The sequence below is a fragment of the Miscanthus floridulus genome, chromosome 17 (genome assembly GCF_019320115.1).
Source record: "Miscanthus floridulus cultivar M001 chromosome 17, ASM1932011v1, whole genome shotgun sequence".
In the NCBI taxonomy this organism is placed as follows: domain Eukaryota; kingdom Viridiplantae; phylum Streptophyta; class Magnoliopsida; order Poales; family Poaceae; genus Miscanthus; species Miscanthus floridulus.
Window position 1 is genome coordinate 21,563,180 of NC_089596.1, and position 130,484 is coordinate 21,693,663.

General features: G+C 45.9%; 2 protein-coding genes and 5 pseudogenes across 2 annotated transcripts; 2 read left to right on the plus strand and 5 right to left on the minus strand.

Annotated features, from left to right (window-relative positions):
- Positions 1-1,322: 1,322 nt before the first annotated feature.
- On the plus strand, positions 1,323-39,041 carry LOC136515046 (kinesin-like protein KIN-13A). The gene is made up of 12 exons (XM_066508740.1): positions 1,323-1,496; positions 2,573-2,806; positions 6,304-6,477; positions 6,561-6,665; positions 7,427-7,504; positions 7,612-7,693; positions 35,853-36,015; positions 36,576-36,911; positions 37,012-37,230; positions 37,316-37,925; positions 38,004-38,069; positions 38,859-39,041. Exons 1-12 carry the CDS (start codon positions 1,323-1,325, stop codon positions 39,039-39,041), a joined length of 2,424 nt encoding a protein of 807 aa, XP_066364837.1.
- On the minus strand, positions 18,059-21,414 carry LOC136518202 (disease resistance protein Pik-2-like; annotated as a pseudogene).
- Positions 39,042-40,567: 1,526 nt separating the features above from the next.
- On the minus strand, positions 40,568-53,087 carry LOC136515391 (disease resistance protein PIK6-NP-like; annotated as a pseudogene).
- Positions 53,088-54,871: 1,784 nt separating this feature from the next.
- Positions 54,872-61,641, minus strand: LOC136515044 (putative disease resistance RPP13-like protein 3; annotated as a pseudogene).
- A 13,140-nt stretch (positions 61,642-74,781) lies between these two features.
- Positions 74,782-84,592, minus strand: LOC136515045 (disease resistance protein Pik-2-like; annotated as a pseudogene).
- Positions 84,593-99,829: 15,237 nt separating this feature from the next.
- Positions 99,830-111,275, minus strand: LOC136515023 (disease resistance protein Pik-2-like; annotated as a pseudogene).
- A 5,424-nt stretch (positions 111,276-116,699) lies between these two features.
- On the plus strand, positions 116,700-123,087 carry LOC136515024 (kinesin-like protein KIN-13A). The gene is made up of 12 exons (XM_066508720.1): positions 116,700-116,873; positions 117,943-118,176; positions 118,293-118,465; positions 118,549-118,654; positions 119,408-119,485; positions 119,592-119,673; positions 119,893-120,055; positions 120,622-120,957; positions 121,058-121,276; positions 121,362-121,971; positions 122,050-122,115; positions 122,905-123,087. Exons 1-12 carry the CDS (start codon positions 116,700-116,702, stop codon positions 123,085-123,087), a joined length of 2,424 nt encoding a protein of 807 aa, XP_066364817.1.
- The last annotated feature ends 7,397 nt before the right edge of the window (positions 123,088-130,484 follow it).

Consider the following 130,484-nt stretch of genomic DNA (forward strand, 5'->3'; position numbering starts at 1 on the left):
AAAGAGCCCATATTATAGTTAAATGCGAGATGTAGTGCTTATAAAAAATCACCCGGACAAGACGTGAGAGTGATCTAGTTAACTGTGAGATATAGTGCTTATAAAAGAGTCCATATTATAGTTAAATGCGAGATGTATTGCTTATAAAAAGGTCTATAAAAGCATATGTTATATAACCTACATACGCTTGCCCATCCACCTGCATATGGATGAAAACAGATTGGATACGAACGGATATCATATTTGTTTTCATATTTCATATTTATATATGTTTGGATTCGGATTCGGACATGGATAGCTATCGGATACATATACGAATACGGATTGTCAGGTATGGATACGAATAATGAGTAGGTTACGGATATGAATAATGAGTATCGAATACGGTATGAATCGAATTCGGAGAATATCGGATACAGATATCTATTCGGATGACTAAAAGCAATATATATCATAGGTGCGCAAACCATTACACCACTCTATGAGTCCATAATCCATCTAGATTAAGCCCGAGTAAAGCAACAAATAAGAGATAAGATTAAGCGTTATAAAATATTTTTATATTAATTTTCATTATTTATCTTGAATACAAAATTTCTAAAACACGGAAGAGGAAAGAAATGCGGACCATCTTGGAGTACGTTTTTTTTTTTTTTGAGGGAACCATCTAGGCACACGTCAACGTCGACTTCCAGTGCCAGACTCGCGCTCGTCAACGGACTTGGGCCGAGCTAAACCGTTATTGGACCGCATGAAAAAAAAAAACTAGCAGCAAGTTGTTGCCGTAGTCTACACTATGCAAAGCAAGAAGAATTTGTCCCACCTTGCTAGCGGAGCAAAGCTCTGATGTCCAGGTACGCTATAAAATAGCGGAGCAAAGCTCTGATGGCCTTGTTCACGTGACGTGTGGCTTGAGGATGAAAAATGTACATCTACTATATACTATACTGGAAGGTGGCTGGACTGCTGGCTCAGTTCGATATATCCGATTTTTACCTTGAAATTACCGACGATATTACATTTTCGATATCCGTATAAAGTATCTGTTTTAATATCTGTATTCAGAAAAATATCTGGATATCTATCCAATTAAGTGTTCACATTTATTTGGTTAGATAAATGCCCCGGATATCCGAATAACTATTCAATTAAGTGTTCACATTTATTCGGTGAGATAAATATCCGTACCATTTTCATCCCTACACCTGCACTGGCACATTATTGATCATAGTAATAATATAATTGATTGATTGATTGGTAATTGATTATTGATTATTGATGCAGTCCCTGCAATTCGGTATTTGCTGATTTGGAAGGCCGCGATGGGCGGCGACTCGGGCGACGCCGTCATGGCGCGCTGGCTGCAGTCCGCTGGGCTGCAGCACCTCGCCGTGGCCTCCTCCGCCGCCGGCGCTGGCGGCGCCGACTACCGCGGTGGGATGCCTGGGCTTGGCGGCGCTGGCGCCGGGAGCATGCTGTCGAGCCTGCTGATGCAGGTGAGGTTCCTCTCGCTTCTCCCGGGAGATGAATGCGTGCTCTATATGTTGGAATGCGGATCGTGATGGTGGCCGTCTTCGGCGCGTTCCGGTGCCGCGTGTTCCGGATCGGGTTGCTGTTGATATGAGGCGTTGGAATCCCGCGACTCGCTTTAGGGGTTGTTGCTTTGCATGGAATCGATCGGGTTCAGCCTGGCTTCATGAATAACTGGTTTGTTATCAGGCTGTTCGGGCTACGTCAGCATGATTAGAATCTACAATCTTTTTCTAGGCTTTTTCACGCCTTATTAATCTAGGATTGTGATGAGCTGTATGAAATGCCCTGCCCATTAATTCACGGGCAAGCCCACATTGTCTAACTGATAGCCATCTGTAAATATAAACATCTTTATCCATCGTGTAAACTTTTCTGTATTTTTATATGGAGTTTGGAAAGAGAATCGTTAGAATGGAATCGAGGACTTAATTTTTGTTCTTTATGCTTTCCTTTAGGGCTTTAGGTGGTATTTTGATTGTTGATTACCATTTCTTTTGGAATGCCTTTGAATACCATACTCCTATGGGGAAAATAGTCTGACAAAATCAATAACAGACGATTTAATTCATGTGTTTATTGTTTGTTATATTAGAAATAGCATAGTTCAGATAAAAGGCAACTTGTACCGACTGCAGCAAGAAATGATCATGGACATATTGTGACCACCAACCATGCATCGTCACATCGAATATCATTTTGGTTTTCTTGGAAGTTGAGGCATCCACGAAACCCTACTAACTTGAATCTAGTATGATTCTTGTGTAGTTGTGTTGACTGGGAGCACCAAGTTAAAACTAGAAACTAACTTTCAACACATATGCATATATCTGAGGTGCCTTATTTAGACCCTTGTTTGTTTGTGTGATGTAACTAAATAAATTCTTCAGTTTTCTTCTAACACTGTTTCCTTCAAGTATTGCTTACCACTACATAAAAGTATTATGGTTTTCCTAGTGATAGGATGTTTACATATGAATATACTCTCATACCATGTGCAATTGCATAAATGATGATGATCATTACTATTATTGTTTCATAGGGCTATGGGCCAGAGACGACTGAGGAAAAGCAGAGGCTTTATACGCTTCTAAGAGGTCTAAATTTTAACGGAGAGTCTGCACCCACATCAATGTCTGAGCCTTACACGCCAACGGCTCAGAGCTTTGGTGGTGCGAACCCAGTTGAGGGGTTTTATTCACCCGAACTTAGAGGGGAACTTGGTGCTGGACTTCTAGACCTTCATGCTATGGATGATACTGAGCTTCTGTCCGAGGTATGCCTTGTAAACATTCGCGATTGCATGATCTATGTGCGAAAACAGTATTTCATATTGATTCCTGAAGTGGCTTCATTCAGTCTACTTTAAGCTTATTATTTTTCTGCTGTGTAGCACCCGGTTTTAACAACAAAACCAGATGCACACCATATGTGAGTCCAGAAAGTTAAATCTCACATATAGCTACAAATAAGGGTAATATCAATAGACAATGCTTAAATACATAGTGTATTAGTATAAAGATTATAACCTCATAGTATAGACAGCGGAAAGACAACTCCGATCTTCAGGCGAAGACTCCAAATCCACAGGGACAACTAACTGGTTGATCACAAGCCTAATTCCTCAAAACTCTAGTAATCTGGTACCCATCCGGGATTTTTATCCAAATATGTGAAAAATAAAGCAAACGTAAGTACATGTTGGGCTGTAGCTTGGGCCGTGGGGATGGCTTGCTGGGCCGTGGAGGAAGGAGGCGCGAGTGGGCCGGCGGGAGGAGACGGGCCACGGCGCTGGAAAGCAAGGCCACGCGAAAAAAAAACGGAGGAGGAGGAGCAGTGGGCCTGCGCACCAACCTCGGCCCACGCGGGTGAGAGGAAGAGGGAGACAGGGAGAGGGCCGGGTGCTGGGCTCAGGAAAAAGAGCCCAGCACCCGGCCCTCTCCCTGTCTCCCTCTTCCTCTCACCCGCGTGGGCCGAGGTTGGTGCGCAGGCCCACTGCTCCTCTTTTTCCTGAGCCCAGCACCTGGCCCTCTCCCTGTCTCCCTCTTCCTCTCACCCGTGTGGGCCGAGGTTGGCGCGCAGGCCCACTGCTCCTCCTCCGTTTTTTTCTGCATGGCCTTGCTTTCCAGCGCCGTGGCCCGTCTCCTCCCACCGGCCCACTCGCGCTTGCTTCCTCCGCGGCCCAGCAAGCCATCCCCGTGGCCCAAGCTACAGCCCAGCACCGTCGCGCTGCACCGCGCGTCCTCTCCCTCTCTCTTGCGCCGACAGGTGGGTCCCCCTGTCTAAGCCGTCTGCTACCTCTCGTCCTCACCTCGGACTCTTCCATCACCGCCGTGTCCGACTCCGTGACGCCCACGCTGCCCCATTGCCTTGCTGTCCAAGCCGCCTCCGCCCCATATAAACCGGATGCCCGTACCCGTGCCTCCCCAATCCAAGCTCTAGGGTCTCTGCTGCTCTCGCCGAGACGCCGAACAGCCACGGACCTAGCACGCGCCGCCGTCCGCCGTCGCCTCCACTTGCTCCGCGCCGCCGAGATCCGCCGTAGTAAGTTCGCCTAAACCTCCTCTTCCACCCCGTGTTTTTCCTGTCGAAAATCGTGCACCGTAGGTCGTGTTCCGAGCTTCGCTAACGTGTTCCGTCGCCGGCCATGGCGCGCCACCGCGCCGACTTTACTATTCCGGCAGCCAGGTTCTCTCTCTCACCACCCGCTTCCATCTCGGCCGTATAGATCTAATCCGACGGCCCAAAAGCAAAGTTACCCCTTCGCTGTTAGATTTACAAAAAGCCCCTTATAAATACTTCAGACTTAACCCGCGGTCCATTACGTATTGGATAGAATACCTCTTATTCTTTTAAAAGCGTATTTTAATTGGTTGACTTCAAAAATACGTTTTCAGTTAATTACAGTTTTGCCACTATCTTCTTTAGGCCATAACTTCTCTGTTTAACTCCGATTTGATCCGTTCAACTTGCGTTAGGTTTGTAATTCCATAATCTACATGTTCATACTACTATTAGATATGTTTTCAACTTTTAAAATTCGAGGTTAGATTTAATCTATTATTTTAATAAAGAAAATCTTGTTTAATTCATATCTTCTACGTTTTAGCTCCAAATTGACCCGTTCAAGTTGTGCTAGATTCATTACAACGAGATCTACGCGTTAGTAACAATGTTTATCATGCCACTATTTCTAGAATTTCATTGTTTTAACTCTAATTTGAATAATAATTATGCAACTGGATTTTATAAATAAAATATGATTTGTTTTACTTTAGTTTTATAATTCAAATCTAAATTTGACTTAATTCAATTTATATATGCTTTTATATAGTTAAAACACATGAAGCTTATAGTTTTATCTTTTCTCTTATGAGTAAATCTTTTACTTATTTTTCTATGATTGGTATATTGTTCTAATTTAGATCTATTGTTTGCTTCATGTATGACTGTATGGATGCTTGTGTGGTGCTTTATGATTTCGTCCAGTCGGTGAGATATACGTGGTGATCAAGAAGAAGAAGAACGCTGAAGATTAAAGCTTACCGAAGGACCGGTGTTTTAAGGCAAGTATAGCCTGGGATCTTCCTTGTTGTCCTATACACCTTTAATCATTTAATTCATATTGCATGTGTCTACATTGACTGCCTCTAAGGATTTCCTAGTACTTTGTACTTGTACCTTGACACCTTTGGGTTATTGCATTGGGTAGCTTTGCTAGTGCTCAACAACAACCATGATCTTATAACTTGACTAATGGTAAATGCAATAAACATTAAAAGATGCTTTTTAGCAACATGGAACAAGGGGGCTAGAGCATTGGTCTATTTTATGGTGCTCTAGATTCCTCTTCCTAAGGACTTATCTATAAGTGATCATCCGGGACTTATAGTACAGCTGTGAGGGCTATATGACTGTGACTTTAGCTCAGTATGAGGACCTTTTCTAGCTTGTTAGTGGTTACCTTTATGGCGCAAGAGGGGCTCCGGTTTGTATGATCTCGGTCTGCCAGGGTGCACTTTGGTTTCTTTGTATTTTGTTAGTCACTCCTTGGAGTGGGGTTTATGCTTACTGATGGGGAAACCTTAGCGGCCCTAACTTGTTAGACGAACCTTTGAAAGGCTTCGTAGTGAACCCTGTCGACCTTCCTTGGTAGTGGGTTAAGAGGCTCGCGACCTCGGGTGAAAGGGTAAATCACGACTCACAGTGAAAGTGTACAACCTCTGCAGAGTGTAAAACTGGTATATCAGCCGTGCTCACGGTCACGAGCGGCCTTGGAACCCTTACGGAATAGATGATGAACACTAATGATATGGATGATGAAGATGCTCACTAATGGTTAATTGTTTATGCTATTCATTATTCATGTTTACCTGATCATGTGTTTATATGGGCTTGTGATAAACTTGTTGCTACTCCTATGCTAAAAGATTACTCATTAAAATCTAATCGCAGTTAAACCAGTGTCAGCCTTTTGAGCCTTATGAACCTCATGTTATATTTGTTGAGTACGACATGTACTTATGCTTGCTTTATTTTTCACATATTTGGATAAAAATGCCGGATGGGTACTAGATTGCTAGAGTTTGGAGGAATTAGGTTTGTGATCAACCAGTCAGTTGTCCCTGTGGATTTGGAGTCTTCGCCTATGTATTTAAGCATTGTCTATTGATATTACCCTTATTTGTAGCTATATGTGAAATTTGACTTCCTGGGCTCACATATGGTGTGTATCTGGTTTTGTTCTTAAAACCGGGTGCTACATATTGGTAGGATGTAGCATCGGAACCATTTGGGCCATCACCTTTTATGCCAAAGGATATCGATAATGATGATGAGGATGTGATATCAGGGAGTCAACAAGCCCCAGTAGATAATTATGGTGTGGTGACCAGTGAAAAAGAGAGCGCTGCTAGAGAAAATAATGTAGCAAAGATTAAAGTAGTGGTATGTTAATCTTGTTCAAGTCAGTGATATGCTTGAATCTGGTTAATACTTGACATACCTGACTTAGTTCCTCACATTTTCAGGTAAGGAAAAGACCTTTGAACAGAAAGGAGCTATCTCGTAAGGAAGAAGACATCATAACTGTGCAGGATTCATCATGTTTGACAGTCTATGAGCCTAAGCTGAAGGTATCTATGACTCATCTTCAGGAAGTTTTGTTGTGCTTATATAAAGCTACAACCATTTCTTTAGATTCTTTTCATGGTTATGGAAATCAACCATTTTACACTTAAATGTCTATTTGATGCATTAGATGGTCAACATAGGTAGAGATACTCCTTTAACTCTTTTATGGTGGTACTTCATGGCCATGAACAATGTACTCGTGTGCTTACCGTGTTACTTTCTTGCTGCTAGTCATATAACTATGTATCAAAACCTTGAATACTGATACTATTCCATGCCTACCATGCTAGATAGCTACCATATGGGTACTGTAGACAGGTAGCTTTCCAGTGTTGTGTGTATATATTTGTGTTGGGGCGTGCCTGTTCCTTGGAATGGGCAGGAAGAGTTTGCGACCATTTTGGTTTAATATGTTCTAATTTCGTGGTAACTTAATGTCTCCTGTTGACTATCATGTTGGGTTTAACATTGCTGCTATACATTCCTGAGCTTATTAATGAACCTATGCAGTGAACCTGTGGTGCTTAAAAGAATCCTTTAGAACGTTTATCGAGAAAAAAGCATCAAAACTAACTGAAATTCTGCTTGTTTTCCTTCACTTATCAGCTATATATATATATATGTTTTCCAAAATAGCTCTAAAATAATTCTGAAATGCTGTAGGATAAACTTGAATTCATAATCTTAAGATTTCACGAGTACTTCTTTGGACCTGTTTTTCCTACTTTTACGATGTCTACTAACATATTCTTTCCACTAAAAGATGGATCTGACAGCCTATGTGGAGAAGCATGAATTTTGTTTCGATGCTGTCCTCGACGAACATGTTTCCAATGATGAGGTGTTGCTCTTTCTTATCTGTTTTTTCTCTCGAACAAGGAGGAGAGTGTAAGATCAAAATAATTATCATTTAATTTTACAGTTAACCTTATGGAATTTTCTGGACAGGTTTACCGTGAAATAGTTGAGCCCATAATTCCAATTATATTTCAGAGAACAAAAGCAACATGCTTTGCTTATGGCCAAACAGGTTAGATAATACATTATGTTATTACAGGGTTATCAATATACTCCATCCGTTCTAAATTATAAGACGCTTTGACTTTTTTGGTACATCTATTTTGCAGCAAAATGAATGTACCAAAAAAGTCAAAGCGTCTTATAATTTGGAACGGAGGGACTATATTTTTATGCATAATTGCATTGTGGTTTCTTATAGTTTCTGTTGACCTACCATCTGTCGAATTCGTGAACAGGCAGTGGCAAGACATACACAATGCAGCCTCTGCCTCTGAGAGCTGCACAAGACATGGTTCGTCTATTGCACCAACCTGTCTATCGGAATCAGAATTTTGAGTTGTGGCTTAGCTATTTTGAAATATATGGTGGGAAACTCTTTGATCTTCTATCTGACAGAAGGTTAGTTTTTGGATTTTCTTTTTTTGGTTACGTGACCTGCTTAAATATTTAAAAATGGCATACGTTTCTACCTTCATAATTCTGATGTATTGAATACCACACTATCACATTGTCTTTTTTCCTTCTTCCTGGTTGTGTGTGGGTGAACTTGTGCATATGTGTGCTTATTGCTCGTATTCATGATCTCTGGTGCGACCGTGCGAGTGTTGAAGCATGTCTCTACTTCAAAGTATCTATTCTTCATCTATACATAGTCTATTGTTAGCCTTGAACCATTATTTGTTTGGATGAGAAATCCATGTTTTCGGATATTAGGCCGAAATGCCGCTTGATGCTTTGTAAAATAGCATCATTGTAGATTTTTGAAATGCTGTTAAAGTTCCCTTTGACGTAACCTACATTTTTTATCATTTACTGAAAGGAAATATTTATGTCTGAAACAATGGCACTTCCTTTTGGATTTTGAAGATTTAACTTATTGTACCTTGATAGATTCTTTTAGTTATATAATACGCCTTATTATAATGATATTTGTGTGTTCATAGGAAGAAATGTGATTAGCTAGTACACATATATGCACATACATGTCCAGTTATCATAAAGAGGGGACCATATATTTTGTGAATTAACATTAAGCTGTCTATTTGCTTTTGACTTCCTTGTTTGTTCTTTTGTTTTAAGGTCACTGGTTGATAATACCGCTATTTCACAGCGCTGTTCATTTTGTCATGCTGCTTAAACACATGCTTTATTTTTCTCACGAGATGAACCTTTTGGCAGAAGTTGATCAACCAGGTAGCCTGATTGACAACTATGTGACCCAACTGAGCTTTTTGCTGTCACGCAAGGCTGCAGGTTTGGTCAGCCACCAAGCACGCTTGGCATGGTTCCAGCACCGCCTCAAAGAGCAAGAGATCCTTAGCCGCAAGAAACCTTCCAGATAGTATGATCAGCAATGGCTCTGGCCTTTTGCCTGGTAATCTGATTGCTTGGAGCTTAGTTGTGGTCTAAGTTGTTTTTTACCTATGCGCTCCAGTAAATGCTAGTCCCAAGCAAGGCAGTGATAGAAGACACATGGGAGTGGCTTAGGGCGGTCTAGATGTTGAGGCCGTGGTCCTGGTTGATATCACCTCCACACTTTGGGTTTGTCAGGGTTGATAACCAGTTTGATAATAGTCCTTTTTGCAGTGGGGCTGCTTGGGTGTGCTTTTTTTGGCGGATGTATGGCTTGCCCACTTTGCCTTTCTTTTCTTTTCCCCATTTTGTACGAGGAATTGGAACTGTTGTTTGCAGATATCAGTGGGTCTGATTTTCGCCGTGGGGACTTTGTGTAAACTGATACATTGTTGTATATTCATTACTGATATTATTTGCATCGAGGAAGGAAAGGCTGTGTGAATGGTGAAGCCCTTGAAATGGCCTTTTCCCCATTTCTTTTGACCGAAAACAAGGAACACCAACTGTCGTATATAAGTAACTTCCCCATTTGTAACAGTGACAGTCAGCATTCTCTGAGACTGACCTTTTCTTATGATTTTTTTCTGGACAAACTCCAAATGTTTAGAAGGGCACTCATTTGTCTCCAACATGAGGTATAAATCTAGTCGAAACTCATGGGTTTTTTTGTGGTCCTAAGCTTCAATGGGCTTAGGGTCTTTTGGTTAGCGGTGGTCATGGAGGTCCTAAGCATCAATAGGTTTAGGTTGAATCTAATGAATTTGATGTTAGCTTGAAGATATACCATCTAATTATTTAAAGATAAACAAGATCATCGTTACAAATTATGAAAATTGATAACTACTCAGGAATGATGATAGTGCGTTTAGAGGACTAAATAACAAAAAATATTTTGCCATTCTCATTTCCCTCTGTATTTTTTCTTTACCTGAATGCTTTTCTCTTAATTATTTTAGTAAGTCACGATATGCAAACTAACTCACATATATGTGTTCTATATACTATATTATCCAAGGACAATTTTCTCCACTTGAAACGAGTTTTTACAATGCATGTCGAAATCTCACATGATTCACCAAACGAGAGTATTGCAATTGCAATTCAACCTAAGCCAAGTTGACTGGAGAATTGGGTTGGCTGATACTCAGCTTTGTCCCCAAGGTCTTTGTATATAATACAATAAGATAAGAAAATACATTGCTCACTATCCAATTATGTTTTTTGAATAAAGAAGAAGAGAGATGGGGAGGGAAATGTCTCACCCACTAGCAACGTGCATATTTATTACAAATAAGGAAGTCCTCAACGACTTGAAAACACTAGTCTCAGATATATAGATCTCAGGGAGATCTGACGATGGATGGTGTACACATAACTGGATGGGTGCATAAAAAATCAGTTCCATTTGACTGAATATGTGTCTAGAGGCCAAGCAAAATATTTAACTCAATCTATCATCGTAGGCCAAGCAAGCATTGCCATGTCACCTATCGGCTGATCAGACACTCGGGTTTGGCGTCAACCAACCGCTGCTGCTGACATTACTAGGTGGACATTGTCTGCAGAGGTGTCGCTCCCCACTTGTCCGTCGTCTGTATCCACGGCTCTAGCACATAACTGCACCATCGCTCATGCCCACTGCAATCTGGTTAGGCTTCCAAGGATGTGTTGCGAGTACCGGGGATAGACAGTTTCACCACAGCTGGAAACCAGAGAGGCAACGAAAACAAGAGGTTTGTACCAGAATTGAAAGTACCACTCAATAGAAAAAAAACAGAAACTTGCTTGAAACCTCCACATACCTGGATATTGAAGATGGTACGTAGGCAGAGGGGTGCTATCCCGCACTGTAGCATAAGAGATTCTGCTTGATATTCCAATTGCACCATCACGAAAGCCAGCATAGACCTACAAACAACCAAGTGAGTAGACCGCACTGAATTGGAGCAGGGAGTTGCATCTCTTGGGTACCACTGCATTATCAAGTTATGGAAGGTCAAATATCAATGTGTAATGTGCTTATTACAATGCATCGATACGATTAGGAGCATTCGACAAGCATGATGTAAATCATGTAATATGTTAGTACTACTCCAACTCAATAGACAAGACAACATATGATTACTAAGAGATGCAAATATATTGTTATGAAAATGTTGTGAATGACTTACCTGAGCACAAGCATTCCAATTGCCAATCATAGATCGCCAACTGACTCTCATGAACTACTAAAAGATGCGGTCCATCATAGAGAAACTGCACCATTGTATCACCAACTAAAGCACCGGAACCATTAGATGGATTTTTGATGTATCTTGATTTCTTCTTCTCCCAACCATCAATGCTCCAAACACATAGCTGCAAATTTCATTTCATTGCAAAAAAACAAGAAAAGAATGATTCAGAAAGAAACAATACTGTATTTTTTAAATATTATACCTTTTAGAAAGTGGAGTGTATTTATAGATCTTTATATATTTTAGAAAATGGACTAATGGATGGTATGAATGCGACTAACATAATGCCGGGGGAGCATACCCCGGTTACCCCACAACGCGGCTTACGCCGGAGGAAAGCGCACTTCGGGTGGCCCAGTAGGCCACGGCCCATCATCCGCGTAGCGCCTCGACGACTCGCTCCCCCCGACCACGCAGTCGGGTTGGGATACGAGGCACGACCTCGACCACCCCGGGCCTCGGCTGACCGTCAATGGATAAGACCGGGGGAGGTTGGCGCATTCAATGCGCCTGCCACAACGAGACGTGCACGCACCGCACACCCACTCAGACCAAAAGGACGACGACCACCCAATGGACCGCGGGGGCCTTAGGATGCATCGACCACCCTTCGGACCATAGGGTCTTGGAGTGAGGCATCACCCCTCGGACCGCTCCCCCCACCAATTCAAAAGGCCACTCCGTGACCAGGCGATGTCAGGATATGGCACGGGACCGCTCAGACATGACTCGACGGGCAGGTGTACGGCCACGCTCGCCACAGAGCATGGGTCTCACGTCCAGGGACTTGGCTCCTCGGAACCGGCCAAACAAGTTGACCCCCGACCACCTAGTGTGGTCGGGGACGACGCCTCACCGCCCCCTTCATGATCAGGAGGGTGGTCGGTCAGCAGAGGACGACAACCATAGACTCAAACTAGCGCACGACGCCCCCCGGGGGAAGTAGGCACAAGGACGAAGGCCACGACTCGCACTATGCGCCAACATCCCACAGGACTACAAGAGGACAGCCACGACCCGCACTGTGCCGCTATGGCGCACCATACCTCGACGTGGAGAACAGGAACCCGTGACGACATCCGAGCATGCAACATAAGCTGGGACAAGACGTAGAGGGGCCCACGGACTGGGCTCGCCAACCGCCGCCCTCCCCTTGGGCACTCGACCACTCGGGTCGGGGGAACCCTTTTCTTTCAATTGTCACTCGGCACCCAAAAGCATATAAGGGGAACCAGGCCTTCATTCTAGCGGACAGAAAAAAGGAAACACTCTCTCTGGCTCTCTCTCTCTCTCTCTCTCTCTCTCTCTCTCTCTCTCTCTCTCTCTCTCTCTCTCTCTCTCTCTCTCGTCCTCTCCCTTCTAAACCTACACTTACGTGCACCCCCATTGTAAGCCAACTGAGCACTTGAACCGAGAAACACGAACTCGAACCCCCTCTGAGACTAGACGTAGGGCTCCGGCCTAAACCAGTATAATCTCCCCATGTCTTGAGTGCTTCCATCGATTCCTAGAGCTGCGCGGCACTAAATTTACTGGTCGGTTCACAAAACACCGACACATAACATTTGACTGTATTTAATTCAGCATCCCTTAAATTTATAAGCAAAAGAAAACCGCTAGTCCTAATTTTGATATATATTAGAATTCACACCTGAGCATCAGCACCTGAAGATACAAGCACCTCCATTGATTGCGAAAATGCTAGTCCAGTTATCTTTTTTGATGACCCGTGAGCACAGTTGTAACCTATGCAATTCGATTAAGATAAGTTGATATTTTGGCACGTTGATGTTAAATATAAACTAAACGGTAATTAGTACACTAAGCATAATATTTCACATAGGAAGAATCCATTATCATTAAAAATTCTCAAATTTTTAAATGTCGAGCTAACAACATATGTATGGTTTATGAAGGTTTTTTGGGTCATATACCACGAGGTACTTACTACTCTTCATATTGTTGACGGGAGCTACCACAAAGTTGCTATGTAATATGTGTACCTTGTGGTAGTATCTGCTCAAAGTGCGCAAAAGGTACATAATTTGTTATGTCAAAAAGAACATATATAAAACAACATCTATAATCTTATGATATCCTAATACATAAGTAAAATATGAGGGGATATATAGTCTGAAACGAGAGCATATTATTTTACAATGGGTACACTAATGCATTTCCAGTGAGAACTATATATAATAAGTTTTGCCAATCCTATGAGATTCATGCAAACAGGGGATGACATATTCATGTTCAATACTCACTTCGTCTTTACAGACATTGTAGATTTGAACTGAAGAGTCCTCCCTTCCAATAGCTATGATGTCATTGTCTGGCGGGTAGAATGCAAGGAAAGTTGCAGCAGGTGGAGGTGCCATGAAAGTAGCCTTGACCTATATATGAGAGATTGCACAAGATCAGTGAAGCCAAAGAAAGGCCATGGTGCAACTACGAAATAAAAATTATTTTAGGGAAGTTGTCATGCATGATTTGTAAGAGATCAATCATGGAATTAACTACTTATTGTTATAGACAACTGAAGAAGACATACCTTGAATGTCATCATGTTGAACAATGAGACTTTGCCACCAGAAGCAGAAATTAGATATCTGTCATTTGTGGATAGTGCAGTGCAGGCTGTTGCTTCTTTAGGGTCATTGCCATCAATGGTGTCGTTTGTCATTGGAATGCCATTTTCCGGTTGCCATAGTACAGGTGGAACAGATTTGGACGACTAAGGAAAAGTAATGATGGATGGTTTTTAGAAAACAACCAAACAGAACTACAGTGTTGAAATCTTAAGCTAGTGGTCCTATCTAACCTTGCCACGTGGATTCTTGTCCCTGTGCTCCCATTTCCACAGCTTATGAACAGCATTGGAGCTGAGAGCCAAAAGTGCCTACCCCATTATCTGTGTACAACAAGCGCATAACCTACGAAGAAAACAAATAAAACACAATGCTTATCAGAATTATATACTGTTCTGAATATGAACATAACAGTCTTAAATTCTACCGAATTGTTCGGTGTGTGCTATGTCATGAAAATCATAAGCACACGAACAGATACTGATGTGTGATATTCCTTTCATTAATTTAAATGGAAGATGTACATGCAAATGTTGCTTGAACATACTTTGCTTGAAGATGCGGTCGGATCTGGCATACGCAGTATTTGAATATGTCCTGAGCCAACGATGTCGTCCGCCAACTTCCAGGCCTCGGTTACTAACTCAGGGTCATCGCTCATTTCCATACATGCCTACCATTTGTTCGATACGGTTAGCAAATAAATACAAATATATTGAACTGCGAGGAAAAAGAAAAAAAAGCACGTGCACACTCGACTGGCCACTCATGAATTCCCTGTCATCATCATAGAAACATAACATACACATTCCAACCAAAACAAAGATACAAGCTTCTTTAAAAAACACAAAGACAATATTCCCTTTTCGAGGATGAGTTGGCTCCCCTAGGGTTGGCAACCCCTGGCGGCCGCCACCCCCCCCCCCCCCCCGCCGCCGGCGTCGGCGCCAGCGGCCATCCCGGCGCTGACGGCCCCCTCCCCCGCCTGTCCCCCCTCCCCTACTCCCTCCTCGAGCCCCACAAGTCTAGCCAGCGACGCAGGCCCGCACCGCCCCCAACCCGCCGCCACCACCGCCAGTGGTCCCCTCCTCCCCTTCCGGTGAACCTGGCCCCACCAGCCGTATTTGCTGCTAGTCACGGGCATGGATGCCGAGGCTGCGCTGCCGCCGTAGGGGACGGCTTCCCCCACCTCCCTGCATCCGCACCCCTCCTCTCCTCTCCTGTGCGCGGGCGCGTGAGCACGCGGCACGCCCGCCGATGTCGCCCGCGTCGGGCCCCTCCACCGGCATCCCACTGCACGGCCAACCCCAACCTTGCCGCGCCTGCGCCCTGTCATCGCCAACGCGGGCCGCCTCCCCGGTGATGGCGGGCGCCTCCGATGGGAGCCTCCTTGGACCGGCGGACCCCGCCAACGTGGGAGCCGGCGCTGGAGCGCCCTGTCCGCCCCAGCCGCCGCCGACGCAGGCCCCACCACCGTGGCCACCGTGGCCGGCGCTGGGATGCCCCTCCAACGCCAACGACGCCGCGCCCTCCCACCGCAGCCACCTGGCCTCTGCGCCACGGCCACCACCTCCATCTGCAGCTCCATTGAGCCCGACCCATGGGATCTGGCTTTGGAGCACCTCCGCAGATTCCCTCTACGTGCCCGCCGCCGCCAACGCTAGGCTCCATGCTCTCATCGGCCGCGGCTCCGTTCTACCCGTCTTCGGGAGGGCGCACGAAGCGCTGTCGATGGGCTGACGACGATGGCGATGAGTCCGACGACGACCGCCCCACAACCTACCTGGAGGCCGCTCGTCGCCCTACGAAGCTGGCCGCAGCTTCCCCCGCGCGCGCCTAGACTCTTTCAGTCGTGGTTCTAGGGCACGACGGAGCAGACGCTAGATAGGGACCTGTGCGATGGCGGAGGAAGCGCAGCCGGTCGCGTCCCCAGCTAGTGCACGGCTTGCCTGCTCAGCCAGTGGATGGTCGGGTCCTTGCCCGCTAATGCCTCGGCGCCCACAGATGGGTCTCTGCCCCCAACGCCGCGGGTGGCAGGAGATCCTACCCCGATAGGAAGCGGGACCTACGGCTGCCTCAGTTGAGCCTCGCCGTGGCCCAGGTCTGCACGGATTGGCTCTGGAAGATCCCAGCATAGCTACGCGACAGATGTTTCAACTACCTCTCCTACTCGCACCGAGTAGTGACCTGCCGATTGCCACACCGTAGCCTGTGCTGCCATGGATTCCGCCACCTCACGAGGGACTGCAAGCGATCCAAGTCGGTGCCGAAGGGTGGTGGCCTGCCTCGCCGCTCAGCTCATGTCGACAACACACCTGTCTCCCAGCACGCACCCCTCGGCGGTCCACCGACCTTGGATGGGACCGTGTAGGGGATCATGGGGTGTGCCGATGGCAACCGTCGATGCCGAAAATGACGTCGGCGCAGGGGTGTCCCGGTGACGGACATCAGCATGGGCGCGCATGCCGACTATGCCACTGCTTCGACTGCCGCACATGGCTTCCTCGAGCCAGATCCGCTGGCGGAGGCGCTGTGCGAGGGTGCAGGGCCCCCCATTTGGCTCATCTCGGTCGACCCGATGCTGGACGAGCTTGCCGCCTCGCTCATCGAGAACCGACCAGCGATCACACTAGCGCCTGGGTGTCTGCATGCTGCGGCAACTGTCTCTCAGGAGGTTCAAGCTTCGGTGGTGAACACCAGTTCTCCGGCGATGGGTCCCCAGTGCACGACGGACCTGCCTCCGTCATTGTCTATGCAGGGCATGCCTCCACAGATGGAGCAGCCCGTTGTCGTGGGTGCTGTGGCGCCAGGGGACGACAGTGAGGTCTGCACACCTGGGTTAGAGTCGGCCAAGCACATGGCGGGTACTTCTACGTCGACACTGGACGGCCATTCGTACGGCCAAGCCAGACCCGACCCTTCTACGTCGACGAAGGACGGCCAGCCGGATAGCCAAGCCACGCCTGACCCCAGCGATGCGACGCCCACGCCGTGCGAGGCCGCTCGGCATCTCGCACGGTTTATCGAGGAGGTGCAGCTCAAGCGAAGGTCACCCTTAATCTCCACTCCACCAAGGCAGAAGGCGGCAACCAAAAGGCCCCTGCCAATCAGGAGCAGACGGATTGCCGCTCAGTCGCTGGCGCACATACCGACCTCCAAGCGGGGTGAGGTACTCCTCATGCAGATGATGGGCATCCTGCCGTCGGCAGCTACAGTTTCATCTGTGTCCAAGGGAACATACAACGACATATTCGTAGGGAACTTGACGCTGAGCCAAGTGAAGGCTCTGGACGAGCTGTTCCCAGTGACCAACAACAGGACTGGTAGAAGAACGTTCTTCTCGGATGGCGGAGTTGGGTCACACAACCAGCAGCGGAGACATCCAGCTCCGTAGGTCGCTGTGGTGCTCTTAGTTCGGTTGTTTACCATTTATGTAATATCGAGGTTTGTAACAGTCGGGTAGAAAGGTCCAGTCATAGCTGTAAGACCACCTAGCGCGCTCATCAGAAGCATGTCATTTGTACGGTTAAACTCTTCTCATTAATTACAATGATACGCAAATCTTTTGCGTATTCGAAAAAAAACTGAGTACTTTTCCTTGCATTTCTAATTACGCTCCTTCAGTAGTTAGACACCACAATTCATAATGTTATGAATGAATCTGCCTTGAGCCACGCAAACACGGCCAACCAGTTGGCAGACTATGGCATTTGTGAGACAACACGGCCAACTTGGTGACATGCACGCATGGCCACTGCAATCCTGCGTGTTTGGATCAGAATCTGAGCTAGGCAGCAGATTCAGCCGCTGGTGTTCAGAATCTGAGCCAAAAGCAAACAGGCCCTACATGCATGCAAGCGAGAACAAGGCAATCGAGATATTTTTACGTTAACTATCACGGCCCACCCACCCTTACTTAATACGGAGTAACTATTTATTTAGATAATCTATGTTGCCCGGAATACTGTGTAGGAGAACCCGATTGAGCTAGGACTAATAATAATTCAAAGGAGAGGAGCTAGCTAGATTTAGTCCTGTACCACTTGAACCCCGTAGGTACTGTATGTATGAGATAAAGATTTTATTGTGACCATTATAAAGATAGAAAGACAGGATAGATAGGAAGTAATAGTAAATCAGAGCCAGTAGCATTTGAATTTTGAAAGCAAGTTCAAATGTGCATGCATGATCAGTTCATCGTACCTCTTGGTAGCGTGAGAGCATATATTCGCCCCCTACCCAGTTGGTTTGAAGGGAGGGATGTTTTGGATGGACTGCGGCCGCGTGCTCCAACGCAGCCTGCGCTTCCTGCACATCCCAAATGCTGGCATCTCCACAGTTCACTTTGGCTTTGACTCTCTGGAGCGAACTTCTTCCGAGGTTCTGGAAGCCAAGCAGCTTGTCAAAACCAAGATGCAGGTTCTCGTCTTTTAGGGACTGCACATGGACATCAAACTCAAGCGATTCAAGACTTGGCATGATAGTATTATTAGATGGTACCCTGCTGCTGTTGCACTCGCTGCCGCACAGATCAAACCAGATAGATGGACCGAGTATCTTTAAGAATCTCAACTTGCGAAAGTAGACAGGGTTACGAATCTTTATGCTAACTACTGATTCGGTGTAATCGGAATCCAGTTTGAGGCAACTGAGCTCTGGCAGCTTGGCAAGGGTCTCCATGTCCTGGTCTTTCACAACTACCACTTGCACTTCCAGATAGGAGACGTTTGGAGCAAGTGACGAGTTAATCCACGCCGGCAGTGTAAAGAACTCGAAGCAGTCCAAACGCAGCATACGGAGATGCCGACAGGACACCAATCCTGCATCGCTGCTCACCCAGTCCTTACTTTTACAATAACCCGAAATATCAAGTTCCTGGATATTGTGCAGATGGCCCAGGGACTCCAGCAAAGCACCCTCAGTTCCTTCAGTAATCGTAGTCACGAGCACCCTCAGTTCCTTCAGCAGGCCCAGCTCCTCCAAAAACTGCATTATTATAGCATCTTCACCTCACCTCCACACGTTATATGTAGCTCTTGCAGTGACGTGAGCTTACCGATCAAACCTGCTGGCACTATTATTCCCCAAGTACCAGCTCGTAGGCAAACAAGTTGCGTCAGAAGTCCCACCTCCTCCGGCAGCTCCTCTATCTCGGAGCCCCATAAATCCAGTGTTTGCAGAAACCTCAGATATCTTACCTCCCTAGGCAGCTCATCGATATTGCTACTGTCTAGTCTGAGGTACCTCAAGTGAAGTAAACTCCCAAGATGATTCCACGACACATCTTTGATGCAGTAGTCATTGTTGAAAACAGAACATCCTACCATTTCTACTACACGTAAAGATGGGAGGCGTGGGCATAATGCACAAAAATCACACTCACCGGCAAAAATGGATCTCACTTTCTCCACAGCGATGTTAGCCAGCTGGCCAACGTTGTGCTCTTCAACACACTGTAGGGCTAACCTGCGAGAAATGCTCCCCTGAAGTTTCTGTCGCTCACCACCATTCAATACAGTGACAAAATTTTCTTCACTCGATAATTGATGTATCAAATCAAGAACCATATCATGAACTGAGCATGCATCAACGTACCCTACACATAGTTTCTCCTGTGCCTGGATCATGTTTCTATTTATCAATTCATTAAAGTACCTCTCCCCAAGCTCAAATAATCCTACCCCTGCTGCTGCTGCTGCTTGTTCCTCAGAGATGAAACCTTCAGCGATCCACATCCATATCAATCTATTTTTCTCTATGATACAATCTTCCGGAAATACGCTTAGATACAACAAGCAAGCCTTTAGATGTGAAGGCAGATCATAGTAGCTAAAAGACAATATCCTTCTGGTATTATCTACGTCATCATTGCCTTTATGCCCAAAACCAATTGAGTTGTAGACCTTAGACCAGTCCTCTCCTGGTTTACTGGCCAACAAACTGGCTATTGTAATGATAGCAAGTGGCACGCCGCCACATTTCTTCAAAATTCTTTCACATGTCTCAGCCGGAAGACTGTCAAAATACTTCCCTTCACCGTCATCTATTCTTGCGTACAATAATTTTTCAGAGTTATCATGAGAAAGTGGCTGTGTTTTGTAAGCTTCATCAGCATATGCGGCAACTTCAGAAATGCGTGTAGTGATCACAAGTCTACTTCCACAATTACTTTCTTGAAGAGCACATCTGACTAATTTCCAGGTCTTCTTGTCCCATATATCATCAATAACAATCAAACACCTACATATTCACAAGACAGTTCAAGAAATAGTAAATAAATATACGAGACATCATTTATAGTTTTTTTTATTCGTATATCACCATTTCGGTTATGTTCCTTTCATCATTTTCCTTTATTAAAATAAATAAGATATAAAGAACCAATAATTGTGCAGTTACATAATCTAAAAGCGGTTATAATTATTGTCAGCAGTGAGCCAGTGATGAGTAGCAATGATTAATGAATCGGTGATCATATTAGCTCGTACCTCTTTTCCTTGACGAATTCGTTGAGTTTGCCCATGAGCTGATTTTCATCCAAACCCATTAATTTGGGACGAGTGTAAGTTTGCTCATCAAGGGCTATGAGAATGTCTCCAAAGACTTTCTTGATGTCAGGATTCTGACCCACTGGAACAAAAGCCCGGCACTCGAAGCGCGGTTTGAGGTGGTCATAGACAGCTTTGGCAAGAGTGGTCTTGCCTAGCCCTCCAAATCCAACGATAGAGAGGATCTTCATCTTTGTAGTACTAGACAGATCCACGTCGCCATCCCCTCGGGACAGCATATTTATGAGCTCGTTCCTTGGTCCCTCAATGCCAACAAGCTCCGTCGCCCTTTTGTATAGATTCACGATGCGAGGGTCGATGGTGTTTGCAGCTCCAGGGCTGGCAACAATGCTGTCAAGTTTGTACCGGTCACGCCTTGCTGCCAACTCCGCAAGCTTCTTGTAGATTTCTTGGATCTGGCTAGAGATGTTGCGGCGAGCCTTGCTCTTCTTGAACAGGCTGCTCACCTTTTTCCTGAGGCGGCGGAGCTTGTGTGTCTCAGTAGCAGGCTCAGGGGCATCGACGTGCACCAGAAATGCGTCGATGATGTCCTCCATGTCGTAGGACGCCTCCCTGACATCACGCGCCCAGAGCCTGACCAGCGCGTTGAGCTGGTCCGGTGGCATGTCGCTGATCTCGCGGAGGACGGCGTGCGCAGCCTCGAGCTCCCGTGAGAGATTCTGGACCTTCTTCTTCACGCCCTTCTGCAGGCCGTACTCCTCCTTGAGCAGCTCGCACAGCTTGGGGAGCAGGCTCCCCATCGCCCTCACCGCCAGCTCCATGCTTGCAATATCGATTGGTGGCTCCTGCACGCAGCAGCTTGCATTAAAAAGACTAGTAGTAAGCGGGGCTGATTTTTGTGTTGAAATTGAAAGCAAGGTAATGGTGGGCTCACCTAGATTCACCGCCTGTTCTTGGTCTGAGCCCTGTAGCTGTAGCAGGACAAAGCCAGACTGGTCGAGGAAGCCGCGCAGCAGCTGGATCTTCAGTTCACGCCCCTTGCAATGGTGGCTCCAAATGAAAAGAAAAATATATAGACTACTGTTCCATGTTCTTGAGATTGGAGCAAGCTGACAAGCCCGCGGGCCAAGACAATTTAAAATAACCAGAGAGAGAGAGAGCAGGCAGACAACTTTCCCAGTTGACGACAAGAGAAAAGGTGACCTTTTCATTTTTCAATTGCTTGATTAACGTGTGTGTGTCACGCAGAGCTATGAAGTTACACTGAAAAAGAAAAACAACTCTGCTTCCTCTGTGATGTGTCGGTAGTAATTTAGATGCAAACCAGCTCGCATGCTTGGGCCTTGTTTAGATGCATCCCAAATTCCAAGTTTTTTCACTCTCTCTCCATCACATCAATTTTTAGCCGCTTGCATGGAGTATTAAATGTAGGTAAAAAGAATAACTAATTACACAGTTTAGTTGGAAATCACGAGATGAATCTTTTGAGCCTAGTTGGTCCACGATTGGACAATATTTGTCAAATAAGACGAAAGTGGTACTATTTATCGGGTTGAAATTTTTTCGCAATCTAAACGAGGCCTTGATGAATGATGGCCGAAAACGCTGTGGTGGCCAAATGCTTTGGGGCAAACACTATCTCCCGGAATTGGAACAATGTTGGCGATGGTGTGATAACTAGTTGTCTTTTGGCAAGAAGTACCATGTTTGGGGAGTGGCAGCAGTTTGCTGGGCCATATGGAAATCTGGTAACAAAGCTTGCTTTGAAAAAAAAGAGAAATTTTACAATGGTTGAAAAAAAACATGAGTCATCCGTCGGACGAGATCGAACAATGCAAAAATAGAAGGTACCAATGTAAAAGTATCTAGATGTACTAAATAAGTAGGGATAGTTACAAAATTAGGTGGGGCTAGTACCAAAATATGCGGCGCTAGATTTATTTTTTATTTTATTATTTTTTCAGGTTATAGGTAAGTTGGTAATTTTAGCATCTTAGGAGAATCACGGACTGCTCCACCTCCATTGCTGTAGCAGCTCGTCCTTGCGCTCACGCGGCTGTCTCCTTTGCCTTTGCCGCCACAGCATCCTCATGGCGCGCAGTCCACGGTAGTCACCCTGGTGGGAACGGCACATGCTTCGCCGGTGGCGCTGCAACATCTGGTTGCGTCGCCTTTCACCGTAGCCCGAGGATGCTCAGTGTCAGCGGACGGTGCCGGTATGTTGATCACCACTGTTGCGTGCTCCTGCTCAAACAGCTCGCTTGGCTTCTAACAGTAATGGCACTATGGTAGCCTACTTTAGTCCCACCGCCTGGTCCCTGCTGAGCGCTCTCGGCCATGGCGCCATCCGATGCTCCGGCGAGCTGGGACCTCATCGCCAGCGACCTCGTCGTCGTGTGTCACGCCTCGGGCTGCCCGTGTCCGGCTCCCGCAGCAGCAGCATGCTGTGCAGCACGGCGAGGAGGCACGTGCCGACATCGGCCAGCATGGCCGCCCATAGCACGGGCCGCCACGCAATGGCCAGCGCGAGGACGGCGGCCTTGGCGCCCACGGAGACGAGCACGTTGGCGGCTTTCCTGGTTACAGCAGCCGTCTTAGGGGATCAAATCAAAGATGATGAAGACTGGTCTTTCACAACCATTGGGCGAGCTTCGGGGCTTAACGATGACGCAGAGGGGCTAGGGGAGAGGGTTACGTGAAGGGCATAACCTCTGTTACGTAATAAATACCCTCAATAAGATAAATTATTATTTAATAAATAATGTTTCTCAATTAGTTATTATTAGCTAATAAAAATAAACAAAAATGTACTTTGCCAACCATTATAAAAGATCTTTTTATATAGACCATTGGCTCCCTCGCTTGCATATGTCTAAGCAAGGTGGGACTAATAAAATTGAGGAGGAGGCTGGCTTGCTGCATGTGAGTTGGCTTGCAGCTTGTAGAGTGGGCCGTGGCTGGGCCTCTACGCCTATCAGTTCACCCAGACAAGATGTAAGAGTGATCCAGTTAACTGTAAGATATAGTGCTTATAAAAGAGACCATATTATAGTTAAATGTGAGATGTAGTGCTTATAAAAAATCAGCCAGACGAGACGTGAGAATGATCCAGTTAACTGTGAGATACACTGCTTATAAAAGAGTCCATATTATAGTTAAATGCGAGATGTAGTGCATATAAAAAATCTCCCAGACAAGACGTGAGAGATATAGTGCTTATAAAAGAGTCCATATTATAGTTAAATGCGAGACGTAGTGCTTATAAAAAGGTCTATAAAAACAGATGTTATATAACCTACATACGCTTGCCCATCCACCTACATAGGGATGAAAACAGATCGGATACGAACGGATATCGCTGATATCATATTTGTTTTCATATTTCATATTTATATATGTTTGGATTCGGATTCGGACATGGATAGCTACCGGATACATATACAAATATGGATTGTCTCAGTTACGAATACAAATAATGAGTAGGTTACGGATATGAATAATGAGTATCAAATACGGTATGAATCGAATTCGGAGAATATTGGATACAAATATCTATTCGAAAGAGTAAAAGCAATATATATCATAGGTGCGCAAACCATTACACCACTCTATGAGTCCATAATCCATCTAGATTAAGCCTAACAAGTAAAGCAACAAATAAGAGATAAGATTAAGCGTTATAAAATATTTTTATATTAATTTTCATTATTTATCTTGGAATACAAAATTTTTAAAACACGGAAGAGGAAAGAAATGCGAACCATCTAGGCGTACGTTTTTTTTTTTTTTGAGGGAACCATCTAGGCACACGTGTTCTCTAATCAACGTCGACTTCCAGTGCCAGACTCGCGCTCGTCAACGGACTTGGGCCGAGCTAAACGTTATTGGACCGCATAAAAAAAAACTAGCAGCAAGTTGTTGCCGTAGTCTACACTATGCAAAGCTCTGATGTCCAGGTACGCTATAAAATAGGAGGGGTGGGGGAGCGCACAAAGGCACATGGCCTCGTTCACGTGATGCGTGGTTTGAGGATGAAAAATGTACATCTACTATATACTATATATTACTGGAAGGCACAGTTATTAGGACCGGACCGGACATCAAACCGGTGAGGCTGTTGGTTCACTGGTCCAACCGTTAGGAACCAGTTGAACCGCCGGTTCAATTGTTTTGGACCGGATGAATTGGACCGTCCACAAATACTTTGAACCGGTACAACATAATGATATACAACATATAATTAACAACATATAGTTGGTCACATATATACCGATAAGATGATAAAAACACAATTATATAATCAACTTCCAACAAATCTAGTCACAAGTCCACAATTTTTTTGGTATTATAGAGTTTTTTTATAGGATATGCCAAAATATACCCATAGAAACATAGTACATGGAACACTTATTAATTAGTACAAAAAAGATCTAATAGTAATTCAAATATTCATTACTGTAAAACAATCTCAAATGCTAAAATAGAGTTCACCATTGTAAAGAGCTCGTTGAGATAGTCAAAATGGATATATTATTTGTTTAATTTAGAGATCATATAAAAAAGTTATGAAAATTTGAAATTCAAAAGGCAACACACATGAGCTGACGTTAGCAACACAAAAGTCAACAGCACATGCAGAGGCAAGGTATGCGCACTGTACAGGCTCCAAGCGCACACAGCGGCAGCAGCACTCATGCGGGCCCAGTGGCAGCTGCACAGGCGGGCACCTGGAGGCGACGCAAGGGAGCACACACGCCACCAATCCAGAGCCGGACGGTTTGACATGGAACCGGCCGGTTCACCGGTTCCTTAAAAAACCGTCCGGTTCAACCGGTTTTTAGCGGTCTGATTGCATGAACGGTCTTTTAAGTGAACCGAGTCAGTATAGTCTCTGGTTCGGTCTTTTACCGGTCCGACCGCCGGTCCGGTCCGGTCCAAATAACTAGGCTGGAAGGTGGCCGGACCGCTGGCTCAGTTCGATATATCCGATTTTTTACCTTGATTATACGATTTCCGGCGAGTATTCGATATCCGTATAAAGTATCCCTTTTAATATCCGTATTCAGAAAAATATCTGGATATCTGAATAACTGTCGTTCACATTTATTTGGTCGGATAAATGCCACGGATATTCAAATAACTATCCAATTAAGTGTTCACATTTATTCGGTGGGATAAATATTCGTACCATTTTCATCCCTACACTGCACTGGCACATTATTGATCATAGTAATAATATAATTGATTGATTATTGATGCAGTCCCTGCAATTCGGTATTCTCGTTGGGAATTTACCGGAAGAAGAAAAGGCAATGTTCAGGAAAAGCATTTATCTATTTGCTGATTTGGCAGGCCGCGATGGGCGGCGACTTGGGCGACGCCGTCATGGCGCGCTGGCTGCAGTCCGCGGGGCTGCAGCACCTCACCGCGGTGGGATGCCTGGGCTTGGCGGCGCTGGCGCGGGGAGCATGCTGTCGAGCCTGCTGATGCAGGTGAGGTTCCTCTCGCTTCTCCAGGGAGATGAATGCGTGCTCTATATGTTGGAATGCGGATCGTGATCGTGGCCGTCTTCGGCGCGTTCCGGTGCCGCGTGTTCCGGATCGGGTTGCTGTTGATGAGGCGTTGGAATCCCGCGACTCGCTTTAGGGGTTGTTGCTTTGCACGGAATCGATCGGGTTCAGCCTGGTTCATGAATAACTGGTTTGTCGTCTGGCGGTTCGGGCTACGTCAGCATGATTAGAATCTACAATCTTTTTCTAGGCTTTTTCACGCCTTATTAATCTAGGATTGTGATGAGCTGTATGAAATGCCTTGCCCATTAATTCACGGGCAAACCCACATTGTCTAACTGATAGCCATCTGTAAATATAAACATCTTTATCCATTGTGTAAACTTTTCTGTATTTTTATGTGGAGTTTGGAAAGAGAATCGTTAGAATGGAATCGAGGACTTAATTTTTGTTCTTTATGCTTTCCTTTAGGTGGTATTTTGATTGTTGATTACCATTTCTTTTGGAATGCCTTTGAATACCATACTCCTATGGGGAAAATAGTCTGACAAAATCAATAACAGACGATTTAATTCATGTGTTTATTGTTTGTTATATTAGAAATAGCATAGTTCAGATAAAAGGCAACTTGTACCAACTGCAGCAAGAAATGATCATGGACATATTGTGACCACCAACCATGCATGGTCACATCGAATATCATTTTGGTTTTCTTGGAAGTTGAGGCATCCAGGAAACCCTACTAACTTGAATCTAGTATGATTCTTGTGTAGTTGTGTTGACTGGGAGCACCAAGTTAAAACTAGAAACTAACTTTCAACACATATGCATATATCTGAGGTGCCTTATTTAGACCCTTGTTTGTTTGTGTGATGTAACTAAATAAATTCTTCTGTTTTCTTCTAACACTGTTTCCTTCAAGTATTGCTTACCACTACATAAAAGTATTATGGTTTTCCTAGTGATAGGATGTTTACATATGAATATACTCTCATACCATGTGCAATTGCATAAATGATGATCATCATTACTATTATTGTTTCATAGGGCTATGGGCCAGAGTCGACTGAGGAAAAGCAGAGGCTTTATACGCTTCTAAGAGGTCTAAATTTTAACGGAGAGTCTGCACCCACATCAATGTCTGAGCCTTACACGCCAACGGCTCAGAACTTTGGTGGTGCGAACCCTGTTGAGGGGTTTTATTCACCCGAACTTAGAGGGGAACTTGGTGCTGGACTTCTAGACCTTCATGCTATGGATGATACTGAGCTTCTATCTGAGGTATGCCTCGTAAACATTCGCGATTGCATGATCTATGTGCGAAAACAGTATTTCATATTGGTTCCTGAAGTGGCTTCATTCAGTCTACTTTAAGCTTATTATTTTTCTGTTGGCAGGATGTAGCATCGGAACCATTTGGGCCATCACCTTTTATGCCAAAGGATATCGATGATGATGATGAGGATGTGATATCAGGGAGTCAACAAGCCCCAGTAGATAATTATGGTGTGGTGACCAGTGAAAAAGAGAGCACTGCTAGAGAAAATAATGTAGCAAAGATTAAAGTAGTGGTATGTTAATCTTGTTCAAGTCAGTGATATGCTTGAATCTGGTTAATACTTGACATACCTGACTTAGTTCTTCACATTTTCAGGTAAGGAAAAGACCTTTGAACAGAAAGGAGCTATCTCGTAAGGAAGAAGACATCATAACTGTGCAGGATTCATCATGTTTGACAGTCTACGATGATGAGGACACCACGAGTACATCTACACCAGCAGCACCTCAGGCGCCTCCAGTTGATCATCTAGGGCCAATCACTCGGGCCCGTGCGAGAGAATTAAACTTCATCATGCTGTTAAGGAACGAAGGGCCAGCGGAATAAGAAGATGGCCCAACAGGGCAGCCCAGGTGGGGCGCCTAGGGCTGGGAGCCGCCGCCTTTCCCCTGGTGGCGCCCCCCCTCCTGCCGTCGATCTGGACTCCAGGGGCTGCGCCCCCTTTATTTAGTCGGAGTCCCTTTTGTTTACAACTCGAGTTTTGTTTTACATCTAGCTTTAGCTACTCTCGAACACGGCAATTCCGCGCCGTCTTTGTGTGATTCAGAACTCCACCTTCGAGCGATAATTGTGATTGCTCGCGTCTTTTTCTTGTTCGTTTTTCGATTGCGTGCAGGAAACGATCTTCGTGATCAGGCTGATCTCGCACCGGCGAGGTTGGTAACCATCGGGAGTTGGTTCAGCGATTGCATTGGCGCTTCGGGTTCGCTCGTCGTAGTCGGATCGTGAGGGTCTACTTCCACCAGATCGAAATTATCTCCACTCACCGAAAGATCGGGCACTCCCCTACTATCAAGTGGTATCAGATTTCCAGGTTGATCGGTGAGCTTTATCGAGTGTTTTCCCGATTCATATTTGTTCATTACCTAGAGTCCACAAAAGCCAAAAAAAATATTTTACTTTCCGCTGTCCTATCAACCTTTGTGCCTTTGCAATTTCGTTCCAGTTTCGCATTGTTGAGTTTGTTTCCGTGGTCGAGTCTTGTTGCTGGTTTAGGATTGTGTTCGTGGTCGTAGTTCAACCGCACCGTTGCTATTCTTTGTTTCCGTCGCTATCCCACCCACCGTTCCCAAACAACAAGTCGAAGCCACCATATTACTCGACTTGCCCCCGCTAGCCGCCTTGTGTGATCTCTCGCCGCCGCGCTAACCCTAGATAGGTTGCCAGCCGCTGTTATTTCTCCTGCATCGCAGCCCTCCTTACATCATCTGGCGCCTACCTACTGCTGTTAGTCACAGGGACGATTGATCCTGTGATCGGTGTTGGAGTTTAGGGACGCTTTGCCCTAACTGCCGCCGCCGTGTTGTGCCTTCCGAAAAACATAACTTGAGATACCTTCGGTAAAACAGGCATAACTTTTCGCTCGTTTGTCAGAAAAATCTGAAATTTTTTGTGGAGCATCTCGACACCATTTGGAGCCGACCCAAACTACCTTTGGTCTGTTTGGTTTCGTCAAAATCCCCAAAAAAATTCGGGAAAATATAGAAAAAAAATTGTCAAGGGTTTTGCACGTTTTTCAGAGAACGTGTTGTTTTTCTGTAGGCCACATAACACCTCAGTTGTAGGTGCCAATTTTTGTGGTTGCATCTTTTGTGATCCTTGTTCAGAGAAAAATAAAAAAAAATAGTGCAAAAAAAAAAAAGTTGATTCCTACTAGTACCTTTTGGAAAAAAAAAGAAAAATCCGGGCTATTTGCTTGTTCTGTGAGTTCTTTCCATCGTCCTTTGTTTCACCTTGTTGCGCTACGTCTAGGACACGTCTTAGCCAGCACTTGTGACTTGTACTTTGGATACTTATTGAACATTCGCTAATCTGCATTCGTTAATTGCTAATCCTTGACTTGAGTGCGGCCTACCCAGAACTCCACATAGTTCTACGACGAGCTGACTTTGTTTCCAGGCAATCGCTGCTCCAATCTTTCGCGAGTTCCTCCGGTCGGTTGTGGGTCGCCCCTGTGTGCTAGGTAAGAACGGATAAGACATTGATAACAGCACTAGTGTGAGCGCCTTGTGAACCGTTACACCCTATTTTGGCATCGGTTTTGTGTTTGCGCTAACCATGGCAGGCGACGGCGACGACGTGAAGGATGAGCTGCAGGACATGCGGACACAGATTGATGGACTTGCCACCGACATCAAGACGATGCATGAACGGATGGATTCCACGGTCACTACGGCGAACGAGCGGTTCGATCAGCTAGACCTCTCGCAGACAGCCACCAAGACCACGCTCGACACCATCGTGTCACGCCTCGACTCATTGAGCACGCTGGTCGCAGATCTCCAGAACGATTATGTTGGTGACACGGAGCAGGACGGTGGAGACCGTCAAGGCCGCGCTCGCCGTGTGCCACGCCGTCCCGGTAATGATTCTTTTGCTAAGATAAAATTTAAAATTCCATCTTTTAATGGCAAATATGATCCTGCTGCATATCTTGATTGGGAATTAGAAGTCGACCAGAAATTTTCATGCTATGATATTCCTGCTAATTCTCAAGTTAAAGCTGCTATTAGTGAATTTACTGATTTTGCTTTAATCTGGTGGCGTGAATATAAACAAAAACATCCCGCTACAGTTCCAACCACATGGGATCAATTAAAAGCTGCTATGCGATACAGATTTGTACCTTCTTATTATGCTCGCGATTTGCTTAATAAAATGCAATGTTTTCAGCAAGGTTCACAATCTGTAGAGGACTATTACCAGGAATTGCAAAAAGGCATGATTCGGTGTGGGTTAGTTGAGGAAAACGATGCTGCTATGGCACGTTTTCGTGGTGGTTTAAACCGTGAAATTCAGGATATACTTGATTACAAAGAGTATTATGATATGACCACATTATTTGAATTTGCTTGCAAAGCTGAACGTCAAATACAGGGACGCCGCTCGAAGCCATATTCTAACTCTTTTGCAGGACGAAGCTCGACATCCGGTTCAGCACCCGCGCCCCCTGCACCGTCCACACCCACCACTACACCACGTGAGCGGGCAGCCACTTCTGCAGGTACTCCTCCGTCCACAGGTGCAGTTCCTTCCACACGCCGCACACGGGATATTCAGTGCTTTCGTTGCCAAGGATTTGGCCATGTGTCTCGGGAATGTCCGAACAAGCGTGCCTTGCTCATTCGTGATGATGGTGAGTATTCTTCCGCTAGTGATTCTGACGATATTCAACCCGCTATGCTTGCCACTGACCATGCAGCAAAGACGGACGTACATGTCAACCCGGACGACGCCGATAGGTATGAAAGTCTTGTTGTGCAGCGTGTTCTTAGTACACAGGTCGCTACGCCTGAGACGAATCAGCGACACACTCTTTTCCATACCAAGGGCGTTGTGCAAGAGCGATCCATTCGCATCATCATCGACAGCGGCAGCTGCAACAATTTGGCGAGTACCGCGCTGGTTGAGAAGTTGTCTTTACCCACTCGTAAGCATCCACATCCATATCACATTCAATGGCTTAATGATGGTGGGAAAATTAGAATTACTCGTTCGGTCCGTGTTCCTTTCTCCATGGGTGCTTATTCTGATTTTGTCGATTGTGATGTTATTCCCATGGAAGTATGCTCTCTGTTACTTGGGCGACCTTGGCAATATGATACTGATAGCTTGCATCATGGTCGTTCCAATCACTATTCTCTCATGTTTAAGGGTCAAAAAATAATTATACATCCAATGACACCTGAACAAATTCTTAAAGATGATCTTGCTCGAGCTGCTAAAACTGCTAAACAACTTGCACCATCGACCTCTGTTAATTCTGAAATCAAGTTAAATGCTCCTGTTTTGCTTGCTACACGTGCTGATTTTGATAAGTTACACGATGCTACTTTGCCATGCTATGCCCTTATATGCTCTCGTGTGCTCGTTTCCCTTGATGATACACCGTCTTTGGATATTCCCCCTGCTGTTGCTAACATTTTGCAGGAGTACGCTGATGTCTTTCCAAAAGATTTGCCACCAGGCCTTCCACCACTTCGTGGCATTGAGCACCAGATCGACCTCATTCCCGGCGCACAGCTCCCGAACCGCGCCCCGTACCGTACAAATCCGGATGAGACAAAGGAGATCCAGCGACAGGTACAGGCGTTGCTTGACAAGGGTTATATTCGTGAGTCTCTTAGCCCTTGCTCTGTTCCTGTGTTACTTGTTCCAAAGAAAGATGGCTCTTGGCGTATGTGTGTAGACTGTCGTGCTATTAATAACATTACCATTCGCTACCGATATCCTATACCACGCCTTGATGATATGCTAGATGAGCTTAGTGGTGCCATTATTTTTACTAAGATTGATTTGCGTAGTGGCTACCATCAGATTCGCATGAAATTAGGTGATGAATGGAAAACGGCTTTTAAAACGAAATTTGGGTTATATGAATGGTTGGTTATGCCGTTTGGTTTGACGAATGCTCCCAGCACTTTTATGCGTTTGATGAATGAAGTTCTGAGGCCCTTCATAGGATTGTTTGTAGTTGTCTATTTTGATGATATCCTTATTTACAGCAAGTCTATGGAAGAGCATTTAGACAATTTGCGTGCTGTTTTTGATGCGTTGCGTGCGGCCAATTTATTTGCTAACATCGAAAAATGCATGTTTTGCACACAACGTGTCTCGTTTCTTGGCTATGTTGTTACTCCACAGGGCATTGAGGTGGATAGCAGCAAGATCGATGCCATTCGGGCGTGGCCTACACCGACGACGGTCACACAAATTCGAAGCTTTCTTGGCCTTGCAGGTTTCTACCGCAGGTTTGTTCGTGATTTTAGCTCCATTGCAGCGCCTCTACATGAGCTTACAAAGAAGGATGTCCCCTTTGCTTGGAGTGATTCGCAAGAGGTTGCGTTCAGCACCTTGAAAGATAAGTTAACCAATTCTCCTCTCTTGCAGTTGCCTGATTTTACTAAAGTGTTTGAGCTTGAATGTGATGCTAGCGGTATTGGGCTAGGTGCTGTTTTGTTACAAGAAGGAAAACCTGTTGCCTATTTTAGCGAGAAATTAAGTGGTGCTAGCTTGAATTATTCTACTTATGATAAGGAGCTTTATGCTTTAGTGCGCACTTTGCATACTTGGCAGCACTACCTTTGGCATCGCGAGTTTATAATTCATTCTGATCATGAGGCTTTAAAACATATTCGTACCCAAACAAACCTGAACCGTCGTCATGCTAAATGGGTAGAATTCATTGAGTCTTTTCCTTACATTATTAAACACAAGAGCGGGAAAGAAAATGTTATTGCTGATGCTTTGTCTCGTCGCTATACCATGCTATCACAGTTAGATTTTAAAATTTTTGGCCTGCAAACTGTGAAGGATCAATATGTGGATGATGCTGATTTTAAAGATGCTTTTGCCCATTGTATTCATGGCAAACCATGGGGCAAATTTCACATACAGGACGGGTTCCTGTTTCGCGCTAACAAGCTGTGTGTTCCAGCTAGCTCGGTTCGTCGTTTGTTGTTACAGGAAGTGCATGGAGGCGGTCTCATGGGGCACTTTGGCGTCTACAAGACGCATGAGGTGCTGGCTGCTCATTTCTTTTGGCCCCGGATGCGCGCTGATGTTGAGCGCCTTGTTGCACGTTGCAATACTTGCCAGAAAGCTAAGTCACGATTGAACAACCATGGTTTGTACATGCCTTTGCCTGTTCCTACTTCCCCTTGGCTTGATATTTCTATGGACTTTGTTTTGGGATTGCCTCGAACTAAGAAGGGGAGGGACAGTATTTTTGTGGTTGTTGATCGTTTCTCCAAAATGGCTCATTTTATACCTTGTCATAAGACTGATGATGCTAGCAATATTGCTGAATTGTTCTTTAAAGAGATTATTCGTTTGCATGGTATTCCAAATACAATAGTCTCTGATCGTGATGCTAAGTTTCTCAGTCATTTTTGGAGATCACTGTGGAATAAAATGGGAACTAAATTGCTGTTTAGCACTACTTGTCACCCTCAGACTGATGGGCAAACTGAGGTGGTTAATCGAACTTTGTCAACCATGCTTAGGGCTGTTTTAGATAAAAACTTGAAACGTTGGGAGGATTGCTTGCCTCATGTTGAGTTTGCTTATAATCATGCAACGCATTCTTCTACAAAAATGTGTCCCTTTCAGATTGTTTATGGTTATATTCCTCGAGCGCCCATTGATTTGTTTGCTCTTGATGCTGAGGACGCTCCACACATAGATGCCGCTGCACATATTGATCAAATGATTAGCTTGCATGAACAAACTAAACAAAACATTGCTACTGCTAATGCTAAATATCAGGTTGCGGGTAGTAAAGGGAGAAAACATGTTACTTTTGAACCGGGTGATCTGGTTTGGTTGCATTTAAGAAAGGATCGTTTTCCTACTTTACGTCGTTCTAAATTGATGCCACGTGCTGCTGGTCCTTTTAAAGTACTAACCAAGATTAATGATAATGCTTACATCCTTGACCTGCCTGCGGAGTTTGGTGTTTCCACGAGTTTTAATGTTGCAGATTTGAAACCTTATGCGGGCGAAGATGAGGAGTTGCCGTCGAGGACGACTTCAATTCAAGAAGGGGAGGATGATGAGGACACCACGAGTACATCTACACCAGCAGCACCTCAGGCGCCTCCAGTTGATCATCTAGGGCCAATCACTCGGGCCCGTGCGAGAGAATTAAACTTCATCATGCTGTTAAGGAACGAAGGGCCAGCGGAATAAGAAGATGGCCCAACAGGGCAGCCCAGGTGGGGCGCCTAGGGCTGGGAGCCGCCGCCTTTCCCCTGGTGGCGCCCCCCCTCCTGCCGTCGATCTGGACTCCAGGGGCTGCGCCCCCTTTATTTAGTCGGAGTCCCTTTTGTTTACAACTCGAGTTTTGTTTTACATCTAGCTTTAGCTACTCTCGAACACGGCAATTCCGCGCCGTCTTTGTGTGATTCAGAACTCCACCTTCGAGCGATAATTGTGATTGCTCGCGTCTTTTTCTTGTTCGTTTTTCGATTGCGTGCAGGAAACGATCTTCGTGATCAGGCTGATCTCGCACCGGCGAGGTTGGTAACCATCGGGAGTTGGTTCAGCGATTGCATTGGCGCTTCGGGTTCGCTCGTCGTAGTCGGATCGTGAGGGTCTACTTCCACCAGATCGAAATTATCTCCACTCACCGAAAGATCGGGCACTCCCCTACTATCATACGAGCCTAAGCTGATGGTATCTATGACTCATCTTCAGGAAGTTTTGTTGTGCTTATATAAAGCTACAACCATTTCTTTAGATTCTTTTCATGGTTATGGAAATCAACCATTTTACACTTAAATGTCTATTTGATGCATTAGATGGTCAACATAGGTAGAGATACTCTAACTCTTTTATGGTGGTACTTCATGGCCATGAACAATGTACTCGTGTGCTTACCGTGTTACTTTCTTGCTGCTAGTCATATAACTATGTATCAAAACCTGGAATACTGATACTATTCCATGCCTACCATGCTAGATAGCTACCATATGGGTACTGTAGACATGTAGCTTTCCAGTGTTGTGTGCATATATTTGTGTTGGGGCGTGCCTGTTCCTTTGGAATGGGCAGGAAGAGTTTGTGACCATTTTGGTTTAATATGTTCTAATTTGGTGGTAACTTAATGTCTCCTGTTGACTATCATGTTGGGTTTAACATTGCTGCTATACATTCCTGAGCTTATTAATGAACCTATGCAGTGAACCTGTGGTGCTTAAAAGAATCCTTTAGAACATTTATCGAGAAAAAAAGCATCAAACTAACTGAAATTCTGCTTGTTTTCCTTCACAGCTATATATATATGTTTTCCGAAACAGCTCTAAAATAATTCTGAAATGCTGTAGGATAAACTTGAATTCATAATCTTAAGATTTCACGAGTACTTCTTTAGACCTGTTTTTCCTACTTTTATGATGTCTGCTAACATATTCTTTCCACTGAAAGGTGGATCTGACAGCCTATGTGGAGAAGCATGAATTTTGTTTCAATGCTGTCCTCGACGAACATGTTTCCAATGATGAGGTGTTGCTCTTTCTTATCTGTTTTTTCTCTCGAACAAGGAGGAGAGTGTAAGATCAAAATAATTATCATTTAATTTACAGTTAACCTTATGGAATTTTCTGGACAGGTTTACCATGAAACAGTTGAGCCCATAATTCCAATTATATTTCAGAGATCAAAAGCAACATGCTTTGCTTATGGCCAAACAGGTTAGATAATACATTCTGTTATTACAGGGTTATCAATATACTCCCTCCGTTCCAAATTATAAGACGCTTTGACTTTTTTGGTACATCAATTTTGCTGGATGTACCAAAAAAGTCAAAGCGTCTTATAATTTGGAACGGAGGGAGTATATTTTTATGCATAATTGCATTGTGGTTTCTTATAGTTTCTGTTGACCTACCATCTGTCGAATTCGTGAACAGGCAGTGGCAAGACATACACAATGCAGCCTCTGCCTCTGAGAGCTGCACAAGACATGGTTCGTCTATTGCACCAACCTGTCTATCGGAATCAGAATTTTAAGTTGTGGCTTAGCTATTTTGAAATATATGGTGGGAAACTCTTTGATCTTCTATCTGACAGAAGGTTAGTTTTTGGATTTTCTTTTTTTGGTTACGTGACCTGCTTAAATATTTAAAAATGGCATACGTTTCTACCTTCATGATTCTGATGTATTGAATACCACACTATCACATTGTCTTTTTTCCTTCTTCCTGGTTGTGTGTGGGTGAACTTGTGCATGTGTGTGCTTGTTGCTCGTATTCATGATCTCTGGTGCGACCGTGCGAGTGTTGAAGCATGTCTCTACTTCAAAGTATCTATTCTTCATCTATACTGTTAGCCTTGAACCATTATTTGTTTGGATGAGAAATCCATGTTTTCGGATATTAGGTAGAAATGCCGCTTGATGCTTTGTAAAACAGCATCATTGTACATTTTTGAAACGCTGTTAAAGTTCCCTTTGACGTAACCTACATTTTTCATCATTTACTGAAAGGAAATATTTATGTCTGAAACAATGGCACTTCCTTTTGGATTTTGAAGATTTAACTTATTGTTTGAAATATGGGCCTAAAAATTGTTTTTGGGATGTTCTGGTCAGCTTATTTTACCTGAACTGAAATGTTCTATCCTTTGTTTTATAGGCAACTACTGATGAGGGAAGATGGCAAGAAACAAGTTTGCATTGTTGGTCTACAGGAATTTGAGGTTTCTGACATTCAGATCGTCAAGGAATATATTGAAAGAGGAAATGCAGCCAGGAGCACAGGGTCAACAGGGGCCAATGAGGAGTCATCAAGGTCACATGCTATTCTGCAACTTGCTGTGAAGAAGCACATCATTGTAAAAGATACCAGGAGACAGAGAGATCGTGATGCTAATGAAGCTAAAAATACAAAGGCTGTGGGGAAAATATCATTTATTGATCTTGCTGGAAGTGAGCGTGGTGCTGATACTACCGACAATGATAGACAGACAAGGTGTTGGTTATGTCTCTATAGAATTGCACTCCTTTATTGATTTCTCAAGCTCCTTTGCCATCTCACTTATTTTAACCATCAACTTGTTATCATATATCAGGATTGAGGGAGCAGAGATAAATAAAAGTCTGTTAGCTCTCAAGGAATGCATTCGAGCTCTTGATAATGATCAGATACACATTCCTTTCAGAGGAAGCAAGCTTACAGAGGTTCTTCGTGACTCATTTGTTGGTAACTCTAGGACAGTGATGATTTCTTGCATTTCTCCAAACGCAGGTTCATGTGAACACACACTAAATACCTTGAGATACGCTGATAGGTAACAATGCTATATCCAAGTGATATACATGATTTGTTTGTTTCAAAAATGCTTCCTGTCATTAACTTGAATTAAATAATAACAGGGTCAAAAGTCTCTCCAAGGGCGGAAACACAAGAAAAGAGCAGTCCACAGGACCAACTACCACTTCTAGCCGGGAGTCTTCGTCAGCTCCATCATATCCATTGCCTGCTGAAGCTGAAGAAATTCCTAATCAGATTCAAGAGAAGAGACCAGTTGATACTTACCGGAAGGGCACTGAAAATTTGATCTCCAACGTTTCTGTGGAGCCTGACAGAAATTCCTTTAGTATGATTCCAAGTTATTCTAATAGAGGGAGAGAAGAAAACAGCGCAACATCTGGTAATGACAGGGAGAGGTATGATTTGAAGTCCAGCCAAACTGCTTACACTAGTAAGGCACAGTTGGTTCAGAATTCAGCAAACACACAGGAGGAGGAGAAAGTCACAAAAGTCTCACCTCCTCGGACAATGTCTTATAGAGAAGACAAATCTGATAGGCAGAGCAATTACATGAAAAAGGATAATGGTCCTCAGACAGGTCGGGCTGGGTATAAGATGCAGCAGGCAAAGCAGCTGCAACAGCAGCAAAGGCCAGCATCTGCTTCAGCTTCATCAAGGCAATCTGAAAAGGAAAGTTCTTGTGATGATGTAGAAATTGATGCAATTCTTGAGGTAAAGACAATTCATGAAAATGCTGTGTGATTTTATCCTGCATTGAGATGTGTTGCTAAGCTTTCTTTTGTATGTTAGGAAGAGGAGGCCCTCATAGCAGCTCATAGGAAGGAAATCGAGAATACTATGGAGATCGTGCGGGAAGTAAGTTTTAATCTACTGAATAATGTCCATGATAATGTTCTTAGATTGACAGCTGTATACATACAATAAGTCATCTTACTGTATACTACCACCTCGATTTCAGAATGTATGGCGAATTAGAATTTGAAAAAGCCAGACTGTAAGCTTTGATCATCAATTAGTTAAAATCTATCTATGTTTACTTGTTTAGTGGACAAAAAGATATATAATTAGATTTGTACTCCATGCCAAAACCGATGCGAATAGTGCTTAGTCAAATGATTTGAAGTTTGACCAAATTTATATAAAAAGATGCTAATATTATCATACTAATTAAGTATCATTAGAAGCATCATAAAAATAATATTTTTAATATTTTCTATGAACTCCGTCAAACTTAAGATAGTTTGACTTTGACAAGACCTAGAATTGTATCCTTTTTGGGACGGAGGTAGTATTTCACATGCCTTTTAGTAACATAGTTTTGTAGTAATTGATATTATATTGTAAGAGAATCAATGGACAAATCGTACCTTGATAGATTCTTTTAATTATATAATACGCCTTATTATAATGATATTTGTGTGTTCATAGGAAGAAATGTGATTAGCTAGTACACATATATGCACATACATGTCCAGTTATCATAAAGAGGGGACCATATAGTTTGTGAATTAATGTTAAGCTGTCTATTTGCTTTTGACTTCCTTGTTTGTTCTTTTGTTTTAAGGTCACTGGTTGATAATACCGCTATTTCACAGCGCTGTTCATTTTGCCATGCTGCTTAAACACATGCTTTATTTTTCTCAGGAGATGAACCTTTTAGCAGAAGTTGATCAACTAGGTAGCCTGATTGACAACTATGTGGCCCAACTCAGCTTTTTGCTGTCACGCAAGGCTGCAGGTTTGGTCAGCCTCCACGCACGCTTGGCACGGTTCCAGCACCGCCTCAAAGAGCAAGAGATCCTTAGCTGCAAGAAACCTTCTAGATAGTATGATCGGCAATGGCTCTGGCCTTTTGCCTGGTAATCTGATTGCTTGGAGCTCAGTTGTGGTCTCAGTTGTTTTTTACCTGTGCGCTCCAGTAAATGCTAGTCCCAAGCAAGGCAGTGATAGAAGACACATGGGAGTGGCTTAGGGCGGTCTTGATGTTGAGGCCGTGGTCCTGGTTGATATCACCTGCACACTTTGGGTTGTCAGGGTTGATAACCAGTTTGGTAATAGTCCTTTTTGCAGTGGGGCTGCTTGCTGTGCTTTTTTTGGCGGATGTATGGCTTGCCCACTTTGCCTCTTTCTTTTCCCCATTTTGTACGAGGAATTGGAACTGTTGTTTGCAGATATCAGTGGGTCTGATTTTTGCCGTGGGGTCTTTGTGGAAACTGATACATTGTTGTATATTCATTACTGATATTATTTGCATTGAGGAAGGAAAGGATGAGTAAACGGTGAAGCCCTTGAAATGGCCTTTTCCCCATTTCTTTTGAGTGAAAACAAGGAACACCAACTGTAGTATATAAGTAACTTCCCCATTTGTAACAGTGACAGTCTGCATTCTCTGAGACTGACCTTTTCTTATGATTTTTTTTTCTGGACAAACTCCAAATGTTTAGAAGGGCACTCATTTGTCTCCAACCTGAGGTATAAATCAGGTTGAAACTCATGGGTTTTTTCGTGGTCCTAAGCTTCAATAGGTTTAGGGTCTTTTGGTTAGCGGTGGTCATGGAGGTCCTAAGCATCAAAAGGTTTAGATTCAATCTGATAAATTTGATGTTAGCTTCAAGATATACCATCTAATTATTTAAAGATAAACAAGATCATCGTCACAAATTATGAAAATTGAAAACTACTCAGGAATGATATTATTGCGTTTAGAGGACTAAATAACAAAAAATATTTTGCCATTCTCATTTCCCTCTGTATTTTTTCTTTACCTGAATGATTTTCTAATAATTATTTTAGTAAGTCACGATATGCAAACTAACTCACATATATATGTTCTATATACTATATTATCCAAGGACAATTTTCTCCACTTGAAACGAGTTTTTACAATGCATGTCGAAATCTCACATTATTCACCAAACGAGATTATTCACCAAACGAGAGTATTGCAATTGCAATTCAACCTAAGCCAACTTGACTGGAGAATTGGGTAGGCTGAAACTCAGCATTGTCCCCGAGGTCTTTGTATATAATACAATAAGATAAGAAAATACATTGCTCACTATCCAATTATGTTTTTTGAATAAAGAAGAAGAGAGATGGGGAGGGAAATGTCTCACCCACTAGCAACGTGCATATTTATTACAAATAAGGAAGTCCTCAATGACTTGAAAACACTAGTCTCGGATAAATAGATCTCAGGGAGATCTGACAATGGATGGTGTACACATAATTGGATGGGTGCATAAAAAATCAGTTCCATTTGACTGAATATGTGTCTAGAGGCCAAGCAAAATATTTAACTCAATCTATCATGGTAGGCCAAGCAAGCATTGCCATGTCAACTCATCGGCTGATTAGACACTCGGTTGGCTGTCACCACCGCTGCTGCTGACATTACTAGGTGGACGTTGTTCTGAGGTGGTGTCGCTCTCCACTTGTCCGTCGTCTGTATCCAACGGCTCCAGCACATAAACTGCACCATCGCTCATGCCCACTGCCATCTGGTTAGGCTTCCAAGGACGTGTTGCGATGACTGTGGGATAGACAGTTTCACCAACGCTGGAAACCAGAGAGGCAACGAAAACAAGACGTTTGTTACCAGAATTGAAAGTACCACTCAAACAAAAAAACAGAAACTGCTTGAAACTCCACATACCTGGATATTGAAGATGGTACGTAGGCAGAGGGTGCTATCCAGCACTGTAGCATAAGAGATTCTGCCTCGAATATTCCAATTGCACCATCACGAAATCCAGCATAGACCAACAAACAACCAAGTGAGTATACCGCACTTGAAATTGGAGCAGGGAGTGCATCTCTTGGGTACCACTGCATTATCAAGTTATGGAAGGTCAAATATCAATGTGTAATGTGCTTATTACAATGCATCGATACGATTAGGAGCATTCGACGAGCATGATGTAAATCATGTAATATGTTAGTACTCCAACTCAATAGACAAGACAACATATGATTACTAAGAGATGCAAATATATTGTTATGAAAATGTTGTGAATGACTTACCGAGCACAAGCATTCCAATTGCCAATCATAGATCGCCAACTGACTCTCATGAACTACTAAAAGATGTGTTTCATCATAGTGGAACTGCACCAGTGTATCACCAACTAAAGCACCGGAACCATTAGATGGATGTTTGATGTATCTTGATTTCTTCTTCTCCCAACCATCAATGCTCCAAACACATAGCTGCAAATTTCATTTCATTGCAAAAAAATAAGAAAAGAATGATTCAGAAAGAAACAATACTGTATTTTTAGATATTATACCTTTTAGAAAGTGGAGTGTATTTATAGATCTTTATATATTTTAGAAAATGGACTAATGGATGGTATGAAATGCGACTAACATAATGTTGGGGGAGCATACCCCGGTTACCCCACAACGCGGCTTACGCCGGAGGAAAGCGCACTTCGGGTGGCCCAGTAGGCCACGACCCATCATCCGTGTAGCGCCTCAACCACTCGCTCCCCCCGACCACGCAGTCGGGTCAGGATACGAGGACTAGCGCACGACATCCAAGATCAGCAGGGCGTCCGGTCATGATCAGGAGAGCGGCCGGTCAGCAGAGGACGGCAGCCATAGACTCAAACTAGCGCACGACGCCCCCCGGGGGAAGTAGGCCCAAGGACGAAGGCAACGACTCGCACTATGCGCCCACATCCCACAGGACTACAAGAGGACAGCCACGACCCACACCGTGCCGCTATGGCGCACCATACCTCGGCGTGGAGAACAGGAACCCGTGACGACATCCGAGCATGCAACATAAGCTGGGACAAGACGCAGAGGGCCCACGGACCGGGCTCGCCAACCGCCGCCCTCCCCTTGGGCTCTCGACCACTCGGGTCGGGGGAACCATTTTCTTTCAATTGTCACTCGCCCCCGGGAAGCATATAAGGGGAACCGAGCCTTCATTCTAGCGGACGGAAAAAAGGAAACAGTCTCTCTGGCTCTGGAGGGATCGATCTCTCTCACTCTCTCGAGTCCTCTCCCTTCTAAACCCACACTTACGAGCACCCCCATTGTAAGCCAACTGAGCACTTGAACCGAGAAACACAAACTCGAACCCTTTTGAGACTAGACGTAGGGCTCCGGCCTGAACCAGTATAATCTCCCCATGTCTTGAGTGCTTCCATCGATTCCTAGAGCTGCGCGGCACTAAATTTACTGGTCGGTTCACAAAACACCGACACATAACATTTGACTGTATTTAATTCAGCATCCCTTAAATTTATAAGCAAAAACAAAATCGCTAGTCCTAATTTTGATATATATTAGAATTCACACCTGAGCATCAGCACCTGAAGATACAAGCTCCCCTATTGATTGCGAAAATGCTAGTCCAGTTATCTTTTTGTGATGACCCGTGAGCACAGTTGTAACCTGTGCAATTCGATTAAGATAAGTTGATATTTTGGCATGTTGATGTTAAATATAAACTAAACGGTAATTAGTACACTAAGCATAATATTTCACATAGGAAGAATCCATTATCGTTAAAAATTCTCAAATTTTTAAATGTCGAGCTAACAACATATGTATGGTTTATGAAGGTTTTTTGGGTCATATACCACGAGGTACTTACTACTCTTCATATTGTTGACGGGAGCTACCACAAAGTTGCTATGTAATATGTGTACCTTGTGGTATCTGCTCAAAGCCCGCAAAAAGTACATAATTTGTTATGTCAAAAGATCATATGTAAAACAACATTTACAATCTCATGATCCTAATACATAAGTAAAACATGAGGGGATATATAGTCTGAAACGAGAGCACATTATTTTACAATGGGTACATTACTGCATTTCCAGTGAGAACCATATATAATGAGTTTTGCCAATACTCTGAGATTCATGGAAACAGGGGATGATAGATTCATGTTTAATACTCACTTTGTCCATAAAGACATTGTAGATTTGAATTGAAGAGTCCTCCCTTCCAATAGCTATGATGTCATTGTTTAACGGGTAGACTGCAAGGAAAGTTGCAGCAGGTGGAGGTGCCATGAAAGTAATCAAGACCTATATATGAGAGATTGCACAAGATCAGTAAAGCCAAAGAAAGGCCATGGTGCAACTACGAAATAAAAATTATTTTACGGAAGTTGTCATGCATGATTTGTAAGAGATTTATCATGGAATTAACTACTTATTGTTATAGACAACTGAAGAAGACATACCTTGAATGTTATCATGCTGAACAATGAGACTTTGCCACCAGAAGCAGAAATTAGATAGCTGTCGTTTTCGGATAGTGTAGTGCAGGCTGTTGCTTCTTTAGGGTCATTGCCATCAATGGTGTCGTTTGTCATTGGAATGCCATTTTCCGGTTGCCATGGTACAGGTGCAACAGATTTGGATGACTAACGAAAAGTAATGTTGGATGGTCTTTAGAAAACAACCAAACAGAACTACAGTGTTGAAATCTTAAGCTAGTGGTCCTATCTAACCTTGCCAAGTGGATTCTTGTTCTTGTGCTCCCATTACCACAGCTTATGAACAGCATTGGAGCTGAGAGCCAAAAGTGCCACCCCATTATCTGTGTACAACAAGCGCATAACCTACGAAGAAAACAAATAAAACACAATGCATATCAGAATTATATATTGTTCTGAATATGAACATAACAGTCTTAAATTCTACCGAATTGTTCGGTGTGTGCTATGTCATGAAAATCATAAGCACACGAACAGATACTGATGTGTGATATTCCTTTCATTAATTTAAATGGAAGATGTACATGCAAACGTTGCTGAACATACTTTGCTTGAAGATGCGGTCGTATCTGGCATACGTAGTATTTGAATATGTCCTGAGCCAATGATGTCATCCGCCAACTTCCAGGCCTTGGTTACTAACTCAGGGGCTTTGCTCATTTCCATACATGCCTACCATTTGTTCGATACGGTTAGCAAATAAATACAAATATATTGAACTGCGAGGAAAAAGAAAAAAAAGCACGTGCACACTCGACTGGCCACTCATGAATTCCCTATCATCATCATAGAAACACAACATACACAATCCAACCAAAACAAAGATACAAGCTTTCTTTCAAAAAAACAAAGACAGTATTCCCTTTCCGAGGACGAGTCGGCTCCCCTAGGGTTGGCGACCCCTGGCGGCCGCCACCTACCCCTCGCCGCTGCTGCCGCCGGCTGCCATCCCGGCGCCGGCGGACCCCTTCCCCGCCTCTCCCCCCTCCCCTACTCCCACCTCGAGCCCCACAAGTCCAGCCAGTGATGCAGGCCTACGCCGCCCCCAACCCACCGCCCCCGCCAGTGGTCCCCTCCCCCTCCCCTTCCAGCGAACCCAGCCCCCACCAGCCGGATTTGCTGCTGGTCGCGGGCACTAACGCCGAGGCTATGCGGACGCCACCTCCGCCCGCGGGGCCCGCGCTACCACTGCAGGGGACGGCTTCCCCCTACCTCCCTGCATCCGCGCAACCCTCCTCTCCTCTCTTGTGTACAGATGCACGTGAGCACGCGGCATGGCCGCCGACGCCGCTCGCGTCGGGCCCCTCCGCCAGCATCCCACTGCACGGCCAACCCCAACCTCGTTGCGCCTATGCCCCGTCATCGCCACCACGGGCCACCTCCCCGATGATGGCGGGCGCCTCCGATGGGAGCCTCCCTGGACCGGCAGACCCCACCAACGTGAGAGCCGATGCTGGAGCGCCCTGCCCGCCCCAGTCGCCACCGACGCCGAGCCCCAGCACCGTGGCCACCGCGGCCGGCGCTGGGATGCCGCCTCCAACGCCAACGACGCCGCGCCCCGCCACCGCAGCCACCTCTGGCACTGGAGCGCCTCTGTGGTCTCCCTCCTTGTCCACACCGCCGGGCTTCTGTGCCACGACCACCACCTCCAGCTATAGCTCCATTGAGCCCGACCCATGGGATCTGGCTCTGGAGCACCTCTGTAGATTCCCTCTGCGTCCCCGCCACCGCCGACGCCGGGCTCCACGCTCTCACCGGCCGCGGCTCAGTTCTACCCGTCTTCAGGAGGGCGCACGAAGCGCCGTCGATGGGCTGACGACGATGGCGACGAGTCCGACGACGACCACCCCACAACCTACCTAGAGGCCACTCATCGCCCTGCGAAGCTGGCCGCAGCGTCCCCCCACGCGCCCAGACTCGTTCAGTCGTGGTTCTGTGGCGCGGCGGAGCGGACGCTAGACAGGGACCTGTGCGATGGCGGAGGAAGCGCAGCCGGCCGCGCCCCCAGCTAGTTTACAGCTTGCCTGCTCAGCCAGTGGATGGTGGGGTCCCTGCCCGCCAATGCCTCGACGCCCGTAGATGGGTCTCTGCCCCCAACGCCGACGGGTGGCGGGAGATCCCACCCCGACAGGAAGCGAGACCTACGGCTGCCTCAGCTGAGCCTCGCCGAGGCCTAGGCCTACGTGGATAGGCTCAGAAGATCCCAGCATAGCTCCGTGACAGATGTTTCAACTACCTCTCCTACTTGCACCAAGTAGCAACCTACCGATTGCCACGCCGTTGCCTGCGCTGCCACGGATTCTGCCACCTCACGAGGGACTGCAAGCGATCCAAGTTTGCGCCAAAGGGTGGTGGCCTGCCTTGCCGCTCAGCTCATGTCGACAACACACCTGCCTCCCAGCACACACCCCTCGGCAGTCCACCGACCTCGGATGGGACCGCGTAGGGAGTCGTGGGGTGTGCCAATGGCAACCGTCGATGCCGGAAACGACGCCGGCGGCATAGGGGTGTCCTAGTGACGGACATCAGCATGGGCGCGCCTGCCGACTATGCCACTGCTTTGACTACCGCACGCGGCTTCCTCGAGCCAGATCCACTGGCGGAGGCGCTGTGCGAGGGCGCAGGGCCTCTCGTTTGGCTCATCTCGGTCGACCCGATGCTGGATGAGCTTGCCGCCTCGCTCATCGAGAACCGACCAGCGGTCACACCAGCACCTAGGTGCCTGCATGCTGTAGCAACCGTCTCTCAGGAGGTTCAAGCTTCGGTGGTGGACACCAATTCTCCGGCGATGGGTCCCCAGTGCACGACGGACCTGCCTCCGTCGTCGCCTGTGCAGGGCATGCCTCCACAGATGGAGCAACTTGTTGTCGTGGGTGCTGTGGTGCTAGGGGACGACAGTGAGGTCTGGCCACCTGGGTTCGAGCCGTCCAAGCACATGGCAGGTACTTCTACATCGACGCTGGACGACCATTCGTATGGCCAAGCCACACCCGACCCTTCTATGTTGACGAAGGACGGCCAGCGGAATAGCCAAGCCACGACGCCCACGTCGCGCGAGGACGCTCGGCATCGTGCATAGTTTATCGAGGAGGTGCAGCTCAAGCGAAGGTCGCCCTTAATCGCCACTCCACCGAGGCAGAAGGCGGCAACCAAAAGGCCCCCGCCAATCAGGAGCAGATGAATTGCTGCTCAGCCGCTGACACACATACCGACCTCCAAGCAGGGCGGGGTACTCCTCATGCAGAGGATGGGCATCGTGCCATCGGCAGCTATAGTTTCATCTGTGTCCAAGGGAACATATGATGACATATTCGCAGGGAACTTGATGTCAAGCCAAGTGGAGGCTCTGGACGAGCCATTCCCAGCGACCAATAACAGGGCTGGTAGAAGAACGTTCTTCTCGGATGGCAGAGTTGGGTCGCGCAACCAGCAGCGGAGATGTCTAGCTCCGTAGGTCACTGCGGTGCTCTTAGTTCGGTTGTTTACCATTTATGTAATATCGAGGTTTGTAACAGTCGGCTAGGAAGGTCCAGTCATAGCTGTAAGACCACCTAGCGCGCTCATTAGAAGCGTGTCATTTGTACGGTTAAACTCTTCTTATTAATTACAATGATACGTGAAAGCATATAGGCCTCTAGTTGGGTTTCGGTGATTAATGACAATACGTAATTACTATGACTAACGTGTGTTCTGCAGAGGCAATTAAGTTAGGTCATGGTAATGGATATCGATTAGGCAATCATGGTGGTCATGCCCCTACGATGGAAATTATTTCGGTTTTCAAAGGATGGACGACAAGGTTAAGGATGGACTAGTTCTACGTGTCGATTGGAGTTGAAGAGACACTTAGAGTAGTTTAGGACTTTGTTTTTCCTTTGACCGTACTATTATGGGGGGTATGGACGGGTAGCTTGACCTAGGTGAGTCTAGTGAGTTAGGTGTGGTGCACACTTGCTAAATCTAGCACTAGGTAGCTCCTAGAAAGCCCTTAGATCCATTAGAGCAAACTTTATTCACGTATGATTGAGAGTTGGAAGTGAATGGAGGGTCAAATACTGACCGGACGCTGGCGCAGAGTTCGGTCAGTTCATTTGATCAAGGTGAAGTCTGGTGCGACCGAACGCTGAGAGGTGAGCGACCGGATGCTGGGTGCCAGCGTCCGGTCGACTCCAGTAAGGTTCTAGAGAGGGAAAATCTTGACCAAACGTGTCCGGTCACAACTTAAACACTGGAGGCCGGGGTGAACTGACCGGAGCGTCCGGTCACCCCGCAGAGGCACATAACGGTTCGTTTTTCAGCCGGGTGTATAAATACTTCCTCCATTCGTGTGTGGGGGTACTTTTGCTCATTTCAACAGATGAGAAACACCCTTGAGAGTGCTAAGAAGAGCAAGGTCCTAGTGAGGTGATTGAGATTTGAGAATCCCAAAGAGAGTCCTCATTAGTGAAAGCAAGAGTAGCAAAGTGTGCATCTACCCTTCTCATTAGGCTTGTCGTGGTCAAGTGAGAGTTCGTGCTTGTTACTCTTGGTGATCGCCATCACCTAGACGGCTTGGTGGTGATTGGGAGCTTGGTGATCATCCGGTGGAGCTTGTGGATGACCCAACTCAAGTTGTGAGCGGTTGTGGGTGATTCACCGCGACGGGGTGTCGAAGAATCAACCCGTAGAGAGCACTTGATCCTTGCGTGGATCAAGGGGGAGCTACACCCTTGCGCGGGTGCTCCAACGAGGACTAGTGAGGAGTGGCGACTCTCCGATACCTCGGCAAAACATCGCCGCGTTCCTCCTTCTCTTTTTACTTTAAGTATTTACTTTGAGCAATTCAATTCTTGTCATTTACATTCATAGAATTATCATGCTAGAGTAGGATTGGAACATAGGTTGCTAAACTTTTATGCGGTAGATAAATAGAAACACTTTCTAGGCACACGGGGTTAAATGGGTTAACCATATGGTTTAATTATTACAAAGAAATTTAGAATTAGCCCAATTCACCCCCCTCTTGGGCATATTGATCCTTTCAATACGCAAATCTTTTGCGTATTCGAAAAAAAACTGAGTGCTTTTCCTTGCATTTCTAATTACGTTCCTTCAGTAGTTAGACACCACAATTCATAATGTTATGAATGAGTCTGCCTTGAGCCACGCAAACACGGCCAACCAGTTGGCAGACTATGGCATTTGTGAGACAACACGGCCAACTCGGTGACATGCAGGCATGGCCATTGTAATCCTGTGTGTTTTGATCGGAATCTGAGCTAGGCAGCAGATCCAGCCACTGGCGATCGGGATATTTTTACGTTAACTATCACGGCCCACCCACCCTTACTTAATTCGGAGTAACTATTTATTTAGGAGAACCCGATTGAGCTAGGACTAATAATAATTCAAAGGAGAGGAGCTAGCTAGATTTAGTCCTGTACCACTTGAACCCCGTAGGTACTGTATGTATGAGATAAACATTTTATTGTGATCATTATAAAGATAGAAAGACAGGATAGATAGGAAGTAATAGTTAATCAGAGCCAGTAGCATTTGAAAGCAAGTTCAAATGTGCATGCATGATCAGTTCATCATACCTCTTGGTAGCGTGAGATCATATATTCTTCCCCTTCCCTGTTGGTTAGAAGGGTGGGATGTTTTGGATGGACTGCGGCCGCGTGCTCCAACGCAGCCTCCGCTTCCTCCACATCCCAAGTACAGGCACCTTCACAGTTCACTTCGACTTTGACTCTCTGGAGCGAACTTGTTCCGAGGTTCTGGAAGCCAAGCATCTTGTCAAAACCAAGCTGCAGCTTCTCGTCTTTTAGGGACCGCACATGGACAACAAACTCAAGGGACTCAAGACCTGGCATGATTCTATTATTAGATGGTACCCTGCTGCTGTTGCACTCGCTGCCGCGCAGATCAAACCAGATAGATGGACCGAGTATCTTTAAGAATCTCAACTTGCGAAAGTAGACAACACCTTTATCTGTACGAATCTTTATGCTAACTACTGATTCGGTGTCATCGGAATCCAGTCTGAGGCAACTGAGCTCTGGCAGCTTGGCAAGGGTCTCCATGTCCTGGTCTTTCACAACTACCACTTGCACATCCAGATAGGAGAGATTTGGAGCAAGCGACGAGTTAATCCACGCCGGCAGTGCAGAGAACTCGAAGCAGTCCAAACTCAGCAAACGGAGATGCCGACAGTAGGAGAGCGATCCTGCCTCGCTCACCCTGTCCTTACTTAGAGAACAGTTTACAATTTGAAGTTCCTGGATATTGTGCAGATGGCCCAGAGACTCCAGCAAAGCACTCTTGATGCTCTCACTCCAAACAGAAATCCAAGTCCTGAGCACCCTCAGTTCCTTCAGCAGGCCCAGCTCCTTCACAAAATGCATTATTATAGCATCTTCACCTTGACACCATATACGTAGCTCTTGCAGTGACGTGAGCTTACCGATCAAACCTGCTGGCACTCTTATTGACCAACAATCATGAGCTCGTAGGCAAACAAGTTGCGTCAGAAGTCCCACCTCCTCCGGCAGCTCCTCTATCTCGGAGTCCCATAAATCCAGTGTTTGCAGAAACCTCAGATATCTTACCTCCCTAGGAAGCTCAGTGATACTATGTAGTCGAAGGTACCTCAAGTGAAGTAAACTCCCAAGATGACGTAGCACATCTCTGCCGCAGTCTACTACACGTAAAAATGGGACGCGTGGGAATAATGCACAAAAATCATACCGACCAGCAAAGACGGACCTCACTTTCTCCACATCTACATTAGACAGTAGACCAACGTTGTGCTCTTCAACACACTGTAGGGATAACCTGCGAGAAATGCTCCCCTGAAGTTTCTGTCGCTCACCACCATTCAATACAGTGACAAAATTTTCTTCACTCGATAATTGATGTATCAAATCAAGAACCATATCATGAACTGAGCATGCATCAACGTACCCTTCATATTTTGTCTCCTGTGCCTGGATCATGTTTCTATTTATCAATTCATTAAAGTACCTCTCCCCAAGCTCAAATAATCCTACCCCTGCTGCTGCTGCTTGTTCCTTAGAGATGAAACCTTCAGCTATCCACTTCCATATCAAACTAATTTTCTCTATCATATAATCTTCTCGAAATATGCTTAGATACAACAAGCAAGGCTTTAGATATGAAGGCAAATCATAGTAGCTAAAGGACAATATCTTTCTGGTATTATCTACGTCATCATTGCCTTGATGCCCAAAACCAATTGAGTTGTACACCTCAGACCAGTCCTCTCCTGGTTTACTAGTCAACAAACTGGCTATTGTAATGATAGCAAGTGGCACGCCGCCACATTTCTTCAAAATTCTTTCACATGTCTCAGCCGAAAGACTATCGAAATACTTCCCTTCACCGTCATCTATTCTCGCGTACAATAATTTTTCAGAGTTATCATGAGAAAGTGGCTGTATTTTGTAAGCTTGACCAGCATATGTGGCAACTTCATAAATACGAGTAGTGATCACAAGTCTACTTTCACAATTAATTTCTTGCGGAGCACATCTGACTAATTTCCAGGTCTCCTTGTCCCATATATCATCGATGACAATGAAACACCTACACATTTACAGGACAGCGTAATTGCCTTCATGAGTTGGTAATTAAAATGAGAAAGCATATAAAGAACAGAGCAGTGGCATTATCGACCATAAAAAAGAACAGGTGGTTGTAGATTTGTATTTCATACAACTAGTTATGCTTACTGCTGAAAATACAAATTTACTTCTTTATGACTCTTTTAAATCAGTTGTGTATGGATCCAAGATTACTGTAGTAATTTATAGACTTGAAGTGGAACATGCTAGCTCCTTCCAGCCTTAATGTAATATATAAAATAAATAAGATATGAGGAAAGAATTGTACGGCTACGTACTTACTGAAATATAATTAAGTCTCTATATATGCATGTATGCAGTGACCAGCATTGTGTTGAGTGATTAAACTCGTACCTCTTTTCCTGGACGAATTCCTTGAGTTCGTCCATGAGTTGCTTTTCATCCAACATGGTCATATTCAAATTCATGAACTTGTCCTTATCAAGGCCAACAAGAATGTCTCTAAGGACTTTCTTGATGTCAGGGTTTCGACCCACTGGAATAAAAGCCCCCCACTTGAACCGCGGTTTAAGCTGGTCATAGACAGCTTTTGCAAGAGTAGTCTTGCCCAGTCCTCCAAATCCAACAACAGAGACTATCTTCGTCTTCTTAGGACCAGACGCATCACCGCCGTCATCCCCTAGGGACAGCATATCTATGAGCTCATCCTTTGGTCCCTCAATGCCAACGAGCTCTGTTGCACTCTTGTACAGATTCAAGATGCGAGGGTCGATGGTCGTTGCTGGCTTGGTGACAACGCTGTCGGGTGTTTTGTACCGGTCACGTCTTGCTGCCAACTCCGCAAGCTTCTTGTAGATTTCTTGGATCTGGCTAGAGATGTTGCGGCGAGCCTTGCTCTTCTTGAACAGGCTGCTCACCTTTTTCCTGAGGCGGCGGAGCTTGTGTGTCTCAGTAGCAGGCTCAGGGGCATCGACGTGCACCAGAAATGCGTCGATGATGTCCTCCATGTCGTAGGACGCCTCCCTGACATCACGCGCCCAGAGCCTGACCAGCGCGTTGAGCTGGTCCGGTGGCATGTCACTGATCTCGCGGAGGACGGCGTGCGCAGCCTCGAGCTCCCGTGAGAGATTCTGGACCTTCTTCTTCACGCCCTTCTGCAGGCCGTACTCCTCCTTGAGCAGCTCGCACAGCTTGGGGAGCAGGCTCCCCATCGCCCTCACCGCCAGCTCCATGCTTGGTGGCTCCTGCACGCAGCAGCTTGCATTAAAAAGACTAGTAGTAAGCGGGGCTGATTTTTGTGTTGAAATTGAAAGCAAGGTAAAGGTGGGCTCACCTAGATTCACCGCCTGTTCTTGGTCTGAGCCCTGTAGCTGTAGCAGGAGAAAGCCAGACTGGTTGTGGGCTCCCTAGACTGACAGACCCCACCAACGTGGGAGCCAGCGCTGGAGCGCCCTGTCCGCCCCAGCCGCCGCCGACACCGGGACCCACCACCATGGCCACCGCGGCCGGCGTTGGGATGCCGCCTCCAACGCCAACGACGCCACGCCCTCCCACCGCAGCCACTTCCGGCACTGGAGCGCCTCTATGGACTCCCTCCCCGTCCACGCCGCCGACGACGCCGGGCCTCTATGCCACGACCACCACCTCCATCTGCAGCTCCATTGAGCCCGACCCACGGGATCCGGCTCTGGAGCACCTCCGTAGATTCTCTCTGCGTCCCCGCTGCCACTGACGTCGGGCTCCACGCTCTCACCGGCCGTGGCTCCATTCCACCCCTCTTCAGGAGGGCGCACGAAGCGCCGTCGATGGGCTGACAACGTTGGCGACGAGTCCGACGACGATCGCCCCACAACCTACCTAGAGGCTGCTAGTCGCCCTACAAAGCCGGCCGCAGCGTCCTCCGCGCGCGCCCAGACTCGTTCAGTCGTGGTTCTGGGGCACGGCGGAGCGGACGCTAGATAGGGACCTATGCGATGGCAGACGAAGCGCAGCCGACCACGCCCCCAGCTAGTGCACGGCTTGCTTGCTCAGCTAGTGGATGGTCGGGTCCCTGCCCGCCAATGCCTCGACGCCCGCAGACGGGTATTTGCCCCCAACGCCGACGGTTGGCGGGAGATCCTACCCGGACAGGAAGCGGGACCTGTGGCTGCCTTAGCTGAGCCTCGCCGTGGCCTAGGTCTGCGCGGACCGGCTCGAAAGATCCCAGCATAGCTCTGCGACAGATGTTTCAACTACCTCTCCTACTCGTACCGAGTAGCGCCTGTCGATTGCCATGCCGTTGCCTGCGCTGCCAAGGATTCCGCCACCTCGCGAGGGACTGCAAGCGATCCAAGTCGACGCCGAAGGGTGGTGGCCTTCATTGCCGCTCAGCTCATGTCGACAACACACCGGCCTCCCAGCACGCACCCCTCGGTAGTCCACCGACCTCGGATGGGACCACGCAGGGAGTCGTGGGGTGAGCCGATGGCAACCGTCGATGCCGGAAACGACGCCGATGGCGCAGGGGTGTCCCGACAACAGACATCAGCATGGGCACGCCTGCTGACTACGCCACTGCTTCGACTACCGCACGCGGCTTCCTCAAGCCAGATCCGCTGGCGGAGGCACTGTGCAAGGGCGCAGGGCCTCCCGTTTGGCTCATCTCGGTCGACCCGATGCTGGACGAGCTTGCCGCCTCGCTCGTCACGAGCCGACCAGCGGTCACACCAGCGCCTGGGTGCCTGCATGTTGCGGCAACCGTCTCTCAGGAGGTTCAAGCTTCGGTGATGGACACCAGTTCTCCGGTGATGGGTCCCCAGCGCACGACGGACCTGCCTCCATCGTCGCCTGTGCAGGGCATGCCTCCACAGATGGAGCAGCTCGTTGTCGTGGATGCTGTGGCGCTAGGGGACGACAGTGAGGTCTGGCCACCCGGGTTCGAGCCGGCCAAGCACATGGCAGGTACTTCTACGTCGACGCTGGAGGGCCATTTGTATGGCCAAGCCACACCCGACCCTTCTACATCGACGAAGGACGGCCAGCCGGATAGCCAAGCCATGCCCGACCCTAGCGATGCGACGCCCACGCCGCGCGAGGCCGCTCGGTGTCTTGCACGGTTGACCTAGGAGGTGCAGCTCAAGCGAAGGTCGCCCTTAATCGCCACTCCACCAAGGCAGAAGGCAGCAACCAAAAGGCCCCTGCCAATCAGGAGCTGACGGATTGCCACTCACCCGCGGGCGCACATACCGACCTCCAAGCGTGGCGAGGTACTCCTCATGCAGAGGATGAGCATCGTGCCGTCGGCAGCTACAGTTCATCTGCGACCAAGAGAACATACGACGGCATATTCGCAGGGAACTTGATGCCGAGCCAAGCGAAGGCTCTGGATGAGCTGTTCCCAGTGACCAACAACAAGGCTGGTAGAAGAATGTTCTTCTCGGATGGCGGAGTTGGGTCGCGCAACCAGCAGCGGAGACATCCAACTCCATAGGTCGCTGCGGTGCTCTTAGTTCGGTTGTTTACCATTTATGTAATATCGAGGTTTGTAACAGTAGGCTAGGATGGTCCAGTCATAGCGTAAGACCACCTAGCGCACTCATTAGAAGCGTGTCGTTTGTACGGTTAAACTCTTCTTATTAATTACAATGATACGCAAATCTTTTGCGCATTCGAAAAAAATTTGAGTGTTTTTCCTTGCATTTCTAATTACGTTCCTTCAGTAGTTAGACACCACAATTCATAATGTTATGAATGAATCTGCCTTGAGCCACACAAACACGGCCAACCGGTTGGCAGACTATGGCATTTGTGAGACAACATGGCCAACTTGGTGACATGCATGCATGGCCACTGCAATCCTGCGTGTTTGGATCGGAATCTGAGCTAGGCAGCAGATCCAGCCGCTGGTGTTCAGAATCTGAGCCAAAAGCAAACAGGCCCAACATGCATGCAAGCGAGAACAAGGCAATCAGGATATTTTTACGTTAACTATCACGGCCCACCCACCCTTACTTAATACGGAGTAACTATTTATTTAGGAGAACCCGATTGATTCAAAGGAGAGGAGCTAGCTAGATTTAGTCCTGTACCACTTGAACCCCGTAGGTACTGTATGTATGAGATAAACATTTTATTGTGACCATTATAAAGATAGAAAGACAGGATAGATAGGAAGTAATAATTAATCAGAGCCAGTAGCATTTGAAAGCAAGTTCAAATGTGCATGCATGATCAGTCTATCATACCTCTTGGTAGCGTGAGATCATACATTGTGGGTCTACCCTGTTGGTTAGAAGGGTGGGATGTTTTGGATGGACTGCGGCCGCGTGCTCCAACTTAGCCACCGCTTCCTCCACATCCCAAGCACGGGCACCACCACAGAACACCTCGGCTTTGATTCTCTGGAGCGAACATGTTCCGAGGTTCTGGAAGCCAATCAACTTGTCAAAACCAAGATGCAGGTTCTCGTCTTTTAGGGACCGCACATGGACATCAAACTCAAGCGATTCAAGACTTGGCGTGATAGTATTATTAGATGGTACCCTGCTGCTGTTGCACTCGCAGCCGCGCAGATCAAACCAGATAGATGGACCGAGTATGCAGTACGAATCCTTATGCTAACTACTGAATTGGTGTCACCGGAATGCAGTACGAGGCAACTGAGCTCTGGCAACTTGGCAAGGGTCTCCATGTCCTGGTCTTTCACAACTACCACTTGCACATCCAGATAGGAGAGGTTTGGAGCAAGCGACGAGTTAATCCACGCCGGCAGTCCAGAGAACACGAAGCAGTCCAAACGCAGCAAACGGAGATGCCGACAGTAGGAGAGAGATCCTGCCTCGCTCACTCTGCACTTACTTAGAGAATAGTATACAATTTGAAGTTCCTGGATATTGTGCAGATGGCCCAGGGACTCCAGCAAAGCACTCCTGATGCTCTCACTGATAACAGAAAGCGTAGTATCGAGCACCCTCAGTTCCTTCAGCAGGCTCAGCTCCTCCACAAACTGCATTATTATAGCATCTTCACCTCCACACGATATACGTAGCTCTTGCAGTGACGTGAGCTTACCGATCAAACCTGCCGTCACTCTTGTTGCCCAATTATCAGCTCGTAGGCAAACAAGTTGCGTCAGAAGTCCCACCTCCTCCGGCAGCTCCTCTATCCGGTAGTTCTGTAAATCCAGTGTTTGCAGAAACCTCAGATATTTTACCTCCCTAGGCAGCTCAGCGATATTGGTACTCACTAGTCTGAGGTACCTCAAGTGAAGTAAACTCCCAAGATTCTCCGACACATCTTTGATGCAGTCTTTGTTGCAAACAGAACATCCTACCATTTCTACTACACGTAAAGATGGGAGGCGTGGGCATAATGCACAAAAATCACACTCACTGGCAAAAATGGATCTCACTTTCTCCACAGCGATGTTAGCCAGCTGGCCAACGTTGTGCTCTTCAACACACTGTAGGGCTAACCTGCGAGAAATGCTCCCCTGAAGTTTCTGTCGCTCACCACCATTCAATACAGTGACAAAATTTTCTTCACTCGATAGTTGATGTATCAAATCAAGAACCATATCATGAACTGAGCATGCATCAACGTACCCTTCATATAGTGTGTCCTGTGCCTGGATCATGTTTCTATTTATCAATTCATTAAAGTACCTCTCCCCAAGCTCAAATAATCCTACCCCTGCTGCTGCTGCTTGTTCCTTAGAGATGAAACCTTCAGCTATCCACTTCCATATCAAACTATTTTTCTGTATCATATAATCTTCTGGAAATATGCTTAGATACAACAAGCAAGGCTTTAGATATGAAGGCAAATCATAGTAGCTAAAGGACAATATCTTTCTGGTATTATCTACGTCATCATTGCCTTTGTGCCTAAAACCAATTGAGTTGTAGACCTCAGACCAGTGCTCTCCTGGTTTAGTGGCCAACAAACTGGCTATTGTAATGATAGCAAGTGGCACGCCGCCACATTTCTTCAAAATTCTTTCACATGTCTCAGCCGGAAGACTATCGAAATACTTTCCTTCACCGTCATCTATTCTTGCGTACAATAATTTTTCAGAATTATCATGAGAAAGTGGCTTTATTTTGTAAGCTTTATCAGCATATGCGGCAACTTCAGAAATGCGTGTTGTGATCACAAGTCTACTTCCACAATTACTTTCTTGCAGAGCACATCTGACTAATTTCCAGGTCTTCTTGTCCCATATATCATCAATAACAATCAAACACCTACATATTCACAAGACAGTACAAGAAATGGTAAATAAATATACGAGACATCATTTATAGTTTTTTTTATTCGTATATCACCATTTCGGTTATGTTCCTTTAATCATTTTCCTTTATTAAAATAAATAAGATATAAAGAACCAATAATTGTGCAGCTACATAATCTAAAAGCGGCTATAATTATTGTTAGCAGTGAGCCAGTGACGAGTAGCAATGATTAATGAATCGGTTATCATATTAGCTCGTACCTCTTTTCCTTGACGAATTCGTTGAGTTTGCCCATGAGCTGATTTTTATCCAAACCCATTAATTTGGGACGAGTGTAAGTTTGCTCATCAAGGGTTATGAGAATGTCTCCAAAGACTTTCTTGATGTCAGGATTCTGACCCACTGGAACAAAAGCCCGACACTCGAAGCGCGGTTTGAGATGGTCATAGACAGCTTTGGCAAGAGTGGTCTTGCCTAGCCCTCCAAATCCAACGATAGAGAGGATCTTCATCTTTGTAGTACTAGACACATCCACGTCGCCATCCCCTAGGGACAGCATATTTATGAGCTCGTCCCTTGGTCCCTCAATGCCAACAAGCTCCGTCGCCCTTTTGTATAGATTCAGGATGCGAGGGTCGATGGTGTTTGCAGCTACAGGGCTGGCGACAATGCTGTCAAGTGTGTACCTGCCTCGCCTTGTTGCCACCTCCTCAAGCTTCTCTTTGATGTCATCTATTAGGCTAGAGATTTTGTGGCGAGCCTTGCTCTTCTTGAACAGCCTGCCCACCCTTTTCAGGAGGCGCAGGAGCATGTGTGGCTCAGTAGCCTCATTAGGGTCTTCAACGCGCACGAGGAATGTGTCGACGATGTCCTCCATATCGTAGGATGCCTCCCTGACTTCACTCGCCCAGAGCCTGACCAGCTCGTCGAGCTGGTCCGGTGGAACATCGCCGATCTTGCGGAGGACAGCGTGCACCACCGTGAGCTCTCGTGAGAGAGACTCGATCTTCTTCTTCACGCCCTTTTGCAGGCCGTACTCCTCCTTGAGCAACTCGCCCAGTTTGGGGAGCAGCCTCCCCATCGCCCCCGCCACCAGCTCCATGGACTGCAAGCTCTCGGTGTGGGTGCCGCCTGCGGACAGCAGCTTGCATTAGTGGTAGTAGTAACTAGTAAGCGGGGCTGATTTTTGTGTTGGAAAAAACAAGGTGAAGGTGGGCTCACCCAGATTCACCGCCTGTTCTTGGTCTGAGCCCTGTAGCTGGAGCCGCGCAGCAGCTGGATCTTCACGCCCCTCGCAATGGTGGCTTCAAATTAATTAAAAGAGAAATGTATACAATACTGTTCCGTGCTCTTGAGATTGGAGCAAGATAATTAAAAATAGTAACCCGAGACAGAGAGAGAGAGAGCAGGCAGACAGCTTTTCCAGTTCACGACAAGAGAAAAGGTAAGCTTTTCATTTTTCAATTGTTTCACCTGTTCGCTTGTTGGTTTCAGCCAGCCCAGACCAGCCAGCCAACAGTATTTTTCTCTCACAATAAATCAGCACCAGACAGCCCAAATCAGCCCAAAAACCAACTAGCGAACGGGCCGTTTGATTAACGTGTGCGTGTGTGTCACGCAGAGCTAGGAAGTTGCGCAGAAAAACAGCTCTGCTGCTTCGTGTTTGATGTGTCGGTAGTAAACTACTCTGGCCCGGCTCCCGATAGATGTCGTATTTTTTCTCGGCCTGGAGGTGACCACAGTTTTTTTTTCCGCCGGTTTAATTCAGGCTTTCCAAAAAATTTTTTGCAAGGTGTCACATCGGCTATTAAATATAGAAAAAAAAATTAATTGTACAGTTTGGTTGGAAATCACGAGATGAATGTTTTAAGTCTAATTAGATCATGATTAGTCATAAGTGCTACAGTACCAACATGCGATAGTGATGGATTAATTAGGCTTAATAAATTCGTCTCGCAGTTTTCAGACGAGCTATGTAATTAGTTTTTTTTATTAGTATCCGAAAAACCCTTCCAACATCCCCAAAACATCTGATGTGACATCCAAAACTTTTCATTTCGCGAACTAAACACACCCTTAAATTCAAACCAGCTCATCAGTACCGCCGTACAAACCAGATGCGGTTGTGATGGCCGAAAACACTAGGCGCCACCATTAACCAGCTGCGCTGCGAAGGACCCAGCCGAGCGTCCATCAGGTTGCATCAACGGCAGTGATGAAGTGCTACATGGCAGCTCATCTACATCACGCGTGCATAAAATTTTATTTCCTGTGTCATCGAGAAGCGGAAAAAAGTACGGTCCATCGGGACGGTAGGTAGTGGTGCAACAACCATGGGCACCACCACTCGGAATCATGCCACTACCATGTTAGAAGCCCAAGCCCACAAGAGGAGCCGGCCAACGGGCCACGCAGGTCGGTCGTGTTGGGAAGCCCAACACGCATGTGAGCGGTGTGGAGTGGCAGTGAGCTGTGTCTGCGTGCACGTATCCGGCAAGGCCCGTGTAAGAGGGACATATATTAGCTAAGTGTGAGAAGAGAAGAGGGTAGGAAGAGTATTGTAACAAACTCCTCCAACTATCGTAATCCTGTCCTCGCCCGAATCCTCTCTGTTCTACTCTTCCCTTCCGATCCCCAATTCTCCACTCCTATCTCCCCTGCTAACATACTACCAGCGGAACGTGATGGAACACGTGAGGCACCGGAGAGGCGGCAACCACGCAAGCGGCATCGTCAGCCCATCCCAAAGCTCACTGGACCTAACGGGAATACAATTCTCCTGATCTAAAATACAGTGGTGAGTTTAATTAGGACAAAAAGGTCCATTCCCCCTAAAGGCTCCTTTGGATACTGCCGGTATCCCGGCCTCATCCACGGGTGGAGAGAGCCCCGTGTATCTGCTCCCCCTCCGAGCACAGGTGCCCGTTTGGAAGCAATCATGTGGCGGAATAACCCTGGTCGATTCCTCCCCATCCCCGTCCATCTACGGGGAAATAAAAAAACGCCTCCTGTTCCGTGACAATTTCTCCACGTCGCTCGCTTCTGTTTCTTTGTCGTTGCGGCTTCGTCCCCATCTGCTCAGCGGCCGCCCGCCGCCTGATCTACTCCCGCCTGCACCTCCCCATCTGCTTGACAGCCAAATGACAAGAGAGAATACAGCACCCAAGTGCCAGGGATGTCATTTGCACAGAAAATTTCCCCCACGTGATTGTGTTCCACGCGAGTTTCGATCCCTACCTATCATCCAAAGGAGCCCTAATGTAGTCAAATTCTTCATGTACTCCCTCCGTTCCAAATTGCTAAGCATTTTGGCTTTTATAGGTATATTGTTTTTACAATTTATGTAAACATAGTGTATAACTAAATGCACGGTAAAAGCTATCTATCTAAAAAAGTTGTAGCATCTTATAATTCAGAATAATCTCATGAGTATCCATGTGATGTTCTATTTTTATTTCCATGGCCTTACTTTTTTTCCTTGTTCCCTACCTCTTCCCTTTATTGGCCCCGTTCGCTGGTCTGAAACTTGGCTGAAACTGGCTGAAAAACACTGTTCCGGCTGAATTGTTGTGAGAGAAAAATACTGTTTCGGCTGAAAAAAGAAGTCGAACAAGCCGAATATGGAGTAAGCCGAACAAGGCATATATTTGTTTTGTCTTTTATTAATTTTTTCTATTTATTTTTTGGCTATTCATTTGTTTTCAATTTTTGCTATATATGTCATATCATTTATTTTTCTGTGATTTCTTGAACACGAGTATCCATGTGATTTCTTGGATCTGGCTAGAGATGTTGCGGCGAGCCTTGCTCTTCTTGAACAGGCTGCTCACCTTTTTCCTGAGGCGGCGGAGCTTGTGTGTCTCAGTAGGAGGCTCAGGGGCATCGACGTGCACCACAAATGTGTCGATGATGTCCTCCATGTCGTAGGACGCCTCCCTGACATCACGCGCCCAGAGCCTGACCGGCGCGTTGAGCTGGTCCGGTGGCATGTCGCTGATCTCGCGGAGGACGGCGTGCGCAGCCTCGAGCTCCCGTGAGAGAATCTGGACCTTCTTCTTCACGCCCTTCTGCAGGCCGTACTCCTCCTTGAGCAGCTCGCACAGCTTGGGGAGCAGGCTCCCCATCGCCCTCACCGCCAGCTCCATGCTTGCAATATCGATTGGTGGCTCCTGCACGCAGCAGCTTGCATTAAAAAGACTAGTAGTAAGCGGGGCTCATTTTTGTGTTGAAATTGAAAGCAAGGTAAAGGTGGGCTCACCTAGATTCACCGCCTGTTCTTGGTCTGAGCCCTGTAGCTGTAGCAGGAGAAAGCCAGACTGGTCGAGGAAGCCGCGCAGCGGCTGGATCTTCGGTTCACGCCCCTTGCAATGGTGGCTCCAAATGAAAAGAGAAATGTATACCAGAGACAGAGAGAGAGAGCAGAGACAGACAACTTTTCCAGTTGAAAGCAGCTGTGTTGGCTGATTTGTTGTGTACTGTGGCCGTAAAAAATACGGCAGGCAGAGATTGGAGCAAGCTGAAAAGTCCGCGGGCCAAGACAATTAAAAATAGTAACCAGAGAGAGAGAGCAGGCAGACAACTTTTCCAGTCGACGACAAGAGAGCCAAGACAATTAAAAATAGTAACCAGAGACAGAGACAGAGAGAGAGCAGCCGGACAACTTTTCCAGTTGACGACAAGAGAAAAGGTGAGCTTTTCATTTTTCAATTGCTTGATTAACGTGTGTGTGTCACGCAGAGCTAGGAAGTTACACACAACAGAGAAAAAGAAAAACAACTCTGTAGATTCACCGCCTGTTCTTGGTCTGAGCCCTGTAGCTGTAGCAGGAGAAAGCCAGACTGGTCGAGGAAGCGGCGCACTGGATCTGGTTTATTGTGAGAGTAAAACACTGTTGGCTGGCTGGTTTGGGCTGGCTGAAACCAACAAACGAACAGGCTGATGAAAAGAAAAATGTATAGAACTACTGTTCCATGTTCTTGAGCTTGGAGCAAGCTGAAAAGCCCGCGGGCCAAGACAATTTAAAATAACCAGAGAGAGAGAGCAGGCAGACAACTTTTCCAGTTGACGACGAGAGAAAAGGTGAGCTTTTCATTTTTCAATTGCTTGATTAACGTGTGTGTGTCACGCAGAGCTAGGAAGTTACACACGAGAGAGAGAAAGAAAAACAACTCTGCTTCTGTGATGTGTCGGTAGTAATTTAGATGCAAACCAGCTCGCATGCTTGATGAATGATGGCCGAAAACGCTGTGGTGGCCAAATGCTTTGGGGGCAAACACTGTCTCCCGGAATTAGAACAATGTTGGCGATGGTGTGTTAACTAGTTGTCTTTTGGCAAGAAGTACCATGTTTGGGGGAGTGGCTGCAGTTTGCTGGGCCATATGGAAATCTGATAACAAAGCTTGCTTTGGAAAAAAAGAGAGAAATTTTACGATGGTTGGAAAAAAAACATGAGTCGTTCATTGGATGAGATCGAACGATGCAAAAGTAGGAGGTACCAATGTGAAAGTACGTAGATGTCCTGAATAAGTGAGGATAGTTACAAAATTAGGTGGGGCAAGTACCAAAATATGCGTAGCTAGATTTATTTTTTATTTTATTATTTTTTTCAGGTTATAGATAAGTTGGTAATTTTCATATCTTAGGCTGTGTTTAGTTCTAGGAATTTGGAATTTATGGCTACTGTAGCACGTTCGTTTTTATTTGACAAATAATGTTCAAACATGGATTAATTAGGCTCAAAACGTTTGTCTCGTAATTTTCCACCAAACTGTGCAATTAGTTTTTTTTCATCTACATTTAATGCTCCATGCACGGGTCGCAAACATTTGATGTGACAGATACTATATCATTTTTAAAGATATTGGGTGAAACTAAACGAGGGCTTAGGAGAATCACGGACTGCTCCACCTAAATTGCTGCAGCAGCTCTTCCTTGCGCTCACGCGGCTCACGGAGATTGTAGATTGCTTTGGTTCGGTGTACGTAGATTCCAGTGGAGCCGGTCTTCAAGGAAAGCAGTGCACATTTATTATAAAAGGGAGGTACGACCGTACGAGACATAAATGGCTGTGTTCAGTTTCAGAAAGTTGGAATTTAGGGTTACTGTAGCACTTTCGTTTTTATTTGGTAATTAGTGTTTAAACATGGACTAATTAGGCTTAAAAAGTTCGTCTCATAATTTCTCACCAAACTGTGCAATTAGTTTTTTTTTCGTCTACATTTAATGCTCCATACACGATCGTAAATATTCGATGTGATTGTTACTATAGCACTTTTTGAGATTTTGGGTCCAACTAAACACGCGCATTAAATGTCCTACCTGCCGTCATAAACCCATGATCAAGAAAGAAACATGCGTCTGTCTGAAGCTGCAGCCTTTTCCTCTGCATCGCAACTGCTACACGCACGCGCACACAGCCACACACACATCCATCGTTGTCGTATAGATAACCAGATAGCTACAAAATGCTACGGTTGTAGTATAGAACGATAGATGCAGTTTGGATTCCATGACCTAAAGTTTAGTTACTGAAATTTAGCTTTTAGTGCTCGAAATAGATAGTTTAAAGTGTTATCTATAAGTTTAGTTACTAAACATTACAATATTAGTCTATTATAAACCATACAAGTATAACAAAGTGGCTAGTCTAAAAGTTAGTAGCCAACTAAACTTTATGTACCATAGGAACTAGCTTAGTCGTGTACAGTATTTGTATTACAAAAAGTGAGAAAGCGCAACGTACAGAAATAATTATTTTTAATTAGATATGCAACGGCCAGCGCGAGGACAGCGGCCTTGGCGCCCACGGAGATGAGCACGTTGGCGGCTTTCCTGGTTACAGCAGCCGTCTCAGGGGATCAAATCAAAGATGATGAAGACGGGTCTTTCACAACCATTGAGCGAGCTTCGGGGCTTAACGATGTCACAGAGGGGCCAGGGGAGAGGGTTACGTGAAGGGCATAACCTCTGTTACGTAAATACCCTCAATAAGATAAATTATTATTTAATAAATAATGTTTCTCAATGAGTTATTAGCTAAAAAAATAAAAAAAAATACTTTTCCAACCATTGTAAAAGATCTTTTTATATAGACCATTGGCTCCATCGCTTGCATATGTCTAAGCGAGGTGTGACTAATAAAATTGAGAAGGACGCTGGCTTGCAGCGTGGGAGTTGGCTTGCAGCTTGTAGAGTGGGCCGTGGCTGGGCCTCTATACACGTTATGCCTATCAGTTCACCCAGACAAGATGTAAGAGTGATCCAGTTAACTGTGAGATATAGTGCTAGTGCTTATAAAAGAGTTCATATTATAGTTAAATATGAGATGTAGTGCTTATAAAAAATGACCCAGACAAGACGTGAGAGTGATCCAGTTAACTGTGAGATACAGTGCTTATAAAAAGAGTCCATATTATAGTTAAATGCGAGATGTAGTGCTTATAAAAAATCACCCAGACAAGACGTGAGAGTCATCTAGTCAACTGTGAGATATAGTGCTTATAAAAAGAGTCCATATTATAGTTAAATGCGAGATGTAGTGCTTATAAAAAGGTCTATAAAAATAGATGTTATATAACCTACATACGCTTGCCCATCCACCTGCATAGGGATGAAAACAGATCGGATACGAACGGATATCACTGATATCATATTTATTTTCATATTTCATATTTATATATGTTTGGATTCGGATTCAGACATGGATAGCTACCGGATACATATATGAATACGGATTGTCTCAGTTACGGATACGAATAATGAGTAGGTTACGGATATGAATAATGAGTATCGAATACGGTATGAATCGAATTCGAAGAATATCGGATACAAATATCTATTCGGATGAGTACAAGTAATATATATCATAGGTGTGCAAACCATTACACCACTCTACGAGTCCATAATCCATCTAGATTAAGCCTAACGAGTAAAGCAACAAATAAGAGATAAGATTAAGCGTTATAAAATATTTTTATATTAATTTTCATTATTTATCTTGGAATACAAAATTTTTAAAACACGGAAGAGGAAAGAAATGCGAACCATCTAGGAGTACGGTTTTTTTTTTTTTGAGGGAACCATCTAGGCACACGTGTTCTCTAATCAACGTCGACTTCCAGTGCCAGACTCGCGCTCGTCAACGGACTTGGGCCGAGCTAAACGTTATTGGACCGCATGAAAAAAAAAAAAACTAGCAGCAAGCTGTTGCCGTAGTCTACACTATGCGAAGCAAGAAGAATTTGTCCCACCTTGCTATAAAATAGGAGGGGTGGGGGAGCGCACAAAGGCACATGGCCTTGTTCACGTGACGTGTGGTTTGAGGATGAAAAATGTACATCTACTATATACGACTGGAAGGTGCTGGCTCAGTTCGATATATCCTATTTTTACCTTGATTATCCGATTTCCGGCCCGTTTTAATATCTATCTTTGGAAAAATATCCGGATATCCGAATAACTATCCAATTAGGGATAAATATCCGTACCATTTTTATCCCTGCACTGGCACATTGATCATAGTAATAATATAATTGATTGATTGGTTGGTAATTGATTATTGATTATTGATGCAGCCCCTGCAATTCGGTATTCTCGTTGGGAATTTACCGGAAGAAGAAGAAAAGGCAATGTTCAGGAAAAGCATTTATCTATTTGCTGATTTACTGATGGGTGGTGAATTGGTGTGCCATGTGTTTTGGGCATGGGTGACCCGTTGAGTACTTGTGACCTGAGCGGGCATGTACATGAGTTTAGGCATAAAATTAAACCTGCCATCTCTAGCGTACATACCATATCAGAAGAGAAGAAAATAAAGATCCAGAACACAAAGAACATTCAGATAAGCCTACTAACTGAAAACACAAAGAACATGAATTTAGATGTCGGTGCTATACAGACGGGTATCCCGACTACAAGAATGGCCGAACAACCGACACCGGATCAGAGAAGACCCGACGAGATACGACGTCTTATTCCAGGAAGGATATCCCCAATATTGCGGCAAGATTCCAAAGGAGGCGCGATTCTTAGCTTATAGGGCAAGTTGATCCCGGATATAAATAGGTAGATAGGCTCATGTTGTACCCCATCTGATCCAACCTTAGGCTGTTAGATACATTGTAATCGCTACTCGCCGAGTTCATAATATAAGAAGCAGCAACGGGACGTAAGGCTTTTACTCGCCTACGAGGGCCCGAACCAGTATAAACTATGTGTCCATTGTGATTGCTCTTTGCACCAAGCGGGGTTCCTGAAGATCCAAGTATCTGTCGATCAAAAACACCGACAGAGGCATGCCAGGTAGAGGGATCTTTGCGCGAAGATCAATCATGCCGATCGTCAAGGGAGTTTGGTACCAGGGTCCGACGACTTCCAATGTCGCCATCCCACCAAGCTCAGTCAGATCTGAGATCATCAGGGATTTCCACTCGTATTCCCCAATCCGTCAGCTGTCACCCCTCTACGTGCCACCATTTATCCACTTTGGTAGTTTGGTCTTCGAGCACCAGGGAGATTTCAATCTCAAGTTAACCGGGATCAAAGATCCCGATCTAACTCGCTCAGGCCGGGAAGTGTTCACTTCCTGGGCGCAGCTTCCCGAAGGGGATCTTGCCAACCAAGCCTCCAAACTCAACCTAGACTACGAGGGCTTGGACGACAAGATCAACCCTTATGAGAGTCGCCATGTCTATATGGTGACTCGCGATCAATAGCAGGCGGAGGACGCCGGGTCATCGGCAACTCATGAACCGCCACACCTTAGCGGAGCACCGATGCTGAACACGATCCCACAACGCACCGTGACAGCTCCATTAGCCCTGGCCACAAGGAATCTAGATTCTGACTTCCGAGCGTTCCAGGAAGACAACATTCAGATCAGAATGCTCTTGAACACAATGGGAGCCCTAGCTGACGACGGATCGCCCCTCGCGACCGTCATAAAACAGGCCATGGATCTCATAGACCAGGCCAAGCAACGTATTGATGCCAAGGCCGATGCACCATCTAGATCTCAGTCAAGGGGCCAGAACGCGCCCCAGAGGTCTAATCGATTGGTAGCCGGTGGAAGCCGGTATCAACCCCGACCAGGCTGTGATATGAGGCCTCAACTAGAAACCCATCGCAGGAACTACGATGCTCAGGAAACCATCAACTTTAACCGAGCCCAACACCGACGTGATCAATCCCCACCTCACCAGTGGAACGTGTCGGTAACTGGCTACTCAGCATTCGTGCCAGATCTACGCAGGATAGTCTGGCCCGAGAAGTTCAGACTCGGTCCCATCAACAACTACGATGGCACCACCAATCCTAGGGAGTGGATCCAGATCTATTCCATGGTAATCGAAGCAGCATCAGGTGATGACTACGTGAAAGCCAATTACCTGCCGACTATCCTACAAGGATTGGCCCAAACATGGCTAATGAATCTACATGAGGGCACTGTCCGATCTTGGGAGCACTTGCGCTAGATGTTTGAGGGGCAATTTGCATGCTACATACAGCCGCCCCAAACACGAGGATGATCTATTTGCATGCATCCAAAAGCCCGACGAGTCTCTTCGGGACTTTATCCGTAGGTTCAGCGATATCCGCAACACGATCCCTGACATGATTGAAGATTGGGTGATTGTGGCCTTTAAACAGGGCTGCAAGGATGAAAGAACAGCGGAGAAGTTGGCCACCAAGAACCCGAAGTCAGTGGCTGAGCTGTACAAGATCCTCGAAGCAACCGCAAAGGCTGCTGACGCTCGGGGTGTGAGATCAACCCGAGTCCACCCAAGCAGTCGATGACAAAAAGAAGAACAAGGAAAAGAAGCGCAAGACTGAAGGCGCCGACGTCCCTACCGCCGAGAAGGGAAAAGCGCCACCTCGACGACAAGGTAAATCTGAAGACCTCCCCATGTGCTGTCCTATTCATCACTCTACCAATCATAGCCTTCGGACAGTATACAAGAAGTAGAAGCAAGAGGGCGAACAACAGAGAAGAGGCGATGCGCCCGGGAGGCAAGAACAACACAATCATCGAGTTGAACTGGCTCAAGATGATGATGCAATCATCCTGTCAGAGATGGAAATCTTAACGATCTACGGTGGTAGTGCCACCCCCACCTCCAAGACCAAGTTAAAGCAAGTCGAGCGGCAAGCCAATAGCACTCAGCCCTCGGACAAAAGGCTCAAATGGTCAGAGGTGCCTATCAAGTTCGACCTTACAGATTACCCCGTGAATCTGTATGACGGAGCACTGCTCCCATTGGTGATCAAGCCATACATCGGGAATTACAAGGTTGGGAGGACCTTGATCGACAGAGGCAGTGCACTCAACCCGCTCTTCGTGAGCACCTATGATGGACTAGGCATGCCCAGGAAATCTCTAATCCCGGTCAACGAGCCCTTCTATGGGATAATGCCGGGCATGTCTGCATACCTGAAAGCCCTAGTTTGGTTTTAGCTAATTGATGAAACATAGTGTACTAACCTATTGCTCTAAGTGTGATTATGAGATAGGTTGGTACATCCCAAATGATGGAGCTGCAAGGCACTCAAAGTGATGGAGGTGGCCTAGTTGATGTTGATTAGGTGCTTCAAATTGGGAAAAGAAGAAAGAGAAAAACAAAATTGATCAGGCAAAGGTATAAGACCTAAGGATCATTTTGTTTTGGTGATCAAGACACTATAGAGAGTGTGATCACATTTAGGATAGATAGCTGTACTATGAAGAGGGGAAATCATGGTTAAAGCGGTTAGCAAGTGCCACCAGGTGAAGTGATTCATGCATATGCATTAGGACATAGTGTGCTAACTCTTAACCCCTGAAAAATGCTAACACACGTGCACAAGTGGTGGAACACTTTGGTGTTAGCACATGGAAGCAAGGGTGGAAGAAAGGAGTTGAAATGGTGAAGAAACAGAGCTCCGAACCCTAGGGCGTGGGTGGTCCGGACCATCGGTGATGGGTTCGGAACCTAACCCTAGGTGATTAGTGCTGTGGCACTTGATCCGGACTCTGGTGGCGCGGGGGGTCCGGACCAATGCCCCTTGGTCTGGTTGGAGGCCCCCGGCCATGTGGTGAGTAGCGAAAGAGGCGAGGGAGCTCCGGACTCGGTGCTTTGGTTCGGACGGTGGAGCTGGATGGAGTCCGGACGTGTTTTGCCCCTCAGGAACCTTACTGGAAGTGTCCGGACTGGGGTCAGCGAAGGTCCGGACGCTGATTGTTCATCGTTCGGAGCCTGAGTCTAGACGTGCGGGAAGAGCTGACCGAGCGTGGCAACGGCTAGTTGCAAACGCAAGGACACGTGGCGACGTGATGTTATACGTTGAAGCGAACCGGACCCTGGGCCCTTGGTCTGGAGTGGCCACTGTTCCTCAGTCCGGACGGTGAGTCCGGAGGCGCGTAATGGCTATTGGACACATGGCGCACTGTGGCCGGCGACTGTGAGGAACCGGACCCAGGATGATAGGTCCGAACCCCTCGGTCCGGAGCACTGTTGCTCGGTCCGGTTGCCTCTGCGAAAGGGTAACGGCTAGTGGAGGCTTGGGGCCTCCATAAATAGATGTTGGCCGGCTCTAGCTCACTCTCTTGTACATTTTCATCAGTGATACATCCTTGTGAGCTAAGCCAAGCCTCTCCCACTCAATCTCTTGCTTGATTGTGCATCCAAGTGAGTGGGGAGTAATCCAAAGTGCATTTACTTGAGTGATTGCATCTAGTGGCACTTGTGGAGCCTGACAGAAATTCCTTTAGTATGATTCCAAGTTATTCTAATAGAGGGAGAGAAGAAAATGGCGCAGCATGTGGTAATGACAGGGAGAGGTATGATTTGAAGTCTAGCCAAACTGCTTACACTAGTAAGGCACAGTTGGTTCAGAATTCAGCAAACACACAGGAGGAGGAGAAAGTCACCAAAGTCTCACCTCCTCGGAGAAAGGCTTATAGAGAAGACAAATCTGATAGGCAGAGCAATTACATGAAAAAGGATAATTGTCCTGAGACAGGTCGGGCTGGGTATAAGATGCAGCAGGCAAAGCAGCTGCAACCACTACCGGAAACCGGCGATTTGCCGAGTGCCGGAGGCTTTGCCGAGTGTATTTTATCGGGCACTCGGCAAAGACCGTGTTTGCCGAGTGCCAAATAAAATACACTCGGCAAACAAAAACACACAGCAAAATACGTCTTTGCCGAGTGTTTTTTTCTGGCACTCGGCAAAGATGTATTTTGCCGAGTGCCTTTGTTTTGGCACTCGGCAAAGAGGCTTTTTGCCGTGTGCATTTTTTTTGGCCCTCGGCAAATCAGTTTTTCGAAGCAATTTTTGAGGCCCTAAATGAATTCAAATGAAAAACTTTTCAACTACAAAGTTGTATAACTTCTCAAGATCTACAAAGTTTATTTTGGTCATTTCTTCATTTGACAAAGCGACAATAACGTTGTTCATAAAATCTACATCTCTCATATTAGTTTCATGAAAGTAGAAGACAGATATATAAGATTTGTGAACAATGTTACTACCACTATGTCAGATGAACAAATGACCAAAATAAACTTTGTAGATCTTGATAAGTTATGAAATTTTGTAGTTGGCAACATTTTGATTTGAAATCATCTTGTCATGCAAAAACGACGTTTGAATTTGAAAATTTGAAAATTTGAATTTTTCAAACGACCTCGGATGGAAAAACTTCCTAAATGAAAATTGTAGATCTCCAAAAGTTATGAAACTATGTAGTTGACAACTTTTTGATTTGAAATCATCTTATCATGCAAAACTACGTTTGAATCTCTTAAATTTAAAATTCAAAATTTTCAAACGACCTCGGATGGAAAAACTTACTAAATGAAAATTGTAGATCTCAAAAAGTTATGAAACTTTGTAGTTGACCACTTTTTTATTTGAATTCATTTAGGCCCTCAAACAAGCAATTTACTCTCAGTTTGCCGAGTGCCTTTTTTCTGGCACTCGGCAAAGCCGTATTTTGCCGAGTGCCTATGTTTTGGCACTCGGCAAAGAGGCATTTTGCCGTGTGCATTTTTTTGGCCCTCGGCAAATCAGTTTTTCGAATCAATTTTTGAGGCCCTAAATGAATTCAAATGAAAAACTTTTCAACTACAAAGTTGTATAACTTCTCAAGATCTACAAAGTTTATTTTGGTCATTTCTTCATTTGACAAAGCGACAATAACGTTGTTCATAAAATCTACATCTCTCATATTAGTTTCATGAAAGTAGAAGACAGATATATAAGATTTGTGAACAATGTTACTACCACTATGTCGGATGAATAAATGACCAAAATAAACTTGGTAGATCTTGAGAAGTTATGAAATTTTGTAGTTGGCAACATTTTGATTTGAAATCATTTTGTCATGCAAAAATGACGTTTGAATTTGAAAATTTTAAAATTTGAATTTTTCAAAATACCTCGGATGGAAAAACTTCCTAAATAAAAATTGTAGATCTCCAAAAGTTATGAAACATTGTAGTTGGCAACTTTTTGATTTGAAAACATCTTGTCATGCAAAACTGCGTTTGAATTTCCAAATTTTAAAATTAAAATTTTGTAAACGACCTCGAATGGAAAAACTTCCTAAACTAAAAGTGTAGATCTCGAAAAGTTACGAAACTTTGTAGTTCACAACTTTTTTATTTGAATGCGTTTAGGGCCTCAAACAAACAATTTACACTCGATTTAGTATAATATATTGGGAACTAAAACTGAATCCAGACACAAGTGATAGTGTGGTGTAGTGGTAGAGGAGGTTTGTGCGCAGATTTCATTTTTTTTGGGTAAAAATTCCCATTTTTTTCGGGTTTTTTTTCGGTTCCAACTTTGCCGAGTGTCGGGCACTCGGCAAAGACTTTGCCGAGTGCCCGACAAAAGACACTCGGCAAAGACGTCTTTGCCGACTCATTTTTTACCGAGTGGTCTTTGCCGAGTGCAAATTGGGCTTTGCCGAGTGCCCCTGGTACTCGGCAAATTCACTGAGTCCGGTAGTGAACAGCAGCAAAGGCCAGCATCAGCTTCAGCTTCATCAAGGCAATCTGAAAGTGAAAGTTCTTGTGATGATGTAGAAATTGATGCAATTCTTGAGGTAAAGACAATTCATGAAAATGCTGTGTGATTTTATCCTGCATCGAGATGTGTTGCTAAGCTTTCTTTTGTATGTTAGGAAGAGGAGGCCCTCATAGCAGCTCACAGGAAGGAAATTGAGAATACTATGGAGATCGTGCGGGAAGTAAGTTTTAATCTACTGAATAATGTCCATGATAATGTTCTTAGATTGACAGCTGTATACATACAATAAGTCATCTTACTGTATACTATCACCTCCATTTCAGAATGTATGGCGAATTAGAATTTGTAAAAGCCAGACTGTAAGCTTTGATCATCAATTAGTTAAAATATATCTATGTTTACTTGTTTAGTGGACAAAAAGATATATCAATAGATTTGTACTCCATGCCAAAACCGATGCGAATAGTGCTTAGTCAAATGATTTGAAGTTTGACCAAATTTATATAAAAAGATGCTAATATTATCATACTAATTAAGTATCATTAGAAGCGTCATAAAAAATAATATTTTTAATATTTTCTATGAACTCCGTCGAACTTAAGATAGTTTGACTTTGACCATACCTAGAATTGTATTCTTTTTGGGATGGAGGTAGTATTTCACATGCCTTTTAGTAACATAGTTTTGTAGTAATTGATATTATATTGTAAGAGAATCAATGGACAAATCGTACCTTGATAGATTCTTTTAATTATATAATACGCCTTATTATAATGATATTTGTGTGTTCATAGGAAGAAATGTGATTAGCTAGTACACGTATATGCACATACATGTCCAGTTATCATAAAGAGGGGACCATATATTTTGTGAATTAACGTTAAGCTGTCTATTTGCTTTTGACTTCCTTGTTTGTTCTTTTGTTTTAAGGTCACTGGTTGATAATACCACTATTTCACAGCGCTGTTCATTTTGCCACGCTGCTTAAACATATGCTTTATTTTTCTTAGGAGATGAACCTTTTGGTAGAAGTTGATCAACCAGGTAGCCTGATTGACGACTATGTGACCCAACTGAGCTTTTTGCTGTCACGCAAGGCTGCAGGTTTGGTCAGCCTCCAAGCACGCTTGGCATGGTTCCAGCACCGCCTCAAAGAGCAAGAGTTCCTTAGCGGCAAGAAACCTTCCAGATAGTATGATCAGCAATGGCTCTGGCCTTTTGCCTGGTAATCTGATTGCTTGGAGCTCAGTTGTGGTCTCAGTTGTTTTTTACCTGTGCGCTCCAGTAAATGCTAATCCCAAGCAAGGCAGTGATAGAAGACACATGGGAGTGGCTTAGGGCGGTATTGATGTTGAGGCCGTGGTCCTGGTTGATATCACCTGCACACTTTGGGTTTGTCTTGTCAGGGTTGATAACCAGTTTGGTAATAGTCCTTTTTGTAGTGGGGCTGCTTGGGTGTGCTTTTTTTGGCGGATGTATGGCTTGCCCACTTTGCCTTTCTTTCTTTTCCCCATTTTGTACGAGGAATTAGAACTGTTGTTTGCAGATACCAGTGGGTCTGATTTTCACCGTGGGGTCTTTGTGGAAACTAATACATTGTTGTATATTCATTACTGATATTATTTGCATTGAGGAAGGAAAGGATGTGTGAATGGTGAAGCCCTTGAAATGGCCTTTTCCCCATTTCTTTTGAGCGAAAACAAGGAACACCAACTGTCGTATATAAGTAACTTCCCCATTTGTAACAGTGACGGTCAGCATTCTCTGAGACTGACCTTTTCTTATGATTTTTTTTCTGGACAAACTCCAAATGTTTAGAAGGGCACTCATTTGTCTCCAACATGAGGTATAAATCAGGTCAAAACTCATGGGTTTTTTCGTGGTGCTAAGCTTCAATAGGTTTAGGGTCTTTTGGTTAGCGGTGGTCATGGAGGTCCTAAGCATCAATAGGTTTAGGTTGAATCTAATGAATTTGATGTTAGCTTGAAGATATACCATCTAATTATTTAAAGATAAACAAGATCATTGTTACAAATTATGAAAATTGATAACTACTCAGGAATGATGATAGTGCGTTTAGAGGACTAAATAACAAAAAATATTTGGCCATTCTCATTTCCCTCTGTATTTTTTCTTTACCTGAATGCTTTTCTCATAATTATTTTAGTAAGTCACGATATGCAAACTAACTCACATATATATGTTCTATATACTATATTATCCAAGGACAATTTTCTCCACTTGAACGAGTTTTTACAATGCATGTCGAAATCTCACATTATTCACCAAACGAGAGTATTGCAATTGCAATTCAACCTAAGCCAACTTGACTGGAGAATTGGGTAGGCTGATACTCAGCATTGTCCCCAAGGTCTTTGTATATAATACAATAAGATAAGAAAATACATTGCTCACTATCCAATTATGTTTTTTGAATAAAGAAGAGAGATGGAGAGGGAAATGTCTCACCCACTAGCAACGTGCATATTTATTACAAATAAGGAAGTCCTCAATGACTTGAAAACACTAGTCTTAGATATATAGATATCAGGGAGATCTGACGATGGATGGTGTACACATAACTGGATGGGTGCATGAAAAATCAGTTCCATTTGACTGAATATGTGTCTAGAGGCCAAGCAAAATATTTAACTCAATCTATGATCGTAGGCCAAGCAAGCATTTCCATGTCAATTCATCGGCTGATCAGACACTCGGTTGGCTGTCACCACCGCTGCTGCTGACATTACTAGGTGGACGTTGTTCTGAGGAGGTGTCGCTGCCCACTTGTCCGTCGTCTGTATCCAACAGCTCCAGCACATAAACTACACCATCGCTCATGCCCACTGCAATCTGGTTAGGCTTCCAAGGATGCGTTGCGATGACCGTGGGATAGACAGTTTCACCAACGCTGGAAACCAGAGACGCAACAAAAACAAGAAGTTTGTTACCAGAATTGAAAGTACCACTCAAACAAAAAAAACAGAAACTGCTTGAAACTCCACATACCTGGATATTGAAGATGGTACGTAGGCAGAGGGTGCTATCCAGCACTGTAGCATAAGAGATTCTGCCTCGAATATTCCAATTGCACCATCACTAAATCCAGCATAGACCAACAAACAACCAAGTGAGTACACCGCACTTGAAATTGGAGCAGGGAGTGCATCTCTTGGGTACCACTGCATTATCAACTTATGGAAGGTCAAATATCAATGTGTAATGTGCTTATTACAATGCATCGATACGATTAGGAGCATTCGAGAAGCATGATGTAAATCATGTAATATGTTAGTACTCCAACTCAATAGACAAGACAACATATGATTACTAAGAGATGCAAATATATTGTTATGAAAATGTTGTGAATGACTTACCGAGCACAAGCATTCCAATTGCCAATCATAGATCGCCAACTGACTCTCATGAACTTCTAAAAGATGTGTTCCATCATAGTGAAACTACACCATTGTATGACCAACTAAAGCACCAGAACCATTAGATGGATGTTTGATGTACCTTGATTTCTTGTTCTTCCAACCAAAAATGCTCCAAACACATAGCTGCAAATTTCATTTCATTGCAAAAAACAAGAAAAGAATGATTCAGAAAGAAACAATACTGTATTTTTAGATATTTATACCTTTTAGAAAGTGGAGTGTATTTATAGATCTTTATATATTTTAGAAAATAGACTAATGGATGGTATGAAATGCGACTAACATAATGTCGGGGGAGCATACCCCGGTTACCCCACAACGCGGCTTACGCCAGAGGAAAGCGCACTTCGTGGCCTAGTAGGCCACGGCCCATCATCCACGTAGCGCCTAGACCACTCGCTCCACCCGACCACGCAGTCGGATCGGGATACGAGGCACGACCTCGACCACCCCGGGCCTAGGCTGGCCGTCAACGGATAAGACCAGGGGAGGTTGGTGCATTCAATGCGCCTGCCACAACGAGACGTGCACGCACTGCACACCCACTCAGACCAAAAGGACGACGACCACCCAACGGACCGTGGGGCCTTAGGATGCATCGACCACCCTTCGGACCGTAGGATCTTGGGGTGAGGCATCACCCCTCGGACTGCTCCCCCCACCAATTCAAAAGGCCACACCGTGGCCAGGCAATGTCAGGATATGGCACGGGACCGCTCAAACACTGTATGACTCGACGGGCAGGTGTACGGCCACGCTCGCCACAGAGCACGGGTCTCACGTCCAGGGACTTGACTCCTCGGAACCGGCCAAACAAGTTGACCCCCGACCACCCGTGTGTGGGATGAAGCCTCACCGCCCCCTTCATGATCAGGAGGGCGGCCGGTCAGCAGAGGACGATAGCCATAGACTCAAACTAGCGCACGACGCCCCCCGGGGGCAGTAGGCGCAAGGACGAAGGCCACGACTCGCACTATGCGCCCACGTCCCATAGGACTACAAGAGGACAGCCACGACCCACACTATGCCGCTATGGCGCACCATACCAGCCACGACCCGCACTGTGCCGCTATGGCGCACCATACCTCGACGTGGAGAACAGGAACCCATGACGACATCCGAGCATGCAACAGAAGCTGGGACAAGATGCAGAGGGCCCATGGACCGGGCTCGCCTACCGCCGCCCTCCCCTCGAGCTCTCGACCACTCGGGTCGTGGGAACCCTTTCCTTTCAATTGTCACTTGGCCCCCAGAAGCATAAGGGAACCGGGCCTTCATTCTAGCGGACGGAAAAAAGGAAACACTCTCTATGGCTTTGGAGGGATCGATCTATTCTCTCGAGACATCTCACTTCTGAACCCACGCTTACGAGCACCCCCATTGTAAGCCAACTGAGCACTTGAACCAAGAAACTCGAACTCGAACCCCTCTGAGACTGGACATAGGGCTTCGGCCTGAAACACTATAATCTCCCCATGTCTTGAGTGCTTCCATCGATTCCTAGAGCTGCGCGGCACTAAATTTACTGGTCAGTTCACAAAACACCGACACATAACATTTGACTGTATTTAATTCAGCATCCCTTAAATTTATAAGCAAAAACAAAATCGCTAGTCCTAATTTTGATATATATTAGAGTTCACACCTGAGCATCAGCACCTGAAGATACAAGCACCTCCATTGATTGCGAAAATGCTAGTCCAGTTATCTTTTTTTGATGACCCGTGAGCACAGTTGTAACCTATGCAATTCGATTAAGATAAGTTGATATTTTGGCACGTTGATGTTAAATATAAACTAAACGGTAATTAGTACACTATACATAATATTTCACATAGGAAGAATCCATTATCATTAAAAATTCTCAAATTTTTAAATGTCGAGCTAACAACATATGTATTGTTTATGAAGGTTTTTTGGGTCATATACCACGAGGTACTTACTACTCTTCATATTGTTGACGGGAGCTACCACAAAGTTGCTATGTAATATGTGTACCTTGTGGTAGTATCTGCTCAAAGTGCGCAAAAGGTACATAATTTGTTATGTCAAAAAGAACATATATAAAACAACATCTACAATCTTATGATATCCTAATACATAAGTAAAATATGAGGGGATATATAGTCTGAAACGAGAGCATATTATTTTACAATGGGTACACTAATGCATTTCCAGTGAGAACTATATATAATAAGTTTTACCAATCCTATGAGATTCATGCAAACAGGGGATGACATATTCATGTTCAATACTCACTTCGTCTTTACGGACATTGTAGATTTGAACTGAAGAGTCCTCCCTTCCAATAGCTATGATGTTATTGTCTGGCGGGTAGAATGCAAGGAAAGTTGCAGCAGGTGGAGGTGCCATGAAAGTAGTCATGACCTATATATGAGAGATTGCACAAGATCAGTGAAGCCAAAGAAAGGCCATGGTGCAACAACGAAATAAAAATTATTTTACGGAAGTTGTCATGCATGATTTGTAAGAGATCAATCATCGAATTAACTACTTATTGTTATAGACAACTGAAGAAGACATACCTTGAATGTCATCATGTTGAACAATGAGACTTTGCCACTAGAAGCAGAAATTAGATAGCTGTCATTTTTTGATAGTGTAGTGCAGGCTGTTGCTTCTTTAGGGTCATTGCCATCAATGGTGTCGTTTGTCATTGGAATGCCATTTTCCGGTTGCCATAGTACTGGTGGAACAGATTTGGACGACTAACGAAAAGTAATGATGGATGGTTTTTAGAAAACAACCAAACAGAACTACAGTGTTGAAATCTTAAGCTAGTGGTCCTATCTAACCTTGCCACGTGGATTCTTGTCCCTGTGCTCCCATTTCCACAGCTTATGAACAGCATTGGAGCTGAGAGCCAAAAGTGCCACACCATTATCTGTGTACAACAAGCGCATAACCTACGAAGAAAACAAATAAAACACAATGCTTATCAGAATTATATACTGTTCTAAATATGAACATAACAGTCTTAAATTCTACCGAATTGTTCGGTGTGTGCTATGTCATGAAAATCATAAGCACACGAATAGATACTGATGTGTGATATTCCTTTCATTAATTTAAATGGAAGATGTACTTGCAAACGTTGTTGAACATACTTTGCTTGAAGATGCGGTCGGATCTGGCATACGCAGTATTTGAATATGTCCTGAGCCAACGATGTCATCCGCCAACTTCCAGGCCTTGGTTACTAACTCAGGGGCTTTGCTCATTTCCATACATGCCTACCATTTGTTCGATACGGTTAGCAAATAAATACAAATATATTGAACTGCGAGGAAAAAGAAAAAAAACCACGTGCACACTCGACTGGCCACTCATGAATTCCCTGTCATCATCATAGAAACACAACATACACATTCCAACCAAAACAAAGATACAAGCTTTCTTTCAAAAAAAACAAAGACAGTATTCCCTTTTCGAGGATGGGTCGGCTCCCCTAGGGTTGGCGACCCCTGGCGGCCTCCACCCACCCCCCGCTGCCGCTTCCGCCGGCCGCTATCCCGGCGTCGGCGGCCCCCTCCCCCGCCTGTCCCCCCCCCTACTCCCTCCTCGAGCCCCACAAGTCCAGCCAGCGACGCAGGCCCGCGCCGCCCCCAACCCGCCGCCACCGCCGCCAGTGGTCCCCTCCTCCTCCCCTTCCGGCGAACCCGGCCCCATCAGCCGGATTTGCTGCTAGTCGCGGGCGTGGACGCCGAGGCTGTGCTGCCGCTGCCTCCGCCCGCGGGGCCCGCGCCGCCGCCGCAGGGGACGGCTTCCCCCACCTCCCTGCATCCGCGCACCCCTCCTCTCCTCTCCTATGCGCGGGCGCGTGTGAGCACGCAGCACGGCCGCCGACGCCGCCCACGTCGGGCCCCTCCGCCGGCGTCCCACTACACGGCCAACCCCAACCTCGCCACGCCTGCGCCCCGTCATCGCCACCTCGGGCTGCCTCCCCGGTGATGGCGGGCGCCTCCGATGGGAGCCTCCTTGGACCGGTGGACCCCACCAACGTGGGAGCCAGCGCTAGAGCGCCCTGTCCGCCCCAGCCGATGCTGACGCCAGGCCCCACCACCGTGGCCACCGCGGCCGGCGCTGGGATGCCACCTCCAACGCCAACAACACCGTGCCCTCCCACCGCAGCCACCTCCGGCACTGGAGCGCCTCTGTGGACTCCCTCCCCGTCCACGCCGCCGATGGCGTCGGGCCTCTGCGCCACGACCACCATGTCCATCTGCAGCTCCATTGAGCCCGACCCACGGGATCCAGCTTTCGAGCACCTCCGTAGATTCCCTCTACGTCCCCGCCGCCGCCGACGCTAGGCTCCATTCTCTCATCGGCCACGGCTCCGTTCTACCCGTCTTCGGGAGGGCGCACGAAGCGCCGTCGATGGGCTGACGACGATGGCGACAAGTCCGACGACGACCGCCCCACAACCTACCTGGAGGCTGCTCATCGCCCTACGAAGCCGGCCACAGCGTCCCCCGCTCGTGTCCAGACTCTTTCAGTCGTGGTTCTGGGGCACGACAGAGCAGACGCTAGACAGGGACCTGTGCGATGGCGGAGGAAGCGCAGCCAGCCGCATTCCTAGCTAGTGCACAGCTTGCCTGCTCAGCCAGTGGATGGTCGGGTCCCTGCTCGCCAATGCCTCGGCGCCCGTAGACGGGTCTCTGCCCCCAACGCCGGCGGGTGGCGGTAGATCCTACCCTGACAGGAAGCGGGACCTGCAGCTGCCTCAGCTGAGCCTCGGATTGGCTGTGCGGATTAGCTCAGAAGATCCCAGCATAGCTCCATGACAGATGTTTCAACTACCTCCCCTACTCGCACCGAGTAGCGACCTGCCGATTGCCACGCCGTTGCCTGCGCTGCCCCCGGATTCCACCACCTCGCGAGGGACTACAAGCGATCCAAGTCGGCGCCGAGGGGTGGTGGCCTGCCTCGCCGCTCAGCTCGTGTCGACAACACACCGGCCTCCCAGCATGCACCCCTCGGTAGTCCACCGACCACGGATGGGAACGCCCAGGGAGTCGTGGGGTGTGCCGATGGCAACCGTCGATGCCGGAAACGACGCCGACGACGCAGGGGTGTCCCGGCGACGGACATCAGCATGGGCATGCCTGCTGACTACGCCACTGCTTCGACTGCCGCACGCGGCTTCCTCGAGCCAGATTCTTTAGCGGAGGCACTGTGCGAGGGCGCAGGGCCTCCCGTTTGGCTCGTCTCAGTCGACCCGATGCTGGATGAGCTTGCCGCCTCGCTCGTCGCGAGCCGACCAGCGGTCACACCAGCGCCTGGGTGCCTGCATGCTGCGGCAACCGTCTCTCAGGAGGTTCAAGCTTCGGTGGTGGACAACAGTTCTCCGGCGACGGGTCCCCAGTGCACAACGGACCTGCCTCTGTCGTTGTCTGTGCAGGGCATGCCTCCACAGTTGGAGCAACCCGTTGTCGTGGGTGCTGTGGCGCCAGGGGACGACAGTGAGGTCTGCACACCTAGGTTAGAGCCGGCCAAGCACATGGCGGGTACTTCTACGTCGACGCTGGACGGCCATTCGTATGGCCAAGCCACACCCGACCCTTCTACGCCGACGAAGGACGGCCAGCTGGATAGCCAAGCCATGCCCGACCCCAGCGATGCGATGCCCACGCCGTGCGAGGCCGCTCGGCATCTCGCACGGTTTTATCGAGGAGGTGCAGCGCAAGCTTAGGTCGCTTTTAATCTCCACTCCACCAAGGCAGAAGGCGGCAACCAAAAGGCCCCTGCCAATCAGGAGCAGACGGATTGCCGCTCAGTCGGTGGCGCACATACCGACCTCCAAGCGGGGCGAAGTATGCCTCATGCAGATGATGGGCATCGTGCCGTCGGTAGCTACAGTTTCATCGTGTCCAAGGGAACATACGACGACATATTCGCAGGGAACTTGACGCCGAGCCAAGTGGAGGCTCTGGACGAGCTGTTCCCAGCGACCAACAACAGGACTGGTAGAAGAACGTTCTTCTCAGATGGTGGAGTTGGGTCACACAACCAGCAGCGGAGACATCCAGCTCCGTAGGTCGCTGTGGTGCTCTTAGTTCGGTTGTTTACCATTTATGTAATATCGAGGTTTGTAACAGTCGGCTAGGATGGTCCAGTCATAGCTGTAAGACCACCTAGCACGCTCATCAGAAGCGTGTCATTTGTACGGTTAAACTCTTCTTATTAATTACAATGATACACAAATCTTTTGCGTATTCAGAAAAAAAAAACTGAGTGCTTTTCCTTGCATTTCTAATTACATTCCTTCAGTAGTTAGACACCACAATTCATAATGTTATGAATGAATCTGCCTTGAGCCACGCAAACACGGCCAACCGGTTGGCAGACTATGGCATTTGTGAGACAACACGGCTAATCCTGCGTGTTTGGATCGGAATCTGAGCTAGGCAGCAGATCCAGCCGCTGGTGTTTAGAATCTGAGCCAAAAGCAAACAGGCCCTACATGCATGCAAGGGAGAAAAAGGCAATCGAGATATTTTTACGTTAACTATCACGGCCCACCCACCCTTACTTAATACGGAGTAACTATTTATTTAGATAATCTATGTTGCCCGGAATACTGTGTCGGAGAACCCGATTGAGCTAGGACTAATAATAATTCAAAGGAGAGGAGCTAGCTAGATTTAGTCCTGTACCACTTGAACCCCGTAGGTACTGTATGTATGAGATAAACATTTTACTGTGACCATTATAAAGATAGAAAGACAGGATAGATAGGAAGTAATAGTTAATCAGAGCCAGTAGCATTTGAAAGCAAGTTCAAATGTGCATGCATGATCAGTTCATCATACCTCTTGGTAGCGTGAGATCATATATTGTGATTCTACCCTGTTGGTTAGAAGGGTGGGATGTTTTGGATGGACTGCGGCCGCGTGCTCCAACGCAGCCTCCGCTTCCTCCACATCCCAAATACTGGCACCTCCACAGTTCACTTCGGCTTTGACTATCCGGAGCGAACTTCTTCCGAGGTTCTGGAAGCCAAGCAGCTTGTCAAAACCAAGATGCGGGTTCTCGTCTTTTAGGGACCGCACATGGACATGAAACTCTAGCGATTCAAGACTTGGCATGATTCTATTATTAGATGGTACCCTGCTGCTGTTGCACTCGCTGCCGCGCAGATCAAACCAGATAGATGGACCGAGTATCTTTAAGAATCTCAACTTGCGAAAGTAGACAACACCTTTATCTGTACGAATCTTTATGCTAACTACTGATTCGGTGTCATCGGAATCCAGTCTGAGGCAACTGAGCTCTGGCAGCTTGGCAAGGGTCTCCATGTCCTGGTCTTTCACAACTACCACTTGCACATCCAGATAGGAGATGTTTGGAGCAAGTGACGAGTTAATCCACGCCGGCAGTGTAGAGAACTCGAAGCAGTCCAAACGCAGCAAACGGAGATGCCGACAGGACAACCATACTGCATCGCTGCTCACCCAGTCCTTACTTGAAGGATAATCCGAAATATGAAGTTCCTGGATATTGTGCAGATGGCCCAGGGACTCCAGCAAAGCACTCTCGATGCTCTCACTCCAAACAGTAATCCTAGTCTCGAGCACCCGCAGTTCCTTCAGCAGGCCCAGCTCCTCCACAAACTGCATTATTATAGCATCTTCACCAGAACACGATATACGTAGGTCTTGCAGTGACGTGAGCTTACCGATTAAACCTGCTGGCACTATTATTGCCCAAGCACCAGCTCGTAGGCAAACAAGTTGCGTCAGAAGTCCCACCTCCTCCGGCAGCTCCTCTATACAGGAGCCCCATAAATCCAGTGTTTGCAGAAACCTCAGATATCTTACCTCCCTAGGCAGCTCATAGATATTGGTACTCTCTAGTCTGAGGTACCTCAAGTGAAGTAAACTCCCAAGATGATTCCACGACACATCTTTGATGCAGTCTTTGTTGAAAACAGAACATCCTACCATTTGTACTACACGTAAAGATGGGAGGCGTGGGCATAATGCACAAAAATCACACTCACCGGCAAAAATGGATCTCACTTTCTCCACAGCGATGTTAGCCAGCTGGCCAACGTTGTGCTCTTCAACACACTGTAGGGCTAACCTGCGAGAAATGCTCCCCTGAAGTTTCTGTCGCTCATCACCATTCAATACAGTGACAACATTTTCTTCACTCGATAATTGATGTATCAAATCAAGAACCATATCATGAACTGAGCATGCATCAACGTACCCTTCATATAGTGTCTCCTGTGCCTGGATCATGTTTCTATTTATCAATTCATTAAAGTACCTGTCCCCAAGCTCAAATAATCCTACCCCTGCTGCTGCTTGTTCCTCAGAGATGAAACCTTCAGCGATCCACATCCATATCAATCTATTTTTCTCTATGATACGATCTTCCGGAAATACGCTTAGATACAACAAGCAAGCCTTTAGATGTGAAGGCAGATCATAGTAGCTAAAAGACAATATCCTTCTGGTATTATCTACGTCATCATTGCCTTTATGCCCAAAACCAATTGAGTTGTAGACCTCAGACCAGTCCTCTCCTGGTTTACTGGCCAACAAACTGGCTATTGTAATGATAGCAAGTGGCACGCCGCCACATTTCTTCAAAATTCTTTCACATGTCTCAGCCGGAAGACTATCGAAATGCTGCCCTTCATCGTCATCTATTCTTGCGTACAATAATTTTTCAGAGTTATCATGAGAAAGCGGCTTTATTTTGTAAGCTTCATCAGCATATGCAGCAACTTCCGAAATGCGTGTAGTGATCACAAGTCTACTTCCACAATTACTTTCTTGCAGAGCACATCTGACTAATTTCCAGGTCTTCTTGTCCCATATATCATCAATAACAATGAAACACCTACACATTTACATGACAGCGTAATTGCCTTCATGAGTTGGTAATTAAAATGAGAAAGCATATAAAGAACAGAGCAATGGCATTATCGACCATAAAAAAGAACAGGTGGTTGTAGATTTGTATTTCATACAACTAGTTATGCTTACTGCTGAAAATACAAATTTACTTCTTTATGACTCTTTTAAATCAATTGTGTATGGATCCAAGATTACTGTAGTATTTTATAGACTTGAAGTGGAACATGCTAGCTCCTTCCAGCCTGAATGTAATATATAAAATAAATAAGAAATAAGGAAAGAATTGTACGGCTACGTACTTATTGAAATATAATTAAGTCTCTATATATGCATGTATGCAGTGACCAGCCTTGTGTCGAGTGATTAAACTCGTACCTCTTTTCCTGGACGAATTCCTTGAGTTCGTCCATGAGTTGCTTTTCATCCAACATGGTCATATTCAAATTCATGAACTTCTTCTTATCATGGCCAACAAGAATGTCTCTCAGGACTTTCTTGAAGTCAGGGTTTCGACCCACTGGAATAAAAGCCACCCACTTGAACCGCGGTTTAAGCTGGTCATAGACAGCTTTTGCAAGAGTAGTCTTGCCCAGTCCTCCAAATCCAACAACAGAGACTATCTTCATCTTCTTAGGACCAGACGCATCACCGCCGTCATCCCCTAGGGACAGCATATCTATGAGCTCATCCTTTGGTCCCTCAATGCCAACAAGCTCTGTTGCACTCTTGTACAGTGGTGGAGTTTAATTAAGACAAAAAGGTTCATTCCCCCTAAAGGCTCCTTTGGATACCGCCGGTATCCCGGCCTCATCCACGGGTGGAGAGAGCCCTGTGTATCTGCTCCCCCTCTGAGCACAGGTGCCCGTTTGGAAGCAATCATGTGGCGGAATAACCCTGGTCGATTCCTCCCCATCCCCGTCCATCTACGGGGAAATAAAAAAAAACACCTCCTGTCCCGTGACAATTTCTCCACGTCACTCGCTTCTGTTTCTTTGTCGTTGCGGCTTCGTCCCCATCTGCTCGGCGGCCGTCCGCCGCCTGATCTACTCCCGCCTGCACCTCCCCATCTGCTTGACATCCAAATGGCAAGAGAGAATACAACACCGTAGTGCCAGGGATGTCATTTGCATAGAAAATTTCCCCCACGTGATTGTGTTCCCCGCGAATTTCGATTACTACCGGTCATCCAAAGGAGCCCTAATGTAGTCAAATTCTTAATGTACTCCCTCCATTCCAAATTGTTAAGCATTTTGGCTTTTATACCTACAATGTTTTTACAATTTATGTAAACATAGTGTATAACTAAATGCACGGTAAAATTTATTTCCTGTGTCATCGAGAAGCGGAAAAGAGTACGGTCCATCAGGACGGTAGTGGTGCAACAACCATGGGCACCACCACTCGGAACCATGCCACTACCATGTTACAAGCCCATGCCCACAAGAGGAGCCGGCCAACGGGCCACGCGGGTCGGGTCGAGTTGGGAAGCCCAACACGCATGTGAGCGGTGCGGAGTGGCTGTGAGCTGTGTCTACGTGCACGTATCCGGGCAAGGCCCGTGTAAGAGGGATATATATTAGCTAAGTGTGAGGAGAGAAGAGGGTAAGAAGAATATCATAACAAACTCCTCCAACTATTGTAATCATGTCCTCGCTCGAATCCTCTCTGTTCTACTCTGGTTGTACTCTTCCCTTCTGATCCTCAATTCTCCACTCCTATCTCCCCTGCTAACATACTACCAGTGGAACGCGATGGAACACGTGAGGCACCGGAGAGGCGGCAACCACGCAAGTGGCATCGTCGGCCCATCCCAAGAAGCTCACTGGACCTAACAGGAATATGATTCTCCTGATATAAAATACAGTGGTGGAGTTTAATTAGGACAAAAGGGTTCATTCCCCCTAAAGGCTCCTTTGGATACCGCCGGTATCCCGGCCTCATCCACAGGTGGAGAGAGCCCCGTGTATCTGCTCCCCCTCTGAGCACAGGTGCCCGTTTGGAAGCAATCATGGGTGGAATAACCCTGGTCGATTCCTCCCCATCCCCGTCCATCTATGGGGAAATAAAAAAAAATGCCTCCTGTCCTGTGACAATTTCTCCACGTTGCTCGCTTCTATTTCTTTGTCGTTGCGGCTTCGTCCCCATCTGCTCGGCGGCCGCCCGCCGTCTGATCTACTCCCGCCTACACCTCCCCATCTGCTTGTCAGACAACTTTTCTAGTTGACGACAAGAGAAAAGGTGAGCTTTTCATTTTTTCAATTGCTTGATTAACGCGTGTGTGTGTGTCACGCAGAGCTAGGAAGTTACACAAAAGAGAGAAAAAGAAAAACAACTCTGCTTCCTCTGTGATGTGTCGGTAGTAATTTATAGGAGCTCTTTTTATCTCTTCTATCTTCGTCTCTCACAGAGCCAGTGGGAGCAGGTGAAGCCTCTGTGAGAGAAGGAGAGAGGAGAAATAAAAAGAGTTCCTATAAATAGTATATGAACAGTAAATACATCAGAGAAGCTAGAGCTCTGCTACCAAACGAGGCCTTACCTTCCGAGACGATAAAGGATGGTTGCAGCCACGTAGACGGTAGACATCACACACATGGGCGTAGGGGTCAAAGAAAAAAAGGGCATTCGCTGCCGGCCCTTCGTGGCTAAGTCCAACTCCAAAGGTCCCCTTCTCAAATGTCAGATCTCTCATCATCTCCCATGCATTAAGCAGGTGCAATGCATCCAGTCCCCCTGTCGCTGTCACCAAGGATTGCCCTAATCCACCCACTAAAAAAACAATTTATTCCTTAATTATTTATTCCCTACGGCAGCTGCCCTGTTCACTTGGCTGATAAGCCATGGCTGAAAGTACTGTTGGCTGATTTGTTGTGAGAAAAAAATGATGTTCGTTGGCTGAAAAAGTACGGCTTATAAGCCAAGCGAACAGGGCGTTAGATGCAAACCAGCTCGCATGCTTGATGAATGATGGCCGAAAACGCTGTGGTGGCCAAATGCTTTTGGGCAAACACTATCTCCTGGAATTGGAACAATGTTGGCGATGGTGTGATAACTAGTTGTCTTTTGGCAAGAAGTACCATGCTTGGGGAGTGGCTGCAGTTTGCGGGGCCATATGGAAATCTGGTAACAAAGCTTGCTTTGAAAAAAAGAGAAATTTTACAATGCTTGGAAAAAAGCGTGAGTCATCCATTGGACGAGATCGAACGGTGCAAAAATAGGAGGTACCAATATGAAAGTACCTAGATGTACTAAATAAGTGGGGATATTTACCAAATTAGGTGGGGCAAGTATCAAAATATGCCGCGCTAGATTTATTTTTTATTTTATTATTTGTTCAGGTTATGGGTAAGTTGGTAATTTTAGCATCTTAGGAGAATCACGGACTGCTCCACCTCCATTGCTGCAGCAGCTCGTCGTTGCGCTCACGCGGCTGCCTCCTTTGCCTTTGCCGCCACAGCATCCTCATGGCGCGCAGTCCACAGTAGTCACCCTGGTGGGAACAGCACATGCTCCGCCGGTGACGCTGCAACATCTGGTTGCGTCGCCTTTCACCGTCGCCCGAGGATGCTCAGTGTCAGCGGACGGTGCCGGTATGTTGATCACCACTGTTGCGTGCTCCTGCTCAAACGGCTCGCTTGGCTTGTAACAGTAATGGCACTATGGCAGCCTACTTTAGTCTCGCACCGCCTGGTCCCTGCTGAGCGCTCTCGGCCGTGGCGCCGTCTGATGCTCCGGCAAGCGGGGACCTCATCGCCAGCGACCTCGCCGTCGCGCGGCACGCCTCGGGCGCCCCACCCCTTCGCCTGCTCGTGTCCGGCTCCCGCAGCAGCAGCATGCTGTGCAGCACGGCGAGGTGGCACGTGCCGACATCGGCCAGCATGGCCGCCCATAGCACGGGCCGCCACGCAACGGCCAGCGTGAGGACGGCGGCCTTGGCGCCCACGTAGACGAGCACGTTGGCGGCTTTCCTGGTTACAGCAGCCGTCTCAGGAGATCAAATCAAAGATGATGAAGACTGGTCTTTCACAACCATTGGGCGAGCTTCAGGGCTTGACGATGTCACAGAGGGGCCAGGGGAGAGGGTTACGTGAAGGCCATAATCTCTGTTACGTAAATACCCTCAATAAGATAAATTATTATTTAATAAGTAATGTTTCTCAATTAGTTATTATTAGCTAAAAAAATAAAAAAAATGTACATTCCCAACCATTGTAAAAGATCTTTTTATATAGACCATTGGCTCCCTCGCTTGCATATGTCTAAGCGAGGTGGGACTGAAAGGATCTAACAATGCCTAGTGGGGGGTGAATGGATGTATCTAAAATTTAACTGCAAATGCTTAGTTCAAATTTATCAGTCAATATCGGAAGTCCCGACAGTTTGGGTCGGAATTCTCGACGTCGTCAGAAGTTCCGGCACAAACGTCAGAAGTCCCGACACCTACGTGAACTACAAAAGCAGTGCCAAATTTAACTTTGCGGATAAATAATCTTACAACCCCACTTTCTAGTGGTTTGGTGAAGATGTTGGGTCACTCCCTTGACACCGTAATGCCTTCAAACCATAGATCGAGTCCAAACCCTAAAATGAAGTTCGGGAGAGAGAGACAAATAAATACAAGTAATCTCTAGCAATCACAACAACAAGCACATAGGACACAAGGATTTATCCCGAGGGTCAGCAACCCCACAAAGGAGCTCCTACGTCCTCGTTGTTGAGGTGACCACAAAGGTCGGAGTCTCTTTCACCTCCTTGCCTCTCTCAAAGCGACCACAAAGGCCACTTGAGCTTTCCACTAAGAAATGAAGGGTAATACAAACTTCCCAAGGCTCTTCCACAAGATGGAAGCTCTTGGGCAACACCTAGCCGGCTAGGGGCAAAGCCCCAAGAGTAATAGACACAAATCCAACCGGCTTGACGAAGAAATCAAGTGCTCAAGCTTGCCAAAGTGATTCTCTCACTTAATCCACTCTCCTTTCACTCAAAGCAAAGGAGGGAGGAGAGGGGTGCCTTTGTTGCTTGGCAGCTGTTTAGCACGAAGGTTAGTGAGCTGTGAATAAGTCCATAACGGTTAGAAGTCAAGAAAGGGCTATTTATACTTAGTAGAAATCTAACCATTCAGATCTACGTCGGAAGTTCCGACGTAGATCTCGGGACTTCTGACCTTAACAGAAAACACTATTCACGCAGGGTCAGAAGTCCGCACGAGCAAGTCAAACGTCGGGACTTCCGACGTGCGCAGTTAGCCAACCAGCAAAGCCCCAGGTGTCTGGACTCCTGACATGGGTCGGGAATTCTGACTGTCGGGAGTTTCGACGTACGTCGGGACTTCTGACGGGCGTAGATAGCCGGCCAGCGAAACCCAGGGTGCCGGGACTCCCGACTTAGGTCAAGACTTCCGACTATCGGGAGTTCCGACTCACGTCGAGACTTTCGACGTCCATAGTCACCGTACAGGCTAAGTGACCGGGCATCAGGACTTCCGGCATGAGTCGTGACTTTCGACGGTCAGGAGTTCCGGTTTACGTTGGGACTTCCGACACCAACAGTCACGGAAAAATATTCTACATGCTCATGGAGTGTTAGAGTCTCTCTTTTGATTTTATTTTTATGCTTGAGCACTCTATCTTCCTTAGACCAACTAAGTTTGCATCCCTCTTTATAGTGCGGCGGATCATAAACTCAAAAACAAAAATAAAACCTTTGAAGTGCGTTTTGAGTTCATCCGCCTTTACAACTTCAAGAATTGAGGTATACCATTTCATCTTTATCAACTCTTTGAATCTTTCATGGGACTAATAGCTGCGACATATCATTAAGATCACATTAGTCCCTAATTTGGATGTCATCAATACACCAAAACCCACATAGGGGGCAAATACACCTTCAATCTCCCCCTTTTTAGTAATTGATGACAACCAACTTAGGCTTTTATAAGAATGAAAGAATTTAAAGCTTTTGAAACCCCAAATTTATGAAGAGCTCCCCCTTGATGTATGCATGAATTTGAATTTCAATTAGAATCATCTATACATGATTTGCATACATTAAGACAAAAGCTCCCCCTAAATTTTGCAATCCGTGGGGTGCAACAAGTGTGTGTGAACAAATATATATCCGTGAAAAGAAATGCAATATGACATGTTATTTCACACAACATGTAAAAGAGAATATGATGGCCAAGATTTCAAAGTAAAAACTTGAAGCAACACATGGCCATCCAAAATACATCCACCATCACAAGTAGAGACAAGTACAAGCTAATAAGGTAGATAGATAACCATTACTTGTCCTACAATCATGCCTCACAAACATATATATATAGTTGTCCATCACATACTACCCACCACACAACATAGTTCACACAAGTGAAAGGTTTAAGTCTCAAAACTAAATGACCAACTAACTTATTACAAGATAGATCAAAGCCTAACACTCCCCCTTTGTCAACAAGTGCCAAAAGGGGTAGGCCGCTTGAAGAACCGACTACTCGTCGTCGTAGTCATCATCATCATCTTGGTCACCACCATCACCACCATCGCCGTCTTCATCAACATCCTCCTCCATGTAGTCCTCATCTTCTTCGGTAGCCTTGCTCTTGCATGAGGACGAGAAGCCGCATCATCCGCATATGCCGCACAAGCCTCATCATAGAGTGCCAAAGGATCACGGGGAGGCACAAACGGCGGAGGAGGAGAAGACACAATACCTGCCCGCTGTTCCAAATGATAGAGCCTCTCTTGCATATCATGCTCACGTTGAGCACTAGCACAACATTGTCCAAATATGTAGGTCATGAGGAACTTGAACTTGTTGGGCTTCTTACCAGAAGAGGAAGAAGAGAGTGGCTCGGCACTAGAAGAGCGAGCAGCAGCAGCAGGTGGTGAAGCACCACGACGAGAGCGAGAACCCGAGGCACCTTTGCCTTTGGCTTGGACTGCAGTAGCTTTCTTCCTCAGTTCTTTTGCAGCTGTGATAGATGTCTTGTTGGACATCTTGAGGAGATTGTGCTGAGTGTCTATGGGAAACCAGATGCCGAACACTTGCTCAATCACATGCATGATGTAGGGTGCATAGGGAAGATGCTTCACCGGATCCTCAGTAGCATCATGTATCTTGTTCCAAATGTATCGGCTAATGGAAAATAGCTGAAAATCATCACCAAAGCGCTGAAGCACCTTCTGAGAATCATCACGAAGGAAAGTGGAATCACCTCGCTTCGGATATAAGATCTGTCGCAGAATGTTATTGAGAACGTAGTAGCAGGGCTTCAGATACACAGTCTGTCCATCAGCTATATGTCCATCAAGATACATATGCTGGTACTCCTCCAAAGCCACATCCTCATACTCAGTCAGTTCAGGTGCAGTGCAGTCGGCTTGACTTAAACCAAGAAGGCAAGAGAAAGTAATGAAATCCACCTTATAGTGCTTGCCTTCAGTGGTCCAATGAATAATATCAATAGCACCGGTAGGGTCTCTCTCATGATGATAGGAAGCATAAAACTGACAGATAAGCTCATTGTTCCAATGCTTCCTAAATTCCAGCAAGTAGGACAACCCCATTGAGCGTATATCAAGAACCATCTGCTCCAGCTCGGGCTCCTTGAACGAACCAAGAGAATAGGCATCAATGCATTTCATTTGAAGAACCAGTGGCTCCCTCTTCTTCAAAAACTTCCGATAGATGATGGAATCATAAAAGTCAAAGTGAAACGGATGCCAGAAGCGATACTCAACCGGATCCAGTTAACTGTGAGATATAATGCTTATCAGTTCACCCAGATAAGATGTAAGAGTGATCCATTTAACTGTGAGATATAGTGCTTATAAAAGAGTCCATATTATAGTTAAATATGAGATGTAGTGCTTATAAAAAATCAGACAGACGAGATGTGAGAGTGATCCAGTTAATTGTGAGATACAGTGCTTATAAAAGAGTCCATATTATAGTTAAATGCGAGATGTAGTGCTTATACAAAATCTCCCAGACAAGACGTGAGAGTGATCTAGTTAACTGTGAGATATAGTTCTTATAAAAGAGTCCATATTATAGTTAAATGCGAGATGTAGTGCTTATAAAAAGGTCTATTAAAAACAAATGTTATATAACCTACATAAGCTTGCCCATCCACCTGCATAGGGATTAAACACAGATCGGATACGAACTGATATCGCTGATATCATATTTGTTTTCATATTTTATATTTATATATGTTTGGATTCGGATTCGGACATGGATAGCTACCGGATACATATACGAATACGGATTGTCAGGTACGGATACGAATAATGAGTAGGTTACGAATATGAATAATGAGTATCGAATACGGTATGAATCGAATTCGGAGAATATCGGATACAAATATCTATTCGGATGAGTAAAAGCAATATATATCATAGGTGCGCAAACCATTACACCACTCTATGAGTCCATAATCCATCTAGATTAAGCCTAACGAGTAAAGCAACAAATAAGAGCTAAGATTAAGCGTTATAAAATATTTTTATATTAATTTTCATTATTTATCTTGGAATACAAAAATTTTAAAACACGGAAGAGGAAAGAAATGCGAACCATCTAGGCGTATGTTTTTTTTTTTGAGGGAACCATCTAGGCACACGTGTTCTCTAATCAACGTGGACTTCCAGTGCCAGACTCGCGCTCGTCAACGGACTTGGGCCGAGCTAAACGTTATTGGACCGCATGAAAAGAAAAAAAAAAACTTGAAGCAAGTTGTTGCCGTAGTCTACACTATGCAAAGCAAGAAGAATTTGTCCCACCTTGCTATAAAATAGGAGGGGTGGGGGAGCGCACAAAGGCACATGGCCTTGTTCACGTGACGTGTGGTTTGAGGATGAAAAATGTACATCTACTATATACTACTGGAAGGTGGTTGGACTGCTGGCTCAGTTCGATATATCCGATTTTTACCTTACATTTGTATTTGGCTCAGTTCGATATATCCGATTTTTACCTTACATTTGTATTTGGCTCAGTTCGATATATCCGATTTTTACCTTACATCTGTATTCGATATCCATATAAAGTATCCATTTTAATATCCGTATTCGGAAAAATATCTGGATATCCGAATAACTATCCAATTAAGTGTTCACATTTATTCGGTCGCATAAATGCCCCGGATATCCGAATAACTATCCAATTAAGTGTTCACATTTATTCGGTGGGATAAATATCCGTACCATTTTCATCCCTACACCACATTATTGATCATAGTAATAATATAATTGATTGATTGATTGGTAATCGATTATTGATGCAGTCCCTGCAATTCGGTATTCTCGTTGGGAATTTACCGAAAGATGAAGAAAAGGCAACGTTCAGGAAAATCATTTATCTATATGTAGATGGGTGGTGAATTGGTGTGCCATGTGTTTTGGGCATGGGTGACCCGTTGAGTACTTGTGACCTGAGCGGGCATGGACATGAGTTTAGGCATAAAATTAAACCTGCCATCTCTAGCGTACATACCATATCAGAAGAGAAGAAAATAAAGATTCAGAACACAAAGAACATTCAGATAAGCCTACTAACTGAAAACACAAAGAACATGAATTTAGATGTTGGTGCTATACAGCCGGGTATCCCGACTACAAGAATGGCCGAACAACCGACACCGAATCAGAGAAGACCTGACGAGATATGACGTCTTATTCCAGGAAGGATATCCCCATGATTGCGGCAAGATTCCAAAGGAGGCGCGATTCTTAGCTTGTAGGGCAAGTTGATCCCGGATATAAATAGGTAGATAGGCTCATGTTGTACCCCATCTAATCCAACCTTAGGCTTTTAGATACATGGTAATCGCTACTCGCCGAGTTCATAATACAAGAAGCAGCAATTGGATGTAAAAGTTGTTATTCACCTACGAGGGCCCGAACCAGTATAAACTCTGTGTCCATTGTGATTGCTCTTTGCACCAAGCGAGGTTCCTAAAGATCCAAGTATCTGTCGGTCAAAAACACCGACAGAGGCACGCTAGGTAGGGGAATCTCGCGCGAAGATCAATCATGCCGATCGTCAAGGGAGTTTGGTACCCGGAACCGACGACTTCTAATGTCGCCATCCCACCAAAGCTCAGTCAGATCTGGCGTTTGCTCCACTTGCTGGTTGTCCACCATGAGGAACTCCTGTTCGAGATTACGAGCGAGAGGCGGCAGGTCACGTCCGACAGCTTAGACGGTGTCTTCTTCATTGCGACGCCATTGGCGATCGGCGTTCCTGGTTTCACGTTCACGGCGCTGGACACTGGTCTCTCCAACGATAGCAACGCTATCGTGGCTAACCATGAAGAGCTCTCTCCCAAAGCCTAGAGGGAAACGTGGGCAGGTGCTGGTAGAGCCCTCGGAGTATGGCTTGGGGCTTTCCTCCAGGATTGTATGGAGCACCATGTTTATCCGGAAGATCTGTTTGGATTTGCACCATGTTTATCATTGACGCAGGCTGGTCGACCTCAAGGAAGTCGATCTAATAGAGGTCATTTACGTGGCTACGCTCGGCGTGATCGGTGAAACGATGGTGCACGGCGTCCTGACAGATCGGATCTGCACCGACTAGCCCAAAAGGATAGGGCCTCGGCATGCTCTCCGTTGGGGCGGGGAGTGGTTGGCGTTGAACGGTACGCCCTTCCGGAGTTGTCATGATCACCAAATCTTCATTTTGCCACCTCAGACGGCGTGCATGAGCGGGGTGAAAGCATCTAGGCCCCTAGTTGGGTTTCGGTGATTAATGACAATACGAGATTACTATGACTAACGTGTGTTTTGCAGATGCAATTAAGTTAGGTCATGGTAATGGCAATTGATTGGGCAATCATGGTTGTCATGCCCCTACGATGGAAATCGTTTCGGTTTTCAAAGGATGGACGACAAGGTTAAGGATGGACTAGTTCTAAGTGTCGTTTGATGTTGAAGAGACACTTAGAGTAGTTTATGACTTTGTTTTTCCTTTGGCCATACTATTAAGGGGGGTATGAACTAGTAGCTTGACCTAGGTCAGTCTAGTGGGTTAGGTGTGGTGCACACTTATCAAATCTAGCACTAGGTAGCTCCTAAGTAGCCCTAAGATCAATTGGAGAAAACTTCATTCACATATGATTGCGAGTTGGAAGTGAATGGAGGGTCAAATGTTGACCGGACGTTGGTTCCGGTGTGACCGGACGCTGGCGCAAAGTCTGGTTAGTTAATTTATCAAGGTGAAGTTGTTTGGTTGCGACCGGACGCTGAGAGAAATGTGACCGGACGCTGGGTGCCAAAGTCTGGTCAACTCCAGTAAGGTTCCAGAGAGCCGATTTCGTGACCGGACGCTGGTCAGAGTTCGGTCACAACTTAAACACTCAGTAGAGAGGAGAACTGATCGGAGCGTCCGGTCACCTTGACCAGAGCGTCTGGTCACCCCGCAGTGGAACATAACGGTTCGTTTTGAATGAGGGTGTATAAATACTTCCTCTATTCATTCAAGGGAGTACTCTTGCCCATTTCAACAACTAAGAAACACCCTTGAGAGAGTGCCAAAGAGAGCTCAGTGAGGTGATTGAGATTTGAGAATCCAACATTAAGGCCTCATTAGCAAAAAGAGAGTAGCAAGTGTGCATCCACCCTTCTCATTAGGCTTGTTGTGGTCAAGTGAGAGTTCTTGCTTGTTACTCTTGGTGATCGCCATCATCTAGATGGTTTGGTGGTGATTGGGAGTTTGGTGATCATCCGGCGGGGCTTGTGGATGACCCAACTCAAGTTGTGAGCAGTTGTGGGTGACTCACCACGACGGAGTGTCGAAGAATCAACCCGTAGAGAGCACTTGATCCTTGCGTGGATCAAGGGGGAGCTACACCCTTGCGCGGGTGCTCTAACGAGGACTAGTGGGGAGTGGCGACTCTCTGATACCTCAACAAAAACATGTGCCTTTGTGCGCTCCCCCACTCCGGACGAGGACTAGTGGGGAGTGGCAACGGCTAGTTTCAAACGCAAGGTCACGTGGCGACGCGATGTTATACGTTGAAGCGAACCGGACCCTAGGCCCTTGTCTAGAATGGCCACTGTTCCTCAGTCCGGACGGTGAGTCCGGAGGCGCGCAACGGCTACTGGACACGTGGCGCGCTGCGGCTGGCAACTGTGAGGAACTGGAGTCCGGAGGCGCGTAACGGCTACTGGACGCGCGGCGTGCTGTGGCTGGCGACTATGAGGAACCGAACCCAGGATGATAGGTCCGAACCCCTCGGTCCGGAGCACTGTTGCTCGGTCCGGTTGCCTCTACGAAAGGGTAATGGCTAGTGGAGGCTTGGGGCCTCCATAAATAGATGTTGGCCGGCTCTAGCTCTCTCTCTTGTACATTTTCATCAGTGATACATCCTTGTGAGCTAAGCCAAGCCTCTCCCACTAAATCTCTTGCTTGATTGTGCATCCAAGTGAGTGGGGAGTAATCCAAAGTGCATTTGCTTGAGAGATTGCATCTAGTGGCACTTGTGAAGCCTGACAGAAATTCCTTTAGTATGATTCCAAGTTATTCTAATAGAGGGAGAGAAGAAAACGGCGCAGCATGTGGTAATGACAGGGAGAGGTATGATTTGAAGTCCAGCCAAACTGCTTACACTAGTAAGGCACAGTTGGTTCAGAATTCAGCAAACACACAGGAGGAGGAGAAAGTCACCAAAGTCTCACCTCCTCGGAGAAAGGCTTATAGAGAAGACAAATCTGATAGGCAGAGCAATTACATGAAAAAGGATAATGGTCCTGAGACAGGTCGGGCTGGGTATAAGATGCAGCAGGCAAAGCAGCTGCAACAGCAGCAAAGGCCAGCATCAGCTTCAGCTTCATCAAGGCAATCTGAAAGTGAAAGTTCTTGTGATGATGTAGAAATTGATGCAATTCTTGAGGTAAAGACAATTCATGAAAATGCTGTGTGATTTTATCCTGCATCGAGATGTGTTGCTAAGCTTTCTTTTGTATGTTAGGAAGAGGAGGCCCTCATAGCAGCTCACAGGAAGGAAATTGAGAATACTATGGAGATCGTGCGGGAAGTAAGTTTTAATCTACTGAATAATGTCCATGATAATGTTCTTAGATTGACAGCTGTATACATACAATAAGTCATCTTACTGTATACTATCACCTCCATTTCAGAATGTATGGCGAATTAGAATTTGTAAAAGCCAGACTGTAAGCTTTGATCATCAATTAGTTAAAATCTATCTATGTTTACTTGTTTAGTGGACAAAAAGATATATCAATAGATTTGTACTCCATGCCAAAACCGATGCGAATAGTGCTTAGTCAAATGATTTGAAGTTTGACCAAATTTATATAAAAAGATGCTAATATTATCATACTAATTAAGTATCATTAGAAGCGTCATAAAAATAATATTTTTAATATTTTCTATGAACTCCGTCAAACTTAAGATAGTTTGACTTTGACCATACCTAGAATTGTATCCTTTTTGGGATAGAGGTAGTATTTCACATGCCTTTTAGTAACATAGTTTTGTAGTAATTGATATTATATTGTAAGAGAATCAATGGACAAATCGTACCTTGATAGATTCTTTTAATTATATAATACGCCTTATTATAATGATATTTGTGTGTTCATAGGAAGAAATGTGATTAGCTAGTACACATATATGCACATACATGTCCAGTTATCATAAAGAGGGGACCATATATTTTGTGAATTAACGTTAAGCTGTCTATTTGCTTTTGACTTCCTTGTTTGTTCTTTTGTTTTAAGGTCACTGGTTGATAATACCGCTATTTCACAGCGCTGTTCATTTTGCCACGCTGCTTAAACACATGCTTTATTTTTCTTAGGAGATGAACCTTTTGGCAGAAGTTGATCAACCAGGTAGCCTGATTGACGACTATGTGACCCAACTGAGCTTTTTGCTGTCACGCAAGGCTGCAGGTTTGGTCAGCCTCCAAGCACGCTTGGCATGGTTCCAGCACCGCCTCAAAAAGCAAGAGTTCCTTAGCGGCAAGAAACCTTCCAGATAGTATGATCAGCAATGGCTCTGGCCTTTTGCCTGGTAATCTGATTGCTTGGAGCTCAGTTGTGGTCTCAGTTGTTTTTTACCTGTGCGCTCCAGTAAATGCTAATCCCAAGCAAGGCAGTGATAGAAGACACATGGGAGTGGCTTAGGGCGGTATTGATGTTGAGGCCGTGGTCCTGGTTGATATCACCTGCACACTTTGGGTTTGTCTTGTCAGGGTTGATAACCAGTTTGGTAATAGTCCTTTTTGCAGTGGGGCTGCTTGGGTGTGCTTTTTTTGGCGGATGTATGGCTTGCCCACTTTGCCTTTCTTTCTTTTCCCCATTTTGTACGAGGAATTGGAACTGTTGTTTGCAGATACCAGTGGGTCTAATTTTCGCCGTGGGGTCTTTGTGGAAACTAATACATTGTTGTATATTCATTACTGATATTATTTGCATTGAGGAAGGAAAGGATGTGTGAATGGTGAAGCCCTTGAAATGGCCTTTTCCCCATTTCTTTTGAGCGAAAACAAGGAACACCAACTGTCGTATATAAGTAACTTCCCCATTTGTAACAGTGACGGTCAGCATTCTCTGAGACTGACCTTTTCTTATGATTTTTTTTTCTGGACAAACTCCAAATGTTTAGAAGGGCACTCATTTGTCTCCAACATGAGGTATAAATCAGGTCAAAACTCATGGGTTTTTTCGTGGTGCTAACCTTCAATAGGTTTAGGGTCTTTTGGTTAGCGGTGGTCATGGAGGTCCTAAGCATCAATAGGTTTAGGTTGAATCTAATGAATTTGATGTTAGCTTGAAGATATACCATCTAATTATTTAAAGATAAACAAGATCATCGTTACAAATTATGAAAATTGATAACTACTCAGGAATGATGATAGTGCGTTTAGAGGACTAAATAACAAAAAATATTTTGCCATTCTCATTTCCCTCTGTATTTTTTCTTTACCTGAATGCTTTTCTCATAATTATTTTAGTAAGTCACGATATGCAAACTAACTCACATATATATGTTCTATATACTATATTATCCAAGGACAATTTTCTCCACTTGAAACGAGTTTTTACAATGCATGTCGAAATCTCACATTATTCACCAAACGAGAGTATTGCAATTGCAATTCAACCTAAGCCAACTTGACTGGAGAATTGGGTAGGCTGATACTCAGCATTGTCCCTAAGGTCTTTGTATATAATACAATAAGATAAGAAAATACATTGCTCACTATCCAATTATGTTTTTTGAATAAAGAAGAGAGATGGAGAGGGAAATGTCTCACCCACTAGCAACGTGCATATTTATTACAAATAAGGAAGTCCTCAATGACTTGAAAACACTAGTCTTAGATATATAGATCTCAGGGAGATCTGACGATGGATGGTGTACACATAACTGGATGGGTGCATGAAAAATCAGTTCCATTTGACTGAATATGTGTCTAGAGGCCAAGCAAAATATTTAACTCAATCTATGATCGTAGGCCAAGCAAGCATTTCCATGTCAATTCATCGGCTGATCAGACACTCGATTGGCTGTCACCACCGCTGCTGTTGACATTACTAGGTGGACGTTGTTCTGAGGAGGTGTCGCTGCCCACTTGTCCGTCGTCTGTATCCAACGGCTCCAGCACATAAACTACACCATCGCTCATGCCCACTGCAATCTGGTTAGGCTTCCAAGGATGCGTTGCGATGACCGTGGGATAGACAGTTTCACCAACAATGGAAACCAGAGACGCAACGAAAACAAGACGTTTGTTACCAGAATTGAAAGTACCACTCAAACAAAAAAAACAGAAACTGCTTGAAACTCCACACACCTGGATATTGAAGATGGTACGTAGGCAGAGGGTGCTATCCAGCACTGTAGCATAAGAGATTCTGCCTCAAATATTCCAATTGCACCGTCACTAAATCCAGCATAGACCAACAAACAACCAAGTGAGTACACCGCACTTGAAATTGGAGCAGGGAGTGCATCTCTTGGGTACCACTGCATTATCAACTTATGGAAGGTCAAATATCAATGTGTAATGTGCTTATTACAATGCATCGATACGATTAGGAGCATTCGAGAAGCATGATGTAAATCATGTAATATGTTAGCACTCCAACTCAATAGACAAGACAGCATATGATTACTAAGAGATGCAAATATATTGTTATGAAAATGTTGTGAATGACTTACCGAGCACAAGCATTCCAATTGCCAATCATAGATCGCCAACTGACTCTCATGAACAACTAAAAGATGTGTTCCATCATAGTGAAACTGCACCATTGTATGACCAACTAAAGCACCAGAACCATTAGATGGATGTTTGATGTACCTTGATTTCTTGTTCTTCCAACCAAAAATGCTCCAAACACATAGCTGCAAATTTCATTTCATTGCAAAAAAAACAAGAAAAGAATGATTCAGAAAGAAACAATACTGTATTTTTAGATATTTATACCTTTTAGAAAGTGGAGTGTATTTATAGATCTTTATATGTTTTAGAAAATAGACTAACGGATGGTATGAAATGCGACTAACATAATGTCGGGGGAGCATACCCCGGTTACCCCACAACGCGGCTTACGCCAGAGGAAAGCGCACTTCGTGGCCTAGTAGGCCACAGCCCATCATCCACGTAGCGCCTAGACCACTCGCTCCACCCGACCACGCAGTCGGATCGGGATCCGAGGCATGACCTCGACCACCCCGGGCCTGGGCTGGCCGTCAACGGATAAGACCAGGGGAGGTTGGTGCATTCAATGCGCCTGCCACAACGAGACGTGCACGCACCGCACACGCACTCAGACCAAAAGGACGACGACCACCCAACGGACCGTGGGGCCTTAGGATGCATCGACCACCCTTCGGACCATAGGATCTTGGGGTGAGGCATCACCCCTCGGACTGCTCCCCCCACCAATTCAAAAGGCCACACCGTGGCCAGGCAATGTCAGGATATGGCACGGGACCGCTCAAACACTGTATGACTCGACGGGCAGGTGTACGGCCACGCTCGCCACAGAGCACGGGTCTCACGTCCAGGGACTTGACTCCTCGGAACCGGCCAAACAAGTTGACCCCCGACCACCCGTGTGTGGGATGAAGCCTCACCGCCCCCTTCATGATCAGGAGGGCGGCCGGTCAGCAGAGGACGATAACCATAGACTCAAACTAGCGCACGACGCCCCCCGGGGGCAGTAGGAGCAAGGACGAAGGCCACGACTCGCACTACGCGCCCACATCCCATAGGACTACAAGAGGACAGCCACGACCCACACTATGCCGCTATGGCGCACCATACCAGCCACGACCCGCACGGTGCCGCTATGGCGCACCATACCTCGATGTGGAGAACAGGAACCCATGACGACATCCGAGCATGCAACAGAAGCTGGGACAAGATGCAGAGGGCCCATGGACCGGGCTCGCCTACCGCCACCCTCCCCTCGAGCTCTCGACCGCTCGGGTCGTGGGAACCCTTTCCTTTCAATTGTCACTTGGCCCCCAGAAGCATAAGGGAACCGGGCCTTCATTCTAGCGGACGGAAAAAAGGAAACACTCTCTATGGCTTTGGAGGGATCGATCTATTCTCTCGAGACATCTCACTTCTGAACCCACGCTTACGAGCACCCCCATTGTAAGCCAACTGAGCACTTGAACCGAGAAACTCGAACTCGAACCCCTCTGAGACTGGACGTAGGGCTTCGGCCTGAAACACTATAATCTCCCCATGTCTTGAGTGCTTCCATCGATTCCTAGAGCTGCGCGGCACTAAATTTACTGGTCGGTTCACAAAACACCGACACATAACATTTGACTATATTTAATTCAGCATCCCTTAAATTTATAAGCAAAAACAAAATCGCTAGTCCTAATTTTGATATATATTAGAGTTCACACCTGAGCATCAGCACCTGAAGATACAAGCACCTCCATTGATTGCGAAAATGCTAGTCCAGTTATCTTTTTGTGATGACCCGTGAGCACAGTTGTAACCTGTGCAATTCGATTAAGATAAGTTGATATTTTGGCACGTTGATGTTAAATATAAACTAAACGGTGATTAGTACACTATACATAATATTTCACATAGGAAGAATCCATTATCATTAAAAATTCTCAAATTTTTAAATGTCGAGCTAACAACATATGTATGGTTTATGAAGGTCTTTTGGGTCATATACCACGAGGTACTTACTACTCTTCATATTGTTGACGGGAGCTACCACAAAGTTGCTATGTAATATGTGTACCTTGTGGTAGTATCTGCTCAAAGTGCGCAAAAGGTACATAATTTGTTATGTCAAAAAGAACATATATAAAACAACATCTACAATCTTATGATATCCTAATACATAAGTAAAATATGAGGGGATATATAGTCTGAAACGAGAGCATATTATTTTACAATGGGTACACTAATGCATTTCCAGTGAGAACTATATATAATAAGTTTTACCAATCCTATGAGATTCATGCAAACAGGGGATGACATATTCATGTTCAATACTCACTTCGTCTTTACGGACATTGTAGATTTGAACTGAAGAGTCCTCCCTTCCAATAGCTATGATGTTATTGTCTGGCGGGTAGAATGCAAGGAAAGTTGCAGCAGGTGGAGGTGCCATGAAAGTAGTCATGACCTATATATGAGAGATTGCACAAGATCAGTGAAGCCAAAGAAAGGCCATGGTGCAACTACGAAATAAAAATTATTTTACGGAAGTTGTCATGCATGATTTGTAAGAGATCAATCATCGAATTAACTACTTATTGTTATAGACAACTGAAGAAGACATACCTTGAATGTCATCATGTTGAACAATGAGACTTTGCCACCAGAAGCAGAAATTAGATAGCTGTCATTTTTTGATAGTGTAGTGCAGGCTGTTGCTTCTTTAGGGTCATTGCCATCAATGGTGTCGTTTGTCATTGGAATGCCATTTTCCGGTTGCCATAGTACTGGTGGAACAGATTTGGACGACTAACGAAAAGTAATGATGGATGGTTTTTAGAAAACAACCAAACAGAACTACAGTGTTGAAATCTTAAGCTAGTGGTCCTATCTAACCTTGCCACGTGGATTCTTGTCCCTGTGCTCCCATTTCCACAGCTTATGAACAGCATTGGAGCTGAGAGCCAAAAGTGCCACACCATTATCTGTGTACAACAAGCGCATAACCTATGAAGAAAACAAATAAAACACAATGCTTATCAGAATTATATACTGTTCTAAATATGAACATAACAGTCTTAAATTCTACCGAATTGTTCAGTGTGTGCTATGTCATGAAAATCATAAGCACACGAATAGATACTGATGTGTGATATTCCTTTCATTAATTTAAATGGAAGATGTACTTGCAAACGTTGTTGAACATACTTTGCTTGAAGATGCGGTCGGATCTAGCATACGCAGTATTTGAATATGTCCTGAGCCAACGATGTCATCCGCCAACTTCCAGGCCTTGGTTACTAACTCAGGGGCTTTGCTCATTTCCATACATGCCTACCATTTGTTTGATACGGTTAGCAAATAAATACAAATATATTGAACTGCGAGGAAAAAGAAAAAAACCACGTGCACACTCGACTGGCCACTCATGAATTCCCTGTCATCATCATAGAAACACAACATACACATTCCAACCAAAACAAAGATACAAGCTTTCTTTCAAAAAAAACAAAGACTGTATTCCCTTTTCGAGGATGGGTCGGCTCCCCTAGGGTTGGCGACCCCTGGCGGCCTCCACCCACCCCCCGCCGCCGCTGCCGCCGGCCGCTATCCTGGCGCCGGCGGCCCCCTCCCCCGCCTGTCCCCCCCCCTACTCCCTCCTCGAGCCCCACAAGTCCAGCCAGCGACGCAGGCCCGCGCCGCCCCCAACCCGCCGCCAGTGGTCCCCTCCTCCTCCCCTTTCAGCGAACCTGGCCCCATCAGCCGGATTTGCTGCTAGTCGCGGGCGTGGATGCCGAGGCTACGCTGCCGCTGCCTCTGCCAGCGGGGCCCGCGCCGCCGCCGCAGGGGACGGCTTCCCCCACCTTCCTGCATCCGCGCACCCCTCCTCTCCTCTCCTATGCGCGGGCCCGTGCACCCCTCCTCTCCTCTCCTGTGCGCGGGCACACGTGAGCACGCAGCACGACCACCGACGCCGCCCGCGTCGGGCCCCTCCGTCGGCGTCCCACTACACGGCCAACCCCAACCTCGCCACGCCTGCGCCCCGTCATCGCCACCTCGGGCTGCCTCCCCGGTGATGGCGGGCGCCTCCAATGGGAGCCTCCTTGGACCGGCGGACCCCACCAACGTGGGAGCCGGCGCTGGAGCGCCCTGTCCGCCCTAGCCGACGCCGACGCCGGGCCCCACCACCGTGGCCACCGCGGCCGGCGCTGGGATGCCACCTCCAACGCCAACAACACCGCGCCCTCCCACCGCAGCCACCTCCGGCACTGCAGCGCCTCTGTGGACTCCCTCCCCGTCCACGCCGCCGACGGCGTCGGGCCTCTGCGCCACGGCCACCACGTCCATCTGCAGCTCCATTGAGCCCGACCCACGAGATCCAGCTTTCGAGCACCTCCGTAGATTCCCTCTACGTCCCCGCCGCCGCCGACGCTAGGCTCCATTCTCTCATCGGCCACGGCTCTGTTCTACCCGTCTTCGGGAGGGCGCACGAAGCGCCGTCGATGGGCTGACGACGATGGCGACGAGTCCGACGACGACCGCCCGCTGATCGCCCTACGAAGCCGGCCATAGCGTCCCCCGCTCGTGTCCAGACTCTTTCAGTCGTGGTTCTGGGGCACGACAGAGCAGACGCTAGACAGGGACCTGTGCGATGGTGGAGGAAGCGCAGCCAGCCGCATTCCTAGCTAGTGCACAGCTTGCCTGCTCAGCCAGTGGATGGTCGGGTCCCTGCTCGCCAATGCCTCGGCGCCCGTAGACGGGTCTCTGCCCCCAACGCCGACGGGTGGCGGGAGATCCTACCCTGACAGAAAGCGGGACCTGCAGCTGCCTCAGCTGAGCCTCGGATTGGCTGCGCGGATTAGCTCAAAAGATCCCAGCATAGCTCCATGACAGATGTTTCAACTACCTCTCCTACTCGCACCGAGTAGCGACCTGCCGATTGCCACGCCGTTGCCTACGCCGCCCCCGGATTCCACCACCTCGCGAGGGACTACAAGCGATCCAAGTCGGCGCCGAGGGGTGGTGGCCTGCCTCGCCGCTCAGCTCGTGTCGACAACACACCGGCCTCCCAGCATGCACCCCTCGGTAGTCCACCGACCTCGGATGGGACCGCCCAGGGAGTCGTGGGGTGTGCCGATGGCAACCGTCGATGCCGGAAACGACGCCGGCGGCGTAGGGGTGTCTCGGCGACGGACATCAGCATGGGCATGCCTGCCGACTATGCCACTGCTTCGACTGCCGCACGCGGCTTCCTCGAGCCAGATTCTTTAGCGGAGGCACTGTGCGAGGGCGCAGGGCCTCCCGTTTGGCTCGTCTCAGTCGACCCGATGCTGGATGAGCTTGCCGCCTCGCTCGTCGTGAGCCGACCAGCGGTCACACCAGCGCCTGGGTGCCTGCATGCTGTGGCAACCGTCTCTCAGGAGGTTCAAGCTTCGGTGGTGGACACCAGTTCTCCGGCGCCGGGTCCCCAGTGCACGACGGACCTGCCTCCGTCGTTGTCTGTGCAGGGCATGCCTCCACAGTTGGAGCAGCCCGTTGTCGTGGGTGCTGTGGCGCCAGGGGACGACAGTGAGGTCTGCACACCTAGGTTAGAGCCGGCCAAGCACATGGCGGCTACTTCTACGTCGACGCTGGACGGCCATTCGTATGGCCAAGCCACACCCGACCCTTCTACGCCGACGAAGGACGGCCAGCTGGATAGCCAAGCCATGCCCGACCCCAGCGATGCGACGCCCACGCCGTGCGAGGCCGCTCGGCATCTCGCATGGTTTTATCGAGGAGGTGCAGCGCAAGCGAAGGTCGCCCTTAATCTCCACTCCACCAAGGCAGAAGGCGGCAACCAAAAGGCCCCTGCCAATCAGGAGCAGACGGATTGCCGCTCAGTCACTGGCGCACATACCGACCTCCAAGCGGGGCGAAGTACGCCTCATGCAGATGATGGGCATCATGCCGTCGGTAGCTACAGTTTCATCGTGTCCAAGGGAACATACGACGACATATTCGCACGTAACTTGACGCCGAGCCAAGTGGAGGCTCTGGACGAGCTGTTCCCAGCGACCAACAACAGGACTGGTAGAAGAACGTTCTTCTCAGATGGTGGAGTTGGGTCACACAACCAGCAGCGGAGACGTCCAGCTCCGTAGGTCGCTGTGGTGCTCTTAGTTCGGTTGTTTACCATTTATGTAATATCGAGGTTTGTAACAGTCGGCTAGGATGGTCCAGTCATAGCTGTAAGACCACCTAGCACGCTCATCAGAAGTGTGTCATTTGTACGGTTAAACTCTTCTTATTAATTACAATGATACGCAAATCTTTTGCGTATTCAGAAAAAAAAACTGAGTGCTTTTCCTTGCATTTCTAATTACATTCCTTCAGTAGTTAGACACCACAATTCATAATGTTATGAATGAATCTGCCTTGAGCCACGCAAACATGGCCAACCGGTTGGCAGACTATGGCATTTGTAAGACAACACGGCTAATCCTACGTGTTTGGATCGGAATCTGAGCTAGGCAGCAGATCCAGCCGCTGGTGTTTAGAATCTGAGCCAAAAGCAAACAGGCCCTACATGCATGCAAGGGAGAAAAAGGCAATCGAGATATTTTTACGTTAACTATCACGGCCCACCCACCCTTACTTAATACGGAGTAACTATTTATTTAGATAATCTATGTTGCCCGGAATACTGTGTCGGAGAACCCGATTGAGCTAGGACTAATAATAATTCAAAGGAGAGGAGCTAGCTAGATTTAGTCCTGTACCACTTGAACCCCGTAGGTACTGTATGTATGAGATAAACATTTTACTGTGACCATTATAAAGATAGAAAGACAGGATAGATAGGAAGTAATAGTTAATCAGAGCCAGTAGCATTTGAAAGCAAGTTCAAATGTGCATGCATGATCAGTTCATCATACCTCTTGGTAGCGTGAGATCATATATTGTGATTCTACCCTGTTGGTTAGAAGGGTGGGATGTTTTGGATGGACTGCGGCCGCGTGCTCCAACGCAGCCTCCGCTTCCTCCACATCCCAAATACTGGCACCTCCACAGTTCACTTCGGCTTTGACTATCCGGAGCGAACTTCTTCCGAGGTTCTGGAAGCCAAGCAGCTTGTCAAAACCAAGATGCGGGTTCTCGTCTTTTAGGGACCGCACATGGACATGAAACTCTAGCGATTCAAGACTTGGCATGATTCTATTATTAGATGGTACCCTGCTGCTGTTGCACTCGCTGCCGCGCAGATCAAACCAGATAGATGGACCGAGTATCTTTAAGAATCTCAACTTGCGAAAGTAGACAACACCTTTATCTGTACGAATCTTTATGCTAACTACTGATTCGGTGTCATCGGAATCCAGTCTGAGGCAACTGAGCTCTGGCAGCTTGGCAAGGGTCTCCATGTCCTGGTCTTTCACAACTACCACTTGCACATCCAGATAGGAGATGTTTGGAGCAAGTGACGAGTTAATCCACGCCGGCAGTGTAGAGAACTCGAAGCAGTCCAAACGCAGCAAACGGAGATGCCGACAGGACAACCATACTGCATCGCTGCTCACCCAGTCCTTACTTGAAGGATAATCCGAAATATGAAGTTCCTGGATATTGTGCAGATGGCCCAGGGACTCCAGCAAAGCACTCTCGATGCTCTCACTCCAAACAGTAATCCTAGTCTCGAGCACCCGCAGTTCCTTCAGCAGGCCCAGCTCCTCCACAAACTGCATTATTATAGCATCTTCACCAGAACACGATATACGTAGGTCTTGCAGTGACGTGAGCTTACCGATTAAACCTGCTGGCACTATTATTGCCCAAGCACCAGCTCGTAGGCAAACAAGTTGCGTCAGAAGTCCCACCTCCTCCGGCAGCTCCTCTATACAGGAGCCCCATAAATCCAGTGTTTGCAGAAACCTCAGATATCTTACCTCCCTAGGCAGCTCATAGATATTGGTACTCTCTAGTCTGAGGTACCTCAAGTGAAGTACACTCCCAAGATGATTCCACGACACATCTTTGATGCAGTCTTTGTTGAAAACAGAACATCCTACCATTTGTACTACACGTAAAGATGGGAGGCGTGGGCATAATGCACAAAAATCACACTCACCGGCAAAAATGGATCTCACTTTCTCCACAGCGATGTTAGCCAGCTGGCCAACGTTGTGCTCTTCAACACACTGTAGGGCTAACCTGCGAGAAATGCTCCCCTGAAGTTTCTGTCGCTCATCACCATTCAATACAGTGACAACATTTTCTTCACTCGATAATTGATGTATCAAATCAAGAACCATATCATGAACTGAGCATGCATCAACGTACCCTTCATATAGTGTCTCCTGTGCCTGGATCATGTTTCTATTTATCAATTCATTAAAGTACCTCTCCCCAAGCTCAAATAATCCTACCCCTGCTGCTGCTTGTTCCTCAGAGATGAAACCTTCAGCGATCCACATCCATATCAATCTATTTTTCTCTATGATACGATCTTCCGGAAATACGCTTAGATACAACAAGCAAGCCTTTAGATGTGAAGGCAGATCATAGTAGCTAAAAGACAATATCCTTCTGGTATTATCTACATCATCATTGCCTTTATGCCCAAAACCAATTGAGTTGTAGACCTCAGACCAGTCCTCTCCTGGTTTACTGGCCAACAAACTGGCTATTGTAATGATAGCAAGTGGCACGCCGCCACATTTCTTCAAAATTCTTTCACATGTCTCAGCCGGAAGACTATCGAAATGCTTCCCTTCACCGTCATCTATTCTTGCGTACAATAATTTTTCAGAGTTATCATGAGAAAGCGGCTTTATTTTGTAAGCTTCATCAGCATATGCAGCAACTTCCGAAATGCGTGTAGTGATCACAAGTCTACTTCAACAATTACTTTCTTGCAGAGCACATCTGACTAATTTCCAGGTCTTCTTGTCCCATATATCATCAATAACAATGAAACACCTACACATTTACATGACAGCGTAATTGCCTTCATGAGTTGGTAATTAAAATGAGAAAGCATATAAAGAACAGAGCAATGGCATTATCGACCATAAAAAAGAACAGGTGGTTGTAGATTTGTATTTCATACAACTAGTTATGCTTACTGCTGAAAATACAAATTTACTTCTTTATGACTCTTTTAAATCAATTGTGTATGGATCCAAGATTACTGTAGTAATTTATAGACTTGAAGTGGAACATGCTAGCTCCTTCCAGCCTTAATGTAATATATAAAATAAATAAGAAATAAGGAAAGAATTGTACGGCTACGTACTTATTGAAATATAATTAAGTCTCTATATATGCATGTATGCAGTGACCAGCCTTGTGTCGAGTGATTAAACTCGTACCTGTTTTCCTGGACGAATTCCTTGAGTTCGTCCATGAGTTGCTTTTCATCCAACATGGTCATATTCAAATTCATGAACTTCTTCTTATCAAGGCCAACAAGAATGTCTCTCAGGACTTTCTTGAAGTCAGGGTTTCGACCCACTGGAATAAAAGCCACCCACTTGAACCGCGGTTTAAGCTGGTCATAGACAGCTTTTGCAAGAGTAGTCTTGCCCAGTCCTCCAAATCCAACAACAGAGACTATCTTCATCTTCTTAGGACCAGACGCATCACCGCCGTCATCCCCTAGGGACAGCATATCTATGAGCTCATCCTTTGGTCCCTCAATGCCAACAAGCTCTGTTGGACTCTTGTACAGATTCAAGATGCGAGGGTCGATGGTCGTTGCTGGCTTGGTGACAACGCTGTCGGGTGTTTTGTACCGGTCACGCCTTGCTGCCAACTCCGCAAGCTTTTTGTAGATTTCTTGGATCTGGCTAGAGATGTTGCGGCGAGCCTTGATCTTCTTGAACAGGCTGCTCACCTTTTTCCTGAGGCGGCGGAGCTTGTGTGTCTCAGTAGCAGGCTTAGGGGCATCGACGTGCACCAGAAATGCGTCGATGATGTCCTCCATGTCGTAGGACGCCTCCCTGACATCACGCGCCCAGAGCCTGACCGGCGCGTTGAGCTGGTGCTGGTCCGGTGGCATGTCGCTGATCTCGCGGAGGACGGCGTGCGCAGCCTCGAGCTCCCGTGAGAGAATCTGGACCTTCTTCTTCACGCCCTTCTGCAGGCCGTACTCCTCCTTGAGCAGCTCGCACAGCTTGGGGAGCAGGCTCCCCATCGCCCTCACCGCCAGCTCCATGCTTGCAATATCGATTGGTGGCTCCTGCACGCAGCAGCTTGCATTAAAAAGACTAGTAGTAAGCGGGGCTGATTTTTGTGTTGAAATTGAAAGCAAGGTAAAGGTGGGCTCACCTAGATTCACCGCCTGTTCTTGGTCTGAGCCCTGTAGCTGTAGCAGGAGAAAGCCAGACTGGTCGAGGAAGCCGCGCAGCAGCTGGATCTTCAGTTCACGCCCCTCGCAATGGTGGCTCCAAATGAAAAGAGAAATGTATAGAACTACTGTTCCATGTTCTTGAGATTGGAGCAAGCTGAAAAGCCCGCGGGCCAAGACAATTTAAAATAGTAACCAGAGACAGAGAGAGAGAGCAGACAGACAGCTTTTCCAGTTGACGACAAGAGAAAAGGTGAGCTTTTCATTTTTCAATTGTTTGATTAACGTGTGCGTGTGTGTCACGCAGAGCTAGGAAGTTGCACAGAAAAACAGCTCTGCTGCTTCGTGTTTGATGTGTCGGTAGTAAACTACTCTGGCCCGGCTCGCGATAGATGTCGTATTTTTTCTCGGGCTGCAGGTGACCACATTTTTTTTTCCGCCGGTTTAATTTAGATATACAAACCAGCTCATCAGCTCATCAGTACCGCCGTCCAAACCAGATGCAGTTGTGAGGCGGCAACAACGCAAGCGGCATCGTTTGTATAATTAGGACAAAAAGGTTCATTCCCCCTAAAGGCTCCTTTGGATACCACGCCCTCATCCACGGGTGGGGAGAGCCCCATGTATCTGCTCCCCCTCCGAGCACAGGTGCCCGTTTGGAAGCAATCATGGCCCCGTTTGGCTTGCAGAATTGTGGTTCAAACTCGCTGAAAACACTGTTCTGGCTGAATTATTATGAGAGAAAAATATTGTTCTGGCTGAAAAAACAAGCTGAATAGTACCGTTTTCTGAGTAAGCCGAACGGGGCCCATGTGGCGGAATAACCCTGGTCGATTCCTCCCCATCCCTGTCCATCTACGGGGAAATAAAACAAACGACTCCTGTCCCGTGACAATTTCTCCACGTAGCTCGCTTCTGTTTCTTTGTCGTTGCGGCTTCGTCCCCATCTGCTCGGCGGCCGCCCGCCGCCTGATCTACTCCCGCCTGCACCTCCCCATCTACTTGATAGCCAAATGACGAGAGAATACAGCACCGAAGTGCCAGGGATGTCATTTGCACAGAAAATTCCCCCCACATGATTGTGTTCCAAGCAAGTTTCGATCACCACCTGTCATCCAAAGGAGCCCTACTGTAGTCAAATTCTTAATGTACTCCCTCCATTCCAAATTGTTAAGCATTTTGGCTTTTATAGGTACATTGTCTTTACAATTTATGTAAACATAGTGTATAACTAAATGCACGGTAAAAGCTATCTATCTAAAAAAGTTGTAGCGTCTTATAATTCAGAATAATCTCATGAGTATCCATGTGATGTTCTATTTTTATTTCCTCTATTACATGGCCTTACTTTTTTTCCTTGTTTCCTACCTCTTCCCTTTATATTTGTTTTGTCTTCTATTAATTTTTTCTATTTATTTTTTGGTTATTCATTTGTTTTCAATTTTTGCTATATATGTCATATCATTTATTTTTCTGTTCTCATGGATATAATATGCCCAACATTGTCCCCCAACGTCTTTGTAATAATAGGAGAGGATACATTGTCCACCATCCAATTATGTTTTTTGAGTAAAGAAGAGGAGAGATGCTGGAGAGCGAGGGAAATGTCTGACCCACTAGCAACGTGCAGATTACAAATAAGTAAGCCCTCACTGATTTGAAAACACTAGTTTCAAATATACAGATCTCGAGGAGATCGCTGGTATATAGGCAACTGGATGGGTGCATAAAAAAACAATCCCATTTGGCTGAATATATAAATAGAAGCCAAGCCTAATAGTTAACTGATGTTAGGCAACTGTAGGTTGTGCCTTGATGAAGGCTACAATTGTGTTCTCTGCCATGATGACACTGAGGAAAAAGGAAATGCACTTGTTCTTTGAATGTACATCTAGTACGTGTTACACGGTGGTTCATGCTTGGCATACAATGGAATGTCCAAGGTAGCATTTATCAGATGCTTTGTCCACGAGATAGAACAGCTTCGACTGCCCTTATTCATGGACCTTATTGCTGCTTGGTGTATTTGGAAGGAGAGGAACTACTACATCTTCAACAATCATGTGCCATCCACAGCTGCTTGGAAAGCTTGTTTTATAAGTGAAGTTAGGCTCCACTTATGTCGCTACCCCTAAACTTTAACATGTAATAGAACTTTGGCTCAACTCTTTGTAGTAGGTAGTTTTCCCTTTGTAAGGTAAGGTCCTGCTCTTGTTAGCTCCTAGCTAACACGTTTGTAACTCGCCCCTGTGTTTTTTGAATTTATTCCTGGGGAGCTTTGGTCCACAGTTTCGATCAAAAAACGGTAGGTTGTGCCTCGTCGGTTGATCAGACACTCTGTTGGCTATCACTTCTGCTCCCGCTGATATCACCGGGTGAACGTTGCTCTAGGGAGGAGGCGCCAGTCTTACATGTCTGTGTCCAAACAGTGGCTCCACCACAAGAACTGCGCCATCGCTCATGCCCACTGCAATCTGATTTGGCTTCCAGGGATTCGCAGCGGCGACAAACATGGGATAGACAATTCCACCACTGCCACACCTCAAAATTCCTATTTTGGGTTGTGAATAGTTTTCACAAAATAAGATAAATGATTTAATAGTTTTTTATAAAAATTTCCATGATTTAGTAACCAGAGAGAGAGAGAGAGAGAGAGAGAGCAGGCAGACAACTTTTCCAGTTGACGACAAGAGAAAAGGTGAGCTTTTCATTTTTCAATTGCTTGATTAACGTGTGTGTGTGTCACGCAGAGCTAGGAAGTTACACACAAGAGAGAAAAAGAAAAACAACTCTGCTTCCTCTGTGATGTGTCGGTAATTTAGATGCAAACCAGCTCGCATGCTTGATGAATGATGGCCGAAAACGCTGTGGTGGCCAAATGCTTTGGGGCAAACACTATCTCCCGGAATTGGAACAATGTTGGCGATGGTGTGATAACTAGTTGTCTTTTGGCAAGAAGTACCATGCTTGGGGAGTGGCTGCAGTTTGCTGGGCCATATGAAAATCTGGTAACAAAGCTTGCTTTGAAAAAAAGAGAAATTTTACAATGGTTGAAAAAAAAACATGAGTCGTTCATTGGATGAGATCGAACGGTGCAAAAGTAGGAGGTACCAATGTGAAAGTATGTAGATGTACTAAATAAGTGAGGATAGTTACAAAATTAGGTGGGGCAAGTACCAAAATATGCGTAGCTAGATTTATTTTTTATTTTATTATTTTTTCAGGTTATAGGTAAGTTGGTAATTTTAGCATCTTAGGAGAATCACGGACTGCTCCATCTCCATTGCTGCAGCAGCTCGTCCTTGCGCTCACACGGCTGTCTCCTTTGCCTTTACCGCCACGGCATCCTCATGGCGCGCAGTCCACGGTAGTCACCTTGGTGGGAACAGCACATGCTCCGCCGGTGGCGCTGCAACATCTGGTTGCGTTGCCTTTCACCGTCGCCCGAGGATGCTCAGTGTCAGCGGACGGTGCCGGTATGTTGATCACCACTGCTGCGCGCTCCTGCTCAGACGGCTCGCTTGGCTTCTAACAGTAATGGCACTATGGCAGCCTACTTTAGTCCCACCGCCTGGTCCCTGCAGAGGCCGTGGCGCCGTCCGATGCTCCGGCGAGCTGGGACCTCATCGCCAGGGACCTCGCCGTCGCGCGGCATGCCTCGGGCGCCCCACCCCTCCGCCTGCCCGTGTCCGGCTCCCGCAGCAGCAGCATGCTGTGCAGCACGGCGAGGAGGCATGTGCCGACGTCGGCCAGCACGGCCGCCCATAGCACGGGCCGCCACGCAATGGCCAGCGCGAGGACGGCGGCCTTGGCGCCCACGGAGACGAGCACGTTGGCGGCTTTCCTGGTTACAGCAGCCGTTTCAAGGGATCAAATCAAAGATGATGAAGACTGGTCTTTCACAACCATTGGGCGAGCTTCGGGGCTTAACGATGTCGCAGAGGGGCCAGGGGAGAGGGTTACGTGAAGGGCACAACCTCTATTACGTAAATACCCTCAATAAGATAAATTATTATTTAATAAATAATGTTTCTCAATTAGTTATTATTTAGCTAAAAAAATAAAATAAAATATACTTTCCCAACCATTGTAAAAGATCTTTTTATATAGACCATTGGCTCCCTCGCTTGCATATGTCTAAGCGAGGTGGGACTAATAAAATTTAGAAGGACGCTGGCTTGCAGCGTGGGAGTTGGCTTGCAGCTTGTAGAGTGGGACGTGGCTGGGCCTCTACGCCTATCAGTTCACCCAGACAAGATGTAAGAGTGATACAGTTAACTGTGAGATATAGTGCTTATAAAAGAGTCCATATTATAGTTAAATGTGAGATGTAGTGCTTATAAAAAATCAGCCAGACGAGACGTGAGAGTGATCCAGTTAACTGTGAGATACAGTGCTTATAAAAGAGTCCATATTATAGTTAAATGCGAGATGTAGTGCTTATAAAAAATCACCCAGACAAGACGTGAGAGTGATCTAGTTAACTGTGAGATATAGTGCTTATAAAAGAGTCCATATTATAGTTAAATGCGAGATGTAGTGCTTATAAAAAGGTCTATAAAAACAGATGTTATATAACCTACATACGCTTGCCCATCCACCTGCATAGGGATGAAAACAGATCGGATACGAACGGATATCACTAATATCATATTTGTTTTCATATTTCATATTTATATATGTTTGGATTCGGATTCGGACATGGATAGCTACCGGATACATATACGAATACGGATTGTCAGGTACGGATACGAATAATGAGTAGGTTACGGATATGAATAATGAGTATCGAATACGGTATGAATCGAATTCGGAGAATATCGGATACAAATAACTATTCGGATGAGTAAAAGCAATATATATCATAGGTGCCCAAACCATTACAAGCAACAAATAAGAGATAAGATTAAGCGTTATAAAATATTTTTATATTAATTTTCATTATTTATCTTGGAATACAAAATTTTTAAAACACGGAAGAGGAAAGAAATGCGAACCATCTAGGCGTACGTTTTTCTTTTTGAGGGAACCATCTAGGCACACGTGTTCTCTAATCAACGTGGACTTCCAGTGCCAGACTCGCGCTCGTCAACGGACTTGGGCCGAGCTAAACGTTATTGGACCGCATGAAAAAAAAAACTAGCAGCAAGTTGTTGCCGTAATCTACACTATGCAAAGCAAGAAGAATTTGTCCCACCTTGCTACCGGAGCAAAGCTCTGATGTATCTGATTTTTACCTTGATTATCTGATTTCCGGCTAATACCGTATAAAGTATCCGTTTTAATATCCGGATAACCGAATAACTATCCAATTAAGTGTTCACGTTTATTCGGTCGGATAAATGCCCCGGATATCCGAATAACTATCCAATTAAGTGTTCACATTTATTCGGTGGGATAAATATCCGTACTATTTTCATCCCTACACCTGCACTGGCACATTATTGATCATAGTAATAATATAATTGATTATTGCTGCAGTCCCTGCAATTCGGTATTCTAGTTGGGAATTTACCTCGTTGGGAATTGACCGGAAGAAGAAGAAAAGGCAATGTTCAGGAAAAGCATTTATCTATTTGCTGATTTGGCAGGCCGCGATGGGCGGCGACTCGAGCGACGCCGTCATGGCGCGCTGGATGCAGTCCGCGGCGCTGCAGCACGTCGCCGCGGCCTCCTCCGCCGCCGGCGCTGGCGGCGCCGACTACCGCGGTGGGATGCCTGGGCTTGGCGGCGCTGGCGCGGGGAGCATGCTGTCGAGCCTGCTGATGCAGGTGAGGTTCCTCTCGCTTCTCCCGGGAGATGAATGCGTGCTCTATATGTTGGAATGCGGATCGTGATGGTGGCCGTCTTCGGCGCGTTCCGGTGCCGCGTGTTCCGGATCGGGTTGCTGTTGATATGAGGCGTTGGAATCCCGCGACTCGCTTTAGGGGTTGTTGCTTTGCACGGAATCGATCGGGTTCAGCCTGGCTTCATGAATAACTGGTTTGTCGTCAGGCTGTTCGGGCTACGTCAGCATGATTAGAATCTACAATCTTTTTCTAGGCTTTTTCACGCCTTATTAATCTAGGATTGTGATGACCTGTATGAAATGCCCTGCCCATTATTTCACGGGCAAACCCACATTGTCTAACTGATAGCCATCTGTAAATATAAACATCTTTATCCATTGTGTAAACTTTTCTGTATTTTTTATATGGAGTTCGGAAAGTGTTTCGTTAGAATGGAGTCGAGGACTTAATTTTTGTTCTTTATGCTTTCCTTTAGGTGGTATTTTGATTGTTGATTACCATTTCTTTTGTAATGCCTTTGAATACCATACTCCTATGGGGAAAATAGTCTGACAAAATCAATAATAGACGATTTAATTCATGTGTTTATTGTTTGTTATATTAGAAATAGCATAGTTCAGATAAAAGGCAACTTGTACCGACTGCAGCAAGAAATGATCATGGACATATTGTGACCACCAACCATGCATGGTCACATCGAATATCATTTTGGTTTTCTTGGAAGTTGAGGCATCCAGGAAACCCTACTAACTTGAATCTAGTATGATTCTTGTGTAGTTGTGTTGACTGGGAGCACCAAGTTAAAACTAGAAACTAACTTTCAACACATATGCATATATCTGGGGTGCCTTATTTAGACCCTTGTTTGTTTGTGCGATGTAACTAAATAAATTCTTCTGTTTTCTTCTAACACTGTTTCCTTCAAGTATTGCTTACCACTACATAAAAGTATTATGGTTTTCCTAGTGATAGGATGTTTACATATGAATATACTCTCATACCATGTGCAATTGCATAAATGATGATCATCATTACTATTATTGTTTCATAGGGCTATGGGCCAGAGTCGACTGAGGAAAAGCAGAGGCTTTATACGCTTCTAAGAGGTCTAAATTTTAACGGAGAGTCTGCACCCACATCAATGTCTGAGCCTTACACGCCAACGGCTCAGAGCTTTGGTGGTGCGAACCCTGTTGAGGGGTTTTATTCACCCGAACTTAGAGGGGAACTTGGTGCTGGACTTCTAGACCTTCATGCTATGGATGATACTGAGCTTCTATCTGAGGTATGCCTTGTAAACATTCGCGATTGCATGATCTATGCGCGAAAACAGTATTTCATATTGATTCCTGAAGTGGCTTCATTCAGTCTACTTTAAGCTTATTATTTTTCTGTTGGCAGGATGTAGCATCGGAACCATTTGGGCCATCACCTTCTATGCCAAAGGATATCGATGATGATGATGAGGATGTGATATCAGGGAGTCAACAAGCCCCAGTAGATAATTATGGTGTGGTGACCAGTGAAAAAGAGAGCACTGCTAGAGAAAATAATGTAGCAAAGATTAAAGTAGTGGTATGTTAATCTTGTTCAAGTCAGTGATATGCTTGAATCTGGTTAATACTTGACATACCTGACTTAGTTCTTCACATTTTCATGTAAGGAAAAGACCTTTGAACAGAAAGGAGCTATCTCGTAAGGAAGAAGACATCATAACTGTGCAGGATTCATCATGTTTGACAGTCTACGAGCCTAAGCTGAAGGTATCTATGACTCATCTTCAGGAAGTTCTGTTGTGCTTATATAAAGCTACAACCATTTCTTTAGATTCTTTTCATGGTTATGGAAATCAACCATTTTACACTTAAATGTCTATTTGATGCATTAGATGGTCAACGTAGGTAGAGATACTCCTTTAACTCTTTTATGGTGGTACTTCATGGCCATGAACAATGTACTTGTGTGCTTACCGTGTTACTTTCTTGCTGCTAGTCATATAACTATGATCAAAACCTGGAATACTGATACTATTCCATGCCTACCATGCTAGATAGCTACCATATGGGTACTGTAGACATGTAGCTTTCCAGTGTTGTGTGTATATATTTGTGTTGGGGCGTGCCTGTTCCTTGGAATGGGCAGGAAGAGTTTGCGACCATTTTGGTTTAATATGTTCTAATTTGGTGGTAACTTAATGTCTCCTGTTGACTATCATGTTGGGTTTAACATTGCTGCTATACATTCCTGAGCTTATTAATGAACCTATGCAGTGAACCTGTGGTGCTTAAAAGAATCCTTTAGAACGTTTATCGAGAAAAAAAAGCATCAAAACTAACTGAAATTCTGCTTGTTTTCCTTCACAGCTATATATATATGTTTTCCAAAACAGCTCTAAAATAATTCTGAAATGCTGTAGGATAAACTTGAATTCATAATCTTAAGATTTCACGAGTACTTCTTTGAACCTGTTTTTCCTACTTTTATGATGTCTGCTAACATATTCTTTCCACTGAAAGGTGGATCTGACAGCCTATGTGGAGAAGCATGAATTTTGTTTCGATGCTGTCCTCGACGAACATGTTTCCAATGATGAGGTGTTGCTCTTTCTTATCTGTTTTTTCTCTCGAACAAGGAGGAGAGTGTAAGATCAAAATAATTATCATTTAATTTACAGTTAACCTTATGGAATTTTCTGGACAGGTTTACCGTGAAACAGTTGAGCCCATAATTCCAATTATATTTCAGAGAACAAAAGCAACATGCTTTGCTTATGGCCAAACAGGTTAGATAATACATTCTGTTATTACAGGGTTATCAATATACTCCCTCCGTTCCAAATTATAAGATGCTTTGACTTTTTTGGTACATCCAACAAAATGGATGTACCAAAAAAGTCAAAGCGTCTTATAATTTGGAACGGAGGGAGTATATTTTTATGCATAATTGCATTGTGGTTTCTTATAGTTTCTGTTGACCTACCATCTGTCGAATTCATGAACAGGCAGTGGCAAGACATACACAATGCAGCCTCTGCCTCTGAGAGCTGCACAAGACATGGTTCGTCTATTGCACCAACCTGTCTATCGGAATCAGAATTTTAAGTTGTGGCTTAGCTATTTTGAAATATATGGTGGGAAACTCTTTGATCTTCTATCTGACAGAAGGTTAGTTTTTGGATTTTCTTTTTTTGGTTACGTGACCTGCTTAAATATTTAAAAATGGCATACGTTTCTACCTTCATGATTCTGATGTATTGAATACCACACTATCACATTGTCTTTTTTCCTTCCTGGTTGTGTGTGGGTGAACTTGTGCGTGTGTGTGCTTGTTGCTCGTATTCATGATCTCTGGTGCGACCGTGCGAGTGTTGAAGCATGTCTCTACTTCAAAGTATCTATTCTTCATCTATACATAGTCTATTGTTAGCCTTGAACCATTATTTGTTTGGATGAGAAATCCATGTTTTCGGATATTAGGCCGAAATACCGCTTGATGCTTTGTAAAACAGCATCATTGTAGATTTTTGAAACGCTGTTAAAGTTCCCATTGACGTAACCTACATTTTTCATCTTTTACTGAAAGGAAATATTTATGTCTGAAACAATGGCATTTCCTTTTGGATTTTGAAGATTTAACTTATTGTTTGAAATATGGGCCTAAAAATTGTTTTTGGGATGTTCTGTCCAGCTTATTTTACCTGAACTGAAATGTTCTATCCTTTGTTTTATAGGCAACTACTGATGAGGGAATATGGCAAGAAACAAGTTTGCATTGTTGGTCTACAGGAATTTGAGGTTTCTGACGTTCAGGTCGTCAAGGAATATATTGAAAGAGGAAATGCAGCCAGGAGCACAGCGTCAACGGGGGCCAATGAGGAGTCATCATGGTCACATGCTATTCTACAACTTGCTGTGAAGAAGCACATCATTGTAAAAGATACCAGGAGACAGAGAGATCGTGATGCTAATGAAGCTAAAAATACAAAGGCTGTGGGGAAAATATCATTTATTGATCTTGCTGGAAGTGAGCGTGGTGCTGATACTACCAACAATGATAGACAGACAAGGTGTAGGTTATGTCTCTATAGAATTGCACTCCTTTATTGATTTCTCAAGCTCCTTCGCCATCTCACTTATTTTAACCATCAACTTGTTATCATATATCAGGATTGAGGGAGCAGAGATAAATAAAAGTCTGTTAGCTCTCAAGGAATGCATTCGAGCTCTTGATAATGATCAGATACACATTCCTTTCAGAGGAAGCAAGCTTACAGAGGTTCTTCGTGACTCATTTGTTGGTAACTCTAGGACAGTGATGATTTCTTGCATTTCTCCAAACGCAGGTTCATGTGAGCACACACTAAATACCTTGAGATACGCTGATAGGTAACAATGCTATATCCAAGTGATATACATGATTTGTTTGTTTCAAAAATGCTTCCTGTCATTAACTTGAATTAAATAATAACAGGGTCAAAAGTCTCTCCAAGGGTGGAAACACAAGAAAAGAGCAGTCCACAGGACCAACTACTACTTCTAGCCGGGAGTCTTCGTCAGCTCCATCATATCCATTGCCTGCTGAAGCTGAAGAAATTCCTAATCAGATTCAAGAGAAGAGACCAGTTGATACTTACCGGAAGGGCACTGAAATTTTGATCTCCAACGCTTCTGTGGAGCCTGACAGAAATTCCTTTAGTATGATTCCAAGTTATTCTAAAAGAGGGAGAGAAGAAAACAGCGCAGCATTTGGTAATGATAGGGAGAGGTATGATTTGAAGTCCAGCCAAACTGCTTACACTAGTAAGGCACAGTTGGTTCAGAATTCAGCAAACACACAGGAGGAGGAGAAAGTCACAAAAGTCTCACCTCCTCGGAGAAAGGCTTATAGAGAAGACAAATCTGATAGGCAGAGCAATTACATGAAAAAGGATAATGGTCCTGAGACAGGTCGGGCTGGGTATAAGATGCAGCAGGCAAAGCAGCTGCAACAGCAGCAAAGGCCAGCATCTGCTTCAGCTTCATCAAGGCAATCTGAAAAGGAAAGTTCTTGTGATGATGTAGAAATTGATGCAATTCTTGAGGTAAAGACAATTCATGAAAATGCTGTGTGATTTTATCCTGCATCGAGATGTGTTGCTAAGCTTTCTTTTGTATGTTAGGAAGAGGAGGCCCTCATAGCAGCTCACAGGAAGGAAATCGAGAATACTATGGAGATCGTGCGGGAAGTAAGTTTTAATCTACTGAATAATGTCCATGATAATGTTCTTAGATTGACAGCTGTACACATACAATAAGTCATCTTACTGTATACTACCACCTCGATTTCAGAATGTATGGCGAATTAGAATTTGAAAAAGCCAGACTGTAAGCTTTGATCATCAATTAGTTAAAATCTATCTATGTTTACTTGTTTAGTGGACAAAAAGATATATCAATAGATTTGTACTCCATGCCAAAACCGATGCGAATAGTGCTTAGTCAAATGATTTGAAGTTTGACCAAATTTATATAAAAAGATGCTAATATTATCATACTAATTAAGTATCATTAGAAGCGTCATAAAAATAATATTTTTAATATTTTCTATGAACTCCGTCAAACTTAAGATAGTTTGACTTTGACCAGACCTAGAATTGTATCCTTTTTGGGACGGAGGTAGTATTTCACATGCCTTTTAGTAACATAGTTTTGTAGTAATTGATATTATATTGTAAGAGAATCAATGGACAAATCGTACCTTGATAGATTCTTTTAATTATATAATACGCCTTATTATAATGATATTTGTGTGTTCATAGGAAGAAATGTGATTAGCTAGTACACATATATGCACATACATCTCCAGTTATCATAAAGAGGGGACCATATATTTTGTGAATTAACGTTAAGCTGTCTATTTGGTTTTGACTTCCTTGTTTGTTCTTTTGTTTTAAGGTCACTGGTTGATAATACCGCTATTTCACAGCGCTGTTCATTTTGCCATGCTGCTTAAACACATGCTTTATTTTTCTCAGGAGATGAACCTTTTGGCAGAAGTTGATCAACCAGGTAGCCTGATTGACAACTATGTGACCCAACTGAGCTTTTTGCTGTCACGCAAGGCTGCAGGTTTGGTCAGCCTCCAAGCACGCTTGGCACGGTTCCAGCACCGCCTCAAAGAGCAAGAGATCTTTAGCTGCAAGAAACCTTCCAGATAGTATGATCAGCAATGGCTCTGGCTTGCCCACTTTGCCTCTTTCTTTTCCCCATTTTGTACGAGGAATTAGAACTGTTGTTTGCAGATATCAGTGGGTCTGATTTTCGTCGTGGGGTCTTTGTGGAAACTGATACATTGTTGTATATTCATTACTGATATTATTTGCATTGAGGAAGGAAAGGATGTGTGAATGGTGAAGCCCTTGAAATGGCCTTTTCCCCATTTCTTTTGAGCGAAAACAAGGAACACCAACTGTCGTATATAAGTAACTTCCCCATTGTAACAGTGACAGTCAGCATTCTCTGAGACTGACCTTTTCTTATGATTTTTTTTTCTGGACAAACTCCAAATGTTTAGAAGGGCACTCATTTGTCTCCAACATGAGGTATAAATCAGGTCGAAGCTCATGGGTTTTTTCGTGGTCCTAAGCTTCAATAGGTTTAGGGTCTTTTGGTTAGCGGTGGTCATGGAGGTCCTAAGCATCAATAGGTTTAGGTTGAATCTAATGAATTTGATGTTAGCTTGAAGATATACCAGCTAATTATTTAAAGATAAACAAGATCATCGTTACAAATTATGAAAATTGATAACTACTCAGGAATGATGATAGTGCGTTTAGAGGACTAAATAACAAAAAATATTTTGCCATTCTCATTTCCCTCTGTATTTTTTCTTTACCTGAATGCTTTTCTCATAATTATTTTAGTAAGTCACGATATGCAAACTAACTCACATATATATCTTCTATATACTATATTATCCAAGGACAATTTTCTCCACTTGAAATGAGTTTTTACAATGCATGTCGAAATCTCACATTATTCACCAAACGAGAGTATTGCAATTGCAATTCAACCAAATCCAACTTGACTGGAGAACAGGGTAGGCTGATACTCAGCATTGTCCCCAAGGTCTTTGTATATAATACAATAAGATAAGAAAATACATTGCTCACTATCCAATTATGTTTTTTGAATAAAGAAGAAGAGAGATGGGGAGGGAAATGTCTCACCCACTAGCAACGTGCATATTTATTACAAATAAGGAAGTCCTCAATGACTTGAAAACACTAGTCTCAGATATATAGATCTCAGGGAGATCTAACGATGGATGGTGTACACATAACTGGATGGGTGCATAAAAAATCAGTTCCATTTAACTGAATATGTGTCTAGAGGCCAAGCAAAATATTTAACTCAATCTATCATCGTAGGCCAAGCAAGCATTTCCATGTCAACTCATCGGCTGATCAGACACTCGGTTGGCTGTCACCACAGCTGCTGCTGACATTACTAGGTGGATGTTCTGAGGAGGTGTCGCTCCCCACTTGTCCGTCGTCTGTATCCAACGGCTCCAGCACATAAGCTGCACCATCGCTCATGCCCACTGCAATCTGGTTAGGCTTCCAAGGACGTGTTGCGATGACTGTGGGATAGACAGTTTCACCAACGCTGGAAACCAGAGAGGCAACGAAAACAAGACGTTTGTTACCAGAATTGAAAGTACCACTCAAACAAAAAAACAGAAACTGCTTCAAACTCCACATACCTGGATATTGAAGATGGTACGTAGGCAGAGGGTGCTATCCAGCACTGTAGCATAAGAGATTCTGCCTCGAATATTCCAATTGCACCATCACGAAATCCAGCATAGACCAACAAACAACCAAGTGAGTATACCGCACTTGAAATTGGAGCAGGGAGTGCATCTCTTGGGTACCACTGCATTATCAAGTTATGGAAGGTCAAATATCAATGTGTAATGTGCTTATTACAATGCATCGATACGATTAGGAGCATTCGACAAGCATGATGTAAATCATGTAATATGTTAGTACTCCAACTCAATAGACAAGACAACATATGATTACTAAGAGATGCAAATATATTGTTATGAAAATGTTGTGAATGACTTACCGAGCACAAGCATTCCAATTGCCAATCATAGATCGCCAACTGACTCTCATGAACTACTAAAAGATGCGTTGCATCATAGTGAAACTGCACCATTGTATCACCAACTAAAGCACCGGAACCATTAGATGGATGTTTGATGTATCTTGATTTCTTCTTCTCCCAACCATCAATGCTCCAAACACATAGCTGCAAATTTCATTTCATTGCAAAAAACAAGAAAAGAATGATTCGGAAAGAAACAATACTGTATTTTTAGATATTATACCTTTTAGAAAGTGGAGTGTATTTATAGATCTTTATATATTTTAGAAAGCGGACTAATGGATGGTATGAAATGCGACTAACATAATGTCGGGGGAGCATACCCCGGTTACCCCACAACGTGGCTTACGCCGAAGGAAAGCGCACTTCGGGTGGCCCAGTAGGCCACGGCCCATCATCCGCGTAGCGCCTCGACCACTCGCTCCCCCCGACCACGCAGTCGGGTCGGGATACGAGGCACGACCTCGACCACCCCGGGCCTCGGCTAACCGTCAATGGATAAGACCAGGGGAGGTTGGCGCATTCAATGCGCCTGCCGCAACGAGACGTGCACGCACCGCACACCCACTCAGACCAAAAGGACGACGACCACCCAACGGACCATGGGGCCTTAGGATGCATCAACCACCCTTCGGACCACAGGGTCTTGGAGTGAGCCATCACCCCTCGGACTGCTCCCCCCACCAATTCAAAAGGCCACTCCGTGCCCAGGCGATGTCAGGATATGGCACAGGACCGCTCAAACACGACTCGACAGGCAGGTGTACGTCCACGCTCGCCACAGAGCATGCGTCTCACATCCAGGGACTTGACTCCTCGAAACCGGATAAAACAAGTTGACCCCCGACCACCTACGTGTGGTCGGGGACGACGCCTCGCCGCCCCCTTCATGATCAGGAGGGCGGCCGGTCAGCAGAGGACGGCAGGCATAGACTCAAACTAGCGCACAACGCCCACCGGGGGAAGTAGGCGCAAGGACGAAGGCCACGACTCGCACTATTGCAAGCCCACATCCCATAGGACTACAAGAGGACAGCCACGACCCGCACTGTGCCGCTATGGTGCACCATACCTCGACGTGGAGAACAGGAACCCGTACGACATCCGAGCATGCAACATAAGCTGGGACAAGACGCAGAGGGCCCATGGACCAGGCTCGCCTAACCACCCCGCCCTCCCCTCGTGGCTCATCGACCACTCGAGTGCAGGGGAAACCCCTTTCTTTCCAATGGTCACTAAGGGGGGGACTTCTCGGCCCCCAAAAGCATATAAGGGGAACCGGGGCCATTCATTCTAGCGGACGGGAAAAAGGAAAACACTCCTCTCAAGGCTCTAAAGGGATCTCTCTCTCTCTCTCCTCTCGCTCTCCTTCTCTCTCCTCCCCTCCTCTCTCTTCCTCGTCTTAGTTCTCGTCTCTCTCTCTCTCTCTCTTCTCTCTCTCTCTCTCTCTCTCTCTCTTCTCTCGCCGCTCCCTTTCTAAACACACACTTACGAGCAACCCCCATTGTAAGCCAACTGAGCACTTGAACCGAGAAACACGAACTCGAACCCCTCTGAGACTGGACGTAGGGCTCCGGCTTGAACCAGTATAATCTCCCCATGTCTTGAGTGCTACCATCGATTCCTAGAGCTGCGCGGCACTAAATTTATTGGTCGGTTCACAAAACACCGACACATAACATTTGACTGTATTTAATTCAGCATCCCTTAAATTTATAAGCAAAAACAAAATCGCTAGTCCTAATTTTGATATATATTAGAATTCACACCTGAGCATCAGCACCTGAAGATACAAGCACCTCCATTGATTGCGAAAATGCTAGTCCAGTTATCTTTTTGTGATGACCCGTGAGCACAGTTGTAACCTGTGCAATTCGATTAAGATAAGTTGATATTTTGGCACGTTGATGTTAAATATAAACTAAACGGTAATTAGTACACTAAGCATAATATTTCACATAGGAAGAATCCATTATCATTAAAAATTCTCAGATTTTTAAATGTCGAGCTAACAACATATGTATGGGTTATGATGGTTTTTTGGGTCATATACCACAAGGTACTTACTACTCTTCATATTGTTGACGGGAGCTACCACAAAGTTGCTATGTAATATGTATACCTTGTGGTAGTATCTGCTCAAAGTGCGCAAAAGGTACATAATTTGTTATGTCAAAAAGAACATATATAAAACAACATCTACAATCTTATGATATCCTAATACATAAGTAAAATATGAGGGGATATATAGTCTAAAACGAGAGCATATTATTTTACAATGGGTACACTAATGCATTTCCGGTGAGAACTATATATAATAAGTTTTGCCAATCCTATGAGATTCATGCAAACAGGGGATGACATATTCATGTTCAATACTCATCTGTACGGACACTGTAGATTTGAACTGAAGAGTCCTCCCTTCCAATAGCTATGATGTTATTGTCTGGCGGGTAGAATGCAAGGAAAGTTGCAGCCGGTGGAGGTGCCATGAAAGTAGTCATGACCTATATATGAGAGATTGCACAAGATCAGTGAAGCCAAAGAAAGGCCATGGTGCAACTACGAAATAAAAATTATTTTACGGAAGTTGTCATGCATGATTTGTAAGAAATCAATCATGGAATTAACTACTTATTGTTATAGACAACTGAAGAAGACATACCTTGAATGTCATCATGTTGAACAATGAGACTTTGCCACCAGAAGCAGAAATTAGATAGCTGTCATTTTTGGATAGTGCAGTGCAGGCTGTTTGCTTCTTTAGGGTCATTGCCATCAATGGTGTCGTTTGTCATTGGAATGCCATTTTGTGGTTGCCATAGTACAGGTGGAACAGATTTGGACGACTAACGAAAAGTAAAGATGGATGGTTTTTAAAAACAACCAAACAGAACTACAGTGTTGAAATCTTAAGCTAGTGGTCCAATCTAACCTTGCCACGTGGATTCTTGTCCCTGTGCTCCCATTTCCACAGCTTATGAACAGCATTGGAGCTGAGAGCCAAAAGTGCCACCCCACTATGTGTGTACAACAAGCGCATAACCTACGAAGAAAACAAATAAAACACAATGCTTATCAGAATTATATACTGTTCTGAATATGAATATAACAGTCTTAAATTCTATCGAATTGTTCGGTGTGTGCTATGTCATGAAAATCATAAGCACACGAACAGATACTGATGTGTGATATTCCTTTCATTAATTTTAATGGAAGATGTACATGCAAACATTGCTGAACATACTTTGCTTGAAGATGCGGTCGGATCTGGCATACGCAGTATTTGAATATGTCCTGAGCCAACGATGTCGTCCGCCAACTTCCAAGCCTTGGTTACTAACTCAGGGGCTTTGCTCATTTCCATACATGCCTACCATTTGTTCGATATGGTTAGCAAATAAATACAAATATATTGAACTGCGACGAAAAGAAAAAAAAGCACGTGCACACTCGACTGCCACTCATGAATTCCCTGTCATCATCATAGAAACACAACATACACATTCCAACCAAAACAAAGCTACAAGCTTTCTTTCAAAAAACAAAGACATAGTCCCTTTTCGAGGATGAGTCGGCTCCCCTAGGGTTAGCGACCCCTGGCGGCCGCGACCCACCCCCGCCGCCACTCTCTTGCCAGCCGGCTTGCCATCTCCGGCACCCTGCGGCCCACCTCCCCCGCCTGTCCTCCCCCCCCTCCCCTACTCCGTCCTCGAGACCCCACAAGTCCAGCCAGCGACGGCAGGCCCGCGCCCCCAAACCCGCCGCTGCCGCGCCAGTGGTCCCCTCCCGCCCTTCCAACGAAGCCGGCCCCACCAGCGGATGTGCTGCTAGTCGCGGGCCGCTGGCCGCCGTCTCCCCCGCGGGGCCCGTGCTCGCCGCAGGGGATGGCTTCCCCCCTCCCTGCATCCGCACCCCTCCTCTCCTCTCCTGTGCGCGGCGCGCGTGAGCACGCGGCACGGCCACCGACGCCGCCCGCGTCGGGCCCCTCCGCCGGTGTCCCACTGCACGGCCAACACCCAACCTCGTCGCGCCTACGCCCCGTCATCGCCACCGTGGGCCTCCTCCCCGGGTATGGCGGGCGCCTCCGATGGGAGCCTCCTTGGTCATCGCCACCAACGCGGGAGCCGGCGCTGGAGCACCCTGTCCTCCCCAGCCGCCGCCGACACCGGGCCCCACCACCGTGGCCACCGCGGCCAACTCTGGGATGCCGCCTCCAACGGCCACGACGCCGCACCCTCCCACCGCAGCCACCACCGGCGCTGGAGCGCCTCTGTGAACTCCCTCCCCGTCCACGCCACCGACGGCGCCGGGCCTCTGCGCCACGGCCACCACCTCCATATGTAGCTCCATTGAGCCCGACCCGAGGGATCTGGCTCTAGAGCACCTCCGCAGATTCCCTCTGCGTCCCCGCCGCTGTCGACGCCAGGCTCCACGCTCATCGGCCGTGGCTCCGTTCTACCCATCTTCGGGAGGGCACACGAAGCGCCATCGATGGGCTGATGACGGTGGCGACGAGTCCGACGACGACCACCCCACAACCTACCTGGAGGCCGCTCGTCGCCTTGCGAAGCCAGCCGCAGCATCCCCCGTGCACGCCCAGACTCGTTCAGTCATGGTTCTAGGGCATGGCGGAGCGAACGCTAGATAGGGACCTATGCGATGGCAGAGGAAGCGTAGCCGGCCGTGTCCCCAGCTAGTGCACGGCTTGCCTGCTTAGCCAGTGGATGGTCGGGTCCCTGACCGCCAATGCCTCGGCGCCCGCAGACGGGTCTCTGCCCCCAACGCCGATGGGTGGCGGGAGATCCTACCCCGACAGGAAGTGGGACCTGCGGCTGCCTTAGCTGAGCCTCACCGCGGATCGGCTCGGAAGATCCCAGCATAGCTCCGCACAGATGTTTCAACTACCTCTCGTACTCGCACCGAGTAGCGACTCTACCGATTGCCACCCGTGCCTGCGCTGCCACGATTCCGCACCTGTGAGGGACTGCAAGCGATCCAAGTCGGCGCCGAAGGGTGGTGGCCTGCCTCACACGCTCAGCTCATGTCACAACCCCGCCTCCCAGCACGCACCCCTCGGCAGTCCACCGACCTCGGATGGGACCCCGCACAGGGATCGTGGGGTGTGCCGATAGCACCGTCGATGCCAGAAACACACCAGCGGTGCAGGGGTGTCCCGGCGACGGACTCAGCATGGGCGCACCTGCCGACTACGCCACTGCTTCGACTGCCGCACGCAGCTTCCTCGAGCCAGATCCTCTCCGCGTAGGCGCTGTGCGAGGGCGTAGGGCCTCCCGTTTGGCTCGTCTCGATCGACCCGATCTGGATGAGCTTGCCGCCTCGCTCGTCGCGAGCCGACCAGCGGTTCACACTAGCGCGTGGGTGCCTGCATGCTGCGGCAACTGTCTCTCAGGAGGTTCAAGCTTCGGTGGTGGACACT

What these genes read in the sequence shown, in the direction of transcription:
- LOC136515046 (XM_066508740.1), top strand. Translation starts at nt 1,323, where the DNA reads ATGGGCGGCGACTCGGGCGACGCCGTCATGGCGCGCTGGCTGCAGTCC. An exon ending in GACAATGATAGACAGACAAG is followed by an intron (nt 36,912 to 37,011) that starts GTGTTGGTTATG and finishes ATCATATATCAG; the next exon opens with GATTGAGGGAGCAGAGATAA. An exon ending in CTATGGAGATCGTGCGGGAA is followed by an intron (nt 38,070 to 38,858) that starts GTAAGTTTTAAT and finishes TATTTTTCTCAG; the next exon opens with GAGATGAACCTTTTAGCAGA.
- LOC136515024 (XM_066508720.1), top strand. Translation starts at nt 116,700, where the DNA reads ATGGGCGGCGACTCGAGCGACGCCGTCATGGCGCGCTGGATGCAGTCC. An exon ending in ACCTTGAGATACGCTGATAG is followed by an intron (nt 121,277 to 121,361) that starts GTAACAATGCTA and finishes AAATAATAACAG; the next exon opens with GGTCAAAAGTCTCTCCAAGG. An exon ending in AAATTGATGCAATTCTTGAG is followed by an intron (nt 121,972 to 122,049) that starts GTAAAGACAATT and finishes TTTGTATGTTAG; the next exon opens with GAAGAGGAGGCCCTCATAGC.